The 138,516-nt window shown below is 25.5% G+C and overlaps 11 protein-coding genes, 2 long non-coding RNA genes and 1 other non-coding gene across 19 annotated transcripts; 7 read left to right on the top strand and 7 right to left on the bottom strand.

Annotated features, from left to right (window-relative positions):
• Window positions 1-39,157: 39,157 nt before the first annotated feature.
• On the top strand, window positions 39,158-45,482 carry LOC122859798 (F-box/LRR-repeat protein 2-like). Its single transcript, XM_044163484.1, has 2 exons — window positions 39,158-39,591; window positions 44,942-45,482. Exons 1-2 carry the CDS (start codon window positions 39,158-39,160, stop codon window positions 45,480-45,482), a joined length of 975 nt encoding a protein of 324 aa, XP_044019419.1.
• Window positions 45,483-50,749: 5,267 nt separating this feature from the next.
• LOC122859797 lies at window positions 50,750-51,455 on the bottom strand. The gene is made up of 4 exons (XM_044163483.1): window positions 51,375-51,455; window positions 51,122-51,271; window positions 50,911-51,045; window positions 50,750-50,839 (listed from the first exon to the last, which is right to left on the bottom strand). The coding sequence occupies exons 2-4, from the start codon at window positions 51,230-51,232 to the stop codon at window positions 50,750-50,752; spliced, it is 336 nt and encodes a 111-aa protein (XP_044019418.1). The 5' UTR covers window positions 51,233-51,271; window positions 51,375-51,455.
• Window positions 51,456-52,526: 1,071 nt separating this feature from the next.
• LOC122859968 lies at window positions 52,527-52,645 on the bottom strand. Its single transcript, XR_006374409.1, has one exon. It is a non-coding gene; the product is annotated as a 5S ribosomal RNA (ribosomal RNA).
• Window positions 52,646-53,346: 701 nt separating this feature from the next.
• On the top strand, window positions 53,347-55,619 carry LOC122859410 (KIF-binding protein-like). Its single transcript, XM_044162985.1, has 2 exons — window positions 53,347-53,432; window positions 53,543-55,619. Exon 2 carries the CDS (start codon window positions 53,643-53,645, stop codon window positions 55,428-55,430), a length of 1,788 nt encoding a protein of 595 aa, XP_044018920.1. The 5' UTR covers window positions 53,347-53,432; window positions 53,543-53,642; the 3' UTR covers window positions 55,431-55,619.
• LOC122859409 (nuclear valosin-containing protein-like) lies at window positions 55,453-59,661 on the bottom strand. Its single transcript, XM_044162984.1, has 5 exons — window positions 59,477-59,661; window positions 58,976-59,215; window positions 58,609-58,854; window positions 56,218-58,533; window positions 55,453-56,146 (listed from the first exon to the last, which is right to left on the bottom strand). Exons 2-5 carry the CDS (start codon window positions 59,153-59,155, stop codon window positions 55,703-55,705), a joined length of 3,186 nt encoding a protein of 1,061 aa, XP_044018919.1. The 5' UTR covers window positions 59,156-59,215; window positions 59,477-59,661; the 3' UTR covers window positions 55,453-55,702.
• A 554-nt stretch (window positions 59,662-60,215) lies between these two features.
• Window positions 60,216-62,422, top strand: LOC122859408 (NADH dehydrogenase (ubiquinone) complex I, assembly factor 6). 2 transcript variants are annotated; one of them, XM_044162982.1, is made up of 5 exons: window positions 60,216-60,437; window positions 60,593-60,898; window positions 60,977-61,199; window positions 61,279-61,674; window positions 61,864-62,422. In XM_044162982.1, the coding sequence occupies exons 2-5, from the start codon at window positions 60,792-60,794 to the stop codon at window positions 62,047-62,049; spliced, it is 912 nt and encodes a 303-aa protein (XP_044018917.1). In that variant the 5' UTR covers window positions 60,216-60,437; window positions 60,593-60,791; the 3' UTR covers window positions 62,050-62,422. The 2 variants fall into 2 exon arrangements, with proteins under 2 accessions (XP_044018917.1, XP_044018916.1); XM_044162981.1 differs by having other exon boundaries at window positions 60,216-60,516.
• A 2,558-nt stretch (window positions 62,423-64,980) lies between these two features.
• Window positions 64,981-66,729, bottom strand: LOC122859796 (homeobox protein OTX-like). Its single transcript, XM_044163482.1, has 4 exons — window positions 66,628-66,729; window positions 65,809-66,241; window positions 65,537-65,691; window positions 64,981-65,415 (listed from the first exon to the last, which is right to left on the bottom strand). Exons 1-4 carry the CDS (start codon window positions 66,727-66,729, stop codon window positions 64,981-64,983), a joined length of 1,125 nt encoding a protein of 374 aa, XP_044019417.1.
• Window positions 66,730-72,080: 5,351 nt separating this feature from the next.
• On the top strand, window positions 72,081-75,082 carry LOC122859795 (poly(ADP-ribose) glycohydrolase-like). Its single transcript, XM_044163481.1, has 10 exons — window positions 72,081-72,147; window positions 72,238-72,434; window positions 72,544-72,666; window positions 72,792-72,953; window positions 73,155-73,381; window positions 73,490-73,590; window positions 73,794-73,953; window positions 74,064-74,382; window positions 74,452-74,686; window positions 74,773-75,082. Exons 1-10 carry the CDS (start codon window positions 72,081-72,083, stop codon window positions 74,865-74,867), a joined length of 1,686 nt encoding a protein of 561 aa, XP_044019416.1. The 3' UTR covers window positions 74,868-75,082.
• A 3,818-nt stretch (window positions 75,083-78,900) lies between these two features.
• Window positions 78,901-81,262, top strand: LOC122859407 (60S ribosomal protein L14-like). The gene is made up of 5 exons (XM_044162980.1): window positions 78,901-78,917; window positions 80,076-80,110; window positions 80,419-80,520; window positions 80,613-80,807; window positions 81,060-81,262. Exons 2-5 carry the CDS (start codon window positions 80,108-80,110, stop codon window positions 81,216-81,218), a joined length of 459 nt encoding a protein of 152 aa, XP_044018915.1. The 5' UTR covers window positions 78,901-78,917; window positions 80,076-80,107; the 3' UTR covers window positions 81,219-81,262.
• A 1,311-nt stretch (window positions 81,263-82,573) lies between these two features.
• On the bottom strand, window positions 82,574-84,216 carry LOC122859406. The gene is made up of 2 exons (XR_006374343.1): window positions 83,761-84,216; window positions 82,574-82,631 (listed from the first exon to the last, which is right to left on the bottom strand). It is a non-coding gene; the product is annotated as an uncharacterized LOC122859406 (long non-coding RNA).
• A 128-nt stretch (window positions 84,217-84,344) lies between these two features.
• On the top strand, window positions 84,345-86,211 carry LOC122859405. The gene is made up of 4 exons (XM_044162978.1): window positions 84,345-84,465; window positions 84,873-84,982; window positions 85,149-85,426; window positions 85,517-86,211. The coding sequence occupies exons 2-4, from the start codon at window positions 84,880-84,882 to the stop codon at window positions 85,805-85,807; spliced, it is 672 nt and encodes a 223-aa protein (XP_044018913.1). The 5' UTR covers window positions 84,345-84,465; window positions 84,873-84,879; the 3' UTR covers window positions 85,808-86,211.
• Window positions 86,212-86,346: 135 nt separating this feature from the next.
• LOC122859403 (ecotropic viral integration site 5 ortholog) lies at window positions 86,347-90,686 on the top strand. 5 transcript variants are annotated; one of them, XM_044162976.1, is made up of 7 exons: window positions 86,654-86,767; window positions 87,235-87,753; window positions 87,839-88,103; window positions 88,177-89,700; window positions 89,779-89,877; window positions 90,025-90,102; window positions 90,503-90,686. In XM_044162976.1, exons 2-6 carry the CDS (start codon window positions 87,302-87,304, stop codon window positions 90,076-90,078), a joined length of 2,394 nt encoding a protein of 797 aa, XP_044018911.1. In that variant the 5' UTR covers window positions 86,654-86,767; window positions 87,235-87,301; the 3' UTR covers window positions 90,079-90,102; window positions 90,503-90,686. The 5 variants fall into 5 exon arrangements, with proteins under 5 accessions (XP_044018909.1, XP_044018911.1, XP_044018910.1 ...); XM_044162975.1 differs by having other exon boundaries at window positions 90,025-90,074; window positions 90,503-90,626; XM_044162974.1 differs by lacking the exons at window positions 86,654-86,767; window positions 90,025-90,102 and adding an exon at window positions 86,347-86,440.
• LOC122859404 (transcription initiation factor TFIID subunit 7) lies at window positions 89,866-93,165 on the bottom strand. Its single transcript, XM_044162977.1, has 4 exons — window positions 92,951-93,165; window positions 91,920-92,847; window positions 91,684-91,853; window positions 89,866-91,587 (listed from the first exon to the last, which is right to left on the bottom strand). Exons 1-4 carry the CDS (start codon window positions 93,050-93,052, stop codon window positions 91,564-91,566), a joined length of 1,224 nt encoding a protein of 407 aa, XP_044018912.1. The 5' UTR covers window positions 93,053-93,165; the 3' UTR covers window positions 89,866-91,563.
• Window positions 93,166-117,422: 24,257 nt separating this feature from the next.
• Window positions 117,423-119,092, bottom strand: LOC122859402. The gene is made up of 4 exons (XR_006374342.1): window positions 118,804-119,092; window positions 118,077-118,207; window positions 117,835-117,899; window positions 117,423-117,715 (listed from the first exon to the last, which is right to left on the bottom strand). It is a non-coding gene; the product is annotated as an uncharacterized LOC122859402 (long non-coding RNA).
• Between the last annotated feature and the right edge of the window lie 19,424 nt (window positions 119,093-138,516).

Here is a 138,516-nt window from a genome sequence, read left to right as displayed (position 1 = left end):
GAATAAGTTATTTCAAATCATTGTTAATAATATTCTAATAATAAATATGGATTATTTACGGAAAAATAAAATACACCCATCGATTGATGGATCTTTACCAATTCGTTTATTCTTTTTTGACGATATCGACATTGAGCAACAGGGAAAAATACAAAAAGTATAATGAGAAAAAAATCTCCAAAAAAAATTGTTAAGCAAAATTGGATAAAAACCATCGCGCTATTTAACAAACGTTATAATGTTAACTTCACTGACCCCAGGGTAATTGCGGGTATATGCAAGAGTTATAATAGTTCAATCGAGTATATACACAGAGAAAGTTTTTTATATAATTTTACATGGAAACACCGTACCTTCGGACCTTAATGACAACCTTGTGAAAAAAATGGGGGTTTTTATTCGTTGGTTTTTCGTTGGTCCATCGTAAAAATAATTCGGTTGTTCTTACAATCTGCAACTCCGTAGTTTGCTCGCCCAAGTAAAAAAAATATATTTATTGGAAATATAAAACAAATTTAATTTATATTTAAAATATATGTGAATTAAATTTAATTAATGTTTTAAAAATATATAAATTAAATTTAATTTACATTTTAATTTATTTAATTCATATGTAATCTATATCTACAAAAAGTAAATGTATTTTATATGTTTTCAAAACATAAAATAAATTTACTTAAAATTTTTTTTTTTTCGACATTGCAAAAAAAAAATTTGGATGTACTTTAAATTTAATTTATATTTTTCAAAAATATGAAATAAATTTACTTTTTTTATATATATAAATTACATAGTAATTAAATATAAATTACATTTTAAATTAAATTTAATTTATATTTTTTAAATGATAATCAAATTTAATTCACATATATTTTAAATATATAAATTAAATTTATTTTATATTTCAAAAATAAATTTTTTTCTTGGTCCTTGGACGACAACTTTTCTGTAAATTTTTTAGCAGTACAATCAAATAGAGATTTTTTGAAACAAAATCTCTATTTGATTGTACTGCTAAAAAAGTTGTCGTGCATTTTATTGGATTTTTTTTTTTTAGTGCATATGCATTGTTTATAGTTGAGTAAATGCGTATAAAGTTGCTATTTAAATCATTAATTACAGGATAATGAAAGCTTCCACAATACCATCAAACCGATGATTGCTGTTTCACAATTTTTTGGGAATTTCCCAATAAACGGTATTCAAAAATCAAAACCAGACGAATATGTTTTTAAATTCCCATCATTTATTACCGGCTATTCTTTTATAATCATTTCACTTATCGGTACTTATTTTGCTACAGTTGTTAGTAGTGTAATTGGTTCTACAAAAGGTAAAACACTTATAGTTCAATGCTTTATTTTTTTTTTTCAGAACACAATTTTATATAGAGTTGTCACTTTTCATTTAAATCTAGATTATTGTCGATTGTAGATGTTGTTAAAGCTTAATTTTTGTTTTTATATTTTCAGAACGACTTTTCGATAAATTATCATTTGCCAGTTTTTTGGGATACAGTTTTGTGGTGCCGCTGATAATATTTTGTAAATCACCGAGTTGGATTAAATTGCAAATACATTGGCATCGTGTTGAAGAAAAATTGGACAAGTAAATACTTTTTAGTTATTTTCCAGTTTTTTCATATAGCTGATTCTCATTGATTTTCTAACATTTATAAAAAATAAACACAATAACTTACAAACGTTAATTGTTTATTTTGTCTGCGATTTATGTCGACATTCGTCTTCAAACATTAATGTTGCAATTGCCATAATAACTATACTTTACATTTTCATTAAATAATTTCTAAAAAATAATTATTGTTTAAAAAAAATTGTTACTGAAAGACATTAATTATACTGTTGATTAAATTTTTTTTTTTATAAAATGTTTGTATGCATCTAGTTTTTTTAGCTTTGAACAAAGAAAATTTTGTCTACGGTTCAAACTACAGACAATGTCGCTAATTTTTTTTATCCTTGCTGTGGTCGAGCATATCTACAGTTATACACACACAATATCTCAAAAAGGATCGGCTGAAAAGTTGTTTAGTTCAGTTGGTGAATATATTTTGTCAACGATTTTTGGATCCCTTGAAGGTATATCAAACAGTTGAGTACCAAGATGTTAAAAACATATGATTGATTATTTGAAAACTCCTCAATTGATTTTCTATTTATTAATTTAATATAATTTTATTATTATTATTTATATTATTTATATTTATTTATTTAATTTAATACAATTTGATATTTATTGATAAATAATTTTTCCCGTTAACAACAATAGACCCTTCCGTTATTCTGGAAGTAGTTCATCTTTTAACCCATTATAATATATATTTTTTTATAACGATAGATTATAAACTCTTTGTGGGAATAATTGCTTCCATTATACGTACAGTGGCGACATTCAATTGGAACTTTTGTGATCTTCTAATTATTTTGGTACAAAAAATCCACTGAAAAATTATTGTACATTATATTCACTACAAAATATTCATTCCGATAATAAATACTTTCAATTCTTTTTTTTTCAGGTATCAATCAGTCTCGCAGAAAGATACAAACATCTTAACGAAGTTGTTCGTTTTAAAATTTCAAACAGTTCACCAAAAAGAATAAATTGGCGAAAAATAAAAAAAACATATATTATGATGAATGAACTTGTCAAAGAAGCAGACGATATCGTTTCACCACTAATATTATTATCATGTTGCGTGAATGTATATCAAATTTGCGTACAAACATCAGAAGGAATAAGGTATTTGTAAATTAATAATTCCTAAAATTATTACAGATAATTGACTGGTGCTCATTTTAGATCAGTGACAACTGAAAAAAAGATCCCAATATATTTTTTTCTGTCACTTTTTTTTCTAATTGTTCGAACAACGGCAGTTGTGTTATCAGCAGCCAAAATTGATGATGAAAGTCGACATGCATTATCAATATTCGCTCATTGTTATCCATCATTTTTCATAGTTGAGGTTTGTAGATATGTTTTATATGATACAGTATTCAAAGTGTTATTTTTTAAAACTATATAGTATAATAAATAATAATATATATGGTGTTTACAAGAAGCTGAAATAACAGACGAACTTTTTGACTCTGATAATGATTATAATATTGTTTATATTGAAGGTTATGTGGATGCAACAGCAATTATCAATTGATAAAGTTTCATTTACAGCAATGAAATTTTTTTCAATTACTCGTGAATTTATATTGACTGTAAGTATACATGTATATTTTAATAGCTATTTTAATTAAATTTTTATTGAACTTATTTTAGATTACTGGGACAATCCTTACATATGAAATCATTTACATGCAGTTGCGAGTGGGTCATTAGAACAACAGAAAAATCAATATTTAAAAGAATATGTATTTTAGAAGTTCTCAACTTTTTTATGAAAAAAAAAAAAACCGCACATTGTTGTGTAATAATTTGCTCGTGCCTCTGAATATGCCTTATTTTTGTTATGGGAATACGAAGTGAATCATTACTCGTTTTAATTCACTCATCTTATTCGCATTAAATAATTATATCGAGAAAGAAAAAAACCAAAGAATCAATATATCAAAAAAAGGACAAACTTGGAATCAACAAGTAACATGTTATTATATATCAAGTTCTACGGGTATGCGTGTAAAACGACGACACCAACAAGCTACAATTTATTTTTCTATCTTTTTTCTGTTTAATAATAATCTTCATTCTTGAATTTTACCGCATTTTTAAATCATTATCGATCGAGTATTATTTATTCAAGTCGTCTAGAAAAGATGAAAAAATCGTCCATTAAAAATCGAAGAAAAAAATAATAATACGACTATGCGGAAAGCTTTTATTATGTTATAGTGAATAAGTTCATTTATCATGTAAAACTGACAGTAAAATGTCAAAATTTTGTTAAATAAATTTCATAAGTTAATTTTCGATTTTAAAAGTGTATAACTGCAATCTTGATTTGACATGTATTCAATTATTCAGTCCTAAAGCGAAAAAAAAATCAATGTAATTGTTCTATTGTCAACACACTCATGAACAACAGAATAGATAACAGTTTTAATAAATTACACTTAACCTTCCGGAGAATACAATGTAGAAAAAACAATAATGATCATTATCAAAACACGCTAGATGTGTCGTGTACCACTAAATAATATTTCACTAGATTTAATCCACAATATGATTTTATACTCACATTATATAACACAATCTTTATCACTTTGCTTTGATGGAACATTTCAAATGACAATTTTTATTGATTGTTCACATTTCAACTCATTTATCGTGATTCGTGATGATCAATTGCAACATGACAGTATATTAATTTTCAATTGATTATCATTGGTGGCTATTCCTGGTGAAAATATTTCTCTGACCTATTATTCTATATATATTTAAAAAAAAAGAAAAATAATGAATAAACCATAAATTTAAATAATAATAATATATCCGTATTTTTTTGATAAAAAATTATTCATTAAGATAAAGACGATTTTTTTAACAATGTTACTTAATCAGCAACATGTTTTTTAAAATTCACAAAAATCACAAGCTCTGATCCTGGAAGATTTTGTAAGTAACAGAAAAAAATCCAGAAATTGGAGTTCAAAAGATTGGTAAATCATCATAATCACTGTTATCTTTTGCGTTCAGCATAATTTTTCCCATAATTATTGGCCAATCGATTGAAAATTTAAATTGTGATTTTTGTATTTCATCATTATTATTTTTTGCATCAAGAAGTTCATCAATTATATTATATCGACCACCTTTTTCTATAAAATATTCACAAGCCGTGTGCATATCAATTTCAGCTAAATAATTATATTTTTCTTCTTCTTCTAAAATATATTTATAAATTTGATAAAATAAATCCCATTGATTAGTATCACAAACATACAGACGATATCTCATCATTCTTTCAATTATTTGAATTCGCAATTCATCTGGTTTAATTTCTTCAAAACGATAATATATCTTAAGAACAGTTATGACTTGAATTTTACTTGAAATATCATATGGTTGTTTCCAAAATGTTTCAATAATACCATCAAAAAAATTATGTTGATAAGTTCTCCAAAATTGTGTAACAATCCAACAACTCAAGTATTGATTATCACATTATACATGGGCACTGTCAAAATCTTCATATTCACCTCCTGATTTCATCATGATGCTTTATAGCCAAGTTAATAATTTCAATATACAAAAATCGCAAGATTAATAAAGATCTATAAAATTCTATAATTTTCCAATAAACTTTGATTAACATCTGATAATTGTGCATCATAAATATCCAATTATCAATGTTATCTGGAAATTCTGTATCTGATTTAATGTCAATCAATTCATTCAAAAAAAAATTATCCTTTTCTTCTGCTTGATGATATAATAGATTAAAGAAAAATTTAAAAGTTTCAATGTCTTTTTGTGAAAACATATATAGTTAGAATATTTAAGAAAAATATCTCGTGCCACATCAATGGAGCTTCTATGAAGAGGATCTTTCGATTGAAAATAATTCAAATGAACTCCCCAGTATAAAACTATTGAATTTTTGCATCTATTAAAACCAGTTATTATAAAATTATTGGTTGATATATCAGTATCATGCATGCAGTATTTTCAATTTCATTCTTTTCTTCGTCTGTTAATTTCTGCCATATTAATCTAATCTGCCTCGGAACAATACTGGCAAGCTTGAATAAATAAATATTTATAATCATTCATACTATCAGGATATTTTTCATTGATACTATCATAGACGGCCTTTATGGTTTTTGATTTATTGATTAAACCGACATCTGAATAAATTATATTTTCAATAAAATCATTTATCGTTGGATGCTTATCATGGAATAATGGCAATGCAGATTTTATTTTTATTAAAAATTCCATTGTTTGTTCACCAATTGCAAAAATTACTTCAGGTAATTGTTTTATCAATTTATCAGGTATTTCTTTATTTTTTATACATTGAGGAGTTTCATCTTGCAGCAATCTTTTTACTGTTTTTATTTGATAAAAATGACAAGACATTTCGATTGTTATTTTTTTAATCATTTTTTTACTTTTCCACCAGTTTATGGCAGTAAAATAATGATCTTTGTTCCAATGATGGTTGAAGTATAAATTTACTTGCTCTAAAATTAATTCAATTAAATTTTTTGAAATATTCATTTTTGTTTTTTCTTTTAATTACATTTTTTTTGTATACATGAAAAAATTCTGTACTCACTCGGTAGAAGGCTGTTCTTGACACCTCACTATTTTGGTAATTAAACAAAACATAATAAGACAAATAATTAACTTCATGATTTTTTTTTTTTTTCAATCATGAAGATTTTTTATGTCAGCTATTTGTTACTCGCAGTATACACCTGTTTTTATTTATTTATTTTTTCTTTACCAGCCACGTTAAATTTTTTATTACTGCGTGATATTGTTTGTTATCTTTAGAAATATCCGAAGGAAACAGCAAAAATTTTTGAGTTGAAAAAATAAGGAATTAACTAATATTTAAACAAACTTTTTTTATGTATAAATATCAAGGACATTTGAATAGACATAAAATTATGCAATGAAAAAAATTGCATGTATATCAATAATTTTATAATATTATATTTTTTAATTTTTATATTTCAAGTAGTTTTTTTTTTTTATTGACTTGCATTGTCATAAAAATAATAGTGTTTTTTTGTATTTGTAGTTTAAATTTTAACAATAACCTTGACAAAAATATAAATAATTTTTATCAAATTTATTTTTTTAAATTAATCAAGAAAAAAAAAAAAAAAAAAAAGACCTGGTCGTGTGGCCCGCGTTACCCGTTGAAAATTAGAAATTTTCAATACTCCAGCTAGGGCCATAATTATTTTAACTGGTCAAATTTATTTATTATAAATTAACACGTGGCAAATAATATCTATTGTTTCATTCTTCAATATTAATTATATTATTTATAAATAATTAAGTAATAAATTAAACACCATGAGATACATTCAGTTTTCATAAAAAAAAAAATGTTTTTCATTTCTAATCTTCATTTTGAATAATAAATATAAATATAAGTTAGTAATTAATAAATCAAAAATCATTCCTCTCTGATTTTATATAAAATACCCCGTAATAGGAATAATAGGGATAATATAATATATAAAATTTTTAAAAAGTTTATCAGCTAATAAATAATAATTATTTTTGTCCTAATTATTTTAACCTTGAATGAGCTATTGGTCTTATTAATAAATAAAAATGAAAAATAAATTATTTTTGATAATAATTTTTTCAATTCATTATGTATACTCGAAGAACATTAGTAATTATGACCAATTAAATTTTGAAAATTTAGAATTATTTTTATTATTTTTTTTTTATAATAATTATACAAGGCACTTTATGTTTATTCGTAATTTTTAAAATTTAATTATTCACAATTATAATAGATAATATTCTTCGAGTGAATAATCAAGAATAATTATGTTTAAATAATAAATTTATTATTTATTTTTACATGTAAAATGCATTTTATAATATATTTGTAAATTTTAATATGACGTTTTTGGATGATTACTTGCTAATTACCAGCATCGATTGAAACATCTTTAATAAAAAATTTAAATTTTATATGAAGATCCTGATAATTAAATTGTAATTTTATTATTATTCGAAAACAATTCAAAGCAATAAATCAATGGAAATATAAATGTATAAAAAAAAGTATTTTCAATTAAAATTTTTTTTGGTGTTTTTATCATATCGTAGAAAATCGACCTAAATAATAATCATTGCTTTCTGATTTTATATAAAATGCCCCATATATATCTGCATATATTAATAGAAATAATAACAGATAAAATTTTCAAAAAACAAATAAATTTCTTTTAAAAAATATGTCTCATTATGTTTGTGTTGATGCAATCCCAAGTGGAAAAAATATATTTAATTTATATTTAATGGAAATATAAATTAAATTTAATGGATATACAATTTTGGACATACTAAAAGTAAATTTAGAAAAAATTTAGAAAAGATTTAGAACAAATATAAATTAAATTTAGAATATGTTCAAGTTTGGACATACTAAAATTAAACTTTTTCTAAATTTTTTCTTAATTTTTTTTTTATTTTTTGTAAATTTTTTTTAAATTTAATTTTCGTATGTTCAAAACTGTATATATTTTAAATTTAGTTTATATTTTTTCTAAATCTTTTCTAAATTTTTTCTAAATTTTTTCTAAATTTAATTTTAGTATGTCCAAAACTGTATATATTTTAAATTTAATTCATATTTTTTCTAAATTTTTTCTAAATATAAAATAAATATATTTCATATTTCCAATAAATATATTTTTTTCACTTGGGATAGAAAAATTTTATCAGCTAATTAACAATAATTATTTTTGTTAATAATTTTTCAATTCATTAATAATGAATCATTATACATTCGAAGGACAATAGCAATTAATACCAATTAAACTTTGAAAATTTACAATTATTTTCATTATTTTTTTTTTTATCATAATTATAAAGCACTCTATTTGCGTTCGTAATTTTTAAAATTTAATTATTCATAATCGCTAATGCTCATCGAGTATATAATGAATTGAAAAATTGTCATTTTCACTATATATATATAATCAATTTTCACGATCAACTTGTAAAAAATAAAAAAATATCCAACTTAAATAAAGTAAGTTTATAATCCATGTGTAAAATTAAATATATTATTTTAGAAATGAAATGATATATTAATACATTTTTTTGTTTTTTTTTTTTAATTAAAAGTATTTGATCATTTTATTATATTTTAAATTTTTTTCAAATAATTAATTTCAGATGAAAGACATAATAATATTGGTAATAATAATAATTTTCACCTGGAGTACACTTTTTTGTGCAAATTCATTACCATATTCTAATGCTGATAGGAAGAAAATATGGAGCACTCGCACACATGTGTTAAATCCATGTCCTGGAAATTATGGATGTGACAAAGGAAAATGTTGGACAACATGTGCAACTCCTCTTAAAATGTGGTGCTATACTAAAAACGACGATGACCCAAACGCAACTGTATGCAGTGACACTCTAGAACAATGTGAGCCATGTTGGGAATGTGCAGGTATATGTTTTTGGATTTAATGATCAAATATCAATGGTAATGAGTGAAAAGTTTAAATTTTATAAAAATCATAATATATAATTGGAAAAGATAAAAGTCCCTTTATTATTATTATGATTATACTTTTATTGTAATAATGACTTATAAATATTCTGCGAAAAAAGAGTTTAGAAAATAAAAATAATACTATCAGATAAAATTACGATTCAATTATCAGGATATTTATAAAATATATTGTTTAATTAATATTTAAATTGTTTATTAATGATGTTTCAATTGATGCTGGTAATCAGCTAGTAATCTTCCAAAAATGTTATATTAAAATTTAAACGCTAGCAATTATGAATAATTATGTTTATTCGTAATTTTTCAACATTTAAAGTGCATTGTATAATTATGATAAAAAGAAAGAATGAAAATAATTGTAAATTTTTGAAATTTAATTGGTCATAATCGCTTATGTTCTTCGAGTATATATAATGAATTGAAAAGTTATTGACAAAAATAATTATTGTTAGTTTTGTTTTGAAAATTATTATTAATTTCATGTTAATTTTTATTCCTATGCCACGTTGGAACATTTCGGATATTGTTATCTAAAAAAAAAAATATATATATGTACAATATATATAAGCAGTGGAGTTGATATAACGTAGACCTCGATGATTCAAGTTTACAATCAAGTACAATGACTGCAGAAATAATAGTATAATCAAATAATATCTGATGATTCGCCGGAGAAACCTCGGACGTCTTTATTGCACATGTCAAGTATAAAAAAAAAGCTGTTATCTAGTATGTTGCTGTATTTTAACAAAATCGTTGATTTTTTATTTTTTTTTTAATGTTAAAATATAAAAAAAAAAAAATTGAAACAAAAAACCATTATTTTCTTTACGATTTAAAGAATTTAAGATGAAATTTCATGGAATAATATAAACTTGACAATTATTGGAAATAATATAACAGCAATTATTGCAATCCATTGATATTCTTTGACAGGAACTTAAGTTTTACTTAAGTTTTACTGGTACAAGCCAAACAAGTTGTGCAACATCATGAGGAATTGTGTAATCAATATCAATTGTTGGTTGCCAAGGGATACCACCAATAACAATATCATAGGATTTGTTGCTGTCAAATGAACTAGCAATTCTTTGTGTTTTTGTATCACTTTCAGTTCCTGGGATTTCCGATAAATTAATTGTAAAATTTAGATGATTTGCGACAACTCGTAATATCGATAAATCAATACCTTTATATTCAAGCTTATTATTATTTTTTTGTTTAACAGCATACATGTACGGTTCATTATTCAAATAGCCAACATTTACAGAACAATTATTCATTTTCATTGGTTCAAATAACGTAATATTTATTATCCATTTTCCATTTTGACATTGGCCAACAATCACTGGGTCCATTGGTTCTCTGAGCATATTTTGTTTAAATTCATTACTATTCATTGCTAGATAATAATTTTCAACAAAACCAATTATAACAATATTTGCTATTTTTTTAATCCATAATAATTTAGTCAATAAATTTGATTCTTCGATGAATAATTTTTTATTTTTAAAATGATCAACTAAGAATACTGTATATGTCGATCCACGACTATATATAAAAATTACAGGTAAATTATTGTGGTGATTCAGAAAAAGAAAATTATAGTGATATACTGAAAATTTTCAACAATTTTGTTGTTTCGAAAATAATCTCGTTGTTTTTGCTGCAATTATCGAAATAAAAAATGACTCATAAATAGAATTACTTTTAAAAAGCTTATAACTTATTTTTAATTTTAATTTTTCAGTTACTTTCTATTAAATTTGCATTTCGTTTTTTCCTATTATAAAAAGGACACTTGACCGCTTTTTATTCGTGATGTGATTGGTCGAAATTTTTTAGCATTTGTTTATAACTAATATTTTATTATTTTCTTTCTTATAAATAACACGTTGCTACGTGTTGTTGTGTGATGGTTGCTACGTTTGTTTATTTTCGGCAATTAATTTATTCGAGTTGTGTCGTTTCTAGATCAAAAGTCATATTACAGCTTTTTAGTAAGTTCTATATATTCACATTTAATAAGAAAGTATTATAGTTATTATTATTTAATAGGTCCATTATCGAATATTCAAGAATTTTCGAATGATTACCAATGTCCAACTGGATCTAACATGAATCCAATAAACAAATGTACTGTCTGGTAAAAAATACGTAAATATTATATTTATCACTTTCAATGAATTTCAATGAAAATTAATTTTATTTAATAATATAATCTTCAAGTAATCTTCAATAAAATATTTGTTAAATACATTTCAATGAATTTCAATAATAAAAAATCAATGAAATATATATAGTTGTATTCAAAATAAACAAACAAATAAATTCAAATTTTAATTAAATCTGCAACTATATTTTTTATTTATATTATTTCCATACTAAAAAATTTATAATTATTTATTTTTAAGAAATTCATTGGATATATATATTTAAAATTATTATTTTCATTTTATATACACTGCAAAAAAAAAAATTCTATATTTGATAACAAACCTTCTTGAAAATATAATTTTTGTTCTAGGAAATTTTAAAATTTGAAAGAAGAAAAAAAATTCTCGTTATAAAAGGAAAACTTCTTGTTAAAAAACAAAAAAATTCTTGGAACATGACAAATTTAGATTTAAAATAAAACTAAATTGGTTTTGAAATAATATATATTAACATGAAAAATTATTAATATTTTTAATGTGGATGACTATAATATCTCTGGTAGGTTCGTTCCATTTTTTTATTATATCAATTTTATTTTTTTTATTGATGATAATAGAAAATGAGATTCTGTTATATATACCCTGGTATATAAATATATTTCATGTGAATTGTGGTTATTCATCGCTCAGCGTATTTCTGTAAATAAATAATGTTTTATTAATCGAATTAATAAATTAAAAAGACAAAAAAATTAAATTAATTTACCAGAAAAATTGTTGCAGAAAGTATGAGGGCTTTCCATGTGACATCAATATCACCAAAAAAATGTATCGTTGAGTAACAGGAACTTGCTGATTTTCTATAAATTTCTCCTACTTTAACTTTATTCAATTTAAATACCTGTAATTATTAGAATTCATATATTAAAACAGTTGAAATTTTCAGTTAAATTAATAGAAAACAAAAACATTATATTTACTTGATATGTGTCTGCGTATTTACCAGACCAACTTGGTGATTTAATTTTCAACAATTTATTACTTTGACAGTCATAAACTGTATACTTTGAGCTCAACATTTTTTTAGTCATGTATCCAATTTTTTTATGATCACAAAAAGAATATATTTCCTAAAAACAAAAATACGAATTAAAGAACATTAATGGATTAATTGTTTTATAATAAAATAATTTTTAGTTATATTATATTTTTCTTTACATTAGAATCTCGTGTTCTTATGAATTGAAACACTTCTTTTGCATTTTTGTCATGAACTGTTGTTAAAATATGAGGATCTACAATTTCTAATTTCAATAGTTTTATATTTTTAACTTGAATATCAACATTCGATTCACTTGTTGAATACACAACTTCTTGATTTTCATTTCTAATGATACAATTTTTTTTAAAATGTCCTTTTTTTTCGAAACTTAAATGTAGCTCTTTACATAACACAAGATGTTCCATTATATTTTTTTTATGTAACAATAACAATAGCTCGTTAATAAATGTTTAATAAACAATAAAAAAAACTGAATAGAATTTATGACTGTCACGTGAATCGGCTGCGGTAAAAATAAATCATAATGGATCAAAAAATTTCCAATTTGACTTGAGGCTTTCTGATCCCACTCTACTCACAAATATATTTTTGTCTTTTTGTAAAACTATCGTGACATTAGGCAAAGTCACTGACTAATCACCTGTGATTTTTTTTTTTTTTCTTTTATCAGCTGGCATGGTCATTGTCACGTCACTAAAATAAAAAAAAAAATACCCAGCTCTTATCTAAAGTTCATAATAATAATAATAAGTTAAAAAAAGATATAAACAACAAAATAAAAATAATCACAGGTGATTAAAAATATTTTTCACACTTTTTTTTTTTTTTTTACACAAATTTATTAACAAACAATGTAATTTAATTATTTACAAATATCATCTAGAATTAAAATTGTCGAAACACTTGCACTCTCGAGATATAATCAATCATAATTACCTTCAATATATTCTTATCGAAAGCAGAGAGTACAAGTCCTTCATGTGTATACAAGATTTTAAATTTTTTTGCTTTTGAATAGGTGATAATAGATGGAGTCAATTTTTGAAAACTCATTGAAAATTGAAAGACAAATCATGTCTTGATAATAATAGTTCATTTGTTGTTAATTAAATTTATTTTATTTAGAAAAAAAAAAAAATATATTGAAGAAACCATTAATTTAAATAATAACAGTTGCATTTTTTTAATAAAAAAAACTTATTCATTAATACATGATGTCGATTTTTTCAACAATGTATGAGTTAATCAGCAATGTAGTTTTTTAATTTTATATAAGTGTTGCACCAATTTCAACAAGTATGACAGTGAGTGAAGGGTCTACAAATCGAGTAGAATGGCAAAATTCGAAGGTCTAATAGTCATCGCAGGGCGCCGTGCTACCGAATTGGGTATCCAGTCCTCTTAAACGTCAAATAATAGCTAACTCAACACGTAATACAATCCAGTAGATTCTACAGAACTATTTTTTTTTTTCAAATTGTCAACAAGTGTTTTGTAACTTTGTAAGTCACAAAAACTACAAAGTTTAATCCGGCAAGTATATAATGCTGGAAGAGATGAGCTGGGACTAAAGATAAAATCAGTAGAATTTACAAAATCGTTCTGTGAAATCTATAAAAGTTTCACGCTTTGATTCGGCTGTCGCATAACGCTAGCGTAGATCATCTGAAACTAAAGATCCTGAAGGTAAATCAGTCGAATGAATTAATGCATGTTTTTTTTTAAATTCAAAAAAATTACAAACTTCAAGTATCATAACGCTGGAATGGAGGGTTTTGTAAGTGACAGAGAAAAAATAAAAAAATATACATTCTTAATTTTCAAGTAAAATCAAATAATTCATTTAATAGTAATTTGTTTAAAACACAACAAAAATCACGATATAATGATAATAGAGCCTTGATTTTAAAATTAAATTTTCTTCGGATGAATACATAAAAAGTTTCGAGGATATACCTCAATGATATCCTTTGTGGAAATACTTCTCCACGTTTTGTCCAACTTTTTCCACTTTTTTCTGAAAATGACCCAACGAGTAATTCGCCATTTCTCCAACTTTTCTCTACCTCTGGAGAAAATAAAATAAATTTTTATCTCATAGTTTGATTGTGACAACTGTTGTTGTGTAGAAAAGTTTAAGCAAAAAACGAAATTAATTTGTTGAGTCTTCTTCTCGGGAACCGAGAGCTAACCATATAGATTTATTTAGTGACTTGAACGATTTTCTAAGTATCGGTTTAACGTTTAGAAGCAAAATAATATTATTTCTACGATTTTTCGTTGCTTCAGAGGCACCAATAATCGAATTAGTTGTAATAGGAGTTGCCCGGAGATTAAGATATTCAAGATCAGGACAATTATTTATCAATTGAATGACACCAGCATCAGTAATTTTTGGGCAGTCACTACAATTAAAAAATTTCAATCTTTTTAATTTGGAGATAAAATTGTCTGTTACATTTTCAAGATGATTAACCTTTAATTCTTTTAATGATTCAAGATTGGTTAAAGCAATGAGAGATGTTTCAGTAATATTCCAGCAAGAACTTATATCCAATTTTTTCAGATTCTTAAATGTATCAACAATAGCAATAATACTAGGGTCGAGAAGTTCATTCGTGATCATCGATGGCAGTTTAAATTGTTCAAGATATTGCAATTTCAGTAAATTATGAAGAACCGATGGAGGGTGATAATATATACGATAATCCTTTTTCACATACCATTCGAACTTCATTTTCAGAATTTTGATTTTTTTACAATTATTTGATATTGCACTGATTGTATCTGCATTGAGTGCACGTATGTCACCTACTTTAAAACATTCAAGATTTTCTAACTTGGTCAGCTCTTGCAAAGCAGTTTGCATTGCATCATCCATGGGCATTCCAGAAATATCTAAGAACTTCAATTTCTTGCAATATTTTACCAGTTGAATTGCAATTTCATCAGTAATTTTCCAATTAATCGCAAGATACTCCAAGTTCTTTAGGTTATCCCAATTCTCAATTGAAATCTCAATTTCCCTCTGTCTGCTCCAGCCCCCAGACTTTAGGTCAAGATGCCTTATTTTTTTGCATGTATTAAGAATATTACTGCCATTCTTAGTTGATTTGTGTAATGTAATGCTAACGTGTTCTAAATTTACCAGTTGATCAAATAGATTATCGAAATTGAATAGGCATTTTTTAGTAATGCTGGAACCTGTGAGGTTAAGATGAATAAGTGATGTTTTTTCAGATATTCCGTGAAGCATCTTGCTGATATTACACCCACTCAATGTCAGAGCGTCAAGATTTTTAAATCTTTTCAAATCCTGAAAAATAGTAAAAAATAAGTTTATTTTATATAATTCAAGTAAATTCATATGATTTTATTTGATTTATGTTATTAAGATTGAAAGTTAATTCTATTGTCGAACAAAGTTAGGGCTAAACAGAACACCCACTTAAAAAAAACTAGCGCGAAAATTATAAAGAAATTCATGAAAATAGATAATTATTATGGCTTTCGCATTATTGAGACGTAAATAAAAAATTCAACAACGGGAAAAATTTTTTACTTTCAACCTTAATTAAGAAAAATAACTCACGAAAAATACTGGATAGTTGGACAAGGCTCGATAATCGATTAAATGAATTTCATTAATTTCTTCTGTAAGATAATTGAGTGCTTCCCAAGGAAATTTTCTTCTGAGACACCAATCCATATTAATTAATTGTATTTTAATAAATTTTAATTTTTCTAATTTTGTAAACGCTTTAATGTAGTCATTGGTATTTGTTTTTAAATCACCATTATGAACAAAGAAAAGTCTTGTTAGATTTTTACAGTGCTTAGCAACTATTGGCATGATACTTGCGTTGCAAATTTCTGAAAGAGACAATTCTTTCAAATAAACACCCGATTCTAATAATACTTTTTCAACATGTGTTTGTGTTAACAAACGATCACAATAAACACCCCCAATTGAATGGCTACACTCGTATTTTTCAGTGTTGCGGCAAGCTACTTTAATAGGCTCTATCCATTCGGGACCAACTAGAAAAATAATATTAGAATTAAAAAAAAAAACGTAATAGGTGGATTAACATTACTACAAAAATGTTTTGAAAATACTTTATTTCATAGTTACCTTTTTGCTCAGTTACAGGTATTGTCAGCAGCACGGATAGTTGTGATGATGAATCATTATCAAGAGAGTTGATGGCATTTATTTTCTCGTCGACATGGTCAAAAAGTTGTTCTTGTTTTTGATTTTTTTCCTCAAAAGGACAAATTTTTATGGTAGTTTCCATTATATAAATTCTAAAAATTATAAATAATGTATTGAAAAACTAGAATAAAATTAACTGAGAAAAAAGTTAAAATTTTTATTACTAATTTTGTTTGTCAAGGATCAAAAATAATAAAATATAATAAGAGATTCATAAAATAATTAATCAAAAAAATTTATCCTAAATTTATAAATACCTTCTTTTTAATTTAGTTTAAATTCAAGTTTATTGACATGGAATATTTATGAAAAATATTGTTAATAATAAAATGAATTGACTGAAAACAATATTTTCACTTGGAGTCTAAAATAACATAGCCAGTGCACGTTTGCAGCTTGAATGGCTTGAAAGCTTGAAGCTCCAGTGCAGTGCTATCCACGATGGCAAATAAGGCAAATACAGTTCAACCGGCAAAAGAAAATCATGAGAAACCTTATACACATACGCAAATATTGAAGCACACAAAGGCAAACTGTATATCTGTGTGAACAACTTTATTTCCCCACTCACAATCTTGTACACACAGATATACAATTTGCCTTCGGGTGCTTCAATATCCGTGTATGAGTATAAGGTTTCCCACTATCTTCTGCCGATTTTACTCTAGTAGGTTGTGTGTGGAGGGGGAGCACTTTGGATTATTGGGTTGTGATGGGTTGCATTCAGACAGGTCCGGTTTCAATTTTTAATCCCAACAAACCTTGTTGCTTGCTTCTTGTATAGTTGGAAGTAAAGGGAAAAAAAACAGTAAGTTAATATAATTAATTAATTATAACTAAAAATATAATATAATTAAAAAAAAAAACATTTTTTAATTTATCAATAACAAATATTATAAATAAACATATGTATTTATTTAGCATAATAATATTTTCTGGTAGATTTTATGAGTTTGGACTGGAATATTCCTGTTCATACAAGTTTTAAAAATGCACACTGATTTTAGCACGTGAAGGTATACACAATGGTATTTTAATGCCTACAAAATAATTAAACTTTTTCTATATGCGACCACAACGGGGTATTTTTAATTATTCTATTCTCTCATCTTCTTAGAAAGTGTTGACAATGTAAACCGTTTGAGCCCCGATTTTCTCGGCTCAATATCCGTTTTGTTTTTTAAATAATTATATTACCGAGATAACATAACTATATATATATATTTTTTTTTATCTGGATATTTCAAATCTTAAATAAATATTTAAAATCACTTACCCACCCATTTACCTCACCCATTGAATCTCAATGGTCCAATCAAATCGAAGCTGGGTGCAGCTTATCCCTTCCACACCTAACTATATGATACCGTCGGCACCAGTAGACGCAAGTCGACACTGCACTGCAGCTTCAAACACCTATACCATACGTGCATTCACGGTGCATCGCTGTGGCTCGTTGTATTACTTTTTATACTCCCAGTAATAATATCAAAAAGGAAAATTCTAAAACATTTGACATTTTTAATATAACATTAAAAAATTTACAAAAAAGGTATTATATCGTCGCAGTGAAGGATGAAGGTGCCAAAAACGTCAATTTAAAAGGAAGAAAGGCGTAAGTGCAAATTTATTAATTTTTGGGTTTTTTATGTAATTTTAAGGCTCAAGAAAAAAAAGGAATTCGGCGTAACAACCTGTGATAAAGGATTAAGGGTCTATGTCTAAGAATTTACGCTTTTTTTCCGTTACCAAAATAATTATTGATAAAAAGGTGAAAGTGTATTTCCAATTTTGTTTTCAATTTATTCAAAGGTAGTGTTTTTAAGGTATTGATTGTTTATTCATAACTACCAATAAATAAACAATTGAATTAAGTACACTACCTTTGAATGAATTTTAAATAAAATTGGAAATACGCCCATCTTATATCACAAATTATTTTGATAATGTCCCCGAACATACGCCTTTTATTTTTTTTTTTTTAAGCCTCAAAATTAGATGAAAAACCCGATCCCATCTAATTAACCTAAGTTTGATGGAATTAAAATGAGCTGTTATACTCGTTCCATTAAAGTTTTTTTGGGGAATATTGGAGTGAAGTTAATTTTCTTTGGGGGTTAATATTTTGATTAATATTAATTTATTAAGATTCAAGGGTGCAGGCAGCCTAAACATTTTTATTTTTCAACTTATTTAGGTTTGTTTTTTTGCCATCGATATAGATAGATCTTTGGAGAATTATGATATGCAAAAAAATCCCATTGAGAGTTCATTAATTTATTATTAAAAAATATTATAATTTTTAAATTGCTACTATGCGCTGATTAATCATTTCGGTCTATTAATAGATGCGCAATTGCGCATCCCTACTTGAAATTTTTCCTCCATCCACTTTATCATACTCCTAGTTTTCGAAGATTAAATTAAAAAACAATAAATTTTTGTTCAAGAACTAGTTCTTGAATTATCTATCTATGGCAAAAAAAAAAACCTAAATAAGTTGAAAAATAAAAAAGTTCAGGCTGCCTGCACTTCTGAATCTTAATTAATTAATATTTATTAAACTATTAACTATATCGAAGAAAATTAACTTCACTCCAATATTCACCAAAAAAACTCCAACAGAATAAATATGACAGCTTATTCTAATTCCATCAAACTTAGGCCAATTAGAAAGGAACAAAAAGCCCAAAAATTAATTAATTTGTATTTACGATCTTTTTTCATTATTGAAAAAAAAAAAAATCCCAAAAATGGCACTTACCGCCTTCTTTCATTAACGCGACGACATATTTATGAATTTGTCATCTATATAAGGATTAAAATTTTAATCCAGTGTTTTGATTAAGCGTCTTTCTGCTTTTTATTAGTTTATTGGTTATTGAACTTAAAAAATTTCATTAAATAATTCAAATTTATTATTATTCTTCGTATATGTTATACGTAGATTTATTTTTTTTTTTTAGATTTTAAAAATAATGAGTGCAGAAGAAATTAGTTATGCTGAGAAGGAACAACTTTTTAAGGATTTTGACCATAAAAAAGATGTCATCAACTTCCTGGATAATTATTCTTTAGCAGAAATATTCATGCAGCTGCCAACATCTGATAGAATGGCCATGGAAGAAGGTAATATTTCAGATATGGTTTTTTTTTTTTAAATAAATGTTCATGTTTTTATTTATCATTTTTATCACGTGATACTTTTTTTATAGTTTGTCAAAAATGGAAAGAAGCCTGTAAACTAGCTTGGTGTAATATTAAAAAATACGAATGTGGTCTTTCAATTGGTCGTGCTTATAATAATCAGTTGCTAACACAATCATATGTCGAAAAATTATTATTAAAGTGTGGTATTTATTTAAATGAATTATCTCTTTCGAAAATTTGCAACTCAAGTATCATGCTAATTATTGGTGAGCATTGCAAATACCTAACGAGGCTCGAATTCGTAATTAACCAGAGATTAAAAGTGAATACCGATGAGTACATTCAAGCTTTCAATAAGTTAGATAAATTAAAATTCATCAAAATAAAATCAAGCCTTTTCAAAAACTATGAGGAAACAAAGTTGGATCATAAAATACTTGATAGTCTTCCAGAAGAAATTAATGAAATTCATTTAATTTATCCAAGGCGAAAAGTCAAATCTGAGGTACCAGTGTCTTTCGTAAGTAGTGTTGATAATTATTTGTCTGAAATAAATAAATCCATTGAAAGTCACCTCTATATATATTCAAATTAATTTTTATGATTTTTCAGAATTTAAAAAAGTATAAAAATCTTCACAGCTTGACATTGAGCCGCTGTAATCTGGACAATATTATACAACAAATATCTGAACAAATATCACTTGTTTATCTCGATCTGAAATATTCTTGGGTGACCTATGAGTGCATGTTTAAAGAAACTTACATTTTTAATCAGCTTGTAAATTTAGAATATTTTCATTGTTTAGATGGATGGAAACAAATTACTCGAAAATCACCAAGTACCATGTTTAATACATGCAGAAATATCAAATATTTTCGTGGGCCAAGTAGAGACAATTCTCCTCACTCATGCCATATATTACCCGAAAACTGGGTAAATCTTGAAAAGTTGGAAGACTTTACCATAAGCTGGAAGCTCACTGAAGATTTGGCACTCAAAATTGTGAAATATTGCAAGAATGTAAAAAAATTACATATGAAATATAAAACGACAATGTATTTTTTGCAAAAATTAGCAGAATTAGAAAATCTTGAATATTTGGAATATCCGTTATGGAACAATATAGATATTGAATCATTGAATACAATTGTAACCAATTGTAAAAAACTCAGACATCTGAGTACGTGTTTTGATGATGATGATAATTACGATAATGTTGTTATTTTTGATGTTTTTGATGATGATGATGATAATGATGAAGATTATGATGAAAATTATGATTATGACTATAATTATGATGGTGATGACTATGATAATGATAGTAATGATAATATCGATGATGATAGCGATGATGATGATGATTATGATGATGATTACGATGATTATAATGATTATCATGTTTTTAATGTTTTTGATGATGACGATGATGATGATGATGATGATGATGATGATGATGATGATGATGATGATGATGATGATGATGATGATGATGATGATGATGATGATGATGATGATGATGATGATGATGATGACGATGATGATGATAATTATAATGATAATGGTAATGACAATGGTAATGACGATGATAATGATGATGATAATGATGATGATGATGATAATGATGATTATAATGATGATAATAATAATTATAATAATAATGACGAGGATGATAACGATAATGATGATGGTGATGATGATAATGATAATGATGATGATAATTATAATGATAATGGTAATGACAATGGTAATGACGATGATAATGACGATGATAATGATGATGATGATGATGATTATAATGATGATAATAATAATTATAATAATAATGATGATGATGATAACGATAATGATGATGGTGATGATGATAATGATAATGATGATGATAATTATAATGATAATGGTAATGAAAATGATAATGGTAATGATAATGGTAATGACAATGATAATGATGATAATGATAATAATAATGATGATGATAATGATAATAATAATGATGATGATAATGATAATCAAGTTCCTTCTGCAAATGTTTTTGATGAGTTATCAAAATTAGAATATCTTGAATATTTAAATATAGAGCGTGTGGACAACTTTCGAGACAGCAGTCTTATTGCTATTGCCAATCAATGTAAATATCTCGAGTATTTGAATATAAATGATTGTCCATTTATTACAGAAGCAGGTCTCGATGCCATAACCAGAATAAAATCATTACGAAGATTAAATGTTAGTTATCTTAAGTGTGTTACAGACTGTTTTCTACGAAAATTGAAAGGATTAAGTTTGTTGAAATGTAAAGATTGTCTAAAAGTTACTGATATTGGTCTTATTCAATTTATAAAAAATTGTCCAGATCTCAAACATCTTTATGCCGAATGCACTAATATGACAATTTATACCATTATTGCTGCTGACCGGGCAACCAAACATCGTGAAAACAATATTGTTTTGCATATACATAATTGTGATGCAAAGCTCAAAACAGCTTGTAGATTTAAAATTAAATCTAAATGGTTGGTCGTATCCTGTCTGAAAAACCATAAGTACTCAAGTATGTAATTAACCATATTACGCATATTATAAATATACATGTATATTTATTAATAAAAAATAGTATATTATATAACTAGTACGTAAAGTAGGTAATTCTCGCACGATTTAAAGGTGTCAATACGAGTCACCAGGAGTTGAGAACGAGTCGAAGGTGATATACAATATTTTTTGACACGAGGTTAACCGAGGTTAACAAATTTGTAATATGAACGCCTCTTTGCGCCAACTTTTTAACAAGAAATCGTGCGTAAAAGTATCTCCTTACGCACTATAATTGGTGCGTAATGGCGTCTTTTACAAACAGAGTGTTAAAAAAAAATTAAATGATTTATGAAAGAATTTTCAAGTTGAAATCATTCACTATTTCAAATTAAGTCAAAATACATTCATACGAATGTATACAATAGAATAAAATTATTTTATAAAAACTGAATACTAATGTGTGTTGTGGTATTTCAATTACGATAAATTATTATTAAATTTTTAAAAATATAATTCAATTTGTGATATTTGTGTAATAGGTCATTACTCATTAATATTATTAATAATTTTTCAATTCAAAATAAAATTGTTTTATCTTCATTTCATATTATTTTCAACGAAATGCAAATTAATTGAAGTTTTCTTTTTTTATTAGTAAATGTCACTATAATTGTAGAAAAAAAAATAGAAGCTTCATTCCCTCGATTATAGTATTTTTTCTAAGGTTTAATTTGGTCCTAGTACGAACTCTCTATCTACTTTACTTTAGGAGATATAAACGTTTTTTCATTTGGTCGTACAAAAAACAATACTAGTAGGCTTACGCCTACGTAAAAAATACAAAAGAACAAAACATAAATAGCTTGAATTTCTTTTATGTTTATTTAAGTGAAACACGAATTAAAAAATTAAAGTACATTTTTTTTAACGATGATAATGGCAAATTGAATTTTGTTATATTTCATGTAAAATGTGGTTATTCATCGCTCAGCGTATTTCTGTAAATAAATAATGTTTCATTAATCAAATTAATAAATTAAAAAGACAAAAAAATTAAATTAATTTACCAGAAAAATTGTTGCAGAAAGTATGAGTACTTTCCATGTTACATCAATATCACCAAAAAAATGTATCGTTGAGTAACAGGAACTTGCTGATTTTCTATAAATTTCTCCTACTTTAACTTTATTCAATTTAAATACCTGTAGTTATTAAAATTTATATATTAAAACGATTAAAATTTTCAGTTTATTTAATAAAAAAAAAAAAAATTATATTTACTTGATATGTATCTGCGTATTTACCAGACCAACTTGGTGATTTAATTTTCAACAATTTATTACTTTGACAGTCATAAACTGTATACTTTGAGCTCAACATTTTTTTAGTCATGTAACCAATTTTTTTATGATCACAAAAAGAATATATTTCCTAAAAACAAAAATACGAATTAAAGAACATTAATGGATTAATTGTTTTATAATAAAATAATTTTTAGTTATATTATATTTTTCTTTACATTAGAATCTCGTGTTCTCATGAACTGAAACACTTCTTTTGCATTTTTGTCATGAACTGTTGTTAAAATATGAGGATCTACAATTTCTAATTTCAATAGTTTTATATTTTTAACTTGAATATCAACATTCGATTCACTTGTTGAATACACAACTTCTTGATTTTCATTTCTAATGATACAATTTTTTTTAAAATGTCCTTTTTTTTCGAAACTTAAATGTAGCTCTTTACATAACACAAGATGTTCCATTATATTTTTTTTATGTAACAATAACAATAGCTCGTTAATAAATGTTTAATAAACAATAAAAAAAACTGAATAGAATTTATGACTGTCACGTGAATCGGCTGCGGTAAAAATAAATCATAATGGATCAAAAAATTTCCAATTTGACTTGAGGCTTTCTGATCCCACTCTACTCACAAATATATTTTTATCTTTTTGTAAAACTATCGTGACATTAGGCAAAGTCACTGACTAATCACCTGTGATTTTTTTTTTTTTTCTTTTATCAGGCATGGTCATTGTCACGTAACTAAAATAAAAAAAAATTACCCAGCTCTTATCTAAAGTTCATAATAATAATAATAATAAGTTAAAAAAAGATATAAACAACAAAATAAAAATAATCACAAGTGATTAAAAATATTTTTCACATTTATTTCTTTTTTTATTTAAAACAAATTTAGAAATTTCTAATCTAACAAACAATGTAATTTGGTTATTTACAAATATCATCTTGAATTAAAATTGCCGAAACACTTACACTCTCGAGATATAATAAATCATATTTATACCTTCAATGTATTCCTACCGTAAGACAGAGAGTACAAGTCTTTCATGTGTATACAAGATTTCAAATTTTTTTGCTTTTAAATAGGTGATAATAGATTGAGTTAATCCTTGAGAACTCATTAAAAATTGAAAGACAAAACATGTCGTGATAATAATATAGTTTACTTTTTGTTAATTAAATTTATTTTATTTAGAAAAAAAAATAAATATATATATTGAAGAAACCATTAATTTAAATAATAACAGTTGTATTTTTTTAATAAAGAAAAACTCATTCATCAATATGATGTCGATTTTTTTTCAACAAATGTATGATTTTAAAACCTCAAATAATAGCTAACTCCGCACGTAACACAATCCAGTAGATTCTACAGAACTTTTTTTTTTTCAAAATCTCAACAAGTGTTTTGCAAGTCACAAAAACTACAAAGTTTAATCCGTCTAGAATAATTCTGGGAGAGATGAGCTGGAACTAAAGATGAAACCATTTTGTAAAATCTATAAAAGTTATACGCTTCGATCCGGCTATCATAATGCTGGTAGAGATTATCTGAAACTAAAGATCCCGAAGATAAATCAGTTGTATAGTTTAATTAGCATGATTTTTTAAATTCAAAAAACAACAAACTTTGTTTCAAGTATATCATAATACTGGTATGGTTTTGTAAGTGACAGAGAAAAAATAAAAAAATGTACATTCTTAATTTCCAATTAAAATCAAATAATTCATTTAATATAGTAATTTGTTTGAAACACAAGAAAAATCACGATATAATTGATTTTAAAATTAAATTTTTTTTGGATACATAAAGTCTCTTATTTCTGAAAATGACCCAAGAGTAATTTACCCGCCATTTCGCCAACTTTTATCTATACCTCTGGAGAAAATAAAATAAATTTCTCTATCTCATATAGCTTGATTGTTGTGTAGTAAAGTTTAACCAAAAAAACAAAACTAATAATAACTAATTATAGTTAAGAGCTAACCAAATAGATTTATTTAGTGACCTGAACGCTTTTGTAAATATAATGTGGTCAACGTGCAGAGTTAAAATAATATTATTTCTACGATTTTTGGTTGCTTCAGAGGCACTAATAATAATATTAGTTGTAAGATAATAAGTTAAGTAGAGATAAAGATTTTCAAGATCAGGACAATTATTTATCAATTGAATGACACCAGCATCAGTAATTTTTCTGCAGCTGATACAATTAAAATATTTTAATCCTTTCAATTTGGAGATAAAATTGTCTGTTACATTTTCAATATAAGAAACATTTAATTCTTTTAATGATTCGAAATTGGTTAAAGCAATGAGAGTTTTTTCACTAATATTCCTGCAACAAGTAATATTTAGCTTTGTCAGGTTTTTATATGTATTAACAACAGCAATAATGTTACTGTCGTGAGATCCATTCGTGGTCGTCAATGGGAAATTAAATTGTTCAAGATATTGCAATTTTAATAGATAATCAAGAATTGATGAAGGATGCAGGGGTCTGTTATAATGTCTACCTCTGTAGCATGTGGACATCATTTCCAGAATTTTGATTTTTTGACAATTATTTGATATTGCACTGATTGTATCTACATCGAGGTCACGTATGTCACCTACTTTGAAACATTCAAGATTTTCTAACTTTGTAAGCTCTTGCAAAGCAGTTTGTACTGTATCCTTCATAAGCACTCCCGACATATCCAAGTATTTCAATTTCTTGCAATGTTTTACCAGTTGAATTGCAATTTCACCAGTAATTTTCCAATTGATCGCGAGATACTCCAAGTTTTTGAGGTTATCCCAATTCTCAATTAAAATTTCAATTTCATTTTGTACATTAAGCCAGCTTTCCGATTTTAGGTCAAGATGCCTTATATTTTTGCATGTATTGAAAATAGAACTGACATTTAGAGTTGGTTTGTTTATTGTAATGCTAATGTGTTCTAAATTTACTAGTTGTTTGAATAAATTATCGATATTGAATACGCATTTTTTAGTGACGCTGGTATTCGTGAGGTTGAGATGAACAAGTGATGTTTTTTCAGATATTTCGTGGATAATATTGTTGAGATTACACCCTTTCAATGTCAGAGCGTGAAGATCTTTAAATCTTTTCAAATCCTAGAAAATAATGAAAGTTGGGTTATTATATAATTTAAATAAATTCATCTAAATTTATGTTATTGAGGCTGAAAGCAAATCCTATCGTCGGAAAAAATTCGGGCTGAAAAAAACGACCATTGATGATAAAAAATTTATATTCTATAACTTTATAACATCAATCGTCATAAAAAAACTTGCGCAAAAATTTTGAAATAATTCATGAAAATAAATAATTAATTTGGCTTTAATTTGAGACCAAAAAATTAAAAATTCAATAACGGGAAAAATTTTTTACTTTCAACCTTGATTAAGAAAAGTAACTTACGAAAAATACTGGATTCTTGGACAGGCACTGTTCATCGATTAAATGAATTTCATTTATTTCTTCTGGAAGATAATTGAGTGCTTCCCAAGGAAACTTCCTTCTAAGACACCAATACATATTAATTAATCGTATTTCAATAAACTTTAATTTTTTTAATTTCGTAAATACTTCAATGTAATCATCGACATTGGTTTTTAATTCACCGTTATGAACAAATTTAAGTCTTGTTAAATTTTCACAGTGTTTGGCAACTATTGGCATGATACTTGCATTGCAAATTTTTGAAAGAGACAATTCTTTTAAATAAACACCTGATTCTAATAATATTTTTCTAACATGAGATTTGGTTAACAAACGATCCCAATAAGCACCCCCAATTGAATGACTACATTCGTATTTTTCAGTGTTGCGGCAGGCTACTTTAATAGGCTCTATCCATTTGGGACAAACTAAAAAAAAAGAATATTAAAATTTAAAAAAATACCTAATAAATGGATTAACATTACTTTTAAATTGTTAAACCTTAATTTATTTTAATTGTTACCTTTTTGGACCGCTACTTTTTCAGGTATTGTGAGCACCGTGGACAGTTGTGATGATAAATCATTATCGAGAGAGTCGATAACATTTATTTTCTTGTCAACATCGTCAAAAGTTTGTTCTTGTTCTTTTACTTCCTCAACAGGACAATCTCTCACTGCAGTTTCCATTATAAATTCTAAAAATTAAAAATAGCGTATTAAAAAACTAACGCAGAATTAACTGAGAAAAAAGTTAAAATTTTTATCACTAATTTTGTTTTTCAAGGATTAAAAATAAAAAAACATAAAAGATTCATAAATTAATTAATCAAAAAAATATATATAGTAAATTTATAAATACCTTTTTATTAATTGAATTAAAATTCAAGTTTATTGACATGCAATATTTATAAAAAATTTTCCCAACAATTAAACAATTTGAATTAAAACGACATTTTTACTTGGAGTCTATAATAACATAGCCAGTGCACGTTTGCAGCTTGAATGCTTAAAGCTCCATGGCAGTGCTAACCACGATGGCAAATAGTAAAGTTGTGTGTGGAGGGGGAGTGCATTGAATCATTTGGATGTGATGGGTTGCATTCAGACAAATCTGGTTTCAATTTTTAATCCCAATTGTTGCTTGCTTCTTGCAGCAAGAGGAAAAAAAGCTCGAAATAATAATTATTAACAATAAAAAGTTTTTTTTTTGAATTATATATCAATAACAAATATTATAAATTAATATATATATATATATATATCAATATTTCCAGGTATAAATTTTATAATTTTCGACTCAAATATTCCACTAAGCACGTGAAGATCCTAACATAATGGTGCACCGCCTACAAAATGATTAATCTTTTTTCATTTGCCGCCACAATGGGGTATTTTTATAATTTTTACATTCTCTTATATTTTTGGAAGCTGTTCACAATCAGAATTATCCGATTTTCTTGGCTCAATATCTGTTTTTTTTTTTTTTTTCTCATACATATATTACCGACATAGCAAATAATCGTTTTTTTTTTTTTTTCGTTTTTATTATCTAGATAATTTAAATCTTACATAAATATTCAAAATCATTCATTTATACAACTGGGATCAATTTATCAACTGGAAATTATCTAATAAAAGGTTTTTAATTTTTCGTAGGTACTATATTTTTTTTAACATTTATTATATTATTAAAGTATCAATTATAATTCTGTTGTTTTCGTTCTATCTTCTAAACTACCAGAAACAAGCAGCTATCAGATTGAAGCTAAGCATGGTGTATCCCTTCCACACCTGACTATACTGTCGACACTGCACTGCAGCTTCAAACACCTACCATTCGTACATTCACAGTGTATCTTTGTGACACGTTGTATTATTAATTTGTAATTATACTCCACGTAATAATATCAAAAAGTAAAATTCTATAACATTTGACATTTTTTTAACCCTTCATTTACAAAAAAAGGTATTATTTATAAACTTGTCATTTTTTATGGTGTTTTAATTAAGTGTCTTTCTGTTTTTTAATAATTGATTATAACTATAGTTGTTGAATTTGAAAAATTTTATTAAATAATTTAAACTTATCATTATTCTTCATATATATTATATCTATCGATTTTTTTTTATTTTTAGACTTCAATAATAATGAGTGCAGAAGTAATAAGTGCTGAGAAGGAACAACGCTTTGAAGATGTTGACCATAAAATTGATGTCATCAATGTCTTGGATAATTATTCTTTAGCAGAAATATTTATGTGGCTGTCAATACCTGATAGAATGGCCATGGAAGAAAGTAATATTTCAGATAAAAATTTTTTTTTTTTAAATTAATGTTTATGTTTTTATTTATAATATTTATATTGTGATATTTTTTTTCTAGTTTCTCCAAAATGGAAAGAAGCTTGTAAACTAGCTTGGTATAACATCAAAAAATACAAATGTGGCCATACAATTGATCGTCCTTATAAGGACCAGTTGTTGACACAATCATATGTCGAAAAATTATTATTACAATGTGGTATTTATTTGAATGAATTGTCTATTTCAAAAATTTGCAAATCAAGTATCATGACAACAATTGGTGAGCATTGCGAAAATTTAACGAAACTCGAATTTGAATTTAACCAGAAATTAAAAGTCAATACTGACGACTTCATTGAAGCTCTCAAAAAGTTAAACAAATTGAAATTTATCAAAATAAAATCAAGTCGTTTCGGATATCATGAGAAAACAAAGCTGGATCATAAAATACTTGATAATCTTCCAGAAGAAATTAATGAAATTCATTTAATTTATCCAAGACGAAGAGTCGAATATCAGATACCAGTGTTTTTCGTAAGTACTTGTTGATAATTATTTGTCTGAAATAAATAAATCCATTGAAAGTTACCTCAATATATATTTAAATTAATTTTAATAACTTTTCAGGATTTAAAAAGGTATAAAAGCCTTCACAGCTTGACATTGATTGGCTGTATTTTAGACAATATTATACAACAAATATCTGAACAAATACCACTTGTTTATCTCGATCTAAAATATTCTTCAGTGACCAATGACTGCTTGTTCAAAGAAAATTACATTTTCGAACAGCTTGTAAATTTGGAACATTTTCATTGTTTAGATGAATGGGAAAATATAACTCCAAATTCACCAAGTACCATGTTCAATACATGCAGAAACATCAAATATTTTCGTGGGCCAAGTAATGACTATTCTTCTCACTCATGTCATATTTTACCTGAAAACTGGGTTAATTTAGAAAATTTAGAAGTCTTCACTATTCATTGGATACTTACAAATGATATAGCACTCAAAATTTTTGAATACTGTAAGAATCTACGGAGCCTACATGTGGAGCATGAAAGCCCAATGTATTTTTTAGAGAATATAGCAAAATTGAAAAATCTTGAATTTTTAGAATATCGGTGTTTCGATAACATCAATATTGAGTCAGTAAATGCAATTGTAACCAATTGTAAAAAACTCAAACATCTGAGTGTGCGTTTTGATGATGATTATGATGATTATGATGTTTTTAATGTTTTTGATGATAATTATGATGATGATGATGATGATGATGATGATGATGATGATGATGATGATGATGATGATGATGATGATGATGATGATGATGATGATGATGATGATGATGATGATGATGATGATGATGATGATGATGATGATGATGATGATGATGATGATGATGATGATGATGATATTTATGATTATGACTATAATTATGATGGTGATGACTATGATAATGATAGTAATGATAATACTGATTATAGTGATGATGATAAAATCGATGAAGGTAATGAAGATGATGATGAAGTTCTTTTTGCAGGTGTTCTTGATGAGATATCAAAATTAGAATATCTTGAATATTTAAATATGACATATGTAGCCGACTTTGAAGACAGTAGTCTTATTGTTGTTGCCAATCAATGCCAAAATCTCGAGTATTTGAATATAAATAATTGCAGATATATTACTGAAGCAGGTCTTGATGCCATAACCAGAATAAAATCATTACGAAGATTAAATGTTAGCCGTCTCAAATGTGTTACAGACAGTTTTCTCGGAAAATTAAAAGGATTAAGTTTGTTGGAATGTAACGATTGTAAAAAAATTACTGATGTTGGATTTATTAGATTTATAAAAAATTGTCCAGATCTCAAACATCTTTCTGCCAAATCGACTCATATGACAATTAAAACCATTTCTGCTGCTGACTGGGCAACTAAACATCGTGAAAATAATATTATTTTGCATATACATAATTGTTATGCAGAGCTTAAAACAGCTTGTAAATTTATGATTAAATCTAAATGGTTGGTTGTATCCTGTCTGAGAAAAAATGAGTATAAAAGTATAATGTAATTAACTATGTCATATACTATATGTATACCTATTTATTCATGAAAATTCAATAAAACTATTATAAAACTTCATTACTCATTAATGTTAATAATAATTCTTTAAATCAAATCAAAATTTCCTTTATTTTCATCTCATAGTATTTTCAACAGAACGCAAGTTCGTTTGAAAAATTATTTTTTTCAATCATGATAATAACAAACTACTGTTTCGTTATATTGAACTATTATTTAATCACCTAGGACAAAAAAAAATTTTTCTATTTATATCATCCATTGGTGAATATCACTAATTAAAAAAAAATATACCAGCTTCTCCCTAAAATTTATAACAAAAAAAACGAACACATAGAATCCCGGGTTCTTATAATCTCATATGAAGTAAAATACTTCTTTGGCATTTTTGTCATGAGCTGTTGTCAAAATATGAGGATCTACAATTTCCAATTTCAATACCTTCATATTTATACTTTGAACATCAACATTCGATTCACTTGTTGAATACACAATTTCTTGATTTTCATTTCTAATGATACAATTTTTTTCAAATATCCTTTTTTTTCGAAACTCAAATATAGCTCTTTACAAGTCACCAGATGTTCCATATTAGTTTTTTTAATAAAAATAACAATAGCTCGTTAATAAATGTTTAAAAAACAATGAAAAATCTGAATAAAGTTAACGATTGTCGGCTGCGGTAAAAATAAATCATAATATGGATAAAAAATTTCCAATGATAAAACTATTGGAAGGTGGCTTAAGGCTTTATGATCCCATTCTATCCTAACAATTTTTATTTTCGTGTAAAACTATCGTGTCATTAGGCAAAGACACTGACTAATCACCTGTGATAACTTTTTTTTTTTTCTATATCAGACATAGTCACTGTCACGTAATAAAAAAAAAAAAAAAATTGCCCAACTCTTATTTAAAGCTCATAATAATAATAAGTTGAAAACAAAATATAAACAACAAAATAAAAATAATCACAGGTGATTAAAAATATTTTTTACATTTATTTCTTTCTTTTTAAAACAAATTTATAAGCAAACAACATAATTTAATTATTTACAAATATCATCTTGAAATAAAATTGCCGAAACACTTGCTCTCTCGAGATATAATACATCATAATTACCTTCGATGTATTCTTATTATAGGCAGAGAATATTTTGTTGAAATATGAAAATGACAACGAGAAAAAATTCAAGTACTTTTTTTTTTTTTTAAATTATGATAATAATTGAATTTTCACATTAACTTTGATACGTATCGAAAAAAAAAAAAAAATGCGCAGCTTTTATCTAAATTTCATAATAAAAACGCAACGATGAAAATATAAATTTAAAAAATAATATTTGTATTTTTTCAAACAAAAAATATTGATTAATATGATGTAGCTTCTTTCAACATTATTATTCAGCATTGTGGTTTTTTTAATAAAGTATTTGAATACTTTATTAAAATTGTTTAATAATTAACCAATTTTTTATCTTGGAGAGACAACAATTAATTTGTATTACATATTTATAAAAAAATCGTAATGTCTTATTTTAAGATAAAATAAATTAAAGACTGATCAATAAGCATTGACTCATTTATTAAACGGATGGTTTTTTAATCTTTTTTGCAGGTTTACATATGAATATCCATTCTAATTTAGTCAAATAAAAGCGATGAATTAATTGATTAAATAGATTAAATAAAATTTAATTATAGTTTGATTTCCCAACGACGAAGAGCTAACCATATAGATTTATTTAGTGACTTGAACGATTTTCCAAGTATTTTATCAACGTTAAGAGTCAAAATAATATTATTTTTACGATATTTGGTTGCTTCAGATGCACCGATAATCGTATTAGTTGTTACATGAGTTAAGGTGAGGTCAAGATATTCAAGATCAGGACAATTATTTATCAATTGAATTACACCAGCATCAGTAATGCTTCTGCAATCTCTACAATCGAAATATTTTAATCCTTTGACTTTGGAGACAAAATTGTCTGTTATATTTTGATTATAAGCAACAATCATTTCTTTTACTGATTCCAAGTCGGTTAAAGCAATGAGAGATGTTTCAGTAATATTGCTACAAAAGCTTATATCCAATTTTTTCAAATTTTTATACGTATTAACGATAGCAAAAATACTACTGTCGAGAGATTCATTCGTGGTCATCGATGCCAAACTAAATTGTTCAAGATATTGCAATTTTAATAGATAATCAATAATTGATGGAGGCTGAGGCGGTTGACGATAATTCCTATTCTGTACAATCCTTATTTGCACATACAAATCGGAGTCCATTTCCAGAATTTTGATTTTTTTACAATTATTTGATATTGCAATTATTGTTTCTGCATTGAGGGTTTTTTTGTCACCGACTTTTAAACATTCAAGATTTTCTAATTTTGTAAGCTCTTGCAAAGCAGATTGTATTGTATCTTCCATGAGCATTCCCGACATATCTAAGTATTTCAATTTCTTGCAATATTTTACCAATTGAATTGCAATTTCACCAGTAATTTTCCAATTAATCGCGAGATGCTCCAAGTTTATCAGGTTATCCCAATTCTCAATTAAAATCTCAACTTCTTTCTGTCTATTGCGCCAGCTCCCTTTTAGGTCAAGATGCCTTATATTTTTGCATATATTGAAAATACAACTGGGGGCATTAGGAGATGATTTGTTTATTGTACTGCTAATGTGTTCTAAATTTGCCAGTTGTTTGAATAAATTATCGACATTGAATGCGCATTTTTTAGTAACTCTGGAATTTGTGAGGTTGAGATAAATGAGTGATGGCTTTTCAGATATTTCGTGAAGAATGTTATTGACATTACACCCACTCAATGTCAGAGCGTAAAGGTTTTTAAATTTTTTTAAATCCTGAAAATTAATGAAAATTAGTTTATTAATAATTATTATATATTTTAAATGAATTGTTATTGAGGTTAAAAGTAAATCCCATCGTCAAACGAGGTTAGGGCTTAAGAGATCGACCACTGATGATGGAAAATTTATTTCAACTTTAACATTTTGGAAAAAATCATGGAAATAGATAGTTATTCCTGGCTTCCATTTGCCCAAGTGGAAAAAATATAAATTTTTTGAATATAAAATAAATTTATTGAAATTGTTAAATTGAAAAAACATAAATTAAATTTGGAATTTAATTGATGTTTTAAAACATGTAAATTACATTCATTTTACATGTAATTTATATGTAATCTACATCTATACAAAAAGTAAATTTATTTTACGTGGGTGGGACGCTTCGCGTCACCTACGTATTGGATTTGTCTACCGAAAATTAAAAAACCCTATCATTTCCAAAGTAATTGTCAGAGACACTTCGTATGAGAACCAAAAGAAGCGTATTTTTAATCTCTTCAATTTGTATATTTTCGATTTTTTCTCAAATAATTATTAAGGAGGTTATGCACAAATTACTCTTTTTTTAAAAAATATAATGAGAATCTTCTGAAATTTTGTACACAAGTAGATCTTTTCATTCTGAATACAACGGTTTAATTATTTTCTTATGTTGATCGGTTAAATTTTTTGTAATTAATTCTTGAAAATAATATTTAACATTGGCTCTTATGGAGATTTCAACCATTTTTTTCGGATAGAAAAAATGATGAAAAAGTCTTGAAAAAAATCACACATATACTAGAAACCGAGTTTTATTAATTGCGCGAAAAATTTTTTAGCATGGTAGATCGGTCAATTAATGAGTAAGTAATTATAAACTTTACAAAAATTAGATGTGGCAACGTATGGCATGTTCAAACACACACACATACCCGCAATCCCATATATTGTATATGGGGCGCAGGCGCTTTTCACTTTATTTTTTTACAGTGTAGTCGGATTTCAGTTTTGTCTGTGACGTCAGAAGCGCCCCGCAACACCCGCAATGAATTTGTGCATAACCTCCTTAAAGTCGCCAGAGCGAAAAATGTTAAAAACCTTTTTTTTTTTTTTTTTTAAATACGAGATCACTTGGCGCGCGTTGCGCGCCTGTTTCTTTAATAACGATGAAAAAATAGTTTTTCGAAAATAATTATCACAATCACACTCTTTCCATATGTATTACTTGCCTCATACATATTGGTTACCCCATACGTATGACTTGCCTGATACGTATTGCTTACCTCATACGTATGGCTTGCCTCATACGTATTGCTTACCCCATACGTATAACTCACGCCATATTTATCACTTGCCTCATACGTATTGCTTACCCCATACGTATTGCTTACTTCATACGTGTTCGTTTCTTCAAAATATAAAATAAATTTACTTTTTGTATAGATATAGATTACATATAAATTACATGTAAAATAAATTTAATTTACATGTTTTAGAACATCAATTAAATTTATTTTCAAAATATAAATTAAATTTATTTTATATTTAAAATATATAATATTTTTTCCACTTGGGTGAGAACTAAAAATTAACAATTCAATTACGGGAAATATTATTTACTTTTAAACTTAATTAAAAAAAGTAACTTACGAAAAATACTGGTTTCTTGGACAAGGCTTGTTGATCGATTAAATGAATTTCATTTATTTCTTCTGAAAGATAATTGATTGCTTCACAAGGAAACTTTCTTTTAAGACACCAATCCATATTAATTAATTGTATTTTAATAAATTTTAATTTTTTCAAACTTGTAAACGCTTCAATGTAGTAATTGACATTGGTTTTTAAATCACCATTATGAACAAATTCAAGTCTTGTTAAATTTTCACAGTGTTCAGCAACTATTGGCATGATCCTTGCGTTGCAAATTTTTGAAAGAGATAATTCTTTTAAATAAACACCAGATTCCAATAATATTTTATTAACATGTGATTGGGTTAACAAACGATCACAATAAACACCTCCAATTGAATGGCTACACTCGTATTTTTCAGTGTTGCGGCAAGCTACTTTAATAGGCTCTATCCATTCGGGACCAACTTGAAAAATAGTATTAAAATAAAAAAATAGAAGATAGATATTAACATTACTTTTAAGTTATTGAAACTTTATTTACCTTCTTGGTCAGCTACTTTTTCGGGTATTGCGTGCAGCGTAGATAGTTGTGATGATGAATCATGATCAAGAGAGTCGATGACATTCATTTCCTTGTCAACATCGTCAAAGAGTTTTTCTTGTTGTTCTTTTTCAACGCGACGCTTTTTTACTGGAATTTCCATTATTAATTCTAAAAACTAAAAATAATGTATTGAACAATTATCATAAAACTAACTAAGAAAAAAGTTAAATTTTTTATCATTAAATTTATTATTTTCAAGCATCAAAAATAAAAAAAATATAAAAGATTCATAAATGAATTAATCAAAAAAATATATACCAAATTTATAAATACCTTCTTTTTAATTTAATTTAAAATCACGTTTATTGATATGAAATATTTATAAAAAATTTTGTTAATACTAAAATTATTAGACTTGGAACGATATTATCACTCGGTGTCTAAAATAACATAGCCCGTGCACGTTTGCAGCATGAATGCTTGATAGTTAAAACTCCAGTGCCTCCAGTGCAGCACCCAGCAGCACCCGTATTCACAGGGCAAATTTTATACAATTTAGGGCTTTTTTTTCCCACTGATGGCGCTTATAAAATTTTTTTTATATAGATTTTACATATAAAAGCTCCACAAGCGCCACCGGTGGATGAAAAAAGCCCTAAATTGTAATGCCCTGTGAATACGGGTGCTGTGTCGTGCATTCACGACGCATCGCTGTGGCTCGTTGTACTATTTTTTATACTCAAAGTATCAAAAAGTAAAATTTTAAAACATTTGTCATTTTAAACTCTAACTTCGAATAATTTACAAAAAAAGGTATTCACAATTAATTTATAAATTTGTCATCTACAGTGATAAAATTTTTAACCAAGTGTTTTAATTAGTTATTGAATCAAAAAAACTTCATTAAATAATTTAAATTTATCATTATTCTTCATATATGTATAATATATATATATAGATTTTTTCTTTATTTTTAGACTTTAATAATAATGAGTACAGAAGAAAAAAGTTATGCGGAAAAGGAACAACGATTTGATGACGTTGACCAAAAGGAAGATGTCATCAACTTCCTGGATATTCATTCATTAGCAGAAATATTCTCACTGCTTCCAATGCCTGAAAGAATGGCCATTGAAGAAGGTAATAATTTAAATAAATTCTTTAATTTTTTTAATTAATGTTAATGTCTTTATTTATCAATTTCATCACGTAATATTTTCTTTCTAGTTTGTCCGAAATGGAAGGAAGCCTGTAAACTTTCCTGGTCTAATATTAAAAAATACGAATGTGGCCTCTCAATTGGTCGTGCTTATAATAACCAGCTGCTGACACAATCATACGTCGAAAAATTATTATTTCGATGTGGTATTTATTTGAATGAATTGTCTCTTTCAAAAATTTGCAACTCAAGTATCATGACAATAATTGGTGAGCATTGCAAAAATTTAACGAAACTCGAATTCGTATTTAACCAGAGATTAAAAGTCAATACCGATGACTACATTCAAGCTTTCAAGAAATTAGATAAATTGAAGTTTATCAAAATAAAATCAAGTGCTTTCAGAGATTATGAGAAAACAAAGTTGGATCATAAAATACTTGATAGTCTTCCAGATGAAATGAATGAAATTCATCTTATTTATCCGAGACCAAGTGTCATGTCTAAGATACCAGTGTTTTTCGTAAGTACTTGTTGATAATAATTATTAGTTCGAATTAAATAAATCCACTGAAAGTTACCTCAATATATATTTAACTTAATTTTAATCATTTTTCAGAATTTAAAAAAGTATAAAAGTCTTCACAGCTTGACATTGATTGGCTGTATTTTAGATAATATTATACAACAAATATCTGAACAAATACCACTTGTTTATCTAGATCTGAATTATTCTCGGGTGACCTATGAGTGCATGTTTAAAGAAACTTACATTTTTAATCAGCTGGTAAATTTGAAATATTTTCATTGTTTAGATGGATGGAAACAAATTACTCGAAAATCACCAAGTACCATGTTCAATACATGCAGAAATATCAAATATTTTCGTGGGCCAAGTAGAGACAATTCTCCTCACTCATGCCATATTTTACCAGAAAACTGGGTAAATCTTGAAAAGCTGGAAGACTTTACCATAAGCTGGAAACTCACTGAACATTTGGCACTCGAAACTGTGAAATATTGCAAGAATGTAAAAAAATTACATATGAAACATAAAACCACAATGAGTTTTTTGCAAAAATTAGGAGAATTAAAAAATCTAGAATATTTAGATTATCCGTTATGGGGCGGCATCGATATTGAATCAGTAAATACAATTGTAACCAATTGTAAAAAACTCAGACATCTGACTACAAGCATTTATGATAAACGTGATGTTGATGATTATGATGATGTTGTTATTTTTGATGTTTTTGATGATGATTATGATAATGATGATAATGATGATGATGATATTTATGATTATGATTATAACTATGGTGGTGATGACTGGGATAATGATAGTAATGATAATACTGATTCAAGTGATGATGATGATTATGATGGTGATGATCGAGTTCCAGCTTTCGCAAGTGTTTTCGACGGGATATCAAAATTGAAATTTCTTGAATATTTAGATATAGCAATGGTGAACAATTTTCAAGACAGTAGTCTTATTGCTATTGCCAAAGAATGTAAAAATCTCGAGTATTTGAATATAAGTCATTGCAAATATATAACTGAAGAAGGTCTCAATGCCATAACCACAATAAAATCATTACGAAGATTAAATGTGAGCCATCTCGAATGTGTTAGAGACAGTTTTCTTAGAAAATTAAAAGGATTAAGTTTGTTGAAATGTAACGAGTGTCAAAAAATCAGTGATGTTGGTCTTATTCAATTTATAAACAATTGTCCAGATCTCAAACATCTATCTGCGGACGGCACTTATATGACAATTAAAACCATCATTGCTGCTGACCAGGCAACCAAACATCGTGAAAATAATATTATTTTGCATATACATCTTTGTTATAAGAAGCTTAGAACAGCTTGTAGATCTATAATTGAATCTAAATGGTTGGTAGTATCCTGTCTGGAAGAAGATATGTACCATCTACTATGTAATTAATTAAGTAATGTATATTTATTAATAAAAATTCAATAATGTTATAAAATAATGTCCAAGGTGAAATTCTTTACTTTGTATACAATAGAATAAAAATTAAATATTAATGCGTTGTAACTTGTAGTATTTTTTTTTACTATAAATTATTATCAAAGTTTTTTAAATTTAATTCAATTTGTGGTATCTGTTTAATAAGTCATTAGTAATGACTCATTATTCATTACTATCATCAATAACTTTTCAAGTTAAAATAAATTTTATTCTTTATTTTGAATTTTTTTTAGATATACTTTGCGTAACAATTGTTATAAATTAATGACAATTTATTTTATTCATATAATTTGCAAAACAAATTGCAAAAATTTGCTTGATAAAGTTATTGGTTTTATTATTATTGATTTAAACAATTGCAATAACAATTTCCATTGATAGTGCATCTAAAATTTCTGAAATCATCTCATAAAGTCTCAGGTAAGTTAGCATAACTTTTTGCTCAATTTTTATGCTTAGGTAATTAAATCTTATCAATATATTTAATTTACTTTAGCACAAGATTGCTAAATAGCTGGTAAACCATCATACAAAAAAAAAAATTTCACATTAAAAAATACCAAGTATTGAGATAACTCAAAAGTCATTATTTACAATTTAGCTTTCTTTTTAATAATTCAATTTTCTCTTATTTTTTTTTTTTTTATCATTATAATAATTTTAGCTAATAATTTCAACTAAATAATTTTAATTTATAAAAAAACTAATGGATTAATTATTTTAAAATAAAATAATTTTTTCGATTCTAAATAGATGATAATGGATTGAGTCAATTCTTGAGAGCTCATATTGAGAATTGAAAGACCAGTCATGTTTTTATATAGAGGTCATTTATTATAAAAAAAAACAGAAGAAACCATAAATTAAAATAATAACATATCTGTATTTTTTTAATGTAAAAAACATGTTCATTAATATGATGTGAATTTTTCAACAATGTAGTGTTTTAAATTTGTTCTTGTTCTTTTACTTCCTCAACGGGACAATTTTTTACTGCAGCTTCCATTATAAATTCTAAAAATTAAAAATATAATGTCGAATTGAAAAACTAATATACAATTAAACTGATTTTGTTTCTCAAGGATCAAAAGTTATGAAATATAATAAAAGATTCATTAACTAATTAATCAAAAAAGTTTATACTAAATTTATAAATACCTTCTTTTAAATTTAATTGAAATTCAAGTTTATTAACATGCAGTATTTAGGAAAAATTTTGTTAATACTAAAATAATTTGACTGAAAACGATATTTTCACTTGGAGTCTAAAATGGCATAGCCAGTGCACGTTTGCAGCATGAATGCTTGAAGCTCCAGTGGGAAGTGCAATGCTATCCACGATGGCAAGTAGTAAAGTTGTGTGTGGAGCATTCAGACAAATCCAGTTTAAACTTTGAATCTCAACAATCCTCGTTGCTTGCTTCTTGAGCTCTTCCGAGCGGAAAGGAAAAAAAGCCCAATAATATAATGATTGAAAGAGGAAAACTCGATTTTCTCATAATTTTTTTTTTTTTTCTTCTATAATAATTATTCAACTAAGATAACACAATAACAGATTCTTCTTCATTCAAAAAAATATTTGTGTTCATAAATCTTCTTTTTATATGTCTAGATATTTTAAATAAACAATAGAATCAAAAATCAGGAGCATTTTTTTTTTTTTAATAGAGGAAAAAATAAATTAACATTACAATTACATGAAAAAATCTAGAGGAAATAATCTTTTATAAAAAAAATTAATTAAATTGTTTGATATTAATCTATTATCAAACATTTGTCAGACCTGTTCAAAATATAACTAATACGAAAATTTATTTGTCAAAAAAAAACCAGTAAACTTTAATTATGTTAGCTCGATAATATCCCAGGTAGAAATTGAAGTCAATTTGGGTCGCTGTTTGACTTCACATGTTAATTTGATATCAGAAGTCAAATTGACTCTTATTTCTACCTGGGATATTTATTGAAAAAAAAAGTTTTTTTCAAATCATCAACGACAAATATAATTATTAATTAATAAATATATAACAAGATAATATTTCCATGTCGATTTTATGAGATTTGACTGTAATATTCCTGTTTATACCAGTTTTGAAAATGCACATGATTTATGAGCACGTGAAGATTTTAACACAATGTGGCATTTCACTGCCTACAAAACGATTAAACTTTTCCATATGCCGCCACAACAAGGCATTTTTAATTTTTACATTTTCTTATATTTTTGGGAAGTGTTCACAATCATAATCGTTTAAGCTCCGATTTTCTCGGCTTAGTGAATTTTTTTTTTCAAATACATATTATAATTATAAGACCGAGATAACATACTTGATTATAGTTTTTTTTGTGTTAAAAAAAAAATTTGTTTTTTATATCTATAGATAATTTTATTCTTAAATAAATATTTAAAATTATTCGATTATTCAATATCAACGAGAAAATATCAAATAAAACGATTTTTAGTCTTTTGTTGATGAATCATTATATATTGTTTTAGAAATGAATTTTATTATTATAAGGTATCATTTATAATTCTGTTGTTTTTGTTCTACTTTCTTAACTATACCAGAAACAAGCAACAAGGGTTGATGGGATTAAAGGTCCAATAAGATCGAAGCTGGGCTCGGCGTATCCCTTCCACACCTGACTATATCGTCAGCACCAGTAGGCACAGGTCGACACTGCATTGCAGTTTTAAACACCTACGTGCATTCATGGTGTGTCACTGTCGCTTTTTGTATTTTTATACTCCAAGTAATAATATTAAAAAATAAAATTTTAAAACATATTTAACATTTTTAACTTGAAAAAATTTACAAAAAAAGGTTTTTTTTTATAATAAAGATATTACTTATAAATTTCTCATCTACATAGTGATTTCAATCGAGTGTTTTAATTAGGTGTCTTTTTTAATTTTTATTGATTTATTAGTTATTGAATTAAAAAAATTTCATTAAATAATTTAAATTTATCATTATTCTTCATAAAATATATATTTATATATATATAAATTTTTTTTTTATTTTTAGACTTTGATAATAATGAGTACAAAAGAAAAAAGTTATGCTGAAAAGGAACAACGATTTTATGATGTTGACCAAGAGAAAGATGTCATCAACTTTCTGGATATTCATTCATTAGCAGAAATATTCTTGCTGCTTCCAATACCTGAACGGATGGCCATGAATGAAGGTAATAATTTATAAAATTCTTAAATCTTTTTAATTAATGTTAATGTTTTCATTTATCAATTATCTCACGTGATATTTTTTTTTTAGTTTGTCCAAAATGGAAAGAAGCCTGTAAACTAGCTTGGTATAACATCAAAAAATACAAATGTACCCATACAATTGGTCGTGCTTATAATAACCAGCTGCTGACACAATCATATGTTGAAAAGTTATTATTACAATGTGGTACTTATTTGAATGAATTATCTCTTTCAAAAATTTGCAACGCAAGTATCATGCCAATAGTTGCTGAACACTGTGAAAATTTAACAAGACTTGAATTTGTTCATAATGGGGATTTAAAAACCAATGTCAATCACTACATTGAAACATTTACAAAATTGAAAAAATTAAAATTTATCAAAGTAAAATTAATTAATATGCATTGGTGTCTCAGAAGAAAGTTTCCTTGGAAAGTAGTCAATTATCTTCCAGAAGAAATAAATGAAATTCATTTCATCGATCAACAAGTGCAGCTGTCCCAGAAACCAGTGCTTTTCGTAAGTTACTTTTCTTAATTAAGGTTGAAAGTAAAAAATTTTTCCCGTTGTTGAATTTTTAATTTACGTCCCATTAATGCGAAAGCCATCACTGCAAAAACTGCGCCTTTGGATTCTAGGCACTGTTCTATTGGATTCATGGAGCACATTTTATTGAGCTCAATGATATTCAAGGAGCACCGATATCGGTCCAGTTGCTCTGTTAATTCAAAGGTACTGTATTCGTTGAGCAGCCTGAGCCGTCACTCGAATTAAGAAAGAGGCATGCATACACATAACATAACCTCTCTATATCAGTAACTATTAAACAATTAACATATATATGAATGCATATATGTTAAATATTTGATAAATTTAATAACTAAAGATATATAGAATATTTATAATAATTTATAAATGAATATTTATGATGTAAATATCATTACATGACAGATATAAAAGTAGAAATAGGGAGAGAGAAAAAATATAATGTAGTTGTGTTTGCGCATGCTTCCGAAACGCCGAAATCTGCTCAACAAATATATAGGTACAGGACCAAGAAGTCAAAGGAATAACTTTAGCGGAGCAGTGCTCCATTAATCCAATGAAACAGTGCCTAGAATCCAAAGGCGCAGTTTTTGCAGTGCATAATATTTATCTATTTTTATGAATTTCTTCAAAATTCTCGCGCTATTTTTTCTTTTAAATAATTAATATTATTGAAGTTGACAACTCTATAACACACAGGAATAAGAACGGATCACACATTCTTATTTGTACTTGAAAAACTGCTGTTTTCTCGTCATTTTGATACGGGTTTTTTAAGCTCTCACAGATCATTGTTGATTAATCTGTGTAGTATGTGTGTGTCTATCTAAATGGCTTCATATGAATTCATTTAAATTATATGATAAACTAATTTTTATTATTTTTCAGGATTTAAAAAGATTTAAAAATCTTTACGCTCTGACTTTGAATGGGTGTAATCTCAACAACATTCTTCACGAAATATCTGAAAAAACATCACTAATTTATTTGGACCTTACAAAGTCCGGCATTAGTGATAGATGCGAATTCGATGAGGATATTCTATTCAAACAACTGGTAAATTTAGAACACATTAGCATTACACTAACACAAGATTTATCTGTGATCGTCAATTGTATTCTCAATACATGCAAAAATATAAAGCATCTTGATCTGAAATCGTGGAGCTGGAACACACAAGAGGAAGTTGAGATTTCAATTGAGAACTGGGACAATCTGAAAAACTTGGAGTATCTCAGGATTAATTTGAAAATTACTGAAGAAATTGCAATTCAATTGGTAAAGTATTGCAAGAAATTACAATACTTAAATATTCCGGAAATGCACATGGATGATGCAAGACTAACTGCTTTGCAAAAGTTGACTAAGTTAGAGAACCTTGAAAGTTTAAAAATCGGTTACCTAAATGACCTCAGTTCCGAAACAATTGCTGCAATAACAAATAACTGCAAAAAACTGAAAATTTTAAAATTGTATTCCTCACTTAATAATAGGAGTTGGAACAATCGTGAACGTCGACCTTCATTAGTTTTTGATAATTTATCGAAATTGCAAAATCTTGAACAATTAAGCTTGCAATCGATGATCACAAATGAATCTTTCGATAGTAGTATTATTGCTATCGTTGATTCATGTAAAAGTCTGACAAAATTAGATATTAGTAGTTGCTATGATGTTACTGAGACAACTCTCATTGCTTTAACCAACTCCGAATCATTAAAAGAATTAAAAATTGGTTATATTCATAGTGTGACAGACAATTTTATCTCCAAATTGAAAGGATTACAATGTTTTGATTGTACAGGTTGCAAAAAAATTACTGATGCTGGTGTCATTCAATTGATTAAAAATTGTCCTGATCTTGAAAATCTTGATCTTGACTATACTCATGTTACAACTAATACGATTATTGGTGCCTCTGAAGCAACCAAAAATCGTAGAAATAATATTATTTTGATTCTTGACGTCGACAGGATACTTAAAAGATCATTCAAGTCACTAAATAAATCTATATGGTTAGCTCTTCGTCGTTGAAACATCAAACTATATAATTGAATTTATATTTAATTTATATTCAATCAATTAATCCATCGGTTTTATTTGACTAAATTAAAATGTATTTTTAGTATATATTAGTAAAAAAAAAAAAAAAAAAAACCATCAGTTCAATAAATAAGTCAATATTCATTAATCAATCTTTATTTCATTTTATTTTTGCCATTATCATCGTTAAAAAATAATGTATAGGTATACATACTTATACATATAAATAAATAATTTTTTAATATGTGGTTTATTCAAATAAACATAAAAGAAATTTAAACCATATTTTTTTTTTTTTTTTTAACGTGACTACACTAATATACTATACAAATTATTTTATATATTTTGAAAACGTAAAGAATAATTTATTTTAATGACAATACCAATTATAGAAATAAAATTATTGAATTGATAAATTTATTTTGACTTAGAATAAAGAAATGAATAATAAAAAAAATACATTATTTCATTTGGAAAAATATTTAAAATCTTAAGATTTTAGCACATTAATATGATATGAATAAATATGTTTAAATGCTTTCTCATTGATACACAAATATACAGCTTAATTATCCATTGCAAATGCAACCTGCCAACAAGCTCATGTTGTAAACCTTATGTTCACGTGAAAATGCTTCCATCACCGTGTACGTGGATCATGAAAGAAAGTAACAGAGAATGGTTATATCGACCAAGATATAAAGGAAGTCATTATCGAAGCTTTGCAAAAAAAAATTACATCAAGTGCTCAATTGGAAGCTGCAATTTTTTTTTTACAACTTAAAATATGTCATAAAATTATAAATATTACTTCAATAATGTATAATAATTAAAAAAAAGAAAAATTTTGTTAAATTATCAATAGTAAATATTCAAAATAAAAAAAAAAATATTTATTTAACAAATCAATATTTTCAGGTAGCATTTTATAAGTTTCGACTGAAATATTCCTGTTCATACCAGTTTTAAAAATTCACATTTATTTTAGCACGTGGAGATCCAAATACACAATGGTATTTCACTGCCTATACAAAAAATTAAAATTTTTTCATATGCTGCCACAACGGGATATTTTTAATTTTTACAATCTCTCATCTTTTTGGAAAGTGTTAACAATTGGAATCGATTTAGATTATAAGCCCCGCTTTTCTCGGCTTACTAATCTTTTTTTTTTTTTTTTCTAATAGTTATAATAGGTATACTGAGACAACATAATAATACAGTAATAGTTTTTTTTTTGTTGAAAAAAAAAAATTTTTTTTATATATCTAGATTTTTTTTGGAAATTTTCAATTGTTAACAAATAATAAAATCAAACATCATAATGAGCATTATTTTTTTGATAGAAAAAAAAAATCAAAAAAAAGTTATATAAAAATCTAAAGGAAATAATTGTTTATAAAAAAATAATTGAAATAGTTTTTTAAACTTCATAATTATTTGTCACACATGTTTAAAATATACAATAGAATTTCCTAAAAAATTAAGTGTGTGTATAAATATTTAATTCGATTACAATTTAATTATTTATAATTATCATTATAGTACGATTTCTATTTTAAAATCATTTAGATATTTTATTTATTCAATATCTACTGAAAACTATCTACAAAACGATTTTTAATTTTTTTTTTTAAATAAATACTAATAATATTACTGATTATTATTTTTTTTTTCATATTAATTATATTAGCAAAGTATCATTTATAATTTTATTGTTTTTGTTCTACCTTCCCAACTAGACCAAGGGTTGATGGGATCAATCGGGGTTTGTCAATTATGACCCGTCTGATCTCAATGATCCAACCAGATCGAAGCTAGGCATGGCGTATCCTTTCCACACCTGATTATACTGTCGACACCAGTAGGCACCACTGCAGTTTCAACACCTACCATTCGTGCATTCACGGTGCATCGCTGTGGCACGTTGTATTACTTTTTATACTCCAAGTAATAATAACAAAAAGTAAAATTTCAAAACATTTCACATCTTTAACTCTTACTTACTAACTAAAACAGGTATTTATAAATAATTTATAAATTTGTGATCTATACATATAGTCATAAAATCTTTAACCAAATGTTTTAATAAGTGTCTTTCTGATTGATATTAAACTTTAAAAAATTTTATTAAATAATTTAAACTTATCATTATTCTCTACGAATATAATATATTGATATTTTTTTTACTATCAGAATTTAATGATGACGAGTACAATAGAAATCAGTACTGCTGAAAAAGAACATCAACTTTCTAATGATGTTGACAAAAAAATCGATGTCATCAACTTCCTGGATAGTAATTCATTAGCCAAAATATTGACGCTGCTGCCATTACCTGATAACCAGTTACTAACACAATCATATGTTGAAAAGTTATTATTACAATATGGTATTCATGTGAATGAATTGTCTCTTTCAAAAATTTGCACTTCAAGTATCATGCCAATAGTTGCTGAACACTGTAAAAATTTAACAAGACTTGAGTTTGCATTTAACCAGAGATCAGAAATCAATACTGATGACTACATTCAAGCTTTCAAGAAGTTAGATAAATTAAAATTCATCAAAATAAAAACAAGTCCTTTAGAAGATTATGAGGAAACAAAGTTGGATTATAACATACTTGATAGTCTTCCAGAAGAAATTAATGAAATTCATTTGATTCATCTACACCATTCATCTGAGACACCAGTGTTTTTCGTAAGTACTTGTTGATAAATATTAATCTAAAATAAATAAATACATTGAATATATAGTTACCTCAGGACCTTTAAATTAATTTTAATAATTTTTCAGAATTTAAGAAAGTATAAAAATCTTCACAGCTTAACATTACGCGGCTGTAATTTGGACGATATTATACAACAAATATCTGAACAAATACCACTTGTTTATCTTGATCTTAAAGATTCTTCGGTGACCGATAAATGCATGTTCAAAGAAACTAACATTTTTAATCAGCTTGTAAATTTGGAACACTTCTATTGTTTTGATGAATGGAAAAATATTACTCCAAATTCACCAAGTACCATGTTCAATACATGCAGAAATATTAGATATTTCAATGGGTTCACTGGTAGCTCATGTAGTATTTTACCTGAAAACTGGGTAAATCTTGGTAAGTTGGAAGACTTGACCATAAGCTGGGAAGTCACTGATGATTTGGCACTCAAAATTGTGAAATATTGCAAGAATCTAAAAAAGTTACATATGGATTATCAAACCACAATGTTTTTTTTGCAAAAATTAGCAGAATTAAAAAATCTTGAATATTTAGAATATCCGATATGGAACAAACTCGATATGGAATCAGTAAATACAATTGTAACCAATTGTAAAAAACTCAGACATCTGAGTACGTGTTCTGATGATGATGATAGTTATGATAATCTTGATGTTTTTAATTATTTGGATTATAATGATGTTAATGATGATGTTGATGATGATTCTGATTATAATGATGATTATGATTATGATTTTAATGATGATGGTGATGACTGGGATAATGATAGTAATGATAATACTGATTATAGTGATGATGATAGTGATCATGAATCTGATGATCGAGTTGATCCTCCTGCAAGTGTTCTTGATGAGATATCAAAATTGGAATATCTTGAATATTTAAATGTGACATATGTGGACAATTTTCTAGACAGTAGTCTTATTGCTATTGCCAATCAATGTAAACATCTTGAGTATTTAAATATAAGTAATATCTCATCTCCTATTACTAAATCAGGTCTTCATGCCATAACCAGAATAACATCATTACGAAGATTAAATGTGAGCTTGGTTAAAAGTGTTACAAACAGTTTTATTAGAAAATTAAAAGGATTAAGTTTCTTGGATTGTAGCGGGTGTGGAAAACTTAGTGATGTTGGTTTTATTCCATTTATAAAAAATTGTCCAGATCTCCAACATCTTTTCGCCAACGACACTTATATGACAATTAAAACCATTATTGCTGCCGACCAGGCAACCAAACATCGTGAAAATAATATTACTTTGCGTATACATGGTTGTTATGCAGAGCTTAGAACAGCTTGTAGATCTATAATTAAGTCTAAATGGTTAGTTGTATCTTGTGTGGAAAAATATATGTAATGTATATTTATTAATAAAAATTCAATCAAGTTATTATAAAATAATTTCCAAGGTAAAATTATTTGTTATTTCAAATTAAATCGAAATAAATTCATACATTAGAATAAACAATAGAATAAAAATTAAATAATAATGTGTGTTGTGGTATTTCAATTATGATCATTATTAAATTTTTCAAAATATAATTTAATTTGTGGCATTTGTGTAATAAGTTATTCCTTATTATAATATTACTAATAATTTTTTAATTCAAAATAAAATTGTTTTAATTTAATTTCATATCATTTTTAACGAAACACAAATTGAAAAAATAAAGTATATTTTTTCTTTAATAATGATAATGAGTCATGTGTGTGTATGATGAGTCATGATTGTATTTTGTTTTTTCTGGAGTTAACATGGCATTGTGTGACGGCTGATCATTGTGTGTGTGATGAGTTTTTAAAAAGATATATTTTTTTTTTATTAAAATATTAAATAATTTTGATTTGGAATATATGTTCTAAGCATTACTTAAATTATTTCTAAAATAAGTTCTAAAATAACTGCTTAAATTAATACTGAAATTAATGCTGAAAATAATACTTACAAAAAAATACAATTTTAGTATTAATTTAAGCAATTATTTTAGCACTTTTTTAAGAATTGATTTAAGCAATTATTTTAGCACTTTTTTTAGAATTAATTTAAGTAATGCTTAGAACATATATTCCAAATCAAAGTATTTTATATAAAAATATATCTTTAAAACTCTCATCACACAATGTCAGCCGTCAAACTTCTGTTAACTCCAGAAAAAACAAAATACAATCTAATTCAATTCTATTTTTTAAAATGTTTTCCCTAGGTTACCATCGTTATTAACTCGCTCTCAAAAATCGGGCAAACTTCCTGGCTTTGATAATGACAAACGATCGTGTCATACACTAAACTACTGACTAATCACCTATGATAAAAAAAAAACCCAGCTTTTTTATCAATAATTTATAATAATATAAGTAATATTATTTGTATAAATATAAATAAATCAGGAAAAAAAAAAAAACATACATTCACAGGTTATTGAAATTATTTTTTAAATTTATTCATAATTATTTGAAATAAATTTATAAACAAATTATATAATAATTGATGAAATTATTTACAAATTATTCACCTTGAAATAAAATTGCTTTACGAGCTGCACTTTTCGGTGATGAACCATATTCGTCTTCTATATCTATACGTTCAAGATATTTCTATTTCGACAAAAAAATTAATAAATTAAAGATTAAAAATTTAAAACGAAAAATAAAATTATATAGCTTACCAAGAGAATAGTTGCAGAGAGCACAAGTGCTTTGCGTGTGACATCAATGTCACCAAGATAACTTATTGATGCGTAACATGAATTTTCTGATTTTCTATAAATATCAGCTATTTTAATACCATTTAAATCATACACCTGGAATTTATTAAAATTTATAATTAAAACTATTAAATATTTCTGTTTATTTAAAAGAAAAAAAAATTATTTTTACCTGATATTTGTCGGCATATGTACCAGACCAAGTTGGTAATTTAATTTTCAACAATTTATTATTTTGACAATCGAAAATTGTATGTTTTGAACTGAATTCTTTTCTAGTCATGTATCCAATTTTTTCATTACCTGAATAAGAATATATTTCCTATAGAAAAAAAAAAAAAAAAACAAAAGACATTTAAAAAAAAATTATAATTATTACTCTTTCAAGCAATTCATAATAATTTATACCTATATTTATTACTTACAGCATAATGCCGAGCTCTTATAAATTTAAACACTTCATTTCCAGTATTGTCAAAAACTTGTGTTAAAATACCATGGAAATGTTTTTGTATTTTAATTATAGGAATGTTTTTGACTACAATTTTATAATTTGTCTCACTTGTAGAAAATACAATTTCATGATTTTCATCTCTAATAATACAATTTTTTTTATAAAATCTTTTTTTATCAAAACTTAAATGTAATATTTTACATGGAGCAAGTTTTTCCATTCTGCAGGCTTTTTTTTAATTCACTCTACTTACAAATATATATTTTTAAACGCTCGTGACGTGAGTCGATGCCACCAACTAATGGTCGATCCTCGATTTTATTTTTTTTTATTTTATCACAAATGCGTCATTGATAAGGTAAAAAAAAAAAACAAAATATCTCGATTCAAAGATTTTAAGTTTGTAAATTCGACTAACTTCGATTTTAGTTTCAACTTCCACTCACTTCATACTGTCCAGATAATAGTTAGTAATTTTTGGTAATTTTTGTAGATTTTACACAAGAAGACTAGAGAGGTCTCTAGTCTTCTTGATTTTACAAAACCTATTTGTAATAATTAAGGCATGTCCAACGCAGAACGAAAATACAGAGATGTTTTTGAAATTTTGACAGTAGATTATTTATGTAATACTACACAATCCCTAATTTTTTTATAATTTTTTTGTCTTTGGTTTTTTTTTTAATTAATTAATAAAGTTGACATTTTTCAAGGATGTTCGGCATAGGCGCTTATGGCCATCCGAGTACACTTCACACAAACCTGGTTAGAAACTATATGAAAAAATACAGAGACTATTTCGAAAAACTGATATAATATAAAATGAAAAAAGACGAAAATTTTGAGCCGTATATGAAAAAAGTTTTGTCGGTGGGACTTTGTTAATAAATAAAAATAGACGCGAAAAATAGGGATTTTGACGTATTATTATCGGCATAGTTCAAACATAGAGTAAAACTGACATATAATTATCAGCTGATGTTTTTTAGATGTCTCTTATGTTAAAAAACCTGCCAAATAGTAATTTGATAAAAATTATGTTATTGTTGACTGTTTTAAGCTTGAATAACCCCTGTTAAATTCAAATTGAAATTTAAAAAAATAACAAAAATACCAAAAGGAATGCCAACGGCACGTGGTGTTCCCAAGCGGTCACCCATCCAAGTACTAACCACGCTCAGCCTTGCTTAACTTCAGTGATCGGACGAGAACTGGTGTACTCAAGCCGATATGGTCGTTGGCGAATGTAAAGATCGTAAAATTAATTTTGTTCGGCTTTTTGTGTTTGAATCATAACATACAAAAGTGTTGCATTTTTTTTTTGTCACACTAACATAAAACAATCCCACGAGTAAATTTTGCATCTGGAATAATCTCGGTCAATATAATCATCATGATGAAAACCGATATGATGTGATTGTTTCTTCTACAATATTTGTTTTTCTCAAATCTATTATTTATTATATATGGATAAAATCGAAAAATCTTTGGTCCAAGCCCCCGTTCTTTTAAAGCAAACATATATGTATTACCTCAAAAAAACAAATAAATTTTATTTAAAAAAAAAAAACACCATGTCCCACTGGCATTTTTTTTTGCTTTTTCGATTGTCCTCAAATGCAGTGATTAAATGAAAAATGTGAAGATTGATTTTTACAAATTAATACAATTATTCTAAAAAATTATTTGAAAGCTTACACTGCAATAATAAAGGGCACACACACTCGAACACTCCATTAAAAAAATCTAAAAAAAGATCATGTAAATCGTGCATGAACAAATTTAATTTCATACATCACAATTTCCCATAATTGCAATAAATTTTGTTTAAATAATAATACATGTTCATTAGTATTTAGTAATCCGTTTTGTATAGAAATGTTTTTGTAATAACATTTCGAATTTCGAAACGCGCATGCGTGATAGACTACAATCTACATGACAAATGACAAGTTGCCGTACATGTGCACCCTCTCTGTTCTATAATTTTTATTTAATAATAAAGAGTTTAAAAAAAATTATTAACAAGGTAAATAATAAATTTCCATACTACTATATGCATTAATCGAAATCATAAAAAATATTTAACTCCATAATAATACACGTATTGTTTTTTTTAATTGTTTCATTTATTTTCAGATAATACAAAGGTTATGTTGACAACAAATAATCCATAATATAAAAATAAATAAAAACATTATTAAATAATTAAAAGTAAAAAAAAAAATTAAGTTCAACAATGAGTTCCATAAACAAAGAATTATTTGACGATATGCGGGAAAAATATTTAAAAGTTCGTAAATTTTTAGATGAGCCTCAAAATCCATCACATCCTGAGGATATTGCAAATACAGAATCAAAAAATAAAGCAACAAATATCCTCAAAGAAATGATAGTAACACTTGAAAATATACGTAACAGTACAGATTATAATATTAAAATAATATCAATGTTGTCAATTGTTTATCTAAATATTGGAATAATTTGTATTGATAATGAAGAATTAAAAGAAGCTGAAGAAAATTTAACAAGATGCATTGAAATATTAAAAGATCATGAATTAGAAGCAGAATCAATATTACCAACTTTAAGTGCATTTAATCAATTATTTATTATTTGGTTTCAATGGGGTGAATTTGAAAAAGCTAAAATATTTATTGATAAATCAAGTGATATTTATAAAAATTATAAAAATCAACAAATTGATAATAAAAAACCAATTGGTATGTCAGAATTATTTGGCATTGATAATACTGATGAACCAACTCCAATTCAAGTTTTAGAAAAACTTCATACACTTACATTATTTTATTTAGCTCAAATAAGTGGTGTCAATAAGGATCATCAAAAATCAGCATTATATTGTCATATGACATTAAAAAGACAACTTGAAACATCTGATTTAGACCACATAGATTGGTCATTAAATGCAGCAACACTATCACAATTTTTAATGGAAAGAAAACACTTTACTCAGGCACTACATCATTTAGCAGCATCATCACATATTTTAAATATATACAAAGATAAATTAAATCAAGAAAATGATGATTCTGATGAAATTAAAGGAGCTAAATTGGAACAATTTCAACATCGAAGTGCTGATGTATCACGTTGTTGGGCAAAATATGGTATTTTATTGATGAATATGTCAAGAGATAGACTCATTGAAGCAACTGAAAATATGGATGATGAAAAAACAGATGATGATGATACTGATAAAACACAAGATATACCACAAGAAACATTAAATGAAATGAAATTTGATAAATTTGATAAAGAAATAAATGATATATCATTACAAATAACTGATAAATATTTATTAGATTTTAATGATGCTAAAAAAGTATTTTTAAATGTACAAAAATGGCTTGATGAAGCTAAAAAATATTATGCATTGGAGACACATGCATCTGATTATATTGCAATAATACAAGATATTTCACAATCATATAAATATCTTGCATTTTTTGAGAATGATGATGATAATCGTGCTAAAATGCATAAACGTAGAATTGATGTACTTGAAGATGCTGTTAAAGAATTAAATCCAAAATATTATCAATCAATATGTCGTCAAGTATGGATTGAACTTGGTGAAATTCATACAGCAATATTAGATATTAAATTGGATAAATTAAAAACAAGTGATGAAAGACCAACAAATCATGCAATTAAAAAAATTAATCATTTATCAATATCTGGTATTAAATATTATCAAATGTTTTTAGATTCATTAAAAGAAACAGAATCATCTGAACCAGTTAAAGAATTTACTGATGATATTGTACGTCCTGCATTATTTTCATATTTTCATATTGGTACATTATCAAATAAAATTATAACAACTGATAAAAATATACAAATTGATAATTTAAAAAATAGTATTGATGCTTATAAATTTTTAGTTGATTATTGTGAAAGACATGCTGATGCTGCTGAATTTATGAAAGCTGAATTAAGTGTTTGTAAAGATCTTGCTAATCTTTTATCATTAAAAATGACAAAACTCAAATTAACAGCATAATTTTAAATAAATATTCATAAAATTATTATAGTATTTTTATTTTTTATTTATTGATTATGATAAAGTGTTTTTTTTTTTTTATTTTAAATATTTTTACTTTACAATATCATGTATGAAATTTGAATGAAAAATGTTTAAAATAAATGGAATAAAAAAATGACAAAAACAAAGAAAAAAAAAAAAAAAAAATACAGTTGAATATTAAAGAGAAAAAGAAATAATAATTGTAGCAAAAGTATAGTTATTTGCTGAATCGTTTTGAAATTAATATTTTACGTTTCCATGGCTTCAACTTCTGTATCAGCAACACTTGTTTCGAATTTTTCATTATTAGAAATATCTAATTTCTCTTTAGTTGAAATTTTGGATTGATCATCTTTCAAAGTTTCTTGTTGATTATTTTTTGATGTTTCTGGTTCATCATTTGTTGATGTGTTTGATTGATCATTTTTTGAGAGTTCAGACTCATCATTTTTTGAGGTTTCAACTAGATCATCACTTTTTGATGGTTCTGGTTGATTATCTTTTGAAAGTTCAGGCTCATCATTCTTTACTGATTCTAGTTGTTGGTCTTTTAAATTATCAGACTGTTCATTTATTGATGATTCCAATTGATCAGCTTTTGAAATTTCTGGTGTACTCTTAACTGAATTTTCAACAACCTTTGGTTTCATAACAGTATATTGTTTTCGCAATTTTTCATAATTTTTAGCCTCCTAAAAAATGACAAATAAGATTAATATAAATTTATATAAATTAAAATTATTAATAAAAAATATTTAATTACCTTTTCATGAACAGATGGTCGTATTTTAGTAAATGCAATGTCAATATGTCTCATGTAAATTTGATTGAGCTTTGTTGAATTAGCCATTGATTCTTTGAGTGCAGCAGTTGATGATTCCCTAACAAGACCAGCTAAATCAGCACCAGTATAACCATTGCATCTTTCACTTTTTCCAACATCTTCAATACTAATATCATCAGAAAATTTAGGAACAGTACCATTTTTAGTTAATGCACGTAATATATCAACTCTATCATCAGGTGTTGGTAATCCAACATATAATATTTTATCAAATCTTCCTGGTCTCATAACAGCTGGATCAATAATATCTGGACGATTTGTTGCAGCCATAAGATAAACACCTTTTCTTCCTTCAACACCATCCATTTCAGTTAATAATTGATTAACAATTCTTGATGTTGATGAATTATCACCATCACTACGTTTTGGACATAATGCATCAATTTCATCAAAAAATATAACACATGGTGCTGAATCTCTAGCACGTATAAAACATTGTCTAACTGCTTTTTCACTTTCACCAACATACATATTTAATAATTCTGGTCCTTTAACTGATATAAAATTAATTTCAGCTTCATTTGCAATTGCTTTAGCTAATAATGTTTTACCACAACCAGGTGGTCCACATAATAATACACCAGTTGGTGTTGTTAATCCAAATTTTTTAAAGTCATCAGAATATTTAACTGGTGCAAGTATTGCCATTTGTAATTCTTCACGTATTTCTTTTAATGAACCAATATCATTCCATGTTACATCTGGTACTGTTGCAAAACCTTCTCTTTTAGATGATGGTTGTACAACTTTAAATGCTATTTCAAAATCAATATATTCAATTTTCCATTTTTTTAAATTATCATCTGATATTGGTATTTCATTGTGTAAAATTTCCAATAATTCAGATAATTTTTTTGTATTTTTTTGTAATTTTATTGTTGATATTAAATCATTTGTATTATTATTTTTACTTGTACTTTTTGTTTCTTTATTATTAACATTTTCAATTATTGTACTTGTGGTATTTGTATTATCAATAATACTTATATCATTTGTATTATTCAATTGTTTTTTTTCATTAACTAAACTCTTGAAGGCACGTTCAACAGCAGCAATTCCTGCTTCACTTATTAATGATACTAAATCAGCACCAACATAACCTGGTGATTGTGCTGCAATTTTAAGTATATCAACATCATCAGATAGTGTAACATTTTTTAAATGAACTTCAAGTATTTTAGCACGACATTCTTTATCTGGTATACCAATTGATACTTCACGATCAAATCTACCAGCACGACGTAAAGCTGGATCAATAGCTTCTGGACGATTTGTTGCACCAAGTATTAATACTTTATTACCATTTTCTTTAAAATTTAATTCATCAAGACATGATAATAATTGTGCAACAATTCTACGTTCCATTTCTCTTTGTACATTTGCACGATTTGGTGCAATTGCATCAATTTCATCTAAAAATAATACACATGGTGCAAGTGATACTGCTTGATCAAATATATCACGTACTCTTGATTCACTTTCACCTGATACACCAGCAATTAATTGTGGTGCTGCTATTTTTAAATATGGTATATCTAATTCACCAGCAATTGTATGTGCAAGTAATGATTTACCACAACCAGGTGGTCCATGAAGTAATATACCACGTGGTGGTGTTGAACCAATTTGTTTAAATAATTCTGGATGTTTAATATGTAATAATAAACGACAAAGACTATCCAATACATTATCATTTATACCAATATCACAAAATTTATATTTTTTTTCTTGTGGTGTTATGGCAAATGATGATGAAGATGATAATGATGGTGTACCAATTTCTTTTTTCTTTTTTAATATTGGACCTCCACCTGTTGAATCAGCTGATTTATCTCTTGATCTTTTTTTACATTTGTCAGTATTGTCATTAATAACTTTATCATTAACTTTAGCATTATTGCTGCTAAAAACTGTAGCCTCACGTGCTTTAACATCAGGTGTAAATGTTTTTGTTGATGATGCTTTTATTTTAGGATTAAGACAATTATGATTTATCCTTGTCAATGGTGACTTAGCTGATAATGAAATTTCATGATTTTTCATTTGTTTTATTTTATTATTAGGTGTACTTTCAATGACAGTAGTACTATTATTATCATTGTCATTATCATCATCACTACTAATGTCAATTAATTCTTTGTCACTACCATTTTTAGCAGTAAGATCATTTAATGTTTTCTTGTACTCTCTCATTAAGCGGTCACTTAGATCATTGCTCGGCATTTCGCTGTCAGACTGAAAGTCAAGATAATTAGAATCATTCAAATTCAATAATTTATTATGATTTTAATAATGTTTATTTTTAGATACCTGGATCTCAACCTCGACGTCTTCTTCTTCATCGTTTTCCTCGTCATCAATGTCATCAATATCATCAATGTCATCAACGTCACTATTTCTGGAAAATGATTCTGTTATTGCATCGTAAGCACGACGTACCAATTCCTTGAAGACATCATCTTTTCTGTTCTTATAGTCACGACTATATTGTTTTTTCAAGCTGACAGCCATTTCTGCCACGTCAATGTAAACTTTGTCTTCATTTTGAACAAGATACTGCAAAAATAAAAAAACAACAATTGTAATAAACAAAGGGCTATTATGTTAAAAGCATATTTAACCTATAAAATTTTACAATCAGATATAAAGCATTAATGAATTAAATAAATATTCTTACTTCTTTAACACGCTCTATTATTGAAGGATCACGAATCCTGCTATGATTTCTTCTGTTCATGTTGTTATTTCTTCTGCTCATAAGAAATTTTGGGGAATCCTCATTACTTGAACCTTGAATTGGTATAACATCAACTGATGAATTTAATCTTGCCATTTTTTTTGGAATAACTTCAGTCATATCTCATTAGTCGTTAAATTTTTCCAAATTCTTTTTTTTTTTTGTTTGTCTTTTTATTAACTGTTAAAAAAAATTTAAAATACTATTAATACTATTATAATTATTATAATAATGATATGAATGTAAATATATTTTTTAGTTTTCGGAATTCGTAACCACGCATAAGTTCAACAAAAAAAACTTTTTTTTTACGATTTAATTTATGGTTATTTATTGTTTAATAATTATGTTTATATTTGAGTTTTATTTTACTAAAATTAATATTAATAATGATATTCTTATCGTTAAAAATTGTTAAGTTTATTGAGAAAAATGGTTTACCGGGTGAATTATGTAGTTCCTCAAGGCCGACAAATGTGTTGTGTACTTGTGTTGATCAGTGTTGACGCTTTTGCGATGTTATATTATTATTATTTATTGGGACTTTTTTGTGTTTTTTGTCTTTCTTTTTTTCACCCCTTCTTAGTTATGTTTTGGCCTGTTCTGGCCGGCGCAAATAAAAAACCGATTTCTGCGGCAACGTTCTTTTGTCTGCTTTTATTTTTTTTTGCGCATTCTGATCGCGCAGATGCACAAAAGTCTGGAAATTAAAATTTTTAAATTACGTATAAACATTTTACCATTCTTTTAATTATTTTATAAACATTTAAGATAATTATTTCATGAATATTTAAGATAATTCATTCATAAACATTTTTTTTTATAAACATTTGACCAGCATTTTAACATTTTTTGACTCCTGCGCCAAAATGATGCGCCGATTGTGTGTCCCCCGCTTCCGAATTTGTTTATTGTTTGTTTTTTTTTTTTACTGTAATAGAGAAATAAGTTTAAAAAACTGTTTAAAACTTGTTAAAACTCTAAAAAACAAAAATTTAGTTTTATTTACAACACATTGAAAGATTGATAATTTTTTCTTGGTTTTTATTCGTTTATTCTAATTTACAAGAAAATTATTGAAGATATATCTATAAATTAATTATTAAAAATTACAATAAACTATTCAATAAATAATTTATTTAGAAATGGTTTTTAATTATCTGGTCTAAATTCTAAAATTACATTAGTAATGGGACAATATGTAACTAAGAATAAACTAGACTTTCTAGTGATATATCAAAAATCACCAGTTATAATTAAACTAGGCTTGCACGGAAATTCTGTACAGTGAACATCCTCCTTAAACACGTAAATAAACAATAACACGTATCTTTCAAAATACTAAAAAACAATTATTCAACAATAACAAGTAAACAACAATGTCAACTAATGTCAACAATGAGTGTGATTAATTAAAATTATCCAAAAACATTCTGATAAAAATATATATAAAAACTATTTGTTTTTACAAATAAGTTAAAGTGATAAATTATCAGTACTTAATTATTAACAATTAAATTTTTCAATTAAAAAATTATAAATTTATAAATTTTGCAGAATGAGATGAATTGTATGAACACAAGATTCATTCTAGTATGTCAATAGATCATTTATTTCGATCATATATGATTTTAATCTGTAGAAATAATAAAAATAAAAAATGGAGGTTATGACTTACGTTTAGCTGACAATAAACAATAGAAATAAATATCTAAATAAATTTAAATAAATAATAGTAAGATATTAAAAAATCAATATGAATAAATCAACTTTGTTATGTACAATTAAATCATTGAGATTATTTTCATCATCAGTCAATGCTCAATCGAAAAATCCTGGAAAATATTGCTTGGATCTAGTTAGGTATTGAATTAAATTTATTTTTAATAATTAACATATTAAAAATGTTTACATAATAATAGTACTATGTTTATTTTCCAGGCACAATGATTACGAAAATTATTTATGTACATTATTATTACCAAAGAATTTGATACCAGCAGCTATCGCGATTCGTGCTTTTAATGTTGAAATTGCACTTGTCCAGGATCAAAGCCAACAAGAGACAATAAAAGAAATGAGATATCATTTTTGGAATGATACTTTAGCCAAAATTTATTCCGACAATCCACCAGAAGCTCCAGTGCCATTAGAACTTCATCGGGTAATTAGAAAAATAGATGAAGAAGCAATTTAAAAATAAAAAAATACAACAATTGATTAATTATTTTATCATATTTCAGATTTTAAAAACTCAAAATTTATCTAAAAGATATTTTCAGCGGTTACTCGATGCTAGATGGAAAAAATGGAAGTCAGGAATGTTTTTAAATCTTTCTGATGTAGAAAAATATTCAGAAGAAACAGTTTCACCTTTGTATTATTTAATACTTGAGGCTAAAAATTTAAAAGATGTTCATGTTGATCATGTAGCAAGTCATCTGGGAAAAGCACAAGGAATTGTAACTTTAATTAGATCAATTCCTTATCATGCCCAGAAAAGAGTTCTTGTGTTGCCACAAGACATACTGATGGAAAATTCAGTGTCAACAGAATCAGTTTTTCGTGGTGAAGCTAGTAAAAATCTGAGTGATGTAATTTTTGAAGTATCATCTAGAGCAAAGCAGCATCTTGACAAGGTCAGTGTCAACTTGAATACAAAATCTATATATTTTTTTTCTTAATAAAGTTATCGATTTGAAATTTATAATTATTTGTGTCTTTTTAAATTTGGATCTCATCAGGATCACCACTAACTTATTCAAGTTACTTTAAGAAACTGAATGAATGTGAAATATAGATATGCTATTTTTTTTTTTTTGTTTCAGGCAAAATCATTGAGAGGAAAAATAAATAAAGATGTATCAACAATTTTTTTGCCTGCATCAAACGTAGAAAGATATCTCGATAAATTACAAAAAGTTGACTTCAATATTTATTCACCAGAGTTAGCGAAAAAAGAAAATATGTTACCTGCTAAACTTCTCATTGACAAATTATTTAAAAAATGGTAAATTTATTTTGTAAATGATGTAACAAAAAGCTGTAGATAAATATTTAGATTAATTTGTACAATTTCGATTTTAAATTACAATTCTTTTCGATTTTGACATCTTTTGGCATGAAAAAAAATCATTTATGCTGTTAAAAAAAAGAAAACAAGGTCATACATTTTCAATGTAAATTATCAATAATAATGTTTTGGATACTAACATCAATTTGCGTCAATTTAATTTTATTATTTAAAATTTACCAATTGAATATACACAACACGTGTTCTATTTACACCACATGGCTACCCACAACCGAATCATTTGATTCATGAATTTTTGTTGAGGTTAGTCTGTTGCATTGTTATTATAATAATTAATAAAGTTTTATGCATATTATATACGCATATTTTTTTTTTTTGTTTATTGAATTTATGTTTATTTCAAATGTGAACTGCAGCATAGAAATATACTTGAAATATTTTTAACTGTCTATACTGTAACCAGTCACTCAATGCAATTTCATACTTTTACACCTGTTGCAAATGGAAGGTTTTTATTTATTTATTTTTTTTTACGTACTTGAAAAATTAAAAAATTTTTTTTAAATGTTTAGTTATTATTATTATTATTATTTTGTGTTTAAATAAAGATTAGGAAAATTAATTAATTTAATTTAACAATTGCAGATAAGTATTTAAAATTTTTAAAATTTTAAATTGTTTTTTTATTTTTTTGATTGTATTATTTGTCTTTTGAAATTTTTTAAAATATCCCAAAAAACAATAATTAAAAATGAATAAAAAATAACTATTATTATCATGATATAATATGAGAAAGAAAAATATTATTGTCAATATTATTTAATACTGGTTTTTATTGTCTTTTTATTATAGTTTTGTTTTAAATATATTTAGAACAAAATTGTTTCTTTTTAAATACAAAAAAAATATAGTTGTACGATTTATAAATTTTTTTTTAATTGTTATTATATTTATTTGATTTTAATTGTTATTTATATTTATTTAATGATTCCATAAAATTGATTTGATAAATAATTAAGAAGCATAAAGTTCATCAATTAAAATAAATTTGTATTGAAGTATGGAAAATTCGAAATAGCCATGTGGATATTATAATTCTCAATTTGCAAATATATATATCGGTTTTTCTAAAATGATTTTCAGGTGCTTCCGTTCAAAGATCTATGAAAGCTGCAGAGTATATTTTGGTAAAATAAAATATAACGACCTTATTAGTATTCCACAAGAGACAAATTAATTTATCTTGGTATAATACTTATCTTGCATAACACCTCATGCAAAATTCATTATAACCTCTCTAAGATTAACAAAGTTATCCATAATCAAACAAAAAGAATAAAAAAAAACAAAAATTAAAGGCTAATTATGATAATTATTTTTGTATATTTTTATTATTTTATTATTGTTAAATTGATCAAGTTGATATAAATTAAATATCATAATGTTGATTACTTTTGTATGCGTGTTGCAATAAATTTATGAATTTTGTACCAGTATTATCATTAGTTTAATTAATAGCTTCAATAGTATTACTTCATGGAAATTTAATTGTAACAGTATTGTTGTCATCCATTTTCAGCTTGATTAAAAACGTGAATACTATTATTAAAAGTCATTTAAATAATTTATAAATAAAATAATAATTTTTATAAAAGTTTTGTACCTTATGTTTCAATTTGCACATAGGAACTTTTATGAGAAATTCATTTTAATTAAAGATAAGATCAGACAATAGAAAAGAAAATACAAGAAAAAGATTGATTAAAAAAAAAAAAAAAATGTATATAATAAGTCCATGTATAAAAATTGCAAGCTTTTCTGTAAATTACATCATGACGAAGCGCCACAACTTTCTTGGTAAAATTCTCGAGAAATTTGTGCATGACAATCTGGAAGTTATTTTTTACTTAAAAAAAAATAATATTGAATTAAAATTAAATTACTTTTAAAAAGTTAAATGAAAAATTTTTATTTTACATTATAAAATAAACCTGTATAAAAAATTTCAGTATTTTCAATTTACAAAATTAAATTTTTTTCTAATTTCTATTAAGAAAAAATAATTTATCATGAAAATTGGGAGGTATATTTCGCTTTGAGATATTTTTTGTTGAAATTGCGAATGAAAAAAGGCCCCAAACCACCTACATTTTCATTCGTTGTAACTAAATTTTGTATTGATTTTTTTTCTACTAATTTATTCATCGAAAAAGGAGTTATTTAAAAAAAAAAAAAAAAATTGATAATACCCAGTGTTGGCGTTAAAACAATAAATGCAATTTAAATATAAAATTTTTGATAAAAATGGGCATAAAAATTTGGCAACACCACAATACGTTGAGCCTTCTCTTTCATGGACTTGGTGTCTTCCATTCGTCAAATAAAATAAGCACGTGGATGGAAAAAACATCTACAGTGTTGCAAGATCTGAGTTTTGTTCGTTGCAACTTGCAAGCAAGAGAACTTGGCGGTTTCTAGTCTTCTTGGTTGCAAGATTATAAATAGTATATCCTACCGCTGTGTTGTGGCAAGTAGCGTACGAATATTTTCGACATCAACGGCCCCAGAGAGATGAAAATCGCACGACCAAAATAGGTCGCCTGCTGGAACCCAAAATTCATACAGTCATGCGTACTGCAGAAAATAGCCCTTAATAATTACGATTTTTTTCACCGTTAAAATAAAAATACCATCATAGCTGTTACACTAAAAAAAAAAAAAAAATCATACTGGTCAAGTCATGTAAAAATAATTGTTAGAAAAACACAAGATAAAATGTAAAATATTAATTAACAAATAATTAAAAAATTAACAACAATTATTAAGTTAAATTTAGATATTTTTTATTTATAATATTAATATATATACAATTTATTTATATGTACAAATCGTCATTGGGAAATTGCTATAGTTAATTATAATTACAATTGTACGGTTGATAATAACCAGGATATGAATATTGATGACTATTGTAATAGCCAGTATATTGACTGTTATTATTAGGTACTGAAGTCTGAGGTGTTACTGTTGGAACAACCCAAGAATGACTATAATCAACATGTAGCTGATGTACACTATGTTGATATGATGTTGATGATAGTGTTGGTGCATCTGGATTTTGTGGTGATGGTGTTGGAATAGTCGCACTACTTGCACTACTTACACTACTTGCACTACTACCAACACTTCCTATTGGCAATGGATATACATTATTTGTCAACATTGGTGCCATTTGCTCTCTTGCTTCATTTCCATTTGATAATGTAAAATTGTTTGTTGTTGAATCTGGTTTTTTTTGTTGTGTACCTTGTTGCTTACATTTTGCACGACGATTTTTAAACCAAACCTTTAACAAAAAAAACATATAAACATAAAATTAAAATTAATTTCAATCATCATCAATTATTCAATATTTTTTATATAAAAAATATTTTAAAAAATTAATTAATATTCAATTATTTCATTACCTGGACTCGAGCTTCGTCAATATTAATTTTCCTAGCACACTCTTCTCGATCACCTATGCTTGGGTATTCGTCCTTATCAAACAATCCCTGCAAAACTTCCAGCTGAGCACGAGTATATGTTGTCCTATCTCGTCTTGGTTTTTTGGATGTGTTTCCTGTAATTCATACAAAATAAAAATTTATTATTAAAATATTATTATTATTATTATTATGTTAAATAAATTTATGTTTTTTTTTTTTTATTAAAAATAAGTTTTAAAAAATTTATTCACCTGCAGGCATGCGTTGAGGCGATCCATTCTCAAGTGAATGCATTGGCCCGCTCGTTATGGTGTGATTGGCACGAGTACCATGTGCATAAGGATGGCTGGCTGGATGCATCTGTCCACGATGGTACTGAAGGGTAGGTCTTGGTGCATAGTTCTCCTTCATGTACGTCATTGGATATCTGTGTGGACCCATTGATGCTTGTGTCCCAGAAACCAAATTGTTGTGATACTGCCCTGATGATGCCTGTGCCACGTGGTGATAATTTTGTTGGGCTCCTAGTCCAACTGTCACTGGTACTCGTGGTGCAGATGAATATACTGGAGACGGTGATGGCAATGACATTTGTGTGGATGATACCGTGGGCCATGGTATCAAATTATCCACCGACAGCTCTGTCAAATTTGGCTCCATGTCAACATGCACTTGATGACTCGGCTGTAACAATAAATATAAACGAGATGAATTAATTATTTTTGTATTTTTTTTACGTGAAGAAAAATTATATGAAATTTGAACGAAAGTGTTATTTTACTGTCTCAAAAAAATTGGAGCCATTTCATCTTAAATGCAAAATTTTTGACTTTACAGTAAAATAACCCTACACCATATTACTCAAAAAAGACCATATGAATTGATAAAAAAAAAAAAAATAATAAAAAAACAAATCGAACTAAATAATTTAATAGATCTAATCACGAATAAAAAAAATAAAAAATCAATAAACTTAAACTTGGAGAAAAAAGTAAAAAAAAGATATATGTGTATATATATATGTATATATCTCGAAACATGTGCTCACTTAAAATAGAAAACTTTCATACCTGTGGATTATTGCTTCCGATTAGTTCACATAACTCCGGATAAATATCCTTCCACAGCTCATCTGTTGACTTAGAAATATCAATACTGCTAACACTACTCATATTTTTATCATTAACCAAAATTAATTAAAAATCAAAACACTGTTATTGAATTAAAACAAAAAAAAAAACACGAAAAATTGAACCGACTGACACGTTGTGTGTACACTAATCGCACTGTGGCTAAACACGGCATACGAGCGACCACTCCTTTAAAACCGGAGGGCCTGTTTCATGTTTATGTGTGTGTATGGGACTGTATGCACCTCTACCAATTAGACTTGTCGTTACAGACCCAAAAAATAAGTCCCACAGCCATAGGTCCCTTCTTATAGTGAAAGTGGGAGCACATGACGTAGTTGTATGGTAGAATCTTCGGCTTCTTGATGAAAATAATATGTCAACCTCCAGAGATGGGAGTAGACTGGATAGATTCAAAAATATCTTTCAAACAGAACCGAGCAATTAATTTTATAAAAGTAATAAAATGAAATTGATATACGACAAATTTAAAATTTTTTTTAGAAAAAAAAATAGATTATAAATAAACTTGTGAAATTTTTCTCAACTTTTCTAGGATATTTCTACGATTTTCTCCTATTCTCTCAGAATTTCTTCACATTACTCTATATTTTTTAGATTTACTCCTCTGTACTCCAAATTTCTCCTCCAATTTCCGGAATGTTTCTACATTTTTCTCTGACTTTCTCCGAATTTCTTCACAATATTTCTCCGATTTACTCAGTTGTACTCAAAATTTCTCCTCATAATACTACAGTAAATTTTTGGAAAAAAATTAGAGTAAAATGAAAAAAATTTATTCTGATATTAGCCAACGTTCAGCTTTTTAAAATAAAAAAAAAATTATTTAAAAATATTGATTTTTAAAGGTGCCAATATCAACATTAAAAAAAATTTCTTTTATAAACAAAATAAATTTTCCGTTTGACCACAATAAAAATTACTTATGGCACACAAAAAAAAATAGCCACGCCCACACGACATTTTTCCTACGGCCCATATATAAAAATACCATAAAACGAATATAGATGGCGCAGCCTAGCTATGGGCCATTGTAAAATTTGCTATGTTTTTTTCGTAAAAAAAATAAAAAATTCTCTCCGTGTGCTCTCATATAAATAATTGTAAATTAGTATCTTGGAGTAGTACCTGTTTCATTATTATTATTATTATTATTATTATTATTATTGTTATTATTATTATTATTGACGTAGAAATTTCGTTATTATCGGTCAAAATAAGCTCTCGTTGTTTCCCCGGGATAAAATTTTTGGAGCCATTATGAGTCTTTAAAATAATGATGAGCCTTTATTTGACCCTTTCTATGTGCCACTATAGCGGGACTCATAAATACTCTGACCCACAGTGGTTGAGTCTTTAAAAAAAAGGCTCTGAAATACGCGGCATGCGAAAAAAAAAAAAATGAGCCTTTTTTTTAAATACTCATAAAGGGTCTCACTACGCATTTTTCAGAGTATTTAAAATAAAGGCTCTGAAATATTAAGGAAATTTTGTTTTTTTATTTTATATTAAATGTTTAAATAAAAAACGTGCGCGTAACTACCAGGATTCGAAAGGATGAACACAATGTCTAAATGTATATAAATAAGCGCTTTAGGCCGCTCGACCACTGGGTCATCGATGCAAACATTATTTTTTCTCATTTTAACGGAAAAAACGAGAGCTAATTTGTACTGATAACAAAAAAAATTCGTACCTCAATAATAATTATAAGAAAAAGGCCAAAATTTTAATTGATAATTTTTTTTTTTTATATTATTTTATTTTTATAAATAATTCCAAAAAAATATTAGTCTTTTATATAAATCTTTAAATGTTCAATCAAAACTGAACAAAATTATACATGTATTTATTAGAATTAAAAAAAAAAAAAAACAAAAACAAAAAATACAAAATTTAAATGTTATAATGTTAACATACTATAGTAGAGTATAGGGAGAAATAGCGGGCAGCGTGCTGTTAAATGGTATACGATCCACGAAAAAATTTTATTTAAAAATTGAATAATAAAATAATAATATAAAAAATAAAAATAAAATAAAAAAAAAAATTACACCTGGGCTGACTCGAACGCTAGACCCTATACGATCGGAATATTAATATAACTTTTTATTTATTTGAAAAAAAATAGTGATCGTCCAGTAAACGGGCACGAGAATATTATTATTTATAATAAAAACACTCAAAATATTTTTTTTTTTTAATTATAACAATTGTTATTGTTAAATAACCAAGTACATATTTCAGATTCAAGAGACTGAGCGCTACGTTAAAAATATCATTATAATTATTTAATTATTTGAAAAAAAGTATCAGCCGTCCAGTAAACGGCAAGAGAATATTATTATTTATAATAAAAACACATGAAATAATTGTTTTTTTAATTATAAACATTGTTATTGTTAAATAACCAAGTACGCATTTTTAATTCAAGAGAGTGAGCGCTATAGACATTAAGACATAAGTGTAGTGCTAAGGCACTACAAAACATGGCCGCTCTACACTAACACTTATTTGGCTCACACACATTCTCCATTCAAACTTCTGTTGGAACTTTTGCTGCCGCTGCAGCGCTATAAACATTTTACACACACTAACAAGACCCACACTACACTTACCTTACTCACACACATTCTTCATTCAAACTTCTGCTGGCACTTTTGCTTGCAGTCTGCTTGCACCTATCAGTGTTGCCGCAGACAAATTTGTGAATGTACCTCAAAAACAGAGAGAAGTCTTCTCTCTGTCAAAAAATAGAAAAACGTACCTCCTGGCGAAAAAAATGGCCGACAAGAGCTGGTCTATAGGAAATTTTATTGAAACAAAAACAATAAAAACAGCATTCGTTTTTTTTTTAACGTTATTAGAAAAATTTCCAATATTTTTATCAAAGTCTACAATAACAATAGTAATACTTGAGTATTGAATTATTTTTGGAAGAATAAGTCATTATATTTCTTGTGCTAAAAATAAAAAAAAATAATAAAAAACATATACGGTAGCATTAATTAAAACTCTTATACACTGTTTATATGGTATACATTTTACAGGGTTTACCTCCGTTTACATTGAGCGCGCGCGTGCGCATACTAAACAATTTGATAAGCTCAAGAAATTTTCAAGAATTAAAAACGAAAACGTACCTCCAAAAAAAAAGGCGTACTTTTGTACTGGCGTTTCAAAAACGTACCTCGAAAAGTACAACTGTACCTCCTGCGGCAACACTGCCACCTATGCACGCGCACACATCACAAAATACTATTAAAAAAAAAATATTTAAAATAAAAAATAATATTATTATTCATATATATACATACGTACATATATAAATAATAATAACAATAAATAAATAATAAAAAAATAATAATTATAAATAATATATATATATGTAATAATAAATAATAATAATAATAAATAAAATAATAGGGGTGGTTTTTTAAGGGTAGTTTTTTTGAGGGAAGTTTATCAGGGTAGTCGCGTATGGGCCCCGCGGAGTTTGTATGTGCTCGAGGGGGGAACGCGAGCAAGCGGCTAGGGCTTCATGCGGTACGAGACGAGACGAGATTCAGCGAGTCTCGGTATCGGTCTCGCTCGTTCGCACCAGGTCTCGGTCTCGGTCTCGGTCTCGTCTCGCAAATATCACCGGGTCTCGCTTTTATACTAATTTTTTTTCGTTAAGTAAAATATAAAAGAATGGAAACCAATTGGTTTATTTATATATTATTCAATCATTTGAATGATTGAATAATATATAAATATTTTATTAAAAATTCATATAAAATAAAAACAATTAATATTATATTATTCAATATTTTAAAATAAATATTGAATTACTGGCTGGTACCGAGTTCGTTCCCAAGCCGGATTAAGGCCAAAAAAAAATCCGAGTTTGTTTTTTCGTGGATCGTATACCATTTAACAGCACGCTGCCCGCTATCTCTCCCTATACTCTGCTCATACTTTATTCTTACTGTAATTTTTTGAATATAAACACGAAAAGAAAAGGATGATTTAAACTCTAATAATATTAACTTAGCATATATGTAAAAAAAGTTATAAATGCTAAGTTTATAGCTGTGAAATATAATCAATATCAATATTTATTATTTTCAACTATTGACATTGAGTTTGATTTTTTCCATTGATCAACTATTCCAATATTTAATTTCAGAAATTTAGGTCTTGCAAAATTAAATTATATATACATATAACTTAGTTCATTAATAAAAGCATCTACGCGTGTATATTAAATATACACCATATATATTCTACCAATATTAAATATGTAAAGTCAAAGATTTGTATATTTTTTAAAAAATAAAATTGTCGACAATTGAAGACAAATTTTGTGAAAATATAGACTTATAATAATAATGACATAATTATTATAGTATATTTTATTTTTTAAAGAAAATTTTTATAAATATAATTGTCATTCATATACTGAAATATGCAAATGAAAAGTTTTTATTTATTTTTTTTTTTATTTAAAATATTGCCAACAGTTATTTGGTAATAATGTCTTGATGAAACATTTATCGCAACTCAATCATTATAACTGAAAAATAAGGACAGTCATGTTAAAAACAACACTTAACTCATGATTGCTTAAAATGAACACGTTTTATATGGCAAGTATTATTTTTGTGAATATTTTGATATAATTTATCTACCATTCCATTTTTAAATTTAAAAATTATTACTCAAACTGAGAAAAGAGTTAGAAATCTTTAAATTTATTTGTCAATTCATTTTTATTATTATCAAAGTGTTCGTTATCTTTAAAAAAATGTTTATTTTAATTTGAAAAATAAATAGTAAAATATCATTAAAAAAAAACCATATTAATAATTAAATAATATAATGCATTTATTATGATTATTAAAATTAAGTATGGTATATATACCAGAATTTGTAAGTTCTTTTTTTTTAACAATATATATATATTCTTATTTTTATTCATGAGTCAAAGCTTATAAACTAATATTGTTAAAAAAAAAACCTAAGTCATGAGTAAAAATGTACTAAAATCTAATAGTATTTCTTATCTTTTCGATTACAACATATCATGAAATTTATTTTTAGTCCACGCGTCACTTTTTAAGTCGTATACGATTACACCAAAACATGCAATCGACTTTTTTGTATTGGGCTGGATAGAACCGTGCATTCTTTTTCATAATCAGTTAGCATAAAACACTGGTGTCATTCGGCTCTGTATACTCGAGAAGTTTAAGCCATACCGCTATTAATTTTTTAAAATTTACACCATATTATTTGATATTAATTTATTGAATTCAATTCAAATTAATTAAGTAATTCATTTAGTAATTTATATATACTTTTGTGTTGTGAAAAAATTTTAAAAAAGCATGACAACTCAAGAAAATAATTTAGAACTACCTGATATCACCATCGATTGGGATCAGCTAATCGATTGTAAGTATCTATTTTATTTCACCAACCCTTAATAGTAAAGTGTAAAATTTTTTAAAATTCATCTGTGACTTGAATAATTAAAATTTATAGATGCCACAAAGATAGAACCTGACAAGTCAGAATCTTCGATAGAGTGTGATTTGAATTCCCTCACAGTTGAAGATAAACCAATAAGTCAACCATGGAAGGGATCAGGTATTGATGATATTTACAACAATCATGGACCATTTGAATATCAGGAATATCCTCCAATTGTCCAATCTGATTCTCACGTTGTATTATTTAAAGTAAGTATCTCTAAATTTATATTTAATCAATAAACATAAAATTTAAATCTTTCTCATAATTTTACTTTGATTAAAATTATTACTATAATTAATAAATATGTTTAAATAGTTGCCTATTAATTCAAAAATGGAAATAGAGCCTAACTATTCACTGCACCCTCCCAACAACTGGCATGTTGATTGGGTAAAAATGCCTCATTCACCTTGGAGCATGTATCCGTTTGAAGAGGAAGTAAGTGCTAACAAAAATTAAACTTCATTAATTAATAAATTTCATGCATAATCATGATTGTCAATTATACATACAGATACAATTATGTAAATTGAAGTTTTTAAAAAATGATTGTTATATGGCAGGAAAAAATGGAGAATTGTTATCGACCAAGATGGGAAGTCATTAATGAAGCTTTGAAAAAAAAAATTATGTCCAGTGCTCAATTAGAAGCTGCAATTTTTTCTTACAATTCAAAGGAGTCAGACCAATGGGATTTTCGTGCACTTCATTATTTCTTTTCCGAGGTATGTCATCAATTCATCAGTTTTTTTTTGTTTATAAACATGCTTTTTTAAAATTATTTCTTGTAATTTTATATAAGTTTTCATTGTAAATTTTAATTACACAAAAAAGGAAAAAAAAAAACAATTTAAATTTAAATATAAAAAATTTTTTATTACCGAATAATATTGCAATATAAATATTCATTTTGTTTTTTTTTTAAGACTATGAAAAAAGAAGAGACAGAAATTTTCTTTGAAAATTTACTCCCAAAAATGATACAACTTGCACTGCAATTACCGACTCTTATTACTGGCTCAATTCCAGTATTGAAACAACAAAAAAACACCACATTAAGCATGAGTCAACTTCAAATTGCTTCACTTTTAGCAAATGCATTTTTTTGTACATTTCCCAACTACGAAATATATCCCAACATTAATTTTTATCGGTGAGTTATCGTATATTATAACAGTATTTACTTTTTGACGTAAAAATAAATATAAAAATATAAAATAAAAAACTATTATATACTTATGAATACATTTCGAAATTATAGACTTTTTAGAGCTTTTAAAGATGATAAATTTCAACGTTCGTTAGCAGTTTCAGAAAAATTAAGATGCCTGATTCATTATTTTGGCAAAGTCACTTCCGTTGGTAAGTGAATGTAAAATTACTCAATATATTCAGTTGGATAATTTTTAAGAAATTATTATACATGCATTTATACTGGTAGTATTAATTCCTTACATTTTATATTTTTACTTTCAAGTATGTGTATTGTGTATGAATGATTAATTCAATATTAATTATATCTTGCTTTAATATATTTTTTTATTAATTTTATTCAATGGATATAGCACCACAAGGAACAGTAACATTTCAACGTCGTTATATACCTCTAGATGATTGTCCAGAATGGGGTAAAATGACTCACCAACTTCCACCACTTCATATCACAAGTAAAGGAACAATTGAGTCCAATGCTGCTGGTCTTTTGCAAGTAGATTTTGCCAACAAGTAAGTATTCTATGAAGAAAAAAATAATACTGTAACAAAAAAAAAAAACCATGACTGTAGTAAATTAAATAAGTAACAACACAATTTTATTTATATGTTAAATTTTTTAGAAAAGTCGGAGGAGGTGTTTTAAATTGGGGATGTGTTCAAGAAGAAATTCGATTTGTTATTTGTCCAGAGTTGATTGTAACAAGATTATTCACTGAGGAACTCGAAAATACTGAAGCTCTAGTTGTTACTGGGATTGAGCAGTACAGTAATTATGAGGGTTACGGCAATTTTTTTAAATGGAATGGAGATTTTATTGATGAAACACCACGAGACAGTAGTGGAAGACGTAAAACTTCAGTAGTTGCAATGGATGCATACCGATTTACAAAAAAAAACGAACAGTACACGATACAAAAAATCAATCGTGAACTCAACAAGGTTGGTCTTTAATATTCATATGCAGTTGTTATTGAAAAACTTATTTATTAATTGTTTTTTTTTGTAAAGGCATATGTTGGCTTTAGTTCCGTAGAAAGTAATCAAGATAATTTACCTGCAATCGCAACTGGTAACTGGGGATGTGGAGCTTTTCGTGGTGATCCAAAACTCAAAGTTTTGATACAATTGATGGCTGCTGCTGTTAACAAGAAATCACTTGTTTATTTTACATTTGGTGATGAGGCCTTACAAGATAGCATTGCTGAAATGTACTCACATTTAGTTCAACAAAATATTCGAATTGGTATATAAATTTGTAGTTTATTTCTTAGTTATTTAATTTTTAATCGCATTTAGCTTGCGCTGATTCAAATTTTTTTTTTTCCATAGGAAAGTTATTCACTTTGCTTTGTCAATATGAATCAATATCAGCAAAGAAACGTTCAAACTTATATGATTTTTTGAAGAAACAAACATTAAAATAAAGATGAATCGTCAAGGTCAAAATTGGATGGTACATTGAATGTATAATTGTACTTCTACAAATAATTGTATAAATAAAATCAATTAATTCAAGTTTCCCTTACTTAAAAGACTATATTACCCAAAATTTTCCAACATGATACACTCCCTCGATGTATCCAAACTAAATCACTTTATCAAAATTAAATACATGCAGCAATGGAGAGTAAAAAATTCAAGCCAAATGTATCACGTGAATCAATAAACCTGCAGTAATTGTTGGTGAATCTTGCAACACAAAAAATGGATAACAAATAATACTTTATTTATAGATAATAAATAAAAATTAATAATCGTTTTGTAAATGTTAGTTATTTGGATAATAAATTGATGTTGGAAAAAAAAAGATAAAAAGAAAAGTTGATTGATAAAGAGCCCAACAGAGCATGCCCCAATTACAGGACTACATTTACATGATAATTAGTTGAGAAGGTATAGTTAAGAACAATTATATTTGAATATCAAATTTATTTTTATACAGTTTACAATATTTATTTAAATTTGAATATAACATTTTTGGAATATTAATTGTTACGGTATCAATCGGAGGAAAATCAATAAACAATACAATTTTATGAATATCTTTTTCTATATTATGATTTTATATAATATTAACTTTTTACTTATTATATCATTGATATTTATTTGAACATTGATAATTAATTATTAAAGCCAAAAACATCTACCTGCACATTTCCAACATTCACCACATTGAAAATGGGATGTACATTCAGTTGCCGTTGAGGTAGTGTCCTTACTGGTCCAGCACCAAAAGCGAAACTCACCTGCACATGTTGCCCCACATTTCCCGTCTTTACAATTTACATCCATAATCATCGGCATATGCACAAGGTGCGATAAAGTCATTGACTATCTCTTTCCATACAAAACGAAGCCCATTGGATTAATATGTTCTTCATCTGAATTTAATTATTTAATAAAAATTAGAAGTATAATAAAATGATTAAATACTTCAAAAAAAATTAAAATATATTATTTTATTATTCAAATATTATATTTTATTTTATAAATGGATTATATATACTTACTTTAATTAAGTTGGATATTTTGTTTATTTTTCACAAGTTAATGCTTAAAATTGATTATGTAGTGAAAATGGGAATTTTTCAGGTCTTTATATACTCGAAGAACATTAGCGATTATGAATAATTCAATTTTAAAAATTACGAATAAAAATTAAGTGCATTTTAATTATGATAAAAAAAATAATAATAAAAATAATTATTGTAAATAAGCTGATAAAATTTTTCCATTGCATTGACATAAATAAAATGAGAAATATTTTTTTTTTTAAATTTTTTCTATAATATACGACATAATATAATCGTCATCAAATAATTATTTTACATTTCAAAAAAAAATTTGTGCGATTAATCGATTGATATATTTATCAATATTAAAATATCGTTAAAAATATAATTTAGTAACATGATAACTTGAATTTTTTTTTTGCGAATCAATGTTTAGAATTTTATGAAATACTTTTTTGATATTAAGTAAAATATTACAAGCTTGCTAGCATAAATTCTTAAGTTTACATAAAAAAAAAAACTAAAAAATCATCATTATATTTAAATATATTTATATAAAATGTAGATGAAAAAAATTCTACTATCTAATTTGATACATCTTTTTGGTGATTATAAATATAATATATCGAATTTATCATATTGAAAAATTGATATTCATAAAATAAAATTAGTCAACCATTATCAAATTATATCAATTACCATTTACCTGCAGTATAATCCACAGAGCATTACAATTTAGGGCTTTTTTCCTCCACTGGCAGCGCTTGTAAAGCTTTTGTATGTGAATGTGTATCTATACCCAAAAAATTTTATGAATGTGAAATCTATATAAAAAAATGCCCTAAAAAATTTGCCCTGTGAATCGGACTGCTGAGAAATTATTTATCTATTATTATTATCGACATTATCTAAATCTATAATGTTATTCTAAATCTATAAATACTATTATCGATTTTCAATAATCATTAATTTTTGATGAACTAAATTTTAAAACATTTTTTAAAAATTGTATTGCCGTTAAAAATTTTTGGTTTTATCATAAATATTGATTGTTACAATGAGCATTTTATGTTTTCAAATATAATTTTATTCTGTTTCAATTTTTAACGACTGACAATATAATAGTGTTTTAGAACAAAATATAGATTTTTTTTTATATTAACTATTTGTTCAAAATCGGTTGATTGATTTGTTCTAATTCATTTGTAAATTTATTATTAATAAAAAATATTCCATTTTATTCTTAGATTTTTAATTCAAATTAATATGGTTTTTCAACTATATTTTTATTAATTGTAAAAAACAATACTTTGTCTTGTGCTTTCTTTTGTGCATTTATTTTTTTTTACTTTAATGAGCATGATCATGCACATGCGCCTGTCATGCAAATTTGATGAAAGAACAGTGGCGTCAAACAAATAATTCTTAAAAAATAAGAATTGAAGCTTCGGAGTCATGTCCACGTGCAAGTGTTTTTCTGCTCATTCGATTGCGCATGCGTGAAAATAAACAGGAAAAAAAATAAATACACAAAAGAAAGCACCTGAGAGTTATTTATTTTTTCAAAAATGGCTGTGCATTGGCGCCGGTATTATATTTATATTTTTCTTGACATTAGGTGCTTTCTTTTGTGCATTTATTTTTTTTCACTTTCATGCGCATGATCATGCACATGCGCCTGTCATGCAAACTTGTTGAGAGAACAGTGGCGTCGAGCAAATAATTTTTCAAAACTAAGAATTAAAACATGGCTGATCCAGCCCCTCATGTCCTACGCTGTTGCAAACTGACTTTTTGCTGACTGCGCATTCAATTGCGCGTGCGTCAAAATGAACAGGAAAAAAAATAAATACACAAAAGAAAGCACCTATTTGTGTAGTACCCTAAAAATATTGAAATTGTTGGTTTTGTAAACATACTTTTCTTTGGGTAACACCAATTTATTTTAAATAAATTGTTCATGTTTTTCAGTTACAATTGGTTGAAACAACACAATGCTGTATCCTAAATGACATGAAATATATCACACGAATGTTAAGATAAATCTATTGCCAGTGGTTGCTGGCGCCAATGGCCAGCCATTTAAAAAAAATAATAATAATTCTGCGCATCTGCGCCTACGCGTGCGCTGATGGAGATCACATCAATGTTCTGAACACTGAGTTTATGAAAGAAAGCACCCAATACCTATGTATCAGGATAGCTATTCTCGACATAATTATCCCCTCAGTTATCCTCAGCGACAGGGATAACTATTTTGTGGAAATTCACCTTAATTTATGGCTTTATTTGTATCTTTTTCAATGGTTTCCATCAAACACTGCATCGCTTTCGAGCATTTCATATCCGCACCGTATCAGAGGTGTAAATATTAGGCTTATGGCGGCGCTTGTGAACTTTTTATATAGATTTTACATAGAAAAGCTTCACAAGCGCCACCATCGGAAAAAAAACGCCCTAATGAAAACATCCTCTGAATACGGGTGCCGGTACAGGGGATAATTATGTCGAGAATAGCTATCCAGTGTTGTGCAGTGTTCTGCAGTCCAATTCACAGGGCATTACAATTTAGGGCTTTTTTCCTCCACTGGCGGCGCTTGTGAAGCTTTTGTATGTAAAATCTATATAAAAAAAATTTTACAAGCGCCATCAGCGGCAAAAAATAGCCCTAAATTGTAAAAAATTTGCCCTGTGAATTGGACTGCTGAACACCGAGTTCATAAAGAAAGCAGCCATTATTTACTGGTAAAATATCTGACAAATAACTAGTGAAAAACGGTAAACAACTCTACATATAAAACTAAAGACGTAGAATACAGTATGATACTATGTATGATACCTACCCAACACAAAAGTAGCGACACGATAGGCGACAATATGAACTAATCAAAACCAATGTAGGTTTTCAAAAAGTTTCTAGAAAATAACTATATTTTTTCTATCTATTTTGTCACGTTTTGGCAGCGTTACCAACCATACCATCTTGATGGTATTTATATCGACATCTATACCAAATATCATGAGAGACGATGGTATGAGAAATAATACCATCTTTTAGTTTCGGACAGATTTTTTTCTTTTTTTAAAATTAATTGTTTCGGAAGCCAAGAGTGGATAAGCCAAAGTAAGTAGAGTGATGTCATTGGGTTTCGGGTGTCATAAATGTAAACATTTATATGTGTTTATCATGGAGGTCTCCATGGTGTTTATATGTATATGTAAACATTTATATGTAAACATTTGTATGTATGTATAAATGACACTCATACTTGCTTATACCTCACTCTAAGCTCAAAAAGACTTTAAATAATAAATTCATAAATAAATAAAAATATTCAAAAATAAATAAATAAAAAAGCGAGTGGCTAAGGAATGGATGTAGCTTACTTATTAATTTATTTGAATTAAATCATAAAATAAAAAAATTTATTTATTTAAATAAATTCAAAGCTATAGAAAAAATGGTATAGCTAAGGAAAGGATGTTGTTTACATGTTAATTTATAGAAAATTAATTTTGCCAAAGAAATAAACATGTAGGCAACATCTTTTCCTTAGCTACCATTTTTCCTATATATAGCTTTTTATTTCTTTAAAATTTAAATTGATAAAAAGCTTATAAATTTTTAGTTAAGGAAAAATGCGCGTTTCATATACCTTATTTCTTTTGGGCAAATTAATTTTTCATTTAAATTTAAATAGGTAGCAACATCCTTTCCTCAGTTAATATTTTTCCTATAACTTTTATTAATTTAATACTGAAAATGTATTTTATGTATTGACAAATGGATAAGAAAAGGAATACCAGTTAATTTCTTTGGCTAAAAATTAACTGGTAATATTTTAGTGCAAAAATCTGATAAAATAATGATATCTATATGCATATTTTTTTATATTAATTATTTCAAAAAAATTATTCAAAGTTTTTCAACTATGTATGTAATGTAATAAATTTGTATATCGTTCACGTTTATTCCACTATATACCTTCAAAATCAAAATTATATATATGTAATTTTTACCGACCTCAAACATACCATCATTTCCCCCAATATACCATCTTTTTCTTCCCTCCTAATACCTTCACAATAATAAATAATAGTTGTAATTCTAATTTTTGATCAACTTTCTTTTATCATTGGAAACGAAAATCATGGTATGTCGATTGGCTTTTGTTACAATTTATTATAGTTATTTAATTGTTTAATCAAATTTATATAGCATAAATATTTATTGTATATCAGTCAAATATTATTAGCAATTATTTTTTTATGCTTTGATAAATATATCTTGACTGATTGTAAAATTGTAAAATTTTCTGTAATTTTTAGGTTATAAAACGTCCGCATTGTTTTAAAAATTAAAAATTAAATTGTTATATTACTATCAAATGTTTTATCAAAATGATTATTTTGTAATATTAAATCAAATTATTAATTTATTTTTTATTTTTATTGATTACAGCCATTCGAGAGATTTGTGGAGTCTGGTCGTGTTGCCTTTGTCAGTGATGGCATCCACAAGGGCAAATTGGTGTCAATCGTCGACATTATCGACCAAAACCGGGTAAATATTATTTTGTAATATTAAATAATTAAATATTTTAAAATAAAAATATTATAATATGTTAATAACCCAATAAACTTTTTTAATTTCAGGTTTTGGTTGATGGACCACTATCAAATATCCCAAGAGGAGAGATGCGTTTGTCACAACTTCATTTAACCAAATTCCGTCTGCGTTTTCCATACACTGGTTCAACCAAAGTAGTAAGAAAAGCGTGGGAAGCAGCTGATCTTGACAAGAAATGGAGTGAGACAATGTGGGCAAAGAAAGTCGAGAACAAAAAGAAGGTAACTATCATGTGTTTTTTAATTATATTATTTTTAATTGCACTCAAATAATGTCCCCAGTCAGGTCAAAAAATTACCTGACTGGTCCATACGAGTGCTAGAATAAAATAGAAACAGGCGTTTAAGATTAGTGTTTATTTTTATCTATTCTTTGACAATGTTTCTGCACATTACCTAATAACTTCATCAATAATAATTAATAAAAATGATAATATTTGGTAAACTAATTATATTTTTTTTATTGTTTTATAGCGTGCTGCAATGAGCGATTTTGATCGTTTCAAGCTTGGCAAAGCCAAACAAATCCGTAACAAGATGAGGACGGATGTATTTTTCCGCCTAAAGAAAAACATAAGAATCCGCAAAAATACAAACGCCGCAGCCAAGTCAATGGCACCCAAAAAAGAATAATAATTTTTTGTAGTTCACTGAAAAATATATACAAAAACATAATATATCAAGTGTTTATTTATTTAATGAGTTATTATTGCTTGGTCCTTTTGTTTCCTCTATTTGCTATCCCGTCAAATTTATTTATTTATTTAATTTTTATATTCTAATAATTTATAACCTTCAATTTGTTTTTGATTATATCAAAACTGTCTTTCAAATTTAAAATTGAAAAAATTATTTATTTCATTTAAAATAAACAAATAAAAAGCCAATTAAATGTCTGAAAAACCAATGACAGTTGTCTTTTTTTATGACTAAAAAAAAAATCTTGGTCTTTTTATGACAAACAAGTTATTTTGACATAATTTATTCAATACTGAGTGTTATAAAACTTGGCCCACAATCAATCTTTTATTTCCCTCAAAATAAAATTAAAGCACAAAATCTAAAAACATTTATACATTTGAAATAAAAACACTATTTTTATTTTTATTTATTATGTCTTATTGTTTTTAATATATCCAGTAATTACACATTTTTGATCATACGAAAAGGAAAAAAAAAATTAAATTTATAAAGAAAATAAAAAAAAAATAATAATAGTAAGAATATTATATCTTTTATAAAATATAAACTAATTTTAAAAATAACGATGTATGATGGATAAAAAAGTAAGCGAAAAACTATGTATTTTAAGTATTATACTCCATTATCAAAGAAATCATGCTCAATGAATCGAATGAAATTTTCAAGATCCAATGTCATTGGTTCCAAAAAACCAATCAACCAATGGAATTGTAAAATTTCAATTAATTCATAGTCATAAATTAATTTTATATTTTCTAGAATAAAATTAACCAATACATACATGATAATCATTGAAATCTGATGGTTTTGGTGCTTCACATTTGATGATGCCTGTCCTGAAAGCTTTTGCATTGGCTCTCAAACCAAATGCCCTTCTGGCACTCAGCTCCACTATTCCAAACTTCAGGAATATTTTGCTTCAATAATTAAAAAAAAAACAAAAAGACAATAAATACAGCTGACTTTAATTATTTATTTTTAATCAGCAAACATTTTGATGATGCATAAAATAAAAATATGCCAATTAAGCGAAGTTGAATTATGAAAAGGCCATGTCAAATTGAATCAATGGAATGAAACTCCATCGATTTCCTTCATCAATGTCAATGGAATCAAAAATGAAACCGACGGAATCAACAAATAACCCCAAAATCAAAAAATAAATCAAATTAACATATTGTTTTTAAAACACATTGTTTAAACAATAAATTTATATAATAATTACCATTGAAAGATAGGTCATGGCTGCTCTTATTTCAGTCTCAACCTGGCTCTTCATAATTTTGATACATGGATCCACCATGTCCAACCATGACAAGGGTATTTCAGCAGGAGCAACGGTGCCTATTAAATTAACAAAAAAAACATATTTAGATTAATGTTAATTCTTAATTTATTTAATATTATATTAATGTCATTTAAAAATTAGATTTAGTTCTTATTAATATATAATATTATTCATCACTCTTTGTGTTTGTTGATTCAAATAGTATTTCAGAGATTGTAAGAAATTTTTCATTGATCAATGAAATTGGAAACTTTTATCATACAAAAATTACTGATTTGAATCATGAATCATCATCGTTTAATTTTGTCATTTTAACTAATATTTAAAATGTCCAATTTATTTTAGTCAATGAAAATAGCTTAAATTTCGAAAATTAATATAACAATATAAATTTACTCATTTTTAAAATTATTTTAGAAAATATTATAAGATAAAATAATATAAAAATTTGACTTTATAGATATATTTTTTCTTGATTATAAATTTATCATTTAGATCACACTTTGGATAATACCTACGTGATGTTATAAATGACTGATAAACAATCAGTTAATTGATCAGAAAAATGTTTTATCAATGTTTTTTTTTTAATCTTAAAAATGTGAAAAAAAAATTAAATTGTTTCACATGAGGTGATAAAAATGATTAGCTAAAAAATTATTAATTATCATTGTTACTACAACTTGTTAATGAGAATTTAATTATTTAATTTACTAATGAACAATGAAATTTAATCAAATTAATTCAATTTAAATTTTACCTTTGTTTTCATTCTATTCAAATTTATCCAAATAGAAAGGAATTTCATTTCGAAAAATAATAATATTACCGTAAACAAAGGCCAGATAATTTCGTCAAAAAAAAAAAAAAAAAAGATGATTCTCGAACAAATTTGAACAACATAACCACAAAACAATAACAATAATAATAATAAAATTAGAATGTTTAATTCAAATTAGATACAAAAATGCCAATAAATTATAATAAAAATGCTATTAAATTTTAAACTAAAAAATAAATAAATTTAACAGTTATTAGAAATTTTCTATTACGACGAAATTTAAACTTTTCCAAGATGGCTGATGATGACAGTAAAATTGTAAAAAAAAAAAAAAAAAAAATGGATAAATAAAACTATGATAATTATTGTTATTAAAAAATTTAATTGTTAATTAATTTACTCACATTTGAAGCTATCACCAGCAGATGATGAAATACATGCAAATCCAACGATCAAAAAAATTACTCCAATGGACTTCATCTTTTCGAAAATATTTAATTAATTTTTTAATAATAAAAATATAATAATTTTAATTCACTTTTTAGTTGTATTGTTAAGTGTATAAATAATTTATAAAATTATAATTTTTTTGTGTGTTGCTATCAGCAAGAAAACCTTTATACACACTGGTACAGAAGGTCTAGCTTGCAATTCTCAATCAAAAAAAAAATATATCAACGATCAGAGACAACTCAAGCACCCAACCATTGGCTACTTGAAATAATGATGAATATTATTTGACACACAATAACACATAATAATCTTTATATTTTTTTAAATAATAATTTATAAATGTATGTACGTTTCAACTTCAACGGATAAGATATATCAAGTATGTTCCAAGAACGCAATAGTGTTTGTTGTTTGGTCATACGTCGTATTAGTTTTTCTTTTCCTTTTTTTTTACACAAAGTTAGAAAAAGATAAATAATATTTATCCAATCCGCATGCGTTTATTTGTCAGCTGGTTTATCTCTCCTACTTTTTTTGTTGAGAAATTTTCTCCCTTTTTTTCCACCATTTCTGAAACATCATCATCATCATAGTTGGGTAAAGCGTCGAAGCGAGAGTATTCACACTTTACTTTACTTACAACCGTCATTTTAAATGTAAGTTTATAATTAATTATCATTATTATTATTAAAAACAATAGCTGATTTAATTTAACAATTTGTTTTTATATTATTGTTTTATTTTTTTGTTAAATCATCAATCGAAAAATCGAGAATTGGTTTTTTATTTCTACAACGGAACTATTTTACTGCGCACATCAAGGCCTTTTGTATATATCATCATTTTATAAATATTATTATTTTATTTTTTTGTTATTACAATGAAATATTATGATGACAGTGTTATGACAAAATTTTATTGATTACTCATGTGCCAATTTATTTTCTGGTCACTCTTTTTAATTGTGTTTATTATTTGTCATTTTTTTTTTTCTTTTTTGTTTGCTTGTTGGTCATTTTATATTAATTTTTTTATCTGATGTAAATTATCTTTTTGATTACAGATCAATCATGTTGAGATTTGGATTTTTCTTTTGTGTGCTTTTGGCCATTGGGGCTAATGCTGAATTTTGCTACAATGATGTCGACAAAGCTTGCAGTTCAATGCTAACAAGTAATGCATTTAATATTTTTCTTATCATTTAGATGAAAGTTTTTTTTTTTTTCATTGCTACTTGATGATTAATTATTTTTTATCATTGCTAATATATATATATTTTTTTTTTAAATATCAATTGACATTTATTTTATATATTTGTATTTTTTTATTTGTTATTTAGGTGGATCGCAATTGGCTAGTTGTAATGCAAAATATGGACATTTTATGGACATTGAACCAGAACTTCAATCATATGCAAATGCACATATTGAAACAAGCTTTGATTATTTATTAATGTCAACTCATTTTGGAAGTTATGAAGCAAATCGTGAAGGTTTAAAAGGATATTTCCGTAAATTATCAGACAAAGCATGGAAAGAAGGAATTGAAATTATTAAATTCATTACAAAACGTGGTGGTACCATGAACTTCAATCAACCACCTCGTTTTAAACCAACTGTAATTATTATTTTCTATTGTCTACCAATTAACAAATTACTTTTTAATATTAATACAAATTCTAATGATTTGTTTTTTTAATTTTTTAAGATGGCTAAAAAATCAACACTTGCATTGAATGAATTGAACAGCTTGGCAAGAGCATTGGATACTGAAAAACAACTTGCTGAAGAAGCATTCCGTATGTATGGCCAAGCTCTTCAACACTCAAAACTTGATCCATCAGTTGCTCATTATCTTGAAGAAGAATTTATCGAAGGACAAGCTGATACTATCAGAACACTTGCTGGTCATACAAGTGATCTTACTAAACTCTTACGTGTTAAAGACAATTCATTGTCTGTATTTTTGTTTGATGAATATCTTCAAAAAACACTTTAAATCAGTATAAATTTTCTTGGTTCTTAATTTTTCTATTATAATTTTTTTTTTCTTTTTTTTCAATTAATTTTCATAATTTATAGTTGATTTATTACATTATTATTTTTTCAATATAATGAATTATTTTAATTCTGTAATTATTTCTTTATAAAAGAACAAAAATAAATATATTATAAACATATTTGAAATTGTATAAACTAATTAATTTTTATCATACAATAATTAGTCTAAATTAATTAATTGATTAATTCAACTTTTGTCTCTATAATTTTATATTGGTAAAGTAAAAATTTCTTTACGTTCAATTGACAAAGTAGATAACTGTTTGATCACTAAAAAGAATATGGACATTTAAATATTATTGACCCTTTAAATATGTCAAATAAAAAATTATTTTAAATTATTAAAAGACAAAAAGAATGCCTTGATCGATTAGCTATTAGTTGGATTATTTAATTTCTAATTTAAACTAGATAATTTTAATTGTATTGTATAAAAAACAAAATAATATACAGTGAAATAATTTATAATTTATATATGGCCGCCGAGTGAGACGTGTTGTGTCATCAAAATTCCACAATTGGAAAGGTGGATTGTGGAATCTCTCTTGTTTCCACTCCCACTTCACATACGGTACATTATTTATTATTCACGACATTCACATACATGTTTGTTATAAATGGAAGTTATTAAAAAATACACAGGTGTATCAAGTCAAAACACCAATACGTTGATCATCATCTGTAAAAAATTTTGATGACGAATTAGACTAAAATTTCTCTTCCTCCACCTACTCCAATAAAAAAAAATTAAAAAACGTCAATTAATTTGATAAAACAACATTCAAGTATTATAAATATTCTTACATATTATAACAATAATAAATAACATATTAAATTGACACATAAACAAGTATTATTTTAACTGTCAAAAGGTGTAATACACGTACACATGATCCAGGTAAATTTATCTTCTAAAAACGAGTTATTTAATATAAAAAAAAACCAGTGAGTGTTAAATTTCAATTAGATTTAATTACATTAAAAAGTTTATTAAAATATATTAAATTAAACAGACAGATATAAAAATTAATTGTCTTTCTAAAATAAAAATAAAAATAAACAAAAAATATACATAAATAAACATAACTAAAAAATTAGTCATTAAAGTGTTTGATAAATATTTCTAAGTTTATCTATTTTATCAAAAATAAATAGAAAAAAATTTTACAAATTAATAATTTAAAAACCAGATATTTATTTTAAACATGTGGCTATAATTTTTTTTTTATTTTACTGATTATTTACTCTTGAGTTAACCTGATAACATGGTGATGATAAAAAAAGACTCTAATTATAGTTACTACTGTTACACTTAGCAAAGTATAAAAATAATTAAATTAAAAATAATAATTTTCTTTTTTACAGTTTATTGAGTTTCATGGACTTGGTGATTTATATACATATAAATATAATGTGTATTGAATGATATGTCATGCAAGCGAGTATTTATCAATCAAAAAAAATATCACAACAATTAACAAGTAAATTAAATATAAACGATATAATATTGTCTGTTTGGGAATCAAGTATACGTCGTGGAAGAGTTATATTTGACGTTAAAACAATATCAATCGACGAGCTGGCTCTTTTAGGAAAATTGGAGGAGGCAAACAGGCTCATTGAGTCTGATGTCAAATCATGTAATTCATTGCAAGGTGTCGATGGACATAATAGAAAAATATCTGATGCAGCATCAGCATCAAATGGTGATGATAATGATGATGATGATGTTAATAATTCAACAAAATGTGATATACCAAGTGATGGTGAAGTGGATGTATGGAAACGATGGGGTCATATTGTAGCTGATTGGGATAATTACTGGAAAAAACATAAAGATGTTATTAGAGATTTAGTTAAACAAGGCATTCCACATCATTTTAGGTAATTATAAATTCATATTTATGATAAAATATTAAATTTAGTATATAATGATTTATAATTTTGATGTTTTTTTTTGTTGATTAAGGGGTATTGTATGGCAATTACTATGTGGTGCTCATGATTCACCAGTTAAAAAACAATTTGCTGAATATATAAAAGCAACATCAGCATGTGAAAGAATAATACGTCGTGATATTGCACGTACATATCCTGAACATGAATTTTTTAAAGAAAAAGATGGTTTAGGACAAGAAAGTTTATTTAATGTTATGAAAGCATATAGTCTTCATGATAGAGAAGTTGGTTATTGTCAAGGTTCTGGTTTTATTGTTGGTTTACTATTAATGCAGGTAAATAAAATTTAAAAAAAAATAAAAAAACCTATATACTAAATTATTAATTAATTAATTAATTAAATTTTAGCAAATGCCAGAAGAAGAAGCATTTGCAATACTTGTTGCATTGATGCAAGAATATCGTTTACGTGATATGTTTAAACCAAGTATGGCTGAACTTGGAGTATGTATGTATCAACTTGAGCATCTTGTAACAGATACATATCCAGAATTATCAGCACATTTTATAGCACAAAGTTTTCATACATCAATGTATGCATCATCTTGGTTTTTAACATTATTTACAACAGCATTAAGTCTTCCATTGGCATGTCGTATATTTGATGTATTTTTAATGGAAGGTATGGAAATAATATTTAAAGTAGCACTTGCAATGCTTGAACTTGGTAAAAATGATTTATTAAGTTTAGATATGGAAGGTATGTTAAAATTTTTTCAAAAAGAATTACCAGGACGTGCTGAAAATAAGCCAGATTATCTTATGAATTTAGCATATAGTATGAAAATAAATACAAAACGTATGAAAAAATTAGAAAAAGATTATACTGTATTAAAAATGAAAGAACAAGAAGAAATGGTTGAGCTACGTCGTTTAAGAGCTGAAAATCGTTTATTACGTCAAAGAACAGAATTATTAGAAGCTGAATCTGCTGAATTAGCTGATCGTTTAGTTAAAGGACAAGTATCACGTGCTGAAGAAGAAGAAACAACATTTGTTGTACAACGTGAACTTGCTGCATTACGTCATACACATTTAGAAACAAGTCATCAATTAGAACAAGCACATGAAGAATTACGTTCAATGTCAATGTTTTTAGAAGAAAATATATCATCAAAACAATCATCAATTGATGAAATATCATTAAAAGCTGAAGTATTATCACAAAAAGAAGATATGATTGAATGTTTACAACAAGAATTAGTACGTGTACGTTTACATGAAGCTGAAAATGATGCAACAATACGTGATTTACGTAGTAGAATACAAGAACTTGAACAAGATAAAAAAACATTACGTGAATCAACACCAGATAATTCAGTTGCACATTTACAAGAAGAATTAATTGCTGTTAAATTACGTGAAGCTGAAGCAAATTTATCATTAAAAGATTTACGTCAACGTGTTACTGAATTAAGTACATCATGGCAACGTCATTTACAAGAACATCGTTCATCACAATCAGCACCATCAGCTGATTCAACACCTAAAAAATTATTATTTTGGGAAAATCGTGGTCATGAAGTACAAAAATTAGAAGAAGATTTAATGTCAACAAGAGTCAGAGAAATGGTTGTATTAAGTGAAGTTAAAGAATTAAGATTAAAATTAATGGAACTTGAAACACAAGTACAAGTTGCAACAAATCAATTAAGAAGACAAGATGAAGGTGAAAAAACATTAAGAGATGAACTTGAAGTATCAATTGCTAAAGAAAAAGAATTATCAAGTAAATTGAGAGAACAAATGCATAAATATACTGATTTAGAATCAAAAATGAAAGATGATGCTATGATGGCTAGAATACGTGATGCTGAACATGCACAACATGTTGCTGAATTAACACAAAAAATATCATTACTTCAATTAAAGGTAAATTTATAAATACAATCTTCATTCAAATTTCTCTCTAATTTATAATTTATAATCGTTTTTTATTCTATTTTTTAGAATGAAGAAATGCATGCTGAAGGTGAACTGAGAAATAATCTTGATGACAGTGAAAGGGTACGTGATTTACAAGATAAAGTTGCTGAATTAAAAGCTGAGGTAAATTTTATTTAATTATTACAATTACATATAATAACAATATGTGTTTTTACAATTCATCACATTGTTAACATTCCTTATTAAATGGACTTATTTTTATTTTTAAATCATATGTTTAATTAATTCATTAATTCATGTACCTTTTAGTTTCCCACGCCAATAACAAGTCCAGAGACTGAGCCTTGGCGCTGGCTCGAGTAAGTTTATTAATAAAAATCCATCCGAGTACGTTTTATATATTTTATTTTATAAATTTTATAACTTTATTATGATAACATCTGATATTTGTATCATTGATTGTCTTGTCAGTAGCATATCAGTTTTTTAATTTTTAATTTTTATCATAATTTGCAGAATCATTATATTATCTTAATGAATAAATATTTATTTTTATTTATTTAAACAAGTGTATTGTATAAAATGAGTGCTTAGTATTGATATTTACTTTTTAAGTTTTTTTTAAATAGCTTGTCTGTAAATTAGAAACATCTAGGTGTATGCATGAGTTTTCAGGTTTATCAACAACTTGATGCATCGATGGAATTAATAATTTTTTTAATTTTAGTTTCATATTATTAATATTATTAAAATTAATTGATTTTTTTTTTTTGTTTTTGTTCAATAGATCATGAGGATGAGAAATAGCAAACGTCAGTGGACTGATTCGACTGAAAATATTGGTCGTAATTTTAGTCTTGATACTGAGAGTGAAGGTGATGAAAAAGATTTACGTATTTGTATACAAGATCAAATTGTAAGTGGTACTGTATCAAATATTCCAAGACTTTAGCATAATTATTTTATCATTTTTGTGTTAAATGATAATTTACATACACATCACCATGTCGATCCAATATACAGTTTAAAAAAACAAAAACATTATAGACATATATATTTTAACGTATATGTATGGCAATACAAAGTATTGAATTATTATTCGCATTTAGTAATTTAGATAATAATTATCTAAAAATCATTTTTAGACACTTTGCTCCGAATAACTTGACTAAGAAAAAAAAAAGAATAATTATCTTTTTAAAATTTTAACTCTGTTTAAATTGTTTTTTTTTTCTTTTTAACAATCAATTATTTATCGGTCCACTGTTGATCAGTTTTTTTTTTCTTTTTTAATTAACAAAGTATTTATTATTGTTTTAAATTTTTTAAATTTTCCAATATCGACTAATCCTTTTTTAAGGGGCCAATTTTAAAATCAATATTTGTTTTTATTTTTAAATATTATTATTATTTTTTATTTTATAACAAAAAATATTTTATCATTATTAAAGATAATATTTTTTTTTTTTTTTGTTTTATTTTAACGCTCGCAATATTTGTTAAGAATAAATATAAAAAAAAAAAAAAAAAACGTAAGCTAAATTTTTAATACCAAACGCATGTCATTTTATTTATTAACAAAAAAAATATGATTAAATAAGAAAAAAAATTTATAGAAATCATTTAAAACTATTGTAGTTTATTTAATTCGAATAATATATGTATAAAATATTACATTGTAGATGAGAAAAAATGAAAAAAAATTGTAATAACATTTTAAATTTGTGATTTGTATGTTTTAAAAAATTAAATTGTAATAGATTTAGTAATTATTTCTTTTAAGTTTATTATTATAAATTATTTTAATGCACAAATATTATCATAATTTTTAATTATTGTTTGACGTACTTACACATTTTCTAAATTTTGGATCTGAAATGATAAATAAATGTGTTATAAGCACAATTAAAATATAAAAAATTATAAATAATTTTAAATTTATTTATTAATATTATTAATTTTAATTACCTCTTGCATTTTTTGAGCTTCAAGTGTTGCTAGATGATTTAAATTACTTTGAATTCTTTCACGTAATGTTGTATTTTCAACGTTTTCAATTGATATTTCTTGTTGTTGTTTTTGATCACGTATACTAGCTAGTTCAGCACGAAGAGCATCAAGTCTCATTTGTATTGAATCTATAAAAAATAAATCAGATGTTGAATTAATTTACAGCAACAATGATTATGCCAATAATAAAGTACCTTTTTCAGCAGATACTGGAACATCACAATAATTATCAGGAATAATATACTCTGAGTGAAATGGATTTTCAACTTTAGGTATTTTTTGTTCTGTATTATCATCATTACTACGTGATTGAAACATATCACGACTAAATTCAGTAACAAGTTCATTACAATTATTTGCATTTGAATCTGGTCTTGAACGTTCAGAATAACCAACTTGCATTGAATTTGAATCAGATATACGACTATCAGCTGATAATCTACTTGTTTCATCAATTTCAACATTTATTCTTTGTTCATCATCATCATCTTCACTATCACTAACAGCTCCACCAAATATGTCTTGCTCCATATTTTCTATATTTTCCATTGAATTACCATTATTACCATCATGTCCTTTAACTGTACCAGAATTTGTTATAACTTTATTTGTTTTTGTTGTATCTTCATCATCACATATTACTTCCCATTTAACTTTAATTGCATCATTATCAACACGTAATAAACGTTTAACTTCTTTTTCAATTTCAGGTGCTTCAACATATTTTTTTTTTAATGTTTTACGAAAACGTTTTTTACGTACATTTTTAACTGGTGGTGTTATACCATGTGGCCATAAAAATTTTTTATCAACTTTATTTGGATCTTTTTTTTTTTTTTGTACTGTTGTATCATCTTCATCTTTACTTAAATCTTCTTCTTCACGACAAAGTAACATTTGACATATATCAGCTGTTTTGTAAAAACTTTTATTATCAATTGTTTTTAATGATTCAACAATTGTTGGTAAATCAACGAGTTTACTATGAAAAAACCAATGATCAAATCTAACTTCACCATAACGTATATCATTATCATTAGGATTATTATCAAGTTTTATTGATAATCTGTCTTTTAAAGGTGCACCAGATTGTAAAAGTTCTCGAAGCATTTTTGCTGGTTCCTAATATACATTAAAAATATAATAATTTATAAGACATTAAATTTCATTAATTAATTAGTAAATAACCTATTTTTGGTTCAATGACATTTGTCAAATTATTTACCGGTGGAAATCTCATGATAAATTGGTACTCCAAATCAACGGGTGGTTCACCACGTCTACTACTATCTGCATTTGAATGACGATTTGATTTATTATTACTCATTTTTTATATATTTTTGTTTATTCAATTTAATAAACAACAAGAGATCATTATGCACAAAGTCACTGGGCAGTCTCTTACTCTGTTACTCTCTTTTTCTGTGTGTATGTTCGATCAACATAAAAATGTTATTATTATTTTTGAATAAAAGTAGTTTTACACTGTGCAACACTAATCGCGTGTCATGAAAATAGCCTTAAAAAAAGGAGGAAATTTTTTTTCAAATTTAAACGCAGTAAATCAACTCATCTTTAAAAAAATTACTTAGTTGTATTGATTAATATTTACGTGAATTTATTTTTATTACGTAACAATTGTATAAATTTTAAAAATAATAAACTTAATAAACTAAATTATAATAATTAAAAAATTTCATATTATTTTCTTATCTTATAGATAATAATTCTCTGGTCAACGATATTTTATTATTATTATTACTAAAATAATAATTTAATTTTTTTCATTTTTTTTCATTTTCTAGAAAATATTTAATTTTATATATTTGCTAAATAGTATTTGTTTGAATGTAAAATAGAAATATTGAAAATTGATTATGTGTCATAGCTACATGAAACAGTTGACATTATTTATTGCATACAATTTAATTCATTTCATTGAACTAAATTTATTAAACTTACATTGATTGGAGAAAAAAGAAATATATATTTTTTAACAGCCTGCTATTCGTTAGTTGTCTGTTAAACAAAAACGATTATTATTATTAATTATACATAAAAAATTATTCGTGGTTTTCAACTCAAATAATTATAGTAAATTATTGGTAATGCCTACAATTCACTACAACTAATAACAATTGAGTCTATAACCTGTTATAATATTTAAAAAAAACAATTTAAGAATTTATGGATATACCGATAATTGAATTGTGATTTGTAATTTTATCTGATGGTATTATTTTTATTTACTACCATTAGTCAATAGAATATTTATAATATATAAGTATATAACATTAAAAGTATATTAATATTAAAGAGACATTTATCTTTTTCAATGATATATTATTAGCCTCATTTTATTTGTTTCGATGCGCAATAGAAAAATTTTATCAGCTAATTAACAATAATTATTTTCATTATTTTTTTTATCATAATTACAAAGCACTCTATTTTCGTTCGTAATTTGAAAAATTTAATTATTCATAACCGCTAATGTTCCTCGAGTATATAAAGAATTGAAAAATTTTCATTTTCACTAAATATAATCAATTTTCAGAATCAACTTGTGAAAAATAAACAATATCCAACTTGAATAAAGTAAGTTTAATAATATAATCTATATTATAAGTATTCAATCATTTTATTATATTTTGAATTTTTTTTAAATAATTAATTTCAGATGAAAAACCGATGATGGCTCGGTTGAGGGGTGGAGTAGCGGGAGCTTCAAGTTGTATAGTAGGAGATGTTCTGGAAAGTATGGATGTGAAAAAAATAAATGCTGGACAGGATGTTCAACTCTTTTAAAAATGTGGTGCTATTCTAAAAAAGACGATGGCCCAAACGCTACTACATGTCACACCGATTCAGATTGCAATCCATGTTGGAAATGTGCAGGTATATGTTTTTGGTTTTAATAATTAATTATCACTGTTCAAATAAATATCAATGGTAATAAGTAAAAAGTTTATATTATATAGATTCATAATATGAAATTGTAAAAAGCAAAGGTCTCTTTGTTATTATTATTATACTTTTTTTTTTTATTTTGCATTATAACTACAGTGGTCATGAGCAACTATACTTTTAATGTAATAAGTTATTATTACTAATAACTTATAAATATTCAAATAATACCATCAGATAAAATGACAATTTTATTATCATGATACTTGTAAAATATATTGGTTAATTAATATGTTGATTGTTTATTAATGATGTTTCAATTGACGCACGTAATCTTCCAAAAATGTTATATTAAAATTTAAACAAATATTGTAAAATGTAAAAATAAATAATAAATTTATTATTCAAACATAATTGTTGTTGAATGTATATTTCATTAATTGTACTTGTATGTCTGTTATAGTTTTATACGATGTGGGTATAACTATTATAAGCTGATTAAAAAATTAAATTTATTTCTTGTATTTATCTTATTTTTTGATTTGTTTGAAATAAACATGTTGTTGCAACTACTGTAATTTCCTTTGAAATATCAAATATTGTTAATTTTGAACATAAATAAAAAATCACTGAACTTTTTTTGGCAATAAAAATTGTAATATTATAAAATAAATATTTTTTTTTTTAATCGAAAAAAAATAAAATACAAATTAACGAATAAGTATATACAAGAAAAAAAAATCAATTATTAGTCAAAATTAATTATAGTAATTTCATCAAAAAAATATATGAAAAACCACATGGAAAATTTGGCATAAACTCAGATGAGAAAGAGCTGGTGGCTGTTTTTGTATCAACCTTGTCAGTCGTGACTTTCGCTTCCAAATAATATATTTTTAACCTTGATATATATATATAAAAAAAAAAAAAAAAAAAAACATTTGTTTGTGTATTCAGTGTATTAAATGTCCATTATACATTCACGATTATTGATTGTGATAAATAATTAAATGGAATAATTATTGATAAAAAAAATATAAATAAAAAAAAATAGATAAAACTAGTTGGGAAGGTATTTATTTGCTAAGCTTTTGAATTTTAATTGAGCTGAACGACGTAATATTATTTTCCAATTATTATTGTTTTGTAGTCCCATCCATATTTATCGAAACATGGATTCTTACGTTGGTAACGTGGCGTATCTATATTATTACACCCCTCTTTTGACACATTCATTTGAAGTTTCATTATAATTTTGTGGTAATGAATTTAGACAAAAAAGACATTTATACACTTTCTTTACGTTGGATATTTTTCTATTTTTCAAAAACAACAAGATTATTTTGGAAACAACAAGACTGTTGAAAATTTTCAGTATCACTATAATTTTCTTTTTCTGAATTACCAAAAAAATTGACGTGTATAATTTTTTTATCAAACTTAATATGAGAAAAAAAAAAAATTCCATACCGCTGATTATATGAAATCAAATAATGATTCTATTTTTGCGCTATTATATTTATCATTTTTGAAATTATCAACAAATTTTTCAACATTTTCAACAGCAATATTTTCAGAGATTTTTCAAATGTTCAATATTGTGAAAATTATATATCACGAAAGTTTTCCAAATTGAGTGTTGACAATCGATTAAGAATTTGATAAAAATAATAAGTCAAATAAATTATCAAATGATGATGATAGTCATCTTGATTCACTCGGCCAATCATTGTTTTATTTGCATTGCAATATCGCAATTAATTATCATCTAAAGTATTGTTTTTTTTTTTTTTTTTAACTATTTTTTTTAGTTTTTGAGATGCTCAGTTGGCGGGATGTCCTTGTGGCAATGAAAAATATCACTTGATATTGAGCCTGGATGAATATTTGGTTGTCTATTCGTCGGGATCATTGTTCAAAGCCTTATACTGATAAATTATATAATAATTCAATGAAATAACAAAAAAAATAAATTGTCAATTTTATAATTGTGATATTTTCTAGTGACAACTTTGTTTATTAATATCCAGGACGTAAAAAAAGACTAAGAAAAATAAAATTATTTTTAATAATGCCTGGAAAAATTAAGTAGTTTCTAGTAATAAATGATTCAGCAATTTTGCATCTAAGGCTTGTATCGTAAACAGCATGAAGAATAGATACCTATATAGCCATGCATGAAGAAGAAAGCTTATCTAATCATGAAGATTGAAGACCTAGTCTCTACTCTCTAGTTCATAGTTCATGCCTCACCTCACCTCTCACCTCATGGTAAACACCGTAGATTTCGTAGATTTCATCAGATTGCATGATTGCAGCACGATTGTATGTGTATCAAGCCTCTTTTTATTATTTAAAAAATAAAAGTAAATAAAACACATTGTATAAAACAATGAGTGGAATTGTAAAAAATGGATTACGTCTTGCTGGTACAGCAAAATATGTTACAAATAATACAGCAATATTTAATTCTCAATACTCACGATCCATCTCGCACATATCTAATCAATTGAATAATAAAAATTCAATTGCATTAGTTCAATCATATAATCTTTGTAGTTGTGGATGTGAAAAATTTCAACATACTCAAGGTAATGAATAATATTATTTTTTAAATTATTTTTTTATTTTTTTTTTAACATATAACCTCATTATTTTTTTAAATTCTCTTCTTTTTTTATATTTTATTCATGAGTATCAATTATCCAGTATTATTTTACTATTTATTTAAAAATATTAATTAAATTTATTTTTTAATTTTGTTATTATTTATTATTTTTTTAAAGCTGGAGAAGAATTGGCTAAAAAAATCATAAGTAATCCTGTGAAACAAACATCATCAAAAAAATCTGATGAAGCAGAAAATTCACCAAAAGATAAATCGTAAATTAATGTTTATTTTAAAAAAAATATTTTATCAAATTAAAAAAATTTAACGTACATTATTATTTTTATTTTTTACAGTTGGTTTTCGAATTATAAATTCAGCACTAGATTTTATAAATTCGGTGTGCGAGTTGATTGTGATATCCCATTTTTTAAAGGATGGTGTAATTTACAATTGGCAACTCAAACAATTGATGGTCAACCCACTTACAAGGATGGCATACCGATACATCCAGACATTATAAATTCAAACGATAATATAGATATTAAAGCGTAAGTTTAATATTAGGCAATTATAATTTTTATTTCTATAAATTTTTTATAAATTTAATTTGTTTTTATTTTTTACAGTTGGCTTTCGCAATTCAAATTTAATACTACAATTTCTGAAGACGCAGTGCAATTTGATTGGCAAACACCACGGTATAATTACCAATTGAGAATTTATGACGATCAATCCACTCACAAGGATGACACACCAACAAATTAATCGTAATAAAATTTACATCGTTACGTAAGGGTGATGAAAGTACACAAAAAAGTGTACTCAAACCAAAAGTTATCATTATATGATTAATATGTTCTTCATCTGAAATTAATTATTTTAAAAAAACTTTAAGTATAATAAAATGATATAAGTAATACTTTCAAATGAAAAAATTAAAAAGTATTTTAATATATTATTTAATTTTATACATAGATTATATACTTACTTTATTTAAGTTGGTCATTTTTTTATTTATTTTTTACAAGTCCGCTCTGAAAATTTATTATATGTAGTGAAAATAGAATTTTCCAAGTCATTATATACTCAAAGAACATTAGCGATTATGAATAATTTAATTTTAGAAAATTATACGAATAAGAATAAAAGGCATTGTAATTATGATAAAAAAAAAATAATGAAAATAAGGTTTGTAAATAAGCTGGTTAAATTTTTCTACTGCGCATCGACACAAATTGAATGAGACATATTTTTTCGTAGAAATTTTTATATCTGTTTTTTATTTTTATTATTAATATTCATAATATACATTTATTTTAATGGATATAACATTAAAATATAATATATAAAATTTAAAGGATAATGATGATAAATAGACCTTCACCTATTGTCAATAGCATATATACTTGCTTTGTTGATGATGCGTGATTACAAACAGTAGAATTATGTTAATAAAAACAATGGGATAAAAAAAAAAAAAGATTTAATGGTGATAAACAAGCGGGTAATTTATACATTTGTATAAATATTATCTAGTATTTTCTATTTGAACTGTAGCTTTATCGATGTGGGAGTAAAATTGTTATCAAACATCGTATAACAGTAATGTGCACATGACGTAATCATGATTGTTTTACTTTCAATCCAATGAACTTATTAAAGGACTAATTGACAGAGTCAATAAAAAAAAAATTGGCTTGGCAATGAAATTTTATAATTTTATGATGGTTTTGTTAGATTATTAAAACCGAGTGACCTGTGTTGAGTTCAAGGCTTATTCATTATTGATCAAAAGGCACGATTGTGTGAGAAATAAATATTTTTGAATACCTTTTTTTATATTCTTGAAAATAAATATGAGTGAGATAATTTGTACATGGTAGCTATCATGGTAAAAGCCAAATTTGTATTTCAACAAAAAATACAAAAAAAAAAAAAAAATACTTTACCTCAAATTTTTAATTTATAAATATAAAAAAAAAAAAAAATTAATATGTATAATATATTAATATTAATTAATATCATAATATTCTATTTTATTTTAAATTATTATTTTATACCTGTCTGTGTATTAAATGGATATTATGCATTTATTACTTGTGATAAAAAATTAAATGGAATACTTATTGATAAAATATATATATATATGTTTTTTTATTCCTATTTTGGCATTGTTTTTTTATTTTAGTATAACTATACTGGAATAAACAAAAAAAAAAGGTAATTTTTCAAATAAAAAAAATACAGTTGCTATTTATTAAAACAAATCAGAAAAAAAAAAGTTAAATATATGTAAGAAATGAATTTAACTTTTTAATCATTTTAATCAGCTCATAGTTATAAAAAAATATTAATCAATCTCTTATCTGTTAAAAAATATTGACAACAATTGATAATTATAATTCGAGCAACCCAAATGATTTTACACGCAATATAATTACAGCTCATTTTTCTTATTAGTTAAATTTCTACAAAAAAATATGTCTCATTTTATTTGTGTCGATTCAATTAAAAAATATCATCAGCTTATTTGAAACATTTAGTTTTATCAATAATTTTTCAAGTCATTATACATATACTCATCAAAGAACATTAACGATAATGAATAATTAAATTTTAAAAATTTACAATTATTTTCATTATTTTTCTTTATCATAATTAAAATGCACTTAATTTTTATTCGTAATTTTTAAAATTTAATTATTCATAATCGCTAATGTTCTTCGAGTATATATGTATAACTGAAAAATTCCCGCTTGCTGCAATATAAATAATTTTCAGAATCAACTTGTGGAAAATATAAAAAATATCCAAGTAAGTATATAATCGATTTATAAAATGAAATATAATATTGAAATTTGAAATAATAAAATAATATAATATATTTTACTTTTTTTTGAGGTATTTAATCATTTTATTATACTCCTAATTTTTATTAAATAATTAATTTTAGATGAAGAACATATTAATATTGATAGTTTTTGGGTTGAGTACACTGTTTTGTGTAAACTCTTATCAGCGAGATTATACTCGTACTATATGGCGACAGATCAAGGATGAATTATACGTACCTTGTACCAATAATTATGGATGTCAAGCCGGCAAATGTTGGTCATCATGTGCAGGTGAATTCCGCTTTTGGTGTTGGACCAGTGAGGCCAATACCTCAACGGCAACTGAATGTACATCCGATTTTCAATGTGGTGAATGTTGGAAATGTGCAGGTAGATGTTTTTTCATTTAATGATTTATTATCAATCTTCAAATAAATATCAATGGTAATAAGTAAAAATTTAATATTATATAAAATCATATATATTATAAATATTCTGCTGACAAGTGGTAGTAAATAAAAATAATACCATCAAATAAAATTACAAATTACAATTCAATTATCAGTATATCTATATAAAATATATTGTTTATTAATTTTGCTCCAATTGATACCGTAACAATTAATGTTTTAAAAATGTCATATTAAAATTTAAATAAATATTGTAAACTGTAAAAATAAATTTACTATTCATCAATGCAAATGTAATTGTTCTTATATATATTCAATTAATTGTACTTGTATAGGTCTCTTATAGTTTCATACGATTTGTATAACTAACTTCCTTATAAATAAACTACCTTCTCAATTAATTATATCTATTTTTTTTTTCTATTTTATTTATAATAACATAACTATATTTTTTTTAATCAATAATTAATCCATTTAATTACTTTTTTCAACTCAACTCTTTATTTTTTTTTTCTCGTTATCAATTTATTATTCAAATAACTAATATTTACAGAACAATAATCATTATTTTTTATTAATTACTCGAATGAACTATTATTATTGTTACCCATTTTTTGTGTCGCACACTGTGAAAATTTTTGGTTAAAGATAAATGGAATTGTTCTTAATTTTAGAAGAAAATTTCTTGTAAATAAATAGTTTTTTTTTTTATCATCATTTTTTATTACCATTTTTTGCCAAGAAGTTGTCTTCTAAAATTCAGAAAGATATTTTCACAGTGCAAGATTCACCAACAATAACTGCAGGTATGTATACATGAACTTCTTGATCTTATATAAATATAAGTTATTTTTACAGTATCTATAGATAAATCAATTAACACCTAGAATTTATTCAAAGTTATAACTAAGACTATTGAAATTTTCTTTTGATTTAAAAGAAAAAAAAACAGTAATGTTTATCTGATATTTGTTGGCATATGTACCAGACTAATTCGGTAATGACCAATCTATTATTTTGATAATATCATAAAATGTATATATAATTCAATTAAAATAAATTCTTTCTCAATCATGTATCCAATTTTTGCAAATTGAAAATACCCTTGGCTGACTAAGCTTTCCAGGTGAATATACAAGGTTCGAAAGGAAATTTCCATTTTGAAAGCTAAATAGAGTAATTAAAATTTAAAAATACATATGAGATTTTTAGATAATTGATTGCTTTATAGGGAAACTTTCTTCTCAGACACCAATTCATATATGAATTAATTGTATTTTGATAAATTTTAATTTTTTCAAACAGTAATTTCAATGTGGCTCGCAGCAAGCTCGCGGCGAGTGTTTTTGCGATGTTTCCTTGATATTGCAAGTCACACATAAATTTTTAAATTCGATTTCTTTATTCAAATCAAGTATAGATAATCATTATATCTTAAAAATATTTGTAACTAAAATAAACAAATTAAATTCATTTCATAGTAAATGATTAAACCAATGACAACATACCTTGTTATATCAAGTAAATAAATGATTATTGTATGGAATTATGTATATCTTTTTAATCGAAAAAAGAAAAATAAAAATATCGATTGTTGGCTGTCAAGTTTTCCATATACAATAATATAAATTTCAATTGCGCAATCGCCACGAATCGTCTATATAGTTACATTAAAAAAAATATTAAACTGGTCTTTTCCGAGCGATGACAACGTATCTATAAATAGAAACAACTATCGCACTATTAATAATTATAAACACTGTACACAGCATTTCACATATGAATAAACGATTATTATACAATGTATATCAATGTATATACTCAACCAAATAATCGTCCATTCAAAAGATATTATTTTTTTATAAACTTGATAGATAAATTTTTTTATGTTTGTATATTATTTAAAATAAATTCTTAATTATATTATTGAATCGATAAAATTACGTTTCATAGTATATGAACAATTATTTGGTCAAAAACACAGTCAGTTTATTCACCGTAGTTAAATAGATTGAAAAAAGTGACAATCATGTTGAAAACTCTTAAATCACTCTTTTGGTATACAAAAATATTAAGTGACACACCTAACGCAATAATTAATTACTATCGTACCGCAAAAAATATACGAGTAGCTTATAGTATCATCTCAAATATACTTCTTTTAATTTGTGAAGGAATTTTTACATTTAATTATTCAACAAATTATGATTCTCCAAATTCAAAGTTTAAAATTATTAAAATGTTAGAAAAATTACTAAGTTGTAGTTGTTACGTTGCCAATTTGATAATTGTAATTGATTGGAAGAATAAATTTTCATTAGTTTTAAATCATTTGAATTCATATGACACTGTTGCTAAATTTCAAAAAAATTCTCATCTTGCTAAATTGAATTATTTTAGAATTGCCATAATAATTGTTTTTTTAAATCGGATTATTGTTGTGTACTTGAGGCATCAAGATAGTCATTTTGTTTGGGATTCTTTGTCACATTTTGTATACCTTGAATTTCACTTACAAATACTTCATTTTTGTGGTTTAATATTGGCTATTTATCAGCGTTTTGATCATTTGAATCAGCTTGTTTTAACAGAAGGTAATTTTGATAATCATATTGAACTATTGCTATGAGTCTATTAAATATAATTTGTCATACAGATAATATCGGCAAGAAAATTCAAACAATAAGTTACATTTCGAATGGCGTTGGACTTCAAAAAGCATGGTGGTTGCACTGGAATTTGGCAAAAGCGACAGAAATAATTAATCAAATTTGGAGTCTTCAATTATTTTTGTGGCTCAGTAAAATATTTTCAGGTCTCATTTGTAGATCTTACAGAATTTTAAATACGCCTCATAAAAAATCTACATTACGTGAAGTGTTAAGCTCAAGTTTATCATTCACTTTACTTTGCAGTATAATAATTTTCTGTCATTTAACTAGTAAACAGGTCAAAATTTTTATTTGAAAAATATTTAAAAATTATTCTTTAATTATTCTTTAATTATTCTTAATTGAATTCAAATAATAATATATGAGAAAATTTTTATTATACAGGCAAATAAAGTTGTTCAGAAAATATTCACTCCAGTGAAAACATTGCAAAACAATGAAAAAAATTCTTTACAGGTATGAATTTTTATATTTTTCATTTGATAAATTAAATTTCGCATGATTTTATTTTTTTTTCAAGAGCAACATTTTGGCAAACGCATATTTTTCTACGAGAAAAATTTATTTCACTGCTGCGAATGGATTAATTAGAATTCGGCTTCCGTTATTGATATCAGTAAGTATATTAATTATTTTTGAAAAATTTATAATTGTGATAAATTGGTTTAATCATTTTTCCAGATGATTGGAGCAATAACAACGTATCTTGTTATTTTATGTAAATAAATATAAATAAATAAATTAATACGTAATTTTTATTTGGACATGGAAAATTATACATTTGAGAAGCAAAATATTTTCTAAGTTCAATTAAAAATATATGACTGATTATTAAATTACAATGGGTTCTTTTTTCAATAATTTATAATTTTTATGTTGTCCATGAGAATATATAGTATATAAATTTTTTAAAAATAATATATATATATTAAATTTAAGCAGTAAAAAAAAACTACCAATAGATCAATTGCAAAAATTTGTTTTCAAGCCATAACATGTTATTTCTTCTAATTGAGTTAAATTTGTAAAATGTACTATTAAATGTATCAAAAGTATGTTAAAGATTTTGATTTCAAACTTCAGGTAAAAATTTGGCTTTGAGTTGTGATATTCAATTTCGCAGTAGGCTGGGCGCAACATATAGTGTGTGAGACTCGGAGGATTATCTACCTGCGAGGTTGCTGCGATGTTGCTTTGATTCTATAATTCATTTACCCACACGCATCGTATAGATTTTGATACTTAATGTATTCGTAAATTTAGAGAACATATAATAAAAAAACATAAATAATATTATTGCTAACGTGGCAGCTCTCTAGAGAATGGAGATCAATTTTATTATGATAGCAATTTACCGTTTCAACTAACGGTACCTGTCGATATCGTATATAGCAACAGCAATGTCGCATGCAACACTGTTGCAACTCAAAAAGTGTTTTCATCGAGGCCTGCAGCAAGCTCGCGGCGAGCGTTTTTGCGATCTTTCCTCGACATTGTAAGTTGCACATGAATGTCGCAGCTAGATCGCTGCGAGATGGAATTTCTACCTAGTCAGTGTAAATTATTGATCTACAATATTCTGGAAGTAATGATATTTTTATTATTGATTTATAAATAAATAATTATAATATCGTATATAAACATTTGATGTTTATTTTTAGACGTCAAGTTCTATGACAAATAATTTATTTATTTATTAAATTTCATAATTTATTTGTTTATTTATTAATACACGATGAAAAACTTATAGATAGTTTTTTAGATATTATTGTTATTGCCAACGTGGCAGAAAGTGAAAATCAATTTTAAATTTATGGTAGCAATATTTACCGTTTTAAGTAACGGTACCTTCCAAATTCCAATCGTAGCAATAGCTATATCACTCAAAAAGTGTTTTCATCGAAGCTCGCAGCAAGCTCGCGGCGAGTGTTTTTGCGATCTTTCCTTGACATTGTGAGCATGAATGTCGCAGCTAAATCGCTGCGAGATGGAATTCCTACCTGGTTAGTGAAAATGATTGATTCACAATACTCTAGAGAAGTGTGTGTGTAGACGTTTTTTGTACGCAGGTTCTTTAAGAAATTATTTATATAAAATTATAAATATCATATAATAATGATTTTTAATCTCCCAATAAGTGGAAAAAAAATATTTAATGGATATACAGTTTTGGGCATACTAAAATTAAATTTAGAAAAAATTTAGAAAAGATTTACAACAAATATAAATTAAATTTAGAATATGTACAAGTTTGGACATACTAAAATTCAACTTTTTGTAAATTTTTTCTTAATTTTTTTTTTATTTTTTGTAAATTTTTTTTAAATTTAATTTTAGTATGTTCGAAACTGTATAAGTGTATATATTTCGAATTTATAATTTATATTTTTTCTAAATTTTTTCTAAATTTAATTTTAGTATGTCCAAATCTGGGTGTATTTTAAATTTAATTCATATTTTTTCTAAATATAAAGTAAATTTCCATTAAATATATTTTTTCCACTTGGGCTTTTATTATATCTACAATGTACAAACAATTTTAGAGAAATTACAAATTTATTTTTATAATTATGTACCTCGTTATAATATAAAAACATCATTACGCTATCATGCAGAATAAATATAGCATTCAGAAATAAATGAATAATTATTATTATACTTAATAAAACAATCATATAAATATTTTTCAACTGTCCGAAAAAATTTCCATAAAAATAAACAATAATGAAATATTGGTTTTCCACTAATTTGATGTATAAATTTTTAATTTTTTTATATTATTCATAATATTTCATCGATTATTTTATTCAATAAGTAACAATGACATGTCATATTGTATTATCAATTATTTAATTGCAGAGCTGACATACTCAGTTGATTCACGATTAACATAAAAAACGAGAATATCGACTACAGTAAAAAAATCGACAATATGTATTGAATCTTGGTCTCTTTGTTTCATCTTGAAGAATTTTAAATCTTAATAAATTTTCAAAAATATAGAAGACTAACTTGGAGTCACTACTCCAGTTTTGGCAGTAGTTATAATTTAAAAAATTTTTAATCAATACTTACCAAGTGTTAGTCATGTTAAAGTGCTTCAAGTCACTCTTTTGGTATATAAAAATATTTAGTAACACACCTAGTGCTATAATTAATTACTACCGCATTTCAAAAATTATACGAATAATTTATAGTATCACAACAAATATGCTCCTATTAATTTGTGAAGGAATTTTTGCATTTGCGTATTTAACCAATGACCATGAAGCCTCAAAAGTACAACTAATTAAAATATTAAGGACATCATTAAGCTGTAGCTGTTGTATTGTCAATTTAATGACTGCACTTGACTTGAAGGATAAATTTTCATTAGTGTTAAGTCATTTGAATTCATACGATACTATCGCGAAATTTCCAAGAAAAACTTATCGTGCTAAATTAAATTATCTACGAATTGCTGTAATATTTGTGTTCGTATATCGGATTATTGTTGTCTACTTGAGACATCGAAAGAGTCTTTCATTATTTCATTCACTGTCACACTTTATATTTTTTGAATTCGATTTGCAAATATTAAATTTTTGTGCTTTACTATTGAGCCTTTATCAACGTTTTGATCATTTGAATAAGCTTATTTTAACAACAGGTATAATTTGATATTTAATAATATATATATGCAGCTGTTTTGATTAACATACTAGATATAATTTGCAAATGCAGATCAGGTGTGCAAGATAAATTATACCAAGAACGGTATTGGACTGCAAAAATCATGGTGGCTCCATTGGAATTTGTCGAGAGCATCAGAAATAAGTAACCAAATTTGGAGTTTTCAACTCTTTTTGTGGATCAGTAGATTATTTTTCAGCCTTATTCATATAACTTACGGTATTCTGGAAAGGCCTCATAAAAAATCCACGTTACGTGAAGTGTTGAGTGCTACTTCGGCATTCACTAATCTTTGCATTATAATTATTTCTTGTCATTTAACTAGTAATCAGGTTTGAATTTTTTTAAAAAATATTAAAAAATTTTTTTTCAAGTAATAATATACAAGAAAATTTTTATTACAGGCAAACAAAGTTGTTCAGAAAATATTTTCTCCAATGAAAATATTGCAATGCAATGAAAAAAATTCTTTGCAGGTATATAAATTTTTAAAATTATATAATAATTTTTATCTGACAAATCGAATTTTGTGATTTTATTTTTTTTTCTCAGAGTAACATTATGAGAAACGCATATTTCTGTACAAAAAAAATTCATTTTACGGCTGCAAATGGATTAATTAGAATTCGGCTTTCATTATTGACATCTGTAAGTACTGTTTTAAAAATTTTCCGACTGAAAATTAATGAATTTAATTTTTTCCTCAGATAATTGGAGCAATGACGACGTACCTTGTTATTTTGTGCAAAGCACCATGAAAGGATTTAATGATGAACCTTATGTTGAGGCATAATAAGTATGACTCCCTTTTTCTTTTTTGATAAAAAAATATGTAAATAAAAAATATAAATAAATGAGCTTGGGATATAGTTTGTAAATTAATTTAGATAATTATCTAAAAAAGTAAAAATTGAGGATTTTTTTATCTTTTAGAGATTAACTAAAATTTGTATAATTTTTTAAAAATTGTTTTTACGGTTTTCATATAATTTTATTATCAAAGTATAGTGGGTAGACCGAGGGGCTATTCACGGCCAGATTTAGTGACACCATGACTACATAATGTAGTCAAAAAAGACAAATACTACACCTACTACACCTTATAATAACTACAATAACTACACCTTGACTACAACAACAAAATATGATGACTACAATACTACAATGACTACACCATTTACTACAATAACTACACTGTTCACTACATTTTTTGAGTTTTTATTATTATTATTGATATTTTTATTAATATTATTAACACTATCATATGATACACAATATTGTTTAATAATAATGATAATTATTATCATTAATATTATTATTATAATATAATGGAATTATTTAGGAGGGATTATGATATAATGAAATTTAATTTATTGGAATGTATTTATTTTCTTTATCGATACATTTAATAAACTTTCAATAATATTAAATAATATTTAATATTAAATTAAATTAGTATATTCATATAAATATTATTCTACATATATATAGATATATAAATATACGTAAAGAATATTATACTATAGTGTTATTATCAAGAAAATATATATATTTTTTTTAAATTTTCATTGAAAATATTGTTTTATTTCTAGAACTGTGATCTCACTTTTTTTTTTTATTTTTCTTTTATTTTTTCTTTATTATTATTTTTCTGGTGTAACTACGAATGACTACACAATACTTGTAAATACAACACAATACTACATGAAACTACGAATAACTACATAAAATAACTACAAAAGTTGTAGTCAAAAAATTACAATTACTACATAACTACACTGTTACTACACGATACTACACCATGACTACATTCAGAGTGACACCATGACTACACCAATGAATAGCCCCTCGGGGTAGACTTAAATAAAATAATAATTTTTATTAGCCTTAGTTGTACTAATTACAATGATGAAGAATTAAATTGTTAATGAATTAAATATTTACTTAACAACAAAAAAAGTAAAACATTTTTATATAAATTTGAAATGATAAATGAATTTATTTATAACAGAATTGTTATCAAGGTGTTATGAAATGATGGTAATATAGTTTTATAAGTGGGATTTTGTTGTACTATAATGTATAGTAACGCAAAGGATAAAATTGTTGAAATTTTCTTTTGATGTTTATTTAACCAAAATTAATGTTAGAAAATTTAAGTATTTTTTCGTTTAATTATGAAAATAATTAAATTTTTATCTTTCAATATTAGACACGTATCGAAGAAAAAAAAAAAAAGAATATAACGAAAATTAAAATTTTCAATACTCCGGTGGGTTATGTGCAATTATTAGTTAGTGTAATTTATTTTTTTCAAATAAAATGTCATATTGTTTAGTCACAACACTACGAAATTTTATCATAAACATATGTTCATCTGTGTGAGTGAGACGAACTAAGCAGGGCTGCCAACACTGCGCGTTGAATCTTCACAAAACATGATTTTGTTAGGTTCCAATGTAAATCGGGAAAAAAACAGCCACATCAAATTTTTCTATTAGAATTCTAATAACTCCGTGAGTTTCAAAGATATCGTTTTCAAAATAGCGGCGATTTAAAGATCAAAATAAAAGAAAACTTTTAAGTAGTCGGTGCAAATCGATCACGCTTACAGATAAAAAGTTATTTAATATTTAAAAAAAAAAAAGAAAAGAAGATTTTTAACATTTTTGGCACTGGCAACTTTATAATAATTATTTGAGAAAAAATCGAAAATATACAAATTAAAGAGATTGAAAATACGCTTCTTTTGGTTCTAACACGAAGTGTCTCTGACAATTACTTTGGAAATGAGAGCGTTTTTTAATTTTCGGTAGACAAATCCATTACGTAGGTGACGTGAAGCGTCCCACCTACGTAAAATGCCCGGCTCTTATCTAAAATTTACAATAAAAAGAGCATAGAAAGTACGAATTTAAAAAATAATATTTGTAATCAAACGGAAAATAATAATTAATATGATTGTTTATTTTTTCTAACAATATTATACAGCATTGTGGTTTTTTAAATTTATGTATTAGAACAGTATTTTATCTTTCTTAGACAAAAAATAATTTATATTCGTATTAAACATTTATAATATCTTCTTTACAGCAATAGCCAACCATATAGATTTATTTATCGACTTGAATGATTTTCTGAGTGTCAATTCAACGTCTAGAGTCAAAATAATATTATTCATACGGTTTTTGGTTGCCTCAGAGGCACCAATAATCGTATCAATCGTAACATGAGTTGCCTGAAGATTAAGATATTCAAGATCAGGACAATTATTTATCAATTGAATGACACCAGCATCAGTAATTTTTTCGCAACCATAACACCAAAAACATTTTAATCCTTCCAATTTGGAAATAAAATTGTCTGTTACATTATCAATCCAAGCAACTTTTAATTCTTTCAATGATGTGGAGTTGGTTAAAGCAATGAGAGTTGTTTCAGTGATATTTTCGCACCAACTTAAATCCAATTTTGTCAAATTTTTACATTTATTAACAATGGCAATAATACTCTTTTCGTGAGATGCATTCATCGTCATGGATGGCAAATATAATTGTTCAAGATATTGTAATTTTGATAAATATTTAAGAGTCGATGGAGGGTGAGGTTGGTTACGTCTAGGATAAATTAAATAACGATGGGAACCCATTTTAAGAATTTTAAGTTTTTTACAATTCTTCGATATTGCAATTATAGTTTCAACACTGAAGTTATATATGTTAGCTATTTTTAAAGTTTCGAGATTTTCTAATTTTGTTAATTCTTGCAAAGTAATTTCCATTGCGTCGTCTATGCGTATTTTTGAAATATTTAAGTATTTCAATTTTTTGCAATATTTGACAAGTTGCTTTGCAATTTCATGAGAAAGTTTCCAATTGATAGTGAGATGCTCTAAGTTTTTAAGGTTTTCCCAGTTTTCAATTAAAATCTCAATTATATCCCAACTCCAATGTGATGGTAAGTCAAGATATTTTATATTTTTGCATGTATTAAAAATGGACCTGGGAGCATTTAAAATGAATTTGTTAAATGTGATGCTGATGTGCTCTAAATTTACAAGTTGATTGAATACATGTTCAATGTTTAATGAGCATTTTTTGGTAACGCGAAAATTTGTGAGGTCAAGATAAATGAGTGTTGTTTTTTCAGATATTGCTTGAAGCATTTTGTTCAGATTGCACCCACTTAATGTCAAACTGTGAAGATTTTTAAATCTTTTCAAATCCTGAAAAATGATAAAAATTAATTCATTATATAATTTGAAACGAAATCCCATCCTGGAACAAAGTTTGGGCCCGATATTTTGAGGATTTAAGACAGCACGACAAATAAAAGAGAGAGAACGAGCACTTGATGGAAAGTTTGATAATTAAAAATTGAATATCTATTAAAAACTTAGACTAAAAAGAATCTATGAGGGTTAAAAAAATCTGTATTGATAAGAACTACGATGTGACAAAAAAAAAACAGTACTACAGCTGGTATTTGATAAAAAATTTTTTAATTATCTTAAAAAAAATAGCACGAAAATTTTGGTAAAATTCATCAAAATAAATAATTATTCTCGCTTTTACTTGAGACTGAAATGAATTCAAATTTCAACAAAGGGAAATAACCTTCACTTTCAGCCTCAATTTATGTTAATAATTGAAAAAAGTATATAACTTACGAAAAACACTGCTTTTTTTGGTAAGCCTTGTTTATGGATTAAATGAATCTCATTCATTTCTTCTGGGAGATAATTGATTGCTTCATAGGGAAACTTTCTTCTAAGACACCATTGCATATGAATTAATTTTATTACGATGGATTTTAAATTTTGTAATTTTTTAAATGCTTCAATGTAATCATTGGAATTTGTTTTTAATTCACCGTTATGAACAAATTCAAGTCTTGTTAAATTTATACAGTGTTCAGCAACTATTGGCATGATACTTGCGTTGCAAATTTTTGAAAGAGACAAGTCTTTTAAATAAACACCAGATTCTAATAATATTTTTTCAACATGTGATTGGGTTAACAAACGATCACAATAAACACCTCCAATGGAATGGCTACACTCGTATTTTTTAGTTTTGTAGCAAGCTATTTTAATAGGCTCTATCCATTCAGGGCAAGCTAGAAAAATAATTTTGAAATTTACAAAAATACGTAATAGATAGATTAATATATTACTTTTAAATTGTTGAAACTTTATTTCAATATTGTTACCTTTTTGGTCAGCTACTTTTTCAGGTATTGTCAGCAACATGGATAGTTGTGATAATAAATCATTATCAAGAGAGTTGATGACACTCATTTTCTTGTCAACATCGTCAAAAATTCGTTCTTGTTCTTTTTCTTCTTCAACAGGACAATGTTTTACTGCAGTTTCCATTATAAATTCTAAAAATTAAAAACAATGTATTGAATAACTATCATAGAATTAACTAAGAAAAAAGTTTAAATTTTTATCACTAATTTTGTTTGTCAAGAATCAAAAATAATAAAATATAATTGAAGATTCATAAATTAATTAATTAAAAATATTTATACTGAATTTATAAATACCTTTTCAATTTAATTAAAATTCAAGTTTATTGACATGCAATATTTATAAAAAAATTTCGTTAATAATAAAATAATTTGACGGTGAAAACGATATTTTTACTTGGGGTATAAAATGACATAGCCAGTGCACATTTGCAGCTTGAATGTTGGAAGCTCCAGTGCACTGCTATCGACGATGGTAAATAGTAAAGTTGTGTGTGGAGGGGGAGTGCTTTCGATTATTTGGATGTGATGAGTTGCATTGAGTCAAATCCGGTTTACATTTTAAATCCCAACAGCCCTTGTTGCTTGCATTTTGCAATTGGAAGGAGAAAAAAAGCTCGATAATATTTCATTATTAACAAAATATTTCCCGATAGATTTTATAATTTTCGACTATAATATTCTTGTTAATACCAGTTTTAAAAATACCCACTGATTTTAGCACAATGGCTCTACTGCTTACCAAAAAATGAAACTTTTTCCATATGCCACCACAACAGGGTATTTTTAATTACTTTAATCTTCTATAGAATAAAATATATTTTCTCAGAAAGTGTCCACAATTATAATTCCTTAAGGCCTGATTTTTGCGGCTAAATAATTTTTTGTTTTTTTTTTAATAATTATTTTACCAAAAGTACATAATTTTTCCTTTTTTTCTACTTATAAATTACAATCCCATATACAATTTAATTCCCGGTATAAAAAATTTTTCATTTAAATAATAAATCTATAGCAATATAATATAATTGCCTCAAAAAGTAGGTGCATGTATAAATATTCAATTCAATACCAAATGAATTATCATTAGAACAACTTATTTTTCAAAAATCATTTATTTATTCAATATCAACTGGAAATCATCTAAATAATAATTTTCGATTTTTTGTTGATATCATATTTTCTTAAATATTAATTATATTATGAAGGTATAATATTTTTGATTTTGTTGTTTTTATTTTTCCTTTTCAACTACTATAAGCAAATAACAAGGGTTGATGGAATCATTTGGGATTTGTCAATCATGACCCATTGCATCTTGATGGTCCAATCAGATCAAAGCTGGAATCAGCTTATCCCTTCCACACCCGACTATACCGTCGGCACAAGTCGACACTGCAGTTTCCAACACCTATGCGCATTCATGGTGCATCACTGTGACTGGTTATCACTAGTTGTATACTACTTTTTATATTCCAAGTGATAATATTAATAAGTAAAAGTTGAAAAAGTAACGAAAAAGGTATTAAGCACGATAGTGATAAAAATTTGAATTTTTTTTTAGCTACGGTTAATAAAAAACAATAATTTTTACGCGTAGTACTGGATTTTTACTCGCATACTGCTTAACAATCAAAATTTTTGACCAGTAGCTGCCACAATATGTCTGTTTTTTATTAATTAATAAACAGTTCTTAAATTAAAAAAATTTTATTAAATAATTTAAATTTATCATTACTCTTTATAATATGTATATATATATAAAATCTAAATATTTTTTTTATTATCAGAATTTAATAATGATGAGTACAGAAAAACTCAGTCATTCTGTGGAGGAACAACAATTCTGGGACGATGGTGACCAAAGAGTGGATGTCATTAACGTTCTAGATAGTTATTCATTAGCAGAAATATTCATGCTGCTTCCATTACCTGATAGAATGACTATGAGAGAAGGCAATAATTCAGATAAAATTTTTAATCTTTTTAATTAATGTTAATGTTTTTATTTATCATTTTTATAATGTGATATTTCTTTTCTAGTTTGTCAAAAATGGAAAGAAGCCTGTAAACTAGCTTGGTATAACACTAAAAAATACAAATGTGGCCATACAATTGGTCGTGCTTATGATGACGAGTTGCTGACTCAATCATATGTCGAAAAAGTATTATTACAATGTGGTATTTATTTAAATGAATTGTATCTTTCAAAAATTTGCAATTCAAGTATTATGCTGATCATTGATGAGCATTACCAATATTTAACGAGACTTGAATTTGTATTTAACCAGAGATTAAAAGTCAATAATGATGATTACATTCAAGCTTTCAAAAAGTTAGATAAATTGAAATACATCAAAATAAAGTCAACCCCTTTGAGAAATCGAGAGGAAACAAAGTTGAAATATGAAATATTTGATAGTCTTCCAGAAGAAATTAACGAAATTCATTTAATTCATCAGGCCGTGAAATCCAAAACACCAGTGTCTTTTGTAAGTACTCATTGATAATAATCATTAGTCTGAAATACGTAAATCTATTGAAAGTTATCTCGATATATTTATATATTAATTTTAATAATTTTTCAGAATTTAAAAAAATATAAAAAGCTTCACAGTCTGACACTGAATTTCTGTACTTTAGACAAAATAATACGACAAATATCTGAACATATACCACTCGTTTATCTTGATCTTAAAAATTCATTGGTGACTAAGAAATGCACGTTTAAAGAAACTTATATTTTCGATAAGCTTGTAAACATGGAACATTTTCATTGTTTACATAAATGGAATAGAATTACTCCAAATTCACCGAGTACTATTTTCAATACATGCAAAAATATCAAATATTTTCATGGGCTAGATGATAACTTTTCTTCTCACTTAAGTAATATTTTACCTAGAAATTGGGTAAATCTTAAAAACTTGGAAGATTTTACTATATACTGGACACTCACTGATGATTTGGCACTCAAAATTGTGAAATATTGCAAGAATATAAAATCTTTACGTATAAAACATGAAACTACAAAAGATATTTTTGCAAAATTAACAGAATTAAAAAAACTTGAACGTTTGAATTGTTCGTTGAATGACGTCGATGATGAATCAATATATACAATTGTAACCAATTGTAAAAAACTCAAACATCTGAGTACAGACATTTATTATGATGATGATATTTTTATTCATGATGATACTGGTGATGATGACGATGATGATGATGATGATGATGATGATGTTTATGATTGTGATTATGATTATAATGGTGGGGATTATGATAATGATAGTAATGATAATACTGATTATAGTGATAATGATGATGATGATGATGATGATGATGATGATGATGATGATGATGATAATAATAATAATGATAACACTGATTATAGTGATGATGATGATACTGATGATCGAGTTCCTTCTACAAATATTTTTGATGAGTTATCACAATTGAAATATCTTGAATATTTAAATGTGCGATGTGTTGATTTTGAAGACAGTAATGTTATTGCTATTGCCAATAAATGTAAAAATATTGAGTATTTAAATATAAGTTGTTGCATAGATATTACTAAAGCGGGTCTTAATGCCATAACAAGAATGAAATCATTACGAAGATTAGATGTTAGCTATCTCACATGTGTTACAGACAGTTTTATTGGAAAATTAAAAAGATTAAATTATTTGGAATGTGACGATTGTAAAAAACTTACTGATGTTGGTTTTATTCAATTAATAAAAAATTGTCCAGATCTTGAACATCTTCGCCACAGAAAAAATAATATGACAATTAATACCATTATTGCTGCCGACGACGTAACAAAATGTCGTAAAAATAATATCGTTTTGCATTTACATGATTGTAATAAAGAGCTTAAAAGAGCTTGCAAATTAATGATTAAATCTAAATGGTTGGTTGTGTCCTTTCTGATGAACGATATGTATTAACTACGTAATGTATTCATTAATAAATATTCGTAAGCTATTGTAAAATAATTCCCAAGATAAAATGATTCACCATTTTAGATTAAGTCAAAATAAATACATAATACATTTAATAATTTTATTTTTACAATAAAAATTATTTTATAAAAATTAAATATTAATGTGTGTGTGTGGTATACGAATATTATTATACGAATAATTAATAATAATTTATCGTAATTAAAATACCACATACACATTAATATTTATTTTTTATAAAATAATTTTTATTATATTATATTATATATTTTATTATATATATATATCGAGGTATTTGTGTAATAAGTTATTACTTATTAACATTACGTAATATTAATTATTACACGCGTGTAATAAGGACAACTATTTTTCGTTCCTTTAAACAAATATTCGTTCCTTGTGTACCAACTTCACCATGCTACGATGTAAAATTATTTAAAGGCTCAGAGGTAATGAATCAATTAATACAAAAAAAAAAATGTTATTTTTTTTCAAGAATATATTATAAGTTAATTAAAGTTAAATAATTTATAACTTTAATATTATTACTAATTTTTTTATATTTTTTTTTTCTTTTCTGTAGGAACTTAAAATCAATAATACAAACGGTGTTAAATTTAATCCTCGAAAAGGATTCACGATAAGAAATCCTAGTTACATTTATGCTCCCATCAATTTAACTTGTTCAATAACAATGTATGGACGTACTGAAAGTATATTATACCCTTTTACGAAATTTGTTATTTGACGATGAGTGCGTTATTTTAATGTTAATTTTAACAGTCAAATGAATGTCTGACAAATTAATATTGTGTAAGAAAGAATTATTTTTTTCTCTTGTTAAGGCTAAGTCACTTCTAAGTCATTATTGACTAGACTTTTTTAAGTTTTTTTGCTTGACTTTTAAAAATGCTATCTTTGATTCGCGATTCAAATAAATTACGACAATTAATATAGTTGCAATAGAAAAAAAAAAAAAATTAAACAAACGAACATTATTTAAAATTTAAAGAAAGATGTATTTGTTAATACTAAATGCTAGCATATGTTATTTAGCAATTGAACGGAGTTTTATCTCACATCAGATTGAGTTGAAAATATAAATGCATGAATTGATTCGGGAGCCATCCACTTGACTGGTAGACATCCACCATTGATTTTTTTGGTAAATAACATCCATATCAATATTTTTGGCTAGTCTAAAATCGCATATCTTCACAATATTACCATCTGATAAAAGGAGATTTCTAGCTGCTAAATCAGTATTTCTTGCTGATTTGGCAGCTAGAAATGTCCTTTTATCAGATAGTAATATAGTGAAAATATGCGATTTTGGACTAGCCAAAAATATTAACGAGGATGGTATTTACCAAAAAACCAATGGTGGATGTCTACCAGTCAAGTGGATGGCGCCAGAATCAATTCATGCATTTATATTTTCAACTCAATCTGATTTTTTGTCGTTTGGAGTTGTGTTATGGGAGGTCTTCACCCTCGGCCGGACACCATATTTTAATATAGATCGGAAAACTCAGTATAACACAATTCTAGAAGGATTACCAAAACCACAATATTTAACACTAATTAATGTTGAAAAACGACGTTCATAATTTGGCAATAAACATTGCCAGGTTGGACCATATACAACATCATTTGTAACTTCCTGAAAATTGAAAAAAACAATGTATTAATTTAAATGATAAATTATCATCATCAATAATGAAAATATTAAATTTTCAATTTTGATTTATTTTTTTGTAACTTTATGTATTTATTATTTACCTTCTTATTTGTGAATAATTGGGCATCATACAATCCTGAATGACTGAGTCTACAAATACTCCATTCTAAACAAAAAAGAAATACATATATTAATTATTAATTTAAATAAATAATATTTTTTTTTTTTTTTATATAAATAAATATTGAATTTTAAGCTGAAAAATATTATGTTTTTGAGGAAATAACAAGTTTATTTATCATTTTTTTAATGATAATTAATAAGTAATTAAAACACAACTTACATGATAATTATTTTCAGGATAAATTAATAATATTGTTGATATCATAGTCGTCACTTGATAATGGTAGTTATTCTTTTTATTCATTTCTGGATTTTTTTTATTTTTTATTCCTGGATATTCCAATTGTAGTACTGAAAAAAAATTAAAATTTATTATTATTATTATTCTTATCTTTTTCTTTTTTTTTTTTTTCCTCTGTAAAAAATTGAATATATTATCAAAAATAATAATAGATAGATACTTAAGCTATCAGTGGGTTTTTTTTTTTTTTTTTTAATTGATAATGTAATGTTCCAAAAAAAAATAGATTTTTTTTTCCTGGACACAAAATATACTTAAATAGTGGTTGTGAAAATTTGTGAGCTGTATTTCTATTTTTTTTTTTACTTGAAGTTATAAACTATTGAAGTTACCAAAAAAACTGATGAAATGATTTTAATTGATATTAAAAAAAAACTGATGAAATGATATTAATTGATATTTTAAAAAACTGAAGTTTTTTGAATTAATTATTAAAAAAAACTGATGAAATGATCTAAATTAATATTGAAAAAAACTGACGAAAAAAATGACTTTAATTGATATTATAAAAAACTGATGAAATGATATCAATTGATATTAAAAAAAAAATCATGAAAAAAATGACGTTAATTGATATTTTAAAAAATTGATGAAATGATATAAATTAATATTAAAAAAAAACTATTAAAAATTTGATTAAGCTTACCATATCAATTACTTTTGAAGGAATTACGAAAACCGCATGTAAAGTGTGGATTTTATAAGCACACTTATTCAAATAATTTAATATTTAGTTTAAATGTATTTTAATTATAAGAAACACAATTTTTATTCATTACTTAAATAAATTAATGTTGTCTTGACTATTTTAAATAATGGTGAAATGACAAAAAATTATCACTGGTGATGTGGCAAAGCTTTGCCACATCACCAATAAAAGTTTAGCTATTTTTTGAGAGTACCTTTGAGTTTGGTGGCCGGACACTGAGTGAACCTGAGACCTGAGTAATTTTTTATTTTTTTAATGTATAGTTCTTGAGTCTAGCCAACGTGTCATCACTACATCATCGACACATCATCGACACATCATCACCACACCTTTTTTTCAATTTCCTGTGACTAATTGTTTCCTTATCTCTTGATAAAAAATAAACCAATGAAATAAACATTTCCTTTTTTGGAAATGTCAACGAGTCGAAAAATATTATTTTTTATATTGAAATAAATATTTATAAGATGAAAAAATAAGCATCAATTAATTTTTTAATGCAAAATAATTATATTTTTTTTTTTAAATTATTAAACTCTACGATAATTTCTGATTTTTATTTTTGGCAATTTAAAAAAACAATTTAAATATATAACATGGAGGTCTACCTCCATGATATATAAAAAAAGTGTCAATAATTTACCGACAACCAATTACCTTTCAAAATGTTTCAAAAAATAAAAATTTTAAACAAAACACGCATGTGCACACCGCTCTCGGTCACTTAGCCGACTCGAAATGTTAAGAATAGTAAATTGTATGAACCGTAAACTGACAGAAAATAAATTTCCATTATAATTGAAAACATTTAATTGATATTTTACTAAACCATGAAATAAATAAAATAGTAAAAGTTATAATAAGAATATCCATTATAAATGAATTACATTACATAAAAGCAGATAATTTTTTACATCAAAAATATTATATTTATAATGATAAATTATAAAAAATTACCTTACGTTGACTGAGTAACTTAATAACCCCATAAAGTCAAGTCACCAGTGCATAATCCAAATTTTTTCTCCGAAATTTCTCCAATTTTGTCAGATATTTTTCTGTTTTTCTCCGATAATTCTACGTTTTTATCCGATTTATTTTTTAATTTTTCCGGTTTTTTGGAATCCGATGAAATCGAAGAAAATCGGAGAAATCATTTGATCAGAGAAATGGAATTTTTCTTTAAATTACAAACAATTATTTACATAAATTGTTATAGGCAGGATGTGGTATGACTGATAATGACAATATTGTTATGTAAATTGTAATTAAATCTAATCATTTTATTTTCACTCGTAAATTCATTATTTTACCTTTTTTTTTTTTTTCATAATAATTATTGATTTAATTTATTTTTTAAGTTTCAATTGATTTATTGAGGTAAATCATTTTGGAAGATTTTCTAATATTAAAAAAAAAACAATAAACAAAACTAATAGCGATTGCTTTTTTCTTTCCCAAGTGGAAAAAATTTGTATAAAATATATATGGAATATATATAGAATATGTATAGATTTGGACGTAGATTTTCCATACATATTCTATTTATATTTTATATATATTTGAAACTTTAAGTATTTTATTTGTTTATAATGGATAGAAAGTGACCGTTCCTAGGGCTCCAAATAAACAAACTTTTTTAATTATTCATTTTACTGCGTTAATTCCCCCCCCCCCCGTTTTATCGCTTGTTTTTGAGCTATAAAAATTAATTCATTGTATGTTTTTTTTTTTCTTACTTTTTTTTCATTTGTTTTTATTTATAAAAATCAAAAAAAAAAAAATTAAGTTAAAAAAAAAATTCAAAAGTTTGGATGTATACATAAAAAATATATCAAGAATATACAAAATATATATAAAAAATATATATGAAAAATATATAAGTGTAAATAAATATATATATAGAATATATGAAATATATATAGAATATGTATGGAAAATCTACGTCCAAATTCATACATATTTTATACAAATTCTCGAGAATTAAACTACAAAAATATAAAAATTTAGGTAGAAGTTGTATTTCAAAATAACAGGTACCTGTAGGTAATTACAAAAATGAATAATTATATATTTAATTTGTTAGCCAAATATCAAACTTCACCAGGCTACCATGTAAAATTATTTAAAGGCTCACAGGTAATCAACAATTTAATAAAAAATAATTAAAAAATGTTTTATTTTTCAGGAATGTTATAACTGCAATTGTATTATAATTTTTTTTTTTTTTTTTTATTTGTAGGAACTTAAAATTAATGAGACAAACAGTGTTAAATTTGGTTTTTGAGAAGTTTTAAAAATTCATTTACAGAGGTGAAAATATAAATATTGATGCTGTTAAATCAGCAACAAAAGAACTAGCATTACCATTGATGCCTGATGATCCTTATGCTGATAAATTTAATTACTGGCAAATAAAAATAAATTTAAGATCATTTTTATACAATCAAGTTAGACGAATTGATGGTGCATTGGTTGGCATTGCTTATGGCTCAATAACAGAAAGAGATGTTCAAATAATGCTACAAGTACCAAATCATCATCATTGGAATTGTCATGCTGTTATGGCACCACCACAAGGATCTGAAACGAGTTAAATATAGCCAAGATGACCTGGACAAATATATTGTTCAAGGTGAAAAATTAGAAATAACACGTAAAAGAATTTTAGAAGAAAATCACAAATTAGCATTACAAACTTATTTTTCAAATAATAATAATATATGAGAAAATTTTTATTACAAACAAACAAAGTTGTTCAGGAAATATTTTCTCCAATGAAAACATTCCACAACAATGGTAAAAATTCTTTGCAGGCATATGAATTTTTATATTTATTATTTGACGAATTGAATTTCATGATTTTATTTTTTTTTTCAAGAGCAACATTTCAGCCAACGCATATTTCTCCACGAAAAGAATTTATTTCACCTCTGCGAACTGTAAGTACTGTTTTCAAAATTTTCCGACTAAAAATAAATTTTTTTTTTTTTTTGAGATAATTGGAGCAATGACGACGTACCTTGTTATTTTGTGCAATGCACCATAAAAGGATCCGATGATGAACTTTATTGAAGCATAGGCCTAGGGGTGCTCCCCTTTCTTCTTTTTTGATAAAAATATATGTGAAATAAAAAATATATAAATAAATAAATGAGCTTGCGATAGTTTGTAAATTATTAAAAAGGCTAAAAATTAAGAATTTTCGTTTTGTTGTTATCTTTTGTATAATTTTTCTAAAATTGTCTACAGCTTTTATAATATTGCCAAAGTAGTATAAGTAGATGTAAATAATTATAATAAGATAATAATTTTGATTAGTTTGGATAAGATTATAAAATCATTGTAAAAAATGGGATTCATTTTTAGTTGTACTGATAACAATGACGAAGAATCAATTGTTATTAAATTAAATATTTATGTATAGAACAAAACACTAAAACATTTTCATATTATAACAGAATTATTATCAAAGTGTTATGGAATAATAGTAATTTAATTTTATATGGGATTTTGTTGTGGTGATGTAGCAACGTTTAAGCAAAGAATAAAATTGTTGAAATTTTCTTTTCATGTTTATTTAACCGAAATTAACAATAGAAAATTTAACTACATTTTTTTGTTTAATTATAGAAATAATTAAATTTTTGTCTTTCGATAGTGGACACGTATCGAAAAAAAATAAATTCCCTTATCTGAAATTTACAATAAAAACAACATAAAAAATACGAATTTAATTAATAATATTTGTATTTTTTCAAACAGAAAATAATAATCAATATGATGGTTTATTTTTTGAACAATATTATACAGCATTGTGGTTTTTTAAATTCATGTATTTGAACAGTATTTTATCTTTCTTAGACAACAAATAATTTATATTAGTATTAAACATTTATTATATCCCCTCTACAGTAAGAGCCAACCATATAGATTTATTTATTGACTTGAACGATTTTCTGAGTGTCAATTCAACGTCTAGAGTCAAAATAATATTATTCATACGGTTTTTGCTTGCCTCAGAGGCACCAATAATCGTATCAATCGTAACTTGAGTTGCATAAAGATTAAGATATTCAAGATCAGGACAATTATTTATCAATTGAATGACACCAACATCAGTAATTTTTTTGCAGACGCTACAATCGAAATATTTTAATCCTTTCAACTTGGAGATAAAATTGTCTGTGACATCATCAATATGAGCAACCTCTAATTCTTTTAACGATTCAGAGTTGGTTAAAGCGATGAGAGTTGTTTCAGTAATATTCTTGCAAATACTTATATCCAATTTTGTCAAATTTTTACATGTATTAATAATAGCAATAATACTACTCTCGTCAAAATCATTGATGTTCATCCATGGTAAATTTAATTGTTCAAGATGTTGCAATTTTAATAAATGACCAAGAACCGATGGAGGAAGAGGTTGCAGTGTACGACCAGTCGAATTATAAAAATCTGAAGAACCCATTTTCAGAATTTTAAGTTTTTCACAATTATTTGAAATTGCAATTATTGTTTCGACATTGAAGTTATGTATATGACCTACTTTTAAACATTCAAGATTTTCTAATTTTGTTAACTCTTGTAAAGCAATTTCTGTTGTATTATGTATAAAAATTCTTGAAATATCTAAGTATTTTAATTTCTTACAATATTTGACAAGTTGAATTGCAATGTCATGAGTAATTTTCCAACTAATGTCGAGATGCTCCAAGTTCTTAAGGTTTTCCCAGTTTTCTATTGAAATCTCAAGTTCTTCCTGGAAGTGACATGATGGTAAGTCAAGATATTTTAGATTTTTGCATGTATTAAAAATACAACGGGGGACATTTGAAGTTAATTTGTTAATTGTAATCCTAATATGCTCCAAGTTGACGAGTTGATTAAATAGATAATCAATATTAAATGAGCATTTTTTTGTGATGCGCAAATTTGTGAGGTCGAGATAAATGAGTGTTGTTTTTTCTGATATTGCTTGAAGAATTTTGTTCAGATTGCACCCAATTAATGTTAAACTGTGAAGCTTTTTAAATCTTTTTAAATCCTGAAAAATGGTAAAAATTCATTTATTATATAATTTGAATTAATTCGAATGAATTCATATAATTTATGTACTTCTAATTAAGATTTGAGAAAAGTAACTTACGAAAAACACTGCTTTTTTTGGTAAGCCTTGTTCATGGATTAAATGAATCTCATTCATTTCTTCTGGTAGATAATTGATTGCTTCATAAGGAAACTTTCTTCTAAGACACCAATGCATATAAATTAGATTTATTTCGATGAATTCTAATTTTTGTAATTTTTTAAATGCTTCAATGTAATCATTGGCATTTGTTTTTAATTTACCGTTATGAATAAATTCAAGTCTTGTTAAATTTTTACAGTGTTCAGCAACTATTAGCATGATACTTGAGTTGCAAATTTCTGAAAGAAACAATTCTTTCAAGTAAACGCCAGATTCTAATAATATTTTTTCAACATGTGATTGGGTTAACAAACGGTCACAATAAGCACCCCCAATTGAATGGGTACACTCGTATTTTTCAGTGTTGCGGCAAGCTACATTAATAGGCTCTATCCATTCGGGACCGACTAGAAAAATAATATTTAAATTTTGAAAAATACGTAATAGATGGATTAAAATTACTTTATGTTAATGTTGAAACTTTATTTCAATTGTTACCTTTTTGGTCAGCTACTTTTTCAGGTATTGTCAGCAACATGGATAGTTGTGATGATAAATCATTATCAAGAGAGTTGATGACACTCATTTTCTTGTCAACATCGTCAAAAAGTTGTTCTTGTTGTTGTTCTTCCTCAATAAGACAATTTTTTACTGCGGTTTCCATTATATAAGTTCTAAAAATTCAAAATTATGTATTGAAAAACTAATACAGAATAAACTGAGAAAGAAGTTAAAGTTTTCATCACTAATTTTGTTTTTCAATGTTAAAAAAAGTGTTAATTTTTAACAATTATTTTAACATTTTTTTTAACACATTATTCGGTATATACTTGTCAGAAACACGTGTTCTCAATGAGTGCTCAAATAGTCATTTTGGATAATCAATTTTACATGATTATTATTACAACATTTTGTTTATTAAAATTTTTTTTATTAAAAAAATGTTTAATTGAATGTTAGAAAATGTTTTTAAACCAATATTATAAAATTATTGACGTGAAATTCATTATTTCGAATACACGACTATACAAGGCCAACAATTTAAGACCAAATAGAAGTATATAAGTTCATTTTTTAAAAAGTTATACGAGTTATAAAAAAACAGAAATTTTGTTTTTTTTGTTAATTAACAAATTTCTAACAATAGCAAAAAAAAAACGATCTTTTAATTATATAGATTTTGCAATTTTAAATGTTTAAGCAAAAAATCGCATCCACGATTTGTTTTTAGTTTTCTTAATATTTTCTGTTTAAAATTTTTGGAAGTCCTTCTTTTGTTGATAACTAATAAATAAATAATTATAATAATTTATCTCATATACCCGATTATAGCATTTTTTACAACCTTTAATTTGGTTTTAATACGAACTTTATAACTATATTATTTTAGGAGATATGACTATTTTATTAAATTTATATAGTGAATTCAATACTATAGGCTTCGCCTACGTAATAAATAAAAGTTCATAAATTAATAAATCAAAAAAATATTAATATACGAAATTTATAAATACCTTCTTTTAAATTTAATTAAAATCCAAGTCTATTGACATGCAATATGTATGAAAAATTTTGTTAATACTGTTGGGCTCTTTATCAAATAAATAAATAAATAAAAATAAAATACTAAAATAATTTAACTTAGAACGATATTTTCACTTGGAGTCTAAGATAACTTAGCCAGTGCACGTTTGCAGCTTGAATGCTTAAAGCTCCAGTGCAGTGCTATCGACGATTGCAAATAGTGAAGTTGTGTGTGGAGGGGGAGTTCTTTGGATCAGTTGGATGTGATGGCTTGCATTCAGAAAAATCCGGTTTAAACTTTTAATCCCAACAACCTTTGTTGCTTGTTTCTTGTAGTTGGAAGGGGAAAAAAAAAGCTCGATACTATAATCATTTTTAAAAAAATGTATAATATACCTATAATTATAAAAAATAAAAAAAGATTTTTTTGAATTATATCAATAACAAATATTATAAATCAATATATACTGTATATCCATCGCACATCATAATATTCCTAGGTAGATTTTATAAATTTCGACTGGAATATTCCTGTTTGTATACCGGTTTTAGAAATGCCCACTGATTTTAGCAAGTGAAAATTTTAACACAATGGTACATCAATGAAACTTTTTCCATATGCCACTACATGTTGCAACGAGGTATTTCTCATTACTATATATTCTTTTGTGTTCAAGAAAAGTGTCCACAATCATATAATTTCTGATAAGCTCTGGTTTTCTTTGCTGAATAATTTTTTTTTGTTTCTTTTATAATAATTATTTTACCGAAAGAACATGATAATAGTTTTTTTTTTTTCGTTCAAATATTTCTGTTTATATCTAGATATTTTTATAAATTTTACAAATTTTACAATCATTCAAAAAAACCACCTAAAACTTACTTAAAAATCTAAAAGAAATATTTTTCCATTTTTCGTGTTTTCCAACCAACCGAACCACCATACCAACCAAAAATAAAATAAAATAAAATAAAATAAAATAAAATAAAAAGAAACTCATTAAATATATTTGTTGTGATTTTGATAAAAGATTTATTTTATCAATCCTGCTATCACGTTGACAATGCGTGACAGGTTTATTTTTTTATATTTCTGAAAAACAAGATTAGACTTTGGAAGATCATTCAAAAGCTATTAGCACTGTTTTCATTTATTTATAATAAAACTGAATAATAAATTTTATCATTTTAAATAATTATAATAAATGTTTGTTGTTAATTTTTTTATTCTTATTAATTTTAATTTGTCAATATTATTTTTCTTTGTATTAATTTTGTTTTTAGGTTTGAATAAAAATTATTCATATTATATTTTGATATGAAAAAAAAAAATTTATATTAAATTCAAATAATATACTTAACAATATTGAGCTGAATTTCGTAATCAATATTTTTTACATTTTAAAAATATATGTAATAAAAATTTAGTAACGGCTGCATTCTCTTTGAAAATCGAAAATTTTCAAAACTCCGGTGGGAGGACGCGTTAACTCCGAAATTATAATTTTTATTTATTATTTAATAATGAATTGTAATATAATAATTTATTATATTACAATTATTCGTTATATTAAATTTATTTATAAAACTTTAACCTTAAACTTTCAAAAAACAGGATAAATACAAAATAATAAATAAACCAAATTGATTCCTAGAATTGTTGAGTGCTACCATCTGCCATCTTAAAAAAAAAAATCTAATGGTAAAAATATGAGTGGGTATTATGCTCTACAGTCACAAGTGCGCATGCGTACGGCAAAAAAAATGATGAAAAAAAAAATAATGATTGTTTAAATCTTCATTAATTGTTTAAATAATTAACTAAAAAAATCTCATATTATAGTCAAAAAATTTGTTAGAAAATTTTCTACAAGCTGTCAAGCCAAATTAGCTCATTGAATGATTTCTTTGTGGTTCTTTTTATTTTATAAACTACTCACTCTGATATTTTTTATAAACAATCGCTAATTATAAAAAAACTAATTGTTGAAAAAAGTTTGGGTATGGCTCTGGTTGTAGATTTTTTGACGAGGAATCCATTAAAACTAAAATAAAACCTCTTAGTTAATTTTTAAAAAAGTTATGTCTGTTCCAAAAAAATGTCGTTTCAGTTTTTCTTGAATAAACAAACGAATTCGATTTTAAAAAATATAAACTTTTTTTAATTATCTTTATTTTATTGTTTACTGTTATCTGTGAAATTTTCGCATCCATGATTTTTTCTTAGTTTTCTTAATATTTCGCTTCGAAGATTTTGTTACATTTTTCTTTCGTTATTTGTAAACTCAATAATTACCCGAAAAATTTCAATTTTATCAGAGGCTCTAGAGCTCATTGAGATCTTTAATTTAAGCCTAATACGAATAATCTAGCTTAATTATTATGGAAGCTATGAGCGGTATTCATAAAACATATAGTGAAAAACAAAACTATGGTAGGACGCTTCGCGTCTATCCCACCTCCGTAACAAAGAAAAAGAGAGTGATAAAAATATGAACTCATTAATTTTGATAAATAGAATTTTTATATTTTATTAATTATTTTTCTATCACGTTGACAATGCGTGACAGGTTTTTTTTTATATTTCTGAAAAACAAGATTAGACTTTGGAAGATCATTTAAAAGCTATTAGAGGTGTCCCAATTTTATTATGAAACTGTTGAGAGACGTCGTTATGTTTGATGAAAAATTTTAGTTATATTGGACACGACGACAAGGTAACAATGACTTTTATAAAATTAAAATTGCTTGTGGCGTTTATGCTGATCTATTCGATTGATCAGGTGAGTTTAGTTTTTTCATTTAAATTATAATTGCACAATTATCATTATGTTTATTTTAAAATTATAAATTTAATATTGATCATTATTTTTATTTTTATATAATAATATCAACGTTAGATTTGTTGCAAAACTGGAAGTTCAATTTTAGGGAGAGTCTCAATCCGTCATAAAAATATCACGATCGATAATGAAAATATCACCAGTATTTTTCCAAAAATCAATAAAGAATATGATGATCTAACGAATAAATTTAATGATTTAAATAATAACAGTCTTAACGATTTTATTGAGATGTCGAAAAAACAAATTGTCGTGGGAGTAAATAATTTAGAACAAATTCTCAAAAAATTTAGTCTCGAAGAACAATCAAAATATGAAGATTTAGTCGAAAAAAATACCAACGTAAGAATAAATTAATTTTCTTCTAATTTTATTTATTTATTTATTTATTTTTTAATTTTTTTATATTATAGACATTCGAAGTAATAATGCCATTATTTAGTAGTTGTTTAAAAAATTATAATTTATTGGGCACGGCTATGAGATGTATTGAACAGCATCAAAATAAAAAAAATGCAACAGAAAATGAGTTTTACCAAAATTTTCAAAATTTATTAGTTACGTATAATTCTATACTAATTCCCCAAATAAATATTATTGAAAGAAAATTTATAACTGCGATCATCGTAGATATATCAGTTATTGAAATAAAAAATAAAGAAGAATTATTAAAAGAAAAATCAGACATAGCTATATCATCACCAGCACAGCCAATAAAAGTAAGACAATAATCAATAAGCAATATAAAAAGACTTGATAATAAAATAATTAAAAAATTCTAGTAATAAATATATTTAATAATAATAATAAACATTTTTTTTTTACAAAATAGGATAATTCAAATATGAAGCATTTATTTTCTAATACAAGCGCTAATAATACATTAAAAAATTTATATGTTGATCAAAAAAATATATTAAACACAGCCAATTCAATGAACTGGATAGTTATACAATCAATGAGTTTGAATATGACATTAAACCATATCCAAAAGATGAATCGTGTTAATCATCATGAAGAAAAAAATGCCAAATGTTGTTTTGATTATTCACAATTTCAATTGGATCAGGCAAAAAACATTGCTATCAATGATAGTAACAATTGTGTTGAAATTGGAAGGTTGTATCTACAAGATTTCGTATCTTTACAGGTAAAAATTATTCAACAGCGATATATATATAAATTAATTATTTCAATTTTACATTATGTGAATATGAGTAAAGATATAATTTATTTGTAATTTAATTTAATGTTTTTTTTCCTTCAAATATTTGAATTTAATTTTATAGATAATTGATTATGTTACTATTGAAAAATAAATTTGATATTTTAGTCTTGAATTATTTTATATTACAGATTAAAGAAGCAAAAAAATATTTTCCTCTTTGTTTTGATAATAACCCTCGACCTGAAGATATGTTCGGATGGATGGAATTTTATCAGTCCTTTGAAAATGCACCAAATACTTTAAAAACGACCTACAACGAGGCTGTAAATAAATTCATCGAGAACCAACAATTTTTATTGGATAAAATTCTCAATTGTTCATCTAAATGGAGAAATTATTTTGATGAAAGTTTAAAACATTTGACCAGCCAATTTGATATTTGTATTCAAAATCAAAAGCCATATGAAAAATGTATTGAACCAACTCGAAATTAATTTACCGGATTCTCAAATAGCTTGTTGTGCGTTTTTTTTATCCATAAATCATGATTAACAAGGCAGTTCTAATGTTAAATAATAATGAAAGGATCAAAGTTTTCAATTATTTTTTTTTTTAAAGCCACTATTTCTTAAAGTTTTTTTTTATTTCCATTCAGGATTTTTTCTTTATGAAATTTGTTTTTTATCGGTGTTTCTATTATAAAAATTTTGTATACACCTTAATTAAAAATATTGATCTAAATAAATTTATTTTAATTGAGATGAATTTTTTTATTATTTATTATCTATTTTTAATAATAATCCTTTTTTTGTTCTTTTTAGCACGTTCATTTTATTAGCGTTTTAATTTTTATTTCAAAGTAAAGTATGTTTTTTTTTTTATATCTAAATATTAATTATTTCATATATTTTTATATTTTATTATTATCAATATAGTAGGACAAAAGTGTTACTACTTTTTCAAAGCCATTATGAATTTTTTTTTATAGGCTTTTTTGTTATGAAACTTTTGTACCTTTATCTAAAATATTTATCGCAATAAATTTTTTTTTATTTGTATACGAATTTTTTTAAATATTTAATTTTTATATTTTAATAATTATAATCAATTTTTTCTAATAAAATTATTATTATTTATTATTCCAGTTGAATTGAAAATAAAATATCATTTTGGTTGTAAATATTATTTTTTATTTCAACCTGAAATAACTTATCTATCGATTAATTATTTTGGTATCACGTTGACAATGCGTGAAAGGTTTTTTTTTTATTTCTGAAAAACAAGATTAGACTTTGGAAGATCATTCAAAAGCTATTAATCAAAAGTTCTCATTTATTTATTATAAAACTGGTAAAACACATCGTTCTTTTTGATAAACAATTTTTGGTTATATTGGGAACAACAACAAGGCAACAATGAATTATATAAAATTAAAAATATTTGTCGGTTTTATGCTGATCTATTTAATTGATCAGGTGAGTTTAATTTTTCTCATTTAAATTATAAATTTAATATTATTTTATTTTTATTTTTATATAATAATATTATTTTTAGATTTATTGCGAAAAAAATACGTTAGAAGACAAGTATGAAACTGGAAGAGAAAATTTATGGTCAATCTCAATCCATCATGACAATATCACTAGTTTTTTCGAAAAAATTGATGGAGAATATAATCATTTATCAGATCTATTTAAAGATCAAAATATCAACGGTATTGACGATTTTATTGAGCTATCAAAAAAACAAACTGTCATGGAAGTTAATAATTTAGCACAAGATCTCAACAAATTTAGTCTAGAGGAACAATCAAAATATGACCTCGTATTTCGCACACATATTGAAGTAATAAATTTTTTCTTTAGAATTTTATTAATTTATTTTTTTATTCATTCATTTTTCCATTTTAATTATAGACATTTAACAAAAATATACCATTATTTATTAATTGTTTAAAAAATTATAATTCATTTAAAAAATCATTGAGATGCATTGATCAACATCAAAACTCACGAAATAAAACAGAACATGAGCATTATGGAAATATTCAAAATTTATTGGATACATATAATTCTGTACTCATTCCTGAAGTAAAAGATGTTGAAAGAAACTTTATAACTGCAGCCAATAAAATTTTATCTCATGCAAAAAATAATAATAATGAATTAATCAAGAGAAAATCAAGTATAATTATGCTATCAACATCACCAACAAATAAAGTAAAATAAAAAAAAAAATAATAATATTTATAAAGGAAAAATTAGACAATATTTAAATAACAATAATAATTATTATTTTTTAACAAAACAGGATGATTTGAATACGAAGCAGTCAATTTTCGGAGAAGTCGTTAATAATACATTAAAAAATATTTATATTGATCAAAAAAATATATTAAGTACAGCCCATCTCGAAAATTTTATTTCTATTCAATCAATGAGTTTGAATGTAACATTGAATCGCATCTCGAGAGTAAATAATATTTATAATCATGATAAAAAAAATTTTCAATGTTGTTTTGATTATTCACAAATTGAATTGGATAAGGCAAAAATCATTGCTGTCAATGATAGTAATGAATGTGCTCAAGTTGGAATGTCAGATCTAAACAAACTAGTTTCTTTACAGGTAGAAATTATTTAAATTATTAATTAGCAATAATTATTCTATTTATTTTTTCATATAATGACAACACTTATAATTTAATTATTTTAATTTTAAAAATTTTTTAAGCTTTATCATTTGTAAATGAATTATTATTATTGTATTAATTTAAATTGGATAATTAAAAATTTGATTTAATTTGTTAAATAATTTATTTTTTATATTTAATTGTATAAATTTATTTTAATAGATTATTATTAATTTTAATAAATTAAAAATTTGATGGAAAAAAAAGTAACAAATTATTTTTTTTTATAGATTAAAAAAGCAGAGAAATATTTTTCTTCTTGTTTTCGTAACAATCCACAACCTGAAGATATATTCGAATGCTTGGGAAGGCGTCAGTCCTCTAGATATTCACCAATGAATTTAAAATTGACATATGAAGAGGCTGTGAATGAATTAAACAAGAATCAAAAAGTTTTATCTGATAAAATTTTTAATTGTTTGTATAAATGGAGACATTATTTTGATCAACGTTTGAAAAATTTAAATATTCGATTTGATAATTGCATTCAAATACAAAAACCATACGAAAAATGTATTGAACCAACAATTATTTATAATTATTCTGAATAATGGGATAATTTCTTGACTGGATTCTCGAATAAGCCAGCTTGTTGCGAATATTTTTTATTCATATATACTATTATCAATGAGTTAATTCATTGTTAAAATATAATAGGACAAAAGTTTAAATTTGTTATTTCCACAGCCACAATTTCTAAAAGTTTTTTTTTTTCCATTCAAGATTTTTTCTTTATGAAATTTTTTTTTATAGGATTTTTTGTTATGAAACTTTTGTACCTTTATCTAAAATATTTATCGCAATAAATTTTTTTTTATTTGTATACGAATTTTTTTAAATATTTAATTTTTATATTTTAATAATTATAATCAATTTTTTCTAATAAAATTATTATTATTTATTATTCCAGTTGAATTAAAAATAAAATATCATTTTGGTTGTAAATATTATTTTTTATTTCAACCTGAAATAACTTATTTATCGATTAATTATTTTGCTATCACGTTGACAATGGGTGACAGGTTTTTTTTTTCATTTCTGAAAAACAAGATTAGACTTTGAAAGATCATTCAAAAGCTATTAGCACTGTTCTCATTTATTTATTATAAAACTGGTAAAACACATCGTTCTTTTTGATAAACAATTTTTGGTTATATTGGGAACAACAACAAGGCAACAATGAATTTTATAAAATTAAAAATATTTGTTGGTTTTATGCTGATCTATTTAATTGATCAGGTGAGTTTAATTTTTTCCATTTAAATTATAAATAATGGTTGCAAAATTATTGTCAATATGTTTATTTTAAAATTATAAATTTTATATTATTTTATTTTTATTTTCATATAATAATATCGTCGTTAGATTTGTTGCGAAACAAATAATTTTCATACGTTAGAAGACAAGTATGAAACTGGAAGAGAAAATTTATGGTCAATCACAATCCAACATGAAAATATCACCAGTTTTTTAATAAAAGTTCAAAAAGAATATGATGATTTATCAAGTACATTGAAAGATCTAAATAATAAAGATCTTGATGACTTTATTAAACTATCGAAAAAACAAACTCTCATGGAAGTAAACAATTCAGCACAACTTCTCGATACATTGAGTCTAGATGAACAATCAAAATATGAATCATTTATCAGACTGAATATTGGAGTAAAAATAAATTTATTTTTTTCAATTTCTTATTCAATTTCTCATTATTATATATTTTTACAACAATTTTTTTCTTTTTTATCAAAGGCATACAAAATAAATATGACATTCGTTAACAATTGTCTAAATGCTAATGATCCATTGAACAAAATTTTAAGATGTATCGATCGATATCAAAACTCAAGAGGCAACAGTAATGAAGCGGAAAATAAATTTTACGCAAGAATGAAAAATTTATTGGACACATATAATTCTATAATTATCCCAAAAATAAAAACAGCTGAACAAAATTTTATTATTGCTACAAATGAAATTATATCGGTTGCAAAAAATAATAACGATGAATTAATCAAGAAAATATCAAGCATAAGTTTATCATCAACGAATAAAGTGAGATAAAAATAAAAAAAAATATAAAAAAAATTTCGTAGTATTTATATAATCAATTAAATGATAGACACTAATGAGCATGGTTTTTTTTTTTTTAAATAACAGAAAAATCAAACTTCGGTGCATTTAATTTCTGGAACACGCGATAATGATACATTAAAAAAAATTTATATAAATCAAAAAAATATTTTAAATACTACCAAATTAATGAATTGGTTAGTTATACAGTCAATGAGTTTGAATACATCGTTAAATCATATCTCAAAGATGAATCATGTGAATGATCATCATACAAAAACTATTGAATGTTGTTTGGATTATTCAAAAGTTCAATTGAATAAAGCTAAAAATATTGCTGTCAATGAAAGTAACAAGTGCGTTGATGATGAAATGTTTAAACTGGAAAATCTAGTAACTTTACAGGTAAAAATTATTCAGATTAATTTCTAAATACAATTGATTTTTCTATAATTATAATAACAAAAATTTGTAATTTATTTTTCAATTTAATATTTTGAAAAATTATTTAAATGATTGATATTTTGAAAATATGAGTGTAGATATTATTTATATCTTTTTTTTTTTTATATAAATAACGAAATAATTTTTTTTTGTAATTATTATTTTTAAATTTTAATGTGATTTTGTTTATTAAATACAATTTTTTTTTCTTTTTTTTCTATAAATTTTAAATATATTTTTAACGATTATTATTATTATTATTATGATTTAAAAATTAATTGAGTAATTTAGTTTTAAATAAAATTGTTTTACATTACAGAATAAAGAGACAGAGAAATATTTTTCTTCTTGCTTTTATAACGAAGCTCGACGTGAAGTTATATTTGAATGCATGGATTGGCTCCAGTCATTTCATAATGCACCGAAAACTTTAAAATTGATTTACAATGAGGCTTTGAATAAATTCAACAATAATCAAGAATTTTTAGCTTCTAGAATTTTTGATTGTTCGTATAAATCAAGAGATTATTTTAATCAACGTTTGAAACATTTGAATAATCAATTTGATAATTGTGTTCAACATCAAAAGTCATCAGACAAATGCATTGAACCAACAAGTGATAATTTTATGCCAATAACTTTACCACCAAATACTCAAATTATCGAACTTGATTTTGTTACTGTTAAGCCATAATTAATTAATTCAATTATTAATAATATTGTAGGACAAAAGTGTTTCTATTTTTCCAAAGCCAAAAGTTTTTTTTTTTCCTTTCTGGATTTTTTCTTTTGGAATTTACATCTTGGCATTTTTATTATAAAGCTTTTGAACCTCAATCAAGGTTATTGATCTGAATAAATTTTTTTTTTATTTAGATAAATCTTTAAAATATTTATTTTTAATTTTTAATAATAATCCTATATTTTTTTCACCTTAATTTTATTAGTGTTTTAATTTTTATTTCAAAATAAAATATATTCTTTCTTTCTATATCTAAATAATAATTATTTCATATATTTTTATTTTCTGATATTATTTAACATTAATTAAAATAAACAATATTTTAATTAAATATTTTTTTAATTCTCCGGTGAAAATATTTTTCTTTGAATTTCTCCGTAAAAACAAAAGTAAGTAAAAACAATAGTAAGCTTCCCCCTACGTGAAAAAAAAAATATATAGTTGAAAGGTTGAGCAGTTTTCCATGCCTATGTCATTATCTTCAAGATTCGCTTTTCATTATATTTTTTGAATACAAAGTAGTAGCACGTAGATTTTTAAAAAATTACTGTTTTGACACATTGAAATTATAAACATTTAAATTAATGGGTATATATCAAAAAATTGAGCTCCATATAATTTATAAAAAAAAAAAGTGTACAGTTGATTTTATAATAATAAATTCAAAATAACAGTATTTTTTTTCAATTTATTTTTATTCTCAATTTGAAAACTATAGATGATTGATTATTGAGTTTAATCAAAAAATGTTGCTAGCATTTTTTTTTTTTTTTTTTTGGGATGATAGAATTGTATAGCCTCGAATGGCTCATTGATTGATATTTTTTTTAGCTAAAGCTCTCTTTCAATTTATCGTAGTTCAAACATTCAACAAATAAATTAATTTAAATAATAAAAATACAAAAATAATTTGTATTAAAAAATAAATTCAATGTGGATTATTTCTCTTTGTATATATTGAACCATTTTTATAAATAATTTTGTGTAGTTTATAGAGTATCATATATGGAATATATATTTCGTCATTGTCAATTGGTGAATACAAGATTTTCATTTGCTAGAATTTATCAGTGTTTTTATGACTCGAGACTCGAGAGACTATTTTAATTAGCAATTAAGATATTTGAATAATCAATTTAATACTTGTATTGGAAATTAATTTTAATTTTTATTAATAATCCTATTTTTTTAGCACGTTTATTTTATTACAGCTCTAATTCTTCTTTCAAAATGAAATATATTTTTTTTTTCAATATCTAAATATTAATTATTTCATATATTTTTATTTTCTATTTTTATCAAACATTGATTGAAATAAATATTAAATATTTGACTAACTTTCCGATGGAAATATTTCTTTGAATTTCTCCGTTTAAAAATTTCGCCGCCTTTTCTCCGAGAAAAAATAAAATAAATTTTGATTGTTTTTTGCATGAAAAAGTCGGAGAAAAGTTGGAGAAATAATTTCACTCGGATAATAGAAATATTATTTTGTAAATTAAATGTAAATGAATATAAATAAAATAATAATCATTTCAAAATAAAATTCAAAATCTGAATTTATTTATCAAAACAAAAATTTTTTAAAATGAAATTTTATTTTTTTTCAAATTTTAAAATTTTAAATGGTATTATTACTTCATTCATTTTTTAAATCGATTTATTTATTGTGAAAAAAAAAATTTTTAATGCCATCGATCTTATCATTCGCAACAGTCCTTACTTCAGTCCTAACATACTTTTTATGGTATTTTCTTTATTTGTTTTGTTTGGTTGACACACAGAAATTGAATTGATAGTAATAACTAATACAGCTAGTACACTTATTTTAACTGATAGTACTAACATTGTTACTTCAATAGTTATTGGACAGGCAGACCGGTAATTTATTTTCATTAATTAAATTACAAGGAAAAATCTGTATAGCTAGAAAAAAGTTGTGTTATTTCCTTAGCTACAGCTTTTCTCTTGTAATTTAATTTATCAAAGCAGATTACAAGTCTACCTGTAATAAATTCTCCTATTATAAAAAGAAGAACTGTAATGCCGGTTCTTCGTTGTGTGATTGGTTGTCTCTCGGGTCCCTAGCTTGATATTGTTTCTCTCTCTTTCTCTTTATTTTAATTAATAAAATAAATTTATTATTCTGTTTCTTCGTCTGTTTTTTTTTTTTTTTGTTAATTTTATAATATTCTGGTTGGCAACGGTTGCTGTGGGGTCAAACATTTTATCTCTTTTTTTTTTAATAACTAGCTCATGCTCGCGCTTTGCGCTTTAGACTTGAACGTGGTTTTTCCGGGAATTTTCAAAAATACTATATATAAATAATAATATATAAATTTTTAACACTTACGTTTTATTTATGATTCAAATTTCGCGCCACAAATATAAAGAATGCGCCATTTTGGCGCACAGATACGGTTTTTATAATAACTAGCGAACATGACGTGCCTACAGAGATATTATGAAAATAGTCTGGAGAATACTCCGTAAATATCTCCAGAAGTCTCAATTACGTAGAAAATTCGGAGAAAGTTCGGAGAGATTATTTCTACTAGGGCTCTAAAACAATTTGGTTTTATAAATCTGGTTTTCTTTCCAAGATGCACACGAGACGAGACCAGTCTCGGCACTTTCTCGTCTCGTCTCGCGAACTCGAGACGAGACCGAGACGAGACTGACAATTTTTCAGGCGAGACGAGACCGAGACGATACTAGCATTAGCCCGAGACTTCTCGCGAGAGTCTCGCCATGTTATCAATAATATCAAATTTGGTTTTTTTAATTTTTTTTTTTTTTTTTTTCTGGTGCCTTTTTTAGTATTAAGTTCTTATACATATTGCATCTATATAATAACTATAAACAAACAAAAAAAATATATAAAATAAATAAAAATTAAATTGAAATCCGGCTTAATTTAAAAAAATAATGGTAAATTATATTTTGATTCAGACGTACGAAATAAATAAA

The sequence above is a fragment of the Aphidius gifuensis genome, linkage group LG6, assembly GCF_014905175.1.
Source record: "Aphidius gifuensis isolate YNYX2018 linkage group LG6, ASM1490517v1, whole genome shotgun sequence".
Lineage (NCBI taxonomy): Eukaryota > Metazoa > Arthropoda > Insecta > Hymenoptera > Braconidae > Aphidius > Aphidius gifuensis.
This window is presented reverse-complemented; position numbering and strand designations above follow the sequence as displayed.

Excerpts from the sequence above, each read along its gene's own strand:
- LOC122859798 (XM_044163484.1), top strand. The coding sequence starts at position 39,158 with ATGGTGAACAATTTTCAAGACAGTAGTCTTATTGCTATTGCCAAAGAA. Across the intron at positions 39,592-44,941 it reads TCTATAATTGAATCTAAATG|GAGTTGGAACAATCGTGAAC; the intron begins GTTGGTAGTATC and ends ACTTAATAATAG.
- LOC122859797 (XM_044163483.1), bottom strand. The coding sequence starts at position 51,232 with ATGACTAGAAAAGAATTCAGTTCAAAACATACAATTTTCGATTGTCAA. Across the intron at positions 51,046-51,121 it reads CATATGCCGACAAATATCAG|GTGTATGATTTAAATGGTAT; the intron begins GTAAAAATAATT and ends AATAAATTCCAG. Across the intron at positions 50,840-50,910 it reads TCTCTGCAACTATTCTCTTG|AAATATCTTGAACGTATAGA; the intron begins GTAAGCTATATA and ends TTGTCGAAATAG.
- LOC122859410 (XM_044162985.1), top strand. The coding sequence starts at position 53,643 with ATGAGTTCCATAAACAAAGAATTATTTGACGATATGCGGGAAAAATAT.
- LOC122859409 (XM_044162984.1), bottom strand. The coding sequence starts at position 59,155 with ATGACTGAAGTTATTCCAAAAAAAATGGCAAGATTAAATTCATCAGTT. Across the intron at positions 58,855-58,975 it reads TAATAGAGCGTGTTAAAGAA|TATCTTGTTCAAAATGAAGA; the intron begins GTAAGAATATTT and ends TTATTTTTGCAG. Across the intron at positions 56,147-56,217 it reads GACCATCTGTTCATGAAAAG|GAGGCTAAAAATTATGAAAA; the intron begins GTAATTAAATAT and ends GTCATTTTTTAG.
- LOC122859408 (XM_044162982.1), top strand. The coding sequence starts at position 60,792 with ATGAATAAATCAACTTTGTTATGTACAATTAAATCATTGAGATTATTT. Across the intron at positions 60,899-60,976 it reads TATTGCTTGGATCTAGTTAG|GCACAATGATTACGAAAATT; the intron begins GTATTGAATTAA and ends TTTATTTTCCAG. Across the intron at positions 61,200-61,278 it reads TGCCATTAGAACTTCATCGG|ATTTTAAAAACTCAAAATTT; the intron begins GTAATTAGAAAA and ends ATCATATTTCAG.
- LOC122859796 (XM_044163482.1), bottom strand. The coding sequence starts at position 66,729 with ATGAGTAGTGTTAGCAGTATTGATATTTCTAAGTCAACAGATGAGCTG. Across the intron at positions 66,242-66,627 it reads TCGGAAGCAATAATCCACAG|CCGAGTCATCAAGTGCATGT; the intron begins GTATGAAAGTTT and ends TTATTGTTACAG. Across the intron at positions 65,692-65,808 it reads GCCTCAACGCATGCCTGCAG|GAAACACATCCAAAAAACCA; the intron begins GTGAATAAATTT and ends TATGAATTACAG.
- LOC122859795 (XM_044163481.1), top strand. The coding sequence starts at position 72,081 with ATGACAACTCAAGAAAATAATTTAGAACTACCTGATATCACCATCGAT. Across the intron at positions 72,667-72,791 it reads TGTATCCGTTTGAAGAGGAA|GAAAAAATGGAGAATTGTTA; the intron begins GTAAGTGCTAAC and ends GTTATATGGCAG. Across the intron at positions 73,591-73,793 it reads TGGCAAAGTCACTTCCGTTG|CACCACAAGGAACAGTAACA; the intron begins GTAAGTGAATGT and ends CAATGGATATAG.
- LOC122859407 (XM_044162980.1), top strand. Across the intron at positions 80,521-80,612 it reads ACATTATCGACCAAAACCGG|GTTTTGGTTGATGGACCACT; the intron begins GTAAATATTATT and ends TTTTAATTTCAG. Across the intron at positions 80,808-81,059 it reads AAGTCGAGAACAAAAAGAAG|CGTGCTGCAATGAGCGATTT; the intron begins GTAACTATCATG and ends ATTGTTTTATAG.
- LOC122859405 (XM_044162978.1), top strand. The coding sequence starts at position 84,880 with ATGTTGAGATTTGGATTTTTCTTTTGTGTGCTTTTGGCCATTGGGGCT. Across the intron at positions 84,983-85,148 it reads TTGCAGTTCAATGCTAACAA|GTGGATCGCAATTGGCTAGT; the intron begins GTAATGCATTTA and ends TTTGTTATTTAG. Across the intron at positions 85,427-85,516 it reads CACCTCGTTTTAAACCAACT|ATGGCTAAAAAATCAACACT; the intron begins GTAATTATTATT and ends TAATTTTTTAAG.
- LOC122859403 (XM_044162974.1), top strand. The coding sequence starts at position 87,302 with ATGCAAGCGAGTATTTATCAATCAAAAAAAATATCACAACAATTAACA. Across the intron at positions 87,754-87,838 it reads GGCATTCCACATCATTTTAG|GGGTATTGTATGGCAATTAC; the intron begins GTAATTATAAAT and ends TTGTTGATTAAG. Across the intron at positions 89,701-89,778 it reads TATCATTACTTCAATTAAAG|AATGAAGAAATGCATGCTGA; the intron begins GTAAATTTATAA and ends TCTATTTTTTAG.
- LOC122859404 (XM_044162977.1), bottom strand. The coding sequence starts at position 93,052 with ATGAGTAATAATAAATCAAATCGTCATTCAAATGCAGATAGTAGTAGA. Across the intron at positions 92,848-92,950 it reads TTATCATGAGATTTCCACCG|GAACCAGCAAAAATGCTTCG; the intron begins GTAAATAATTTG and ends AATGTATATTAG. Across the intron at positions 91,588-91,683 it reads AAGCTCAAAAAATGCAAGAG|ATCCAAAATTTAGAAAATGT; the intron begins GTAATTAAAATT and ends TTATCATTTCAG.